At 38.3% G+C, this 126,353-nt stretch overlaps 6 protein-coding genes and 3 non-coding genes across 13 annotated transcripts in view; 1 reads left to right on the plus strand and 8 right to left on the minus strand.

Annotated features, from left to right (window-relative positions):
- MPS1 (multipolar spindle 1) overlaps window positions 1-7,218 on the minus strand; it is an 8,177-nt gene extending 959 nt beyond the window's left edge. The window contains exons 1-8 of the mRNA XM_088956610.1: window positions 7,060-7,218; window positions 6,911-6,968; window positions 6,660-6,812; window positions 6,513-6,572; window positions 6,292-6,371; window positions 6,122-6,176; window positions 2,879-2,992; window positions 2,045-2,237 (exon numbers count right to left, since the gene is read on the minus strand). Coding sequence (XP_088812736.1) covers window positions 2,045-2,237; window positions 2,879-2,992; window positions 6,122-6,176; window positions 6,292-6,371; window positions 6,513-6,572; window positions 6,660-6,812; window positions 6,911-6,968; window positions 7,060-7,212 — 866 coding nt within the window. The 5' untranslated portion in view covers window positions 7,213-7,218. The remainder of the gene's footprint in view (window positions 1-2,044; window positions 2,238-2,878; window positions 2,993-6,121; window positions 6,177-6,291; window positions 6,372-6,512; window positions 6,573-6,659; window positions 6,813-6,910; window positions 6,969-7,059) is intronic.
- A 3,908-nt stretch (window positions 7,219-11,126) lies between these two features.
- Window positions 11,127-25,468, minus strand: LOC148843389 (eukaryotic translation initiation factor-like). Its single transcript, XM_088957259.1, has 9 exons — window positions 24,933-25,468; window positions 22,038-22,109; window positions 18,945-19,040; window positions 18,555-18,779; window positions 13,557-13,651; window positions 13,236-13,323; window positions 12,795-13,145; window positions 12,458-12,700; window positions 11,127-12,377 (listed from the first exon to the last, which is right to left on the minus strand). Exons 1-9 carry the CDS (start codon window positions 25,140-25,142, stop codon window positions 11,337-11,339), a joined length of 2,421 nt encoding a protein of 806 aa, XP_088813385.1. The 5' UTR covers window positions 25,143-25,468; the 3' UTR covers window positions 11,127-11,336.
- On the minus strand, window positions 24,149-24,254 carry LOC148843390 (small nucleolar RNA snoR103). The gene has a single exon (XR_016103987.1). It is a non-coding gene; the product is annotated as a small nucleolar RNA snoR103 (small nucleolar RNA).
- Window positions 25,469-50,096: 24,628 nt separating the features above from the next.
- Window positions 50,097-52,624, plus strand: LOC148843391 (heat shock 70 kDa protein-like). The gene has a single exon (XM_088956733.1). The coding sequence runs from the start codon at window positions 50,388-50,390 to the stop codon at window positions 52,368-52,370; it is 1,983 nt and encodes a 660-aa protein (XP_088812859.1). The 5' UTR covers window positions 50,097-50,387; the 3' UTR covers window positions 52,371-52,624.
- A 1,555-nt stretch (window positions 52,625-54,179) lies between these two features.
- LOC148843392 (ribosomal protein L6 family protein) lies at window positions 54,180-56,496 on the minus strand. Its single transcript, XM_088959623.1, has 2 exons — window positions 56,375-56,496; window positions 54,180-54,652 (listed from the first exon to the last, which is right to left on the minus strand). The coding sequence occupies exon 2, from the start codon at window positions 54,637-54,639 to the stop codon at window positions 54,331-54,333; it is 309 nt and encodes a 102-aa protein (XP_088815749.1). The 5' UTR covers window positions 54,640-54,652; window positions 56,375-56,496; the 3' UTR covers window positions 54,180-54,330.
- An 11,472-nt stretch (window positions 56,497-67,968) lies between these two features.
- On the minus strand, window positions 67,969-68,042 carry TRNAR-UCG (transfer RNA arginine (anticodon UCG)). The gene has a single exon. It is a non-coding gene; the product is annotated as a tRNA-Arg (tRNA).
- A 7,127-nt stretch (window positions 68,043-75,169) lies between these two features.
- Window positions 75,170-75,243, minus strand: TRNAR-UCG (transfer RNA arginine (anticodon UCG)). Its single transcript has one exon. It is a non-coding gene; the product is annotated as a tRNA-Arg (tRNA).
- Window positions 75,244-77,325: 2,082 nt separating this feature from the next.
- On the minus strand, window positions 77,326-79,719 carry LOC148843395 (heat shock 70 kDa protein). The gene has a single exon (XM_088958180.1). It carries the CDS (start codon window positions 79,457-79,459, stop codon window positions 77,513-77,515), a length of 1,947 nt encoding a protein of 648 aa, XP_088814306.1. The 5' UTR covers window positions 79,460-79,719; the 3' UTR covers window positions 77,326-77,512.
- A 3,640-nt stretch (window positions 79,720-83,359) lies between these two features.
- On the minus strand, window positions 83,360-119,915 carry LOC148843396 (basal transcription factor complex subunit-like protein). 5 transcript variants are annotated; one of them, XM_088958361.1, is made up of 13 exons: window positions 119,325-119,915; window positions 118,478-118,674; window positions 118,269-118,372; window positions 117,901-118,177; window positions 117,763-117,809; window positions 114,362-114,399; window positions 114,228-114,273; window positions 113,366-113,419; window positions 113,207-113,275; window positions 113,017-113,093; window positions 91,175-91,270; window positions 84,191-84,281; window positions 83,360-84,021 (listed from the first exon to the last, which is right to left on the minus strand). In XM_088958361.1, exons 2-12 carry the CDS (start codon window positions 118,506-118,508, stop codon window positions 84,209-84,211), a joined length of 912 nt encoding a protein of 303 aa, XP_088814487.1. In that variant the 5' UTR covers window positions 118,509-118,674; window positions 119,325-119,915; the 3' UTR covers window positions 83,360-84,021; window positions 84,191-84,208. The 5 variants fall into 5 exon arrangements, with proteins under 5 accessions (XP_088814487.1, XP_088814488.1, XP_088814489.1 ...); XM_088958362.1 differs by having other exon boundaries at window positions 118,478-118,520; window positions 119,325-119,561; XM_088958363.1 differs by having other exon boundaries at window positions 114,362-114,384; window positions 119,325-119,561.
- Between the last annotated feature and the right edge of the window lie 6,438 nt (window positions 119,916-126,353).

Consider the following 126,353-nt stretch of genomic DNA (forward strand, 5'->3'; position numbering starts at 1 on the left):
TTTCAAGGACAGAGATCAACCTTCCCGGTCAAAGCATCCAAAATGATTTCAAACATTAAGTATAAAGCATTTTCCTTGCAAGTATGGAAATATTTTAAATTTCCAACTGCAAGTCCTATTACTTGGTAATCCAATTTATACTTTATAGCAATATCCAATTCATTACTCCAAATGACACCGACTGAGTTTGGCACAAGTAGCCACTTCATTGTGTTAAAAAAAGTCTAACCTAAACATTCCTAAATCAAGCACACATGCCAGCCAATACCACAAGTTCAACCCAATTTATTATATCATACATGATTTGTGTTTCTAACAAGGCCAAATACATGCATAAATGCATATAATGAGGAAATTAATCACTATAAACTTAGCAACATTGTGAATTGTCATTTAAATAGTTAAGTGCTGATTCATCACCCAAGCCTTATCCTTACTATATGGAGAATTAGCAGATATTTTCTTCTGGCTGATAACTTAATAAATCCATTCAGGAAACAGACCACAAAGCAAAGCAGAAATAAACGCCAGCACCCATTATAGAATTTATAGAAACTTCAGTAAGTGGATTAGAGTCCTTTGATTTCAGCTATAGATATTTTTTTAGCATAATTCCAGGCAATTACCCCTACTACGCCTCATTAAATGGGAAGAATTCTATATAGATCTTTTGGAAAAGGCCTATCAATTGGACCCAATTCTTCTATTGACCAAAAGTGGAGACTCAGATTCTCTCCACTGCATGAGTATATTCCCAGTTAGCATTGATAAACACAAGTTCTCTATTGATCGATACAAGAATAACAAGATTCACATACGTATCGTAATTTTTGCTGACCGAAACACCTTTTTTAAGGCTTTTCTAGTAACTTAGTTTATCAAGTGATACCCTTAAAACCGACCCCCACCCCACCCCCCACCCCCCCACCCCCAATGAAAATATAAGAATAAAAAAGTAAAAAAAAAAAATGTTTAAGAGTATCAAAACATTCGATATACGCATGTTCGTGCGTATCAGGTGTATGGATACTTTGAACCTTAATCGTACTTGATATCTTGTGTATACATGTAATATATTACCCTAATCACCAATATCAATATGCTTTGAATCTTGATGGTACGTGATATCTTATGTATACATGTAACATATTACCTAAAGGGTTATACATTAAATCAACCAATATCAATGCTCGGCTAAATTTGCTAGCTCTTTTAACTAGCATTTATGAACATGGTAAAGACCTTTAGAACTTAAGACATGCTAATGCTTTGTTCCGTATTCATTTTTTCCATGATCTATGTATTAACTTATGTAAAGTTATCAGTAAATAAATGAAGCTGCTCTTTTTCTTTTCTTGCAAAAAAAAGAAAGGAGTTATATATTAGGCAAAATAAATATCCTTACCATACTTAATCTAACAGTCGGGAAGAAAGTATTGACAACCCAACAAGCTCCAAACTGGTGCATCAATCAGATAGCTACAAATCTTGGCGTGGGCAATATATTAGGTCGGAGCCATTTGATAGTAGCTACAGTGCAACATGGGTCAGGTTGGGTTGAGTATTTGTTTAATTTTGAATAGGCCCAACCCCAAACCCAAGCCCTATTTAGCTGAAATTCTCCAAATTGGGCAACCCAGCACCTCCATTCCAATCTTCATGAGAAACATGGAAAGTGGTGGGGACAAAACACATCTGTAGGGCACCTTTCCAGACAAAACAAGAAACACCCTTCTATAAAATAATGCCATGCATACACTCAACAGTGTCAAGGTGTCAGATGCAGTAAATTTATTTTATTAGTAACCAGTATTGCTCAGCTAGCAAAGCCCTAAATAGGGGATATGATATATGAAGTAACCAGTTGGATCTCTCACAACTGATCACAATAAACAAAATTAGTCATGTCTTTAATTCAGCTACGCAGCTAAGTTTTTAATACAGGCTTCACCAAAACATTCAACTGCCAAAAGATTAATTAAATATCCACAAGTGTTCACACAAGTAACTCATTGTTGATATAATCAATTTTTAGGGTACTTACATCATAAACATACAGCTGTGCATATTAGGGAAAGCACCATCAAAAGGATCCATGCAAAGCAAAGTGTCCGCCAGTACAGAAATCCTCTGAGAAACCATAAGCATTGCACGTTGGCCAATGTATGACTCCCGTCCAAGCTTACGAATTAAGTGTTGAACATAGAATTGCAGATCAGAACCAGAATTAGATGATTCTGTAACCAAACAATTTAAAACACAATGAATAAAAAGAAATCAAATGGAAAAAAAATAGTGCAAATACAGAAATACTACAGTACAAGCCCAAAATAGTAGCAACAATGAAATATGAAACTCTCCAAAGATTAATCAAACTAAAATGAGTATTTGAAAAAGTATGGATCCCACCACGGTTAACAAAAGAGATCATTTAAGGAAATCCAGATAGTCAAAAGACATGAACAACTTTATCCATTAAGAGATGCTAACCAGCTGGCAAGAGTAAATAAGCAGTTTATTTTGTCTCTTTGAATACGGTTAAGTCCCCCAGTCAGATATCTTCACAGATGTATTTACAAAGTAATTTAGTATTTGTCAGACAAATCACGGATGTCTCTCCAAGAAGCAAGAATAAATTAAAATATGGTCTATTAAAGGCTTAGTATGAAAAACTATGGTAAACATATTCGCTTCTAGAATACAGATAGATAATGGTGCAGAGCACCACACCAGGGAGAGCTGTGGTAAATATGCAGCATTGTCCTTGCAATATCTGAGTTTCATCTCTGTTCAAATAACTAACAAGTCATAATATAGTCATTACTTCAAATATGCACACATAGGAATGTGAAAATTCCATTAATTTAAGTATATTTACCATCTTTCTGTGAGGGGTCACCCATTCTTCTGACCAATCGCATAATCAATTTATTGATAATCCCTTCAATAGCTTCTTTATTGTTGCCTTTGGATAGCAAAATCTCTAGTGAAGCTTCAAAAGAAAAAATAGATATTTAGAAAAGATAATTTCATGAATCAAGTATAAAAGATACTTGATAAAAATCTGAAGGTTTAAAAATTATAGTATGAAAGAATGCAATTGTAGATATACAATTATGAATACAAGATCCAATATAGCACCCCTGCAAGTCTATGAAAACAAGAAAATACCTTGACAAGCCCTTGAGCAAGATTAACTAAGATGCCTTTATAAACGTGAAGAGGAATGAAATGGATAAAATTTTAGGGGCTAACTTGCTAAGAAGAAAAAATCTGAACTTTTTTCTCATTAGAAGTGAACACATACTTTACAGCATGAATTTGTAGTAAATAATTTACAGAACTTCACACCTATAGTACCTAGATACCTCTGCATCAATGCCCAGTTGGGTTGGATACTTCAATTTCAATTTTAATGCAATTTTGTGTATGACATCCAGCAGTGTCCTTGATAATATCTGACTATAACCTCTGTTCTAAAAGATGTGCAAGTGTAGAGCTAAGGTGCAAGGGATTTCTAAAGCCTAAGATGCAAGGTGAGGCATAAACCTGAATAAGGTGGATTCACTTTTAGGAAAAACAAAAACAAAAGAAAAAAGATAGATGAACAAAAATATGAAAATCTAATTTACAAAAGAAAACAAAATAGTTCAAAAAAGCTAATATATTTATTGGTGTTACTAACATGAACGTAGTAGCCTTGTACATTCATCTTTCAAGTCCTACATAGGCTAAACTGTTTAAACTCTAAGCATAATAGATACAACCTACAAGTAGCAGCTTACATACTCAACATCAAATTCAATAATAACTCATTATAAGATGGCAACATTGTAATAAGTCAGGTGAAGTACACCTGGGTTTAGGCGAGACACCCAACAAAATAAGTCTTGCGGACCTTTGAGCCAAAGAACGAACACCTTTTAAAACACCAAATATGATAGGTATATGCTTACACATGAATGCAATCCAAAAAGTATACACAAATAAATAACGACACAAGATGCAGTTCAAACTTGCCAAGCTCGTAATTAAAACAGTAATAATGTCCATGGAGCCAAGACTAGATAGTAAGGATTCAATTCTTATAAAATATAACTTTATGTGCACCTTATGGCCTTTCACTAGGTAATGAATTTATGATAAGTTTGAATATGTAGTAAAAAATGAACTCTAACATGCATCTCACTAAAGAAATGGACAGGAAAATTGTATGGTGATAATTCTCACACTATCATAATATGGTCAATATAAATATAAGCTGAAAATTTTATAGCCAATCAAGCCGGAACTAATGAAATTTATAGATTCTAATCCTGGTTTTCTATGGAATCTTTTGTTTATACAAAAGCATAACAAAAGAATTATAATTTTTTATAGTAAAATAAAATTTCATTAGAAAAGAAAAATGCTACATCCTATCCAGGTGTTAAGGCAACATTCACGGACCAGGTAATATGTCAAAAACAACTCAATTACATATCCAAACAAAACAATCCAGATTAGACATTTGAATCCCCAACACTTTCCCAATATTATCCCCAAGGTCTTCTTTGGTTACTTGTCAAAATTCTGGTAAAAAATTATAAATTTATGAATAATTAAAAAAATCTATCAAAAAGATTTTATCTGTTGAAAGGAAAAAGTAGAAAAATGACGATAAGATAATTTAGCTTAAGAAGATAAAACATAGTAGCTAGTAAGAAAAATGACTTTGGCTTTATGTCACGAAGACTGAGTTATCTGGTAATAGGCATAGAAAGGGAACCCAAAGAGATAACACGGAGGGTTTTATCGTAAGGAAAGAGTTAAATGAAGATAGGTTGATTCGACTAAGGATCAATTATGAGGCACTGACCAGCACAGAGTACCTCAATGAGACATAAGAAAGCTTCCAATCACCAGCACGAAGACTGAGTTATCTGGTAATAGGCATAGAAAGGGAACCCAAAGAGATAACACGGAGGGTTTTATCGTAAGGAAAGAGTTAAATGAAGATAGGTTGATTCGACTAAGGATCAATTATGAGGCACTGACCAGCACAGAGTACCTCAATGAGACATAAGAAAGCTTCCAATCACCATAAAGGTACCCGGTTACAAGACACAATAGGCCCAAACCCAATCTATAAGTGGGTATAATTGTTGAAGCCCCATGGCATATATTGTTGTTGATGATGTCTATTGACAAGTCTAGAAAGCATAAGTCTTAGCTTATTAAGAGAATGTGAACAATGTAGAGAGGTGCATCTAGAGCCTTGTATGACTAATAAATACAAAACAAAGATACAAGACAGATAATAACCAGAAAATTGCATGGAATATGGTGAAGTTAACAAATACCATGCATAGACTAAGCATAACCTAAGATTAGGTATGTTGAAATGGATGTGAGGGAAAAACACATTCGTGGAATCATGGGAATCTAAGGCTAGCTTCAATAGGTGACAATATGAGGAAAGAATACATTCATGGAGTCATGAGAATCTAAGGCTAGCTTCAATAGGTGACAATATGAGGAAAAACTAAACTTACATGGTTCTGTCATGTGTATCAAAAGACCAATTAAGGGCTGATTGTACCAGTGAAAATCAGTAATATGTACTAAGTTTAAAGCTCTAAAATGTGAAAGCCAAGAAGAGAAATGAGAACCTATGGTTTAAAAAAGAAATGGCCTTAGAAAGAAGTTGCCAGCTAAGAAAAATATGCTTAGCTATCCTCAAATTGTTAATAGAGAGTTTGGTTCAGTTGAGTAGATGATAAAAAAACTTCTGAAAGACCTCCTTTAACTACCACTTAATGTGAGAAATAAAGTTCCTTTATAATCAATTTTAACCAAGACCCCTTAAACCAGCTTTTGTTTTACAATCAAGCATCTCATGTTGACAGAATAAGGAAATTAGTTTGACTTGTGGTTGATTGCATATCTACTATATTTTTACTAGATACTATTGGTTGTGTAATTCTAATGCTAGAGCTAACTGCACAACCCCAACTATTTAATTATTTTCTCTATATAAATTTCATAAACTGTTAGTGGAATAGATTATGCAACTTCAGCATATTTCACAAAATTGTTAAATTCAAATTAGAAACTGGAGTATTATTAACCAGAACACTACCTAAAATGAAGTCTACAGCTTGATGTGACAAATTAGCGAAGGAGGTGTCATTTAGCTGCAAAACAAAACTGAAGACTGAGGGCAACATAAAGGGAGGAAAACAAGACAATATTTGGACATACGTGATTAGTGGAAGAAAAGTATATTAAACAAAACTTATGAACACTGACAGGGGAAACAGAGTCGCAGAGCTCCACCAGAAAATCAACTGAAGTACTTAGTTGCTCTATCTCATCTCCACTGTTTGAGTCTACAGTTATCACCAGAAACCACATAAAAGGAAATTATCTAAAAGGTTTTCACTAATCCCAACTCCTAAGAAACGCTATGTCAAAAATGCAGGAGGGAAAACAATTACTAGTTGAATTCATGGAATGTCATGTTCTTGTACCCAAAATACGTCGTACGCGTACAGAATCATCTGGTTTTCTCCTCCTTTCGTTCAAACGCACTGAAGAAATAGAAGGAAAAGAAAATTCAAGGTAAGCATCTCAGAAGAAGAAGATAACTGAAGGAAAAGGGTAAAAAATAACAAAACCTTGTCTTAGAAATCTCCGACGCAAAACCTCATTGACTCGTTGATCGGAGTCATATTCCAAATGCAATCGCTTAGGATTCAATTCCCCCAATTTATCAAAGAAATAGCATTTACATGACGCACTCTGCGGGAACAAATCGTACTGTATTCCATCTGAAACAAAGAGAAGAGAAACTTCCAAAGCCAATGCTCTCCTATTTCCACTGAAAGAGCTACGATGGAGAACAAAGAGATAGATATTTAAAGGAAACCTTCAAGTTCTTTAAGTTCTTCCTTGAGCCTCAAAAGTTCCCGTTTTCTTTCTTTCGCCTGAAACTCCAGAAACGGAGACGAGATTAAGGTTTTCTTTGATCGAACTGAAGCGATAGAGGAGGAATGAACCAAATGAATTCCAAGAAACCTTTCGCTTCCATCGTTGAGCGTCGGGTTCCGAATTAGAAGAAGATAAATCAGAAGATGACTTCCCGAGTAGCTTCGATCGGACGAGTGCGATTGCTACAGCAAGTTTCAGCGACTGATCCGACTCCATGATCTCCTTCTGTGTTTTCTCCATGGTTCTTCAGAGTTCAGAGTGCGTATTTCAAGAAAACTGAAAAAGGCGCGAACCTTTTCAGTTTCACGAGGAGCGGTAACTCGGGCGGACCGGACAACCACGGCCAGAGTAATGACCGGTCTGAGTTAGGCTTTTTATTAGGGGGCAAGTCGGGCCGGGTTAAGTTAGATTGAGGTCAACCCCGACCCCTCCTTAATCCTCATATGAACTCTCCTAGAGGATCCAGCTGTAATCCGACCCAAATGCGTAAAATAGATCAGTTAGGGTCCATCTCAATGTCTCATAAAGTCATAAGTAGTTGAACCCGTTTCTAAATTCGGATGTGGATCTGGACTAGGGTGGATCTGCCCATGTACAACCCTTTGGATGCCCCATTTTAAACCATTTAGCCCATTTATGTTAAATCCAGAGATGCAATGTGTTTCCATTTTGCATATTGGTTTAATCTCAAATAAGGAGACAAGCATTTTTTTATTTTTTTTACACTTTTTTACCTTCTTTTATTTGTATGAGTAAGCCATATGGTTGGACCGTTTGACCCATTACCTAATGGCCAAAACGGTTTCAAGTTTGATCCGAGTCTGTTAACATTGGTTGTTAACTTAAAACCTTAGAACCAGTGCCTTCTATTTGTCCGGCTCTATTGGTTTGCAGTGCAAATAAGAACCATACAAATTTTGTTAGTTCAGTTTGGCATCTATTTATTTGTAATTATGATTTACACACTTACCTTATACGAAAATTGCATTTTTTTTTTTTTTTGTTGTCTCATTTGCACTTGCTGGTAATGCAAATTTTGCATTCCAAAATCCGATGAAAACTTATACTAGGGATGAAATCTGGAGTTCTGGACAGGCTTAGCCCAGCTCCCAATTTTACACTGGATTTTCAGTCCTTGGGCTTAGGGGTGTAAATTGGACTGGATTTGGTCCAATCCAATCCAGTCCAATGTGAGTCCATTATGAACGGACCAGGTCCAATTCAATCCAATCCAATGAATGTTATGGAACACTTTGGATTGGTCCAATTCAATGTTTGGACCATCCAATCTGTTCAAATTCATTTTGATTTATATTGGTTTCAACCCAAATCTGGTCCATTGACACATATATTCTTATCTTATATCAACGGACCAGATATTGGCTTAATCCAACCCAATTCAATATAAATTTGTTACGGATAGATTAGGTCCAATCCAATCTAATAAATATTTTGGACCGAATTGATCCAATCCAATATGTCTTATTGGCTCGTCCAATCCATCCAAATTGATTATGGAGTGGATGGGATCCAATCCAAAACCGGTCCATTGACACCCTTACTTGGGTTGCACCAGAAGCCAAAAGTTTGAAGTTTCGGTTTTAATATTTTGGGTAGAGCCAATTGGCCAAACTCAGCCCAGCCCAACTATATATACATGTATGCATAGAAGACCCATATTTGTATGCACATTTTTTTTATAAACACACACACGGCTAGCTACTATTCAACCCGGGTGCATCAAATGTGGACTGGGCCCCAATTGGTTAGATCGGGTTTGACCCCGACTAAGTACAGGCCCAGGCCTAAGGCCCAACTCTTAGGGTTGGGCTTTTGTCGAGCATAAACCCGACCCAGCCCAGACAACTTGGCACCCCTAATTTGTACCACACTTTTCCTGTCTCAATTCTCTCCCATACGAAGTAGGGATCACATTATCTTGCTTCCCACCACTCCTAAAAACAAATAGTCCTTTCTTATCTCCCATATGAAGTAGGGATCACAAACAAATAATAAAAAGCCAAATATTAAAAGCAAAAGTAACCAAAATTTACACTCAGACTCAGCCTATTTTCACTCTCATGTACTTCCATCAGTACCAATGCAATACGCATTACAAACTGAGCCTGTAGGTTTTTTCCCTAAGCTCAGAGACAACTGACCTTGTCAAAGGATAAGCTTAGATACACATCCAATTAACAGTAATCAGGAACCACACAAGCACTACGTATGCGAAACACTAAGGTTGTTCATCAAATTAAGGAAACCGGCCAAGCCAACTCAACTTGAGTTGGTCGGGTTTTTATATTTTCAATCGTCTTTACTTCTACAATTTCCTAATCTAATTAAGTCAGGTTGGTTTCAGTTTAGTCATTTGTAAAATTAACCAAATCGATTATTGATATATTACTATTTTATATTTTAAATTTAAATTTTTAATATGAAAAAGAAAAAAAATTTCCCATACTTTCTAGTTTAAAATGTTTTGTATTATAAATTTTTTTTTTTTTTTAATAATACCACTAATTTTTTAAATTTACATTTAGTTTTATAAAAATTTATATCTTTTGAACCAAAAATCAGCCCAAATTAATACAACCTAAGATGGCCAATTTTAACAAATGAACAGTCAATTTTGAGTAACCAACTCCCCAATCTGACCAGACTAGGTCAGTTCAGTTGACCAAACAGCATGCAAAACAAACGACAATTATACTGTACTGGAAGGAGACAAGGAGTCAAACTCGACATAGGGATTGACTATGCACACTGATGCATGCACCAAGCCACCAACAGCACTTCATGCATTGCTGCTGCATGCACACAAACACCTGGTTGCCCACATGACTAGATGCAGTAGGACTATGCAAGACCAAGGTTTTTAAAACTAACCCGGAAATCGAACCGGTTAGGGGTCCTGTTTCCGGGTCAAGCAGTCAGCCCATTCTGACAAAATTTAAAAACAGTTAAAACCGTTGGACAGTTCAAACAATTCAACTGCCCAGATCAGCGATTTGCTGACCAAACCAACGTTTTTGGTCAAAATACAGTTTTGGCGAGAAACGGAACCGATCACCTGACCGGTTCCCAATTTTTCCTATCCAACCGTCCAGGCTGTTCCGGATTTGAAAACCATGTGCAAGACAATGTCGCCAATCATACGTCCATCCTGTCATCAAATCAGACCATAAGCATTGTTAAGTGAAAATCCATAGCCCATAGATCATGGCATTCAAACTAGGGTTGTTCATAGGTCGGGTTGGGTCGGTTTACTGCAGTTTTTCCAACCGACCTGACCTGGTCGGGTTACTTGACATAGAAACCAAAACCGACCTGGTCGGTTTGAGTCGGGTTGGGTCGGGTTGGGTCAATTTTGATTCTAAGTTCATCCATGTGATAAAACTAATTAATTTTAAAAACAATCATAAATTGAACATCATTTCAGCCATCTCCTATGATAAAATTTAAATAAAAAGTTAATCACAAAAATTGTTCATTAATCACTATTCACTAATCCAAAGTTTCTTGCAACCATTCAAAAACTAGGTGGCCTAATGGGCTTTGGAACTTCTTGTTTGAACTAGGAACTAAATCGATTCAGTTTGGGTCGGTTTCAGTTTTCTTGTATAAAAACCGAAACCAACCCAAATAATCGGTTTAAGAATTTGTACAACCCGAAGCCGACCCATGCTGATAAAAACCCAGCCAACTCAGGTTGGATCGGTCCGAGTTGATCGGTTTGATCAGGTTGGGCCTTCTTATGAACAGCCCTAATTCAAACACTTAAGCTGAAGAGGCTTTTATGTGCTTCCACGACCTCCACGACCACCTAGGGAGTGCACGTCTGTTGGTTCAATCACCACAGAAGGATCGTTGACCCAGTTTGCAATGATCCCAAACGAGCACAGGCAGATCATCATCCCACATTGTCAACTTAGACCAACCTGACGAGACGAAAAGAATCAAAGCTTAACTAACTAAGAAAAACTATAAAGTGGGCTTTCACCAAAACTGATTAAACATAGATAATAAATGGATCATAGCCTGGTTCATGATGAGCATCATCTAGGGGCAAAATTAGTTAGGCACAGCCGAGAGTGAAACATCCATCGCATGTTTTTTTTTTGTTCATTTATCGCTTCAACACACTCGTATGACCTCGAAAAATATACAAACTCAATAGATTTACCAGTTTTTCGCAGCTCGACTTTTATCACAAATTGTAACACATGTTGCTCGCCTCAGGAATGGGTAAAAGGAGGAAATTAAAAAAATATAAATAAAAGAAAACAACAGAAATGTTTGATTTTTCATGATTACAGAAATTCAAAACCTACTGACTACTAAGAATGGCTTTGACCCGATCAGGAAAGCATGCTCTGGCAGGTCTGGATTTCAGCACCGTTAACACTCAATATTTTCTGGCCAGAAGGGTCAGAATTGAGACTGCTCATAGCAGCATCAAAGATGAGTTTCCTGAAATAGGTATCCTCCACCTTCTTGAGAATCTCCTTTATCACCTTAAAATCTAGACCCCCAGACAAGACCAGCTTCCCAGTGACATCTCCAAAATTGCTTGGTGCTTTCGGCAGATCGATGCCAATGTCATCCAACATTGACGCGTACAGAAGACAGCCAGTCCCTATGTCTCTGGCCGAAAGAAGCTTCCTAGCAAACAAGAAGTCCAGGAGCTTCACAGCTAGATCTACACATGGGACCCTCCTATCCAACGAACGGGAGATTGTTTCCTTGACAACCTCTGGATAGAAGCTAGTATCCTTCAGCTCCTCCACACACCTGAATGCTTCATCTAGATCACGTATCTCAAAGTACTCTTCCAAAAGAGAGATTGTTTTCTTCTCAAGTTCAGCAGGGTTTGATCTTGTGACAGAAGCAGCTGGTCTCACGGGAACAGGCACTGTAGATGGTGCTGACACTACCGACCGTGCAGATGCAGGGCTCTGAGCAACAGGATCCATGCCTGAAACAAGGCTCGATGGACGTGCAGGAGGAACGCTACCCTGTAATAATGCACTGGTCTTACCAGTCATCAGACCACCACTGCCCTGAGGCAACAGCTTGGAGTTGATGGATGTTGACTTGCTGACAAGTGGGGTCTGAACACGTCCAGAAGACTGCATAGATGTTAAACCATCACCCCTTGGCATTGACCGGGTTCGAGGAACCTCCCAATTATCATTGTCAATCCCTGGCATACCAGGCATCTTCCTCATTCCAGGCATTCCAGGCATCATCCCCCCAGAGCCAGGTCGGAAACCTCCAGGGCCAACACCTCCTGAAGCACCAGCACCACGGCCATTTCTCATGTTTGCTGTTGCACCAGGACGTAACCCAAGGTTCTTCTCCGCCTCCGAATGGATCTCAGTGATGGTCTTCGCTTTCACCTGGAAAGAAAAAATGGCTGGTTGAACATCAATGGCAACTAGAATTCAAACATGTTTAGATGATAAACCTTTGCAAATACCTCTTCACGCCTTGGGACCCAATTATTGGCCCGCAGTTCCAGAACATCACGGACCATGAACCTCAACCGTGGTGCCAATTGCTGGTTTGTTGTCAGCTCCTTCAATCTGTTGAAGTACATGTCATTGATACGACGGGATTTTTGGCTCTCATTCAGCTGCTTACCAATGGTATTGAAGAATTGGCATATAGCCTCAACATTCTCCTCATCTGGGCAAGACTTGCCATCGTGTCCTAAAAGCTCCTGTTTTGCAAAAGGAAAACGTGATTGATTCCCAAGATAGTCAAACCATCTATAAGTTTCAAGAGATATAGTAGAATGAAGCTTGAAAATGAACCTGAACCATGTGATGAACAATTATCTCGGGCACCATCTTCTGCTTTAGAAGTTCACCAATAAGGCGGATATTTCCAAGGGTGCGCAGTTTCACCATTCTTTCTTTATCTCTACGTTCCAATTCTTGCTCAGAGGCAGTCATCTGCCTAATTTCTGCCCTGAGATTGTCAGCACCTTCAAATGCCTCCTGGCAATTATTCAACAGAATACGCTTGAACGTGATTTCTTTCCCACCAGGCTCATCAGAAGGGAATGGTGGCAGCTTTTCGTTAAGATCAGAACAAAGAAGAGCATACATAGGACAAAACGTGGGCTCCAGTACAGCTTTCTCAAATATCAAAGAGATAACACCCTGCAAGGCAAGCAAATCTCTCAGTTCCATTAGCAGCTGGAAAGCAAGGACTCTAACAGATCACATGAAACATCACTAAAGCATGAAAACCTTTAAGATATCTTGAGTTGTGATTCCGGAGTTGATCAGTTGGCCTTTTAGGACATCAAATTTCTCTGGTGTCAGCTTGTTCAATATGCTGCAAACAAATTAAGGAATAATTTTTGCTGACTGCAATAGGCAGAGATAAGCAACAACAATAATGGTCCAATGGGTTGAAAAGAACAATTAACATTTTTGGTTAAGACGTCAAACTAGAATTCCTAATGGAAGACAGTTTGACTTGACGGCTACCATTGAAGATACAAATTCTGCAACAAAGCAGAAGCCAAATGTTATTAGATTAAAGTAGAGATGCTCATTATTAATTACCCTTTCACTGTCTTCAAGACACGTTCTTTCTCAGTAAGGTTCCCTCTTCGAGCTGACCATGGCACCTCAGCCTTGATAAGAGCAGGAGCAGGCCCCTGATTCAAATGTCAACAAATAGAAGCTCGAAATTAATGTCAAACTGGAGTAATGCAAGCAAACATCAAACCATGTAATAAAACAACAAATAAAATCCATAACCAAGAAAAAACAATAAACAAAAGAACCAAGGGCGTGTTTGCAAATATGTATGGTTTTTTTTCAAAACAAAAATGGCAAATCAGCAAAAACAACATGGTTTTACTGATGTGCAGTTGTTTTTGCTTTCAAGAACAAAATAATATTTTCTGCTGATATAGCAGTTATATCTCTTCTGAAAAATTCTATCATACATATTGGTGAGAACCTCCTAAATTAATTATATCCACATGTCATGTCAGAATTTGGAAGTAGGCATATCAACTAACATTTGAAATTTAATAGGCATCACAAAATATCAAAACCAAGACCATAATGCTACCAATTGCACCTATATGAACTACAAAAGATTAGATGCCAATAGAAAAAATCAAAAGAAATAGCAGCCAGACCTTCCTGTAGGGACACTTGAACAAGCTGTCAATTACACAAGATCATTACTTGATAGAAATAAAGATGCCAATTATTTGAGCATGAGTATCTAAGAATTTTGCATAAAAAGTGGTTCCAATGTTTTTACTTTGGGTTTTGGAGTAATCAACCAATTATCAAGTTGCATTGTCAAATTAAGATGTTTAGTTGGCCTAAAGAATCAAAACAAGTTAAAAAATGTTCACTGGTGAACCTTTTCCAAGGATAAAAAAAAAAAAAAAGAGACTTTTCTGTACATTGGTTTCATTGTAAAGTACTTTCTTGCACATGGGTACTGATGTTTTTACTTTGGTAAGCTGTGGGCCCCACAGTGAAGTTATTTTCCCTGTGGCACCCATCTCCCAGGTGGGCAACTTCCTCACCTGGGGGAAAATTTTCAAAACATAATCAGACAAGTTTGCCCATTCCAACAATGGATTTTTATGTAAAAAAAAAAGTTATTGTATATCTTACCTGGGAATCAAAACAACATGGGAAAGTGAACTAACCCGAGTAAGTATTACCCAGGAAACATTTACCTGGTAAGTGCAGTTACCCAAGTGGCCTCTTTGAAAATGAACGGGGCCTACTAGAATTTGCATTTGGTTATATATTTCACTTACACATTTCTTTGAGAAAATAAATATGAGAACCATTAAGAATTTGGGAAAATACTAGAAGCTAGCATGCAAAATTGGTATCCTGTCTTACTATGTACATACAATAACACATGTTGAAAAATCTACCTATCAAAACAGACTACAGCTTCCGAGTCTTTCCTGCTGATCCCTCCCTCATATTTCTTTCATCTTACATATGACCCTTAAAAAAGAAAACAAACAATATCTGAACCCCCATATAAATCAGCAAGTGGAGTTTATCAAATAAATGCAGGTTGGACCATTGCCTCAAATCAATTCACAAGTTGACTTTACTTCTTCATAAAAGAAAAAAAAAAAAAAAAAAAGAAAGAAAGAGGAGCGGTCTCCTTCTCAGGGAATAATGCAGCCTACTTTGATGTTGTCCTTTGGACAAAATAGACCATCTCGAGTTGGGGGAGCATAGAAATCAGAGAAGGGAAACAAATAGAAGGTTTTGTTATAGGTAACTGGTAACTTAAAATAATTAGAACTTTAAGATATTAAGTAGCAGTACATAGCTCACATCCAGAGCCACCACTTTTCTTATGAGTACAAACTAGCCCACGATAGACTCCTAGAAATTCTTCTGATCCTGTAGATTTTGGACCCTATCAGGGCAGAGATCATGGCTCTACTACAGGGAACAAGAGCAGGCATATTGTATAGCCTAGAGAAAGTGTAGGGAGAAGAAAGTGGTCCTGATTTATCATAGAATGGATGCTTTTTTATACGGATGGGCCATGGCAATTCCAATAATAGAATGGACACTTGGTCGTTTGAACCAGGAAACTTGTTTGTACAGAACATTTCATCAGTTTACTCCTGCACAATACCCTATCTAGGGAGTGAGTAGTAAGATTCGCATAAAAATAGGTGACCCCTTCTGGTGGCTAGTGAAGGTACTTTTTCTCTATTTCTAGTGTGTGTGTGTAAGCCAAGCCCAGTTTGGTCCTCCCTGACCTCACAATGATGGAACTTGTACTATTATTATTTTCATAATTTGATCTTGGTATCCAACAAAAATACATAAACAGCTAAATGAAGAACTATTCCAGGTTGAGAGACCAGTTTACTCCTGCACAATACCCTATCTAGGGAGTGAGTAGTAAGATTCGCATAAAAATGGGTGACCCCTTCTGGTGGCTAGTGAAGGTACTTTTTCTCTATTTCTAGTGTGTGTGTAAGCCAAGCCCAGTTTGATCCTCCCTGACCTCACAATGATGGAACTTGTACTATTATTATTTTCATAATTTGATCTTGGTATCCAACAAAAATACATAAACAGCTAAATGAAGAACTATTCCAGGTTGAGAGACCTCATCATCCAAGTCAATTGAGGATTTCAAACATTTATTTATGCTACAGAATTGAAACACATGCATCATAAATTCATAATATACATTGCCAAGATGTCAAACAAAAACAGTATAAATAGCATTATAAAGAGTACTTTCAGTATGCTCCAGTCAAAGCAACAATTGTTACCCAGATGGTAACTGTGTCATTTGATGCAGAAAACAAGAAACTCAGACTACAACCTCTTTGCAATGTTCTCAAGTAAAGGGCTGTCAATGGGTTGGATCTACATGACAGAACCGAACCAATTATGTCAGTTCAGGTTTTGTAAATTTGTCCTGATTAATAATTGGATCAGACAGGTTCTTGCTGTTCCGAACTGATTCAGGACCTGAATCGGTTATATAATTAATAATATATAAAGGCCTCTTGGGAAAGAATTTGGATTCAGCCGATTCCCCCAAAAATTAAGGCTTTTTGATGGGAAGTGGCTGTTGGGAAAATTAACACTCTGGATTCAGCCCCTTCTCTGTGTATTTCTCTGAATTGGTGCACTCTATGTAAATCTGATGGTGAATCTTGTTACCACTTACTAATCTCCTGCTCATTTGCCAAAGAAATCTGGGATTGGTTTTTCTCTATGTTTCGGTGCAGGTGGAATATGCCAATGGAAATTAACATGCTGTTTGATCCATCTACCTTTGTTTTGCCGAAGAGAAGGGGAAGAATAATGTGGAGGTGCATTAGAGGAGCGGTAGTCTGAAGTCTGAACACTATGGGAAGAAAGAAATGCCAGAATCTTCCAAGAGAAGGAAACAAGTAAACAACAAATTATGGAATGTGTAATGACCAGGGTTATATATTGGCTACAAACTCTAGACCTGTTCAAAACTTTCTCCTTTGATGATATTTGGAGGATTTGGATTTTGGTAGCTTCTAGCTCAGTGCAGGATGGTTTGGACACCTCCCATTGAAGATTGTTTGAATCTAAACTTCGATGGGAGAAGTCATGGCAACCCAAGTCCATCTGGAATAGGAGGGGCTATAAAGACAATGAAGGAAATTTAAAAGCCATCTTTCAGGACCGATGGGAAATGAATACTCTCTTAAAGGAAGAACTATATGCAGCCCTACAAGGCACCCAGATTGCAAAAGAGTTAGGTGTGGAGAAATTGGAAATAGAAGGACGCTTCAAGGTGGTGGTGGGTTGGCTTAAAGACCCAGATTCAGTGATTTAGTGTTACAGAAATGAAATGAAGAAATTCAAATGGTAACACTAACACAACAGATGAATTTAACTATACAATGGGTAGGAAGGGAGGCTAATGCACTTGCTGATTCACTAGCTAAGTAAGGGGTAACTAGGGATCAGATGCACTGGGCCCATTTGTAAATTTGTCTTATTACTTTGTTAAAGAGTGAGGCTGCACCTCACCCCTCCCATTGGGATGCTTGTAACAGACTTTTATCCTTCACTTCTACTGAAATTTAATGAGTTGTATTTATTAAAAACATATGTAAAGGCCTCCTCGTTTTCTTGTAATTTTTGTTAAGCTTTATGTCCAAAAGGGCATTCCATGGATTGCATCTAAGATCATTTTGGTTAAAACACTTGATTTATCAACATAATCATTTTTGTCAAGGTCAACCTATCAAAAATAATGTTTTAAAATGTTATCATCATAGGCAATTATAGATTTCAAGTATAATTGGGTGTAATCAGGTCAGAGGTCAAACCTGATTGTCCCAATTCAAAAATGGGACAGTTCTAGGTCTGTCATAAGAAACCAATTAATAATCTATATCCAACCCATTCACAGCTCTACTCAAGTATCACCCAAACAAATATCAACACTCAATACAGACAGGACCAGCCAGGTTGAAATGGAACAGGATGTTTTTATGGATCCCTAGACCCAAATATGACCCTGTTGGGTTACTACTAACATTGTTGACCTTGTCTAAAAACCAGGTTGAATTGACATTGAACCATGAACAATTTAAACGGTTCAAGTTATTCATATATTTCCACATTTTCCAATTCATATATATTTTCCCTATTTTCCACCAGGAATGGGCATGGGATTCTGATTATGCCCAACCAAACAGTTGGAATAGGAAGGGACCATTCTGATTCCGATTCCAGACCCCTATTCCTATGAACCAAACAAAACCTAACAATTTTCCTCTACTCTATCAAACATTTGTAGTTAAATATTGATAACCATTCAGATTATTTTATGTTAAATAGCCACCATAAAATCTATTTAATTCCAAACATTAGAAGTCCCTTCAAACAATGTAGACATCAAGCGAATCCATTTAATTCCGAATATTGAAAGTGCCTCTAAACAACATAAACATCATTTTGACTGACAATGTCACAAAAACAAATAAGAAACTAGAAAGGAAGTTAAAGACATAATAACTATAAGCACTGGAAAGAAATTAATACCCCTTGGTTAGATGAAATTTGAGCCCTTGAAAACTGGGTATTTAGTTGGTCTTGCCGATTAAATTGATCCTGCTGTCTTGAATCTAATCGACTTGCTGCAAGCTCTTTATTATCTCGAAGAGTTTCCCAGGATCTTTCTTCTCCAGAGCTAGGCAGCTGTGCTGATCGGCCACGCCAATCACGGTTATCTGGCTCCGAATAACGACTTTGAGTTTGAGGTTGCACCTAGGGAAAACAGGAAAAAAATATATATTTTGTGATATGCAAGTTCTGTGTGCAGAAAACAACAAAATTATATCATATCCAAAATATTGCATAAGGAAAAAGCCTTCCAAACTACTATAACCAATTAACTGCAGAAAAATCACCAACATGAATAAGCAGACTCACATTAGTATCTCCACGAATCCAGTTCTGATCATCGCCCAAAAATTCAGCTTCAATGTCACGTTTGATTTTTAGGATATCTTCAGGGACATCAGCAATCTACGAGTGAAAAATAACAACGATAAGATGCTAATATCTACAAAAAAACCTCAGAGAACAGATGAAGATTTTCAAATGTTAAGAAACAAACTAATAAATAATCAAGGAAATGTAAGAGGAAATATAGATATATAACATTAACAGTAACCCATTAAAACTTAAAACATAGCTGCAATTTATATTAAAATGTAAAAAATATAAAGTATGACCCTATAAAAGAAGCAGAAAGAATATGTTCTAAAATAAGTATCTTGCATTTGGTTCCCCTCTGGGCATCAAAGAGAAGGTAGTAACTGTAATCACGTTTTAGAAAAAATAACTGAGAATTTATTCATAAGAGAGATACGTGAGAAGCTGTACATCATAAGCAAGAGAAGGCAGAGACAAAATTACACAAGCAAAGATCTATCACTAAACATAATTTCTCTGTGAACACCAGATTTAGCTAAGCTGTCAGCAACAGCATTTATTTCCCTGGGAATCCAAGTCAGCTTCACAGTCATTGAGTCCATGACATCTCTAGCCTTGTCCAAAAAGTAAGCCAACCTCCAAGGCCCACCATCCTTTTCCCCTAGCCAGTTTATAGTATTGGCAGAATTGCCTTCAATTGGTAGGGAGGACAAACCTAAAACTTTAGCAAAATGAAGCCCTGAAGCCCTGTGAGTGCAGCCAATATCTCTGCCTTTGTAGAATCAGCATTCCCTATTGGACCGCTGAAAGCCCAACAGATATTCCCCCATCTCCCCTGGATTACACCAACAATTCCCACAGCACCAGTAGTCCCTCGGGCATTCCCATCAAAGTTTAGTCTCATCACACTCTTCTCTTTAATAATGTTTGTGGGTAAGAACACACCCTGGGGAAGCGTAGAGGGCTTCTACTACATTTCTTTGAAGATCATTCAAGGAGATAAAGTTGAATTCTTGAGAATTAACTGCCCAAAAGTTACATAAAATGATAATGAAGGAGATCGGATCTTCAACATTCCTCACTTTGTTTAAGATCTATTGTTTCTTTCTTCCCACACACCCCAAAAGTTACATAAATTTTTCCTGTTCTTCATAAGCCTCTGCTTGCCATTGTCATAGGAGGTGCTCAGCCATCTCACCATTACTGAGACAAAGAGTGTAAACATGAGGGGAAATACACAGTCTGCCTTTATTCTTCTTCTAAAGCAGGTCATAAGTGTATATTTTCCTTGGACACACCTCCCACACAAAAAAGGAGACTCTAGGAGGGATGTGTGAACACTAACCCTTCTTAAGCGGGAAGTTTGATCATTGCTCGTCCAATACTAGGGCCTTGAAAAAGGATTTAGATGAGAACTTGCCAGCAGAACTAAGATTCCAGATCCATTGGTCAGGGGTAGCAGGAGAGATGTAAACTCTCTAAGAGAGTTTAACAGGTCTGCAATTTCAGAAATCTCTACCTCTCTCAAGGGCCTTCTGAGGTTTAGTTTCCAATTGGTTTCTGTGGTTGAAGAAAGAAGGCACAAAGAAACCGTGGCTTCTTAGGTTTGGGAGAGGTTTAAAATTCTCGGGTAAGTGTTATCTAGGGCACTCTCACCCCACCAAAGAGCAAAGATCAGACCAAAGTTTTATCTTGTTTCTGTTTCCCACTTTATATCTAACAAAAGCAATGAAGAGGTCATTTTGATGGTTATTCTTGTCCTGATTGTAATTACTGAGAGAGTGATTTTGTGTTTCCAATAGAAATATACTGCAGCATGCTGATAACCAACCAGAGGGTGGTAAAAAAATGAAAGAAACAAAGCATGGCTATTAAAAGAATTTTCAGTACCGTGTTCAAACCTCATTTAAGTCAGTCCCAGAACACGCCATGGAGGCCATGCATCCTTTTAAGCCATGACATATTCTAGAATCGGCTGAAACTGGTTCCAGAATGCAAAATATTGCAAATTCTGGAACATGTTTATTTCTCATGTTCCAGAATACATCACACTTTTTATACTCTGGTTTAGTACAAAAATCTATTTTTCAAATCCCTGTCTTGGAACACACCACACCACCACAGTACAGAGCAACACAAGGGGTGTTGTGTGTTCCAAAACTTACAATTTCAAACATGCCATGGTGGAGCCCAATGACCTGGAACACACCACAGTACAGAGCATGCCCTGCATGATTCATTTGCCATTTCCATAAGAATCTCTCTCTCCATCTTTCCCCACCACTTGTATAATTTCAGTACCAAGATCTGTGGACAATAACCTAGTCAGATATGGCCATATGCACACTTTACTGAGTTGGCCAGTCTCTGTCAACTATGTCTAAATAGCAAGTGCACCCGCCTCCAGTAGTCGACTAGCAATATCCCAAAATATAGAAAAGGGAACAGCATTATATTGATGCTAAATTGATACCTAATATATGGTGCACCAACTAATCCTTTCCACAGTGTAAATGATACTAAATTTTGTTTACATACGAGTAACAACCACCAACCCTTTTGTTTAAAGGATGTCATACTAACCTTTTTCTCAATACATGGTCAAATAATTCATGCAACACATCATACAAGACAAACAAGGAAAACCTAAAATCTTGATCAACTAAGAAAAGAATAAAAGCTAAAATTCTTTTTGCCATTTCCAAGATGTATCAGTGATGGAAATGAGTGGATACTTCGACTGATGTAACAAGGTCCACTCTGTGCTAACTGAAAGTGGTCTCTCAACCACCTCTTCCTCATTTCCTTTCAGGTTTTTTCCTTAATTTATTCTACTATTATTTTTCGAGCAGAAGAGAATGAAGAAACAGTCGGGCATCTCCTTTGTGCAGGCCTGTACACAGGCAAGCAAGCATTCCCTGACATCAGATGCACGTTCAAAAACTCTTGAGGATATTTCCTTGTTTAGCAATCAAAACAAAGAGGGGACAGTACAAAAAAAAATAGAGTACCTTTCTCCATAGGCCAAATAGTATTTTTAAGCTTTGCAATGCACACAGAGGAGGAAATTATAATGCAAAGAATTACCTCTCTTAATTGTAACAGCTGGTCTCGAGTGTAACAAACACGCTCACGACCTTCAAACCGCAAGTCACCAGTCTAAAACAAGAGAATAGTAGTAGACAGGAGTCAATAGATGTCCAACCATTCTATACATCAACCACTATGTCACTCAATCATAAGATGATACCAGGTATGTAAACAATACCAAAGCAATACATCAATAATGAAAATTCACCAACACAATTTGTCTTTTGTCTCCAAGATATCAAGTTAACAATGCCTACAAAGAGGTATTGTGATGTTTATCACTGCAATGGTCATGAGAGGAAACAATAGGTTGCTTATGTACAGAAAAATAAAGAACAAACTTCCATTCCAACACCTATTCATGCAAACAATTTCAGACAAAAACAAGCAAGAAAGCACCCGAAAGGAAAGCCTTGTCACTTAATTTGGAAAGAATATCAGGTAAACTTCCTTCTATATGGAATATGAAATTAGCAGTCCAAGACAGCATTAAATTGACATTAGCAGCAATGGAATCATCTAGAAGAGCCAGAACCCAAAACTTGACGAAGTAAAAAGATTAGAAACTCTTCAAAAATATTTGAATAGTGCATTTTCCCACCCCACGTCCCCACCAACTTTTTTTCTTCTATTTGGGAATCAGTTGGCACATAATTTTTTTCTGACACTAAACATCTACTGGAGCTCGGGAACAAATTTCTAGTGCAAAACCAGTAGTTCACATGCAAGCCAAAGGCATTGTCATAACCACCCAAAGTTGGGGAAAAAGTACAAAATACAAATATAATATCAGATAATTCAAACAGTAATTAATAAAACCTACAGGTTCAAGCAAGGGACACAATTGGAACAAGAATTAATAACAAAAAGTGAAACACATAGAGATTGATATCAAAATGCGGAGGTGGTAACCCACAGGAAGGTGTCATCCCCATATCCTATATTTCTATGTCTCTTTTTTCTTCTTTTCCGAGAAACTCATAAAACATTGTATTAATGAGAAAGGTCATCACCCATGTACAACAACGGACTGTACATTGAGTACTATATAAAAAGAGCATATAGATGATTAAAAAAATAGTCTGGATCAAAAATAAAAAGGAATTGTAGGATCTTCCCTTGTACAAGTTATGTGTGACCAACCATGAGCGATAGCATTCCTTTAATCTTCTTAGCAACCATCATCTTCTGGCTTGTTTGTTTCCAAAGATACAAATATTCCCTCCCCCCACCCCAGATGGCCCAAAAAAACTGCAGTTGGTATAATTCCCCATACTACCTTGCCTCTTCTGCTCAAACCCCTAATCTGCCAGGCCTCCAGAAACTCTGTTGATTCTGGGAAACAGCCCTGTGCTCCAAAAGTCCCTAGTACCCAAGTCCGTAGATTGGAGGCAAAGCTGAAATGATGAAAGAGGTAACTTGCTGATTCTGTACATCAATTACAGAAAACACAAACTGATTTTCTAATACCATCCTTTCTCCAATAAAATTTCTGATGTTAGGCATCTATGTAGTGCTGCCACTCAAAGCAAGAAAGACTTTTTTTAACAGAATCACTCAAGACATTTCTATGCCTTATTTGTTCAATGCAAAAGCTAAATAAATAATCTAAATAAAAAAAAAATCTACCAGAGATAAACTGAAAGCATACACTTCTGTGTATGCATGCAATTGGTGATTAAATACTAATGTATGAGAATAATGTTAAGGATATCAGATAAGATGTTGATACTATGTCTTGAGAAGATTGACCTAGCATTTTGACAATTACTTGTAAATATTGATTTGGACTTCTTTTCCCTTTTCAAATCATTCTTCCCAGTTCCCATTTTTAGTTTTGGGGAAAAAAGAAATTTTAAAGAACTTAACAAGTAGAGAAACGGATCTACAATCACTAATACACTTATCCTCTAAAATAGGACTACCAGTCCACAAGCGATGCCCCATCCAAGAGGTGGCATTCTGCATTCATTTCGTTCTGCCCAGGTTACAGGCAAACTGACCATAGAAACAGTTGGAAATTGAGGATGATAAATAATAATTTCACTCAATTACCAAAAAATATATATTACATTTCCTTTTTAAACAAGTCTACTCTGTTGGAATCTCCATGTATGAAAGTTCTTTACGGGCATCCCAGTATTCACAGCATGCCCACCTAAAAGCTTATAAATTGCTGTTTGTCCATATTTACAGCAGGAAGGCATCCTCAAGCAACCTGCCAAGAATTAGGACATGTACCCCTAATGAACTTCCTCCCAATTGATTATGTTCCAGTCCGGGGTAGAAAATAGCATATTCATAACCATTATTCAATTTAGCTTTTGAGAGAGTCAGGGGGAAAAGCCAAAAAAGACGACCTTTTTTCTGCATAGAAGCTTTATTTCTCCTTTTACAAATCTTAGCATTGAGATTACAAAAGAAAGATAAGAATCGCTATATCTTATCAATCAAAAGAAAGGGGGAAATTAGAAACTGGAAACCGTTAATCTTAGTTATGAGCATATTAACATCAACCATTCAGCAGGAACTCCATAGAGATACCAATGATATCTCTACAAAGGATCAATGGAATAACAGAAATTGGTATGCCACCCATCTACAAAGGATCAGATGTCATGGGTAATCCATGAATTAGTATTGCAGTAATATCTGGATCCAATAAAAGAACCAAAAAAAGGCAAACCATCTAAAGAAATCGCCCAATCTCGCATCAGGAAAGATCCCAAAAAGCGAACGAAACGATACACAAAATCGAAAAGGATCCAACTTTTAAGAATTTTAGCTCAATATTAAAGTTAAATTAACATTAACATCACAAAGAAACTACAGACAAGACAAAGGTGAGCAAGAAAACCCTAGATCCAAGAAGCTAGCATGCTCTAAGCGGACCTTGAAAGACGAAGTGGGAGGGGCGCCGCCATAAGGCCGGAGGAGATGGAGATCGGAGGAAGACGAAACAGATGTCGCGGAAGAACCACCAAGACCGCCACCGCCGGAGTTGCCAAAAGCAGAGTCGAAACGAGGTGCAAGGATTCTGCTGCCTCGGTTTCCTCCACCACCAGGCCTCAAGCTAATCACTGTCTGATCTGCCTGCTGCATAACTCAGTCTTGACTCTCTATCTGGAGAATCGCCGCCGTCCGGATCACAGAGAAGGGTGAGGGAACACAGGTAGCCGGCGACGTGAGACGCCGAAACGAGGGGACCCAGAAGCGCAAATTATTGAATAATGGGGAGGGAAGAAGGAGGGAGCGTTGTGCAGAGAGAGAGGCCCGTGTTTCTCTCTCTCTCAATCTCTCTACCTCTCTTCGCTGCTGCAAAGAGAAAAGAAAGGGGAAGAGAGGTGAGGCCGAGAGAGAAAAACCCTTTTTATGTCTTGATGGTTTCTTTGGTGACTGTATAAATTATTATTTTATTTTTTATTTCTATCTATTTCTTGTTTATTATCAATTTATCGTCACTTTCGCTAGTAGTATATTCCAGCACTTGTAAAATTACGTCCATGTCCTTGTACTTCTTAAATCTATGTCCCTCCTTTTACGAGTTTGACACGAATTGGAATTTCTTTTAACAATTTTGTCCCTACTGTTTCTCTTCAAAATGATAATGTTGACCTCTTTCAGTTTTTCCCTATATCAAAATTTCGACAAACCCTAATTCTTTTTCTCGTTGGATGCAAATTCTCCAACCATATATCTTGTTTTCGAAAGGTGCAAAGCATCCGATCTATGCCATGCGATTCATCTTAGGATTTTAAGCATGTAAGTAACGAGTACAAGGCTCAGTTTGGAAAACTACAAATACAAATATGTACCATATCAATATAGATTTCGAAATACAAGATACAACATTGGAAGGAGTACAAATACTCCTTCTAAACTGAGACTTACTCGTTCCAAATGGAGCATAACACTCAGCTTGGAAGGAGTACAAACACAATACAAATATATATAAAACAAATAGATACAAAATAATACAAAATATTAGGTTTTGCATATTATATATTTGTACTTGTACTCCTTCCAAACTGAGCCTAATGAAAAATTAAAAAGAATGCAAATTTTGGTTTATTTAGTTTTGAGTTTTACATTATTTTGTCTCACATTTCATTTTACTTGTAGTGTAAACAAGAAGTTAAAGTAAAGGTTGTGATAAAATTAAGTCAAAATATGTTGTCAATTTATTTGCACTTCCATGTGTTTTGCACCAATGGTTCAATTTAGAAAGATTACAAATACAAATATGCGTAACATAAATACATAAAAAATAATACAAATTAAAAGAATTTACACTCTACATATTTGCATTTTTACTCCTTTCAAACTGAGCAAGTGTAAATGAATATTGCATTACAAACAAATAAAGAGAAAACCATTTAAAATATCGCATGCACGACACCAGAAAAACTTTTTTATCATGTGTATTGTATTTACAAATACAAATATGCGTAACATAAATACATAAAAAATAATACAAATTAAAAGAATTTACACTCTACATATTTGCATTTTTACTCCTTTCAAACTGAGCAAGTGTAAATGAATATTGCATTACAAACAAATAAAGAGAAAACCATTTAAAATATCGCATGCACGACACCAGAAAAACTTTTTTATCATGTGTATTGTATCCGTGGCCTTCAATACTAACACCATGCACACAATATAATTTATTACATTGTCATTGACATTGTGACTTAAATGAAAAAAAAAAAGGTAAATCACAAATAGAAATCTTACTTAGTGTTTGCACTTTCAAACGTGCCATTTTAGTAACTGAATTTATTGAAATATACATTTATGTTACAAAATTACAAAAATGCCCATATTCTTATTTTCTTTCTCTCACTCTTCATCTTCTTCTCTACTCTGAATGCAAACCAATAGTGAGGTTTTCTTAATTTATGGTCAAAGAGCAATTGAATTGAGACTTTATCAACTCTAATTTGTGTTTGAAGTCTTAAAGTAGAAAAATGAGAGAAATTGAATTAAAATATGGACATTTTTGTAATTTTATTTCTCATTATAACTATAGTTGAATGGAATTGGACTTATCAGGAGTGGCACATTTGAAAGTTCAAGCAGTATAGTGAGACTACCTAAAAATGTAGGATACCGAAAAAAAAATCAATGACTAAGGAACTTTAAGCATAATTTTATTATTGATATTTTGTCCTAACTCTTAATTTTATTATACAGTCGGCAATTCATGTCAACCATGTTTCATTTGTACAATTATTTTCATGTCTTGAATTATGGTTTTTTTCTAATTCCATCATCATCATCCCAACCAAGGTTTTAAAAATGGCATTAAGTAAGATGATTTTTCCTTTTAAACAAGGAACCAACCATCCCCAATTTTGTTTTAAAAGCCCAACTCGTTATTTTATAGAAAACCATTGGTTTGGTCAAATAATTGCTAGCCTAAATAATTAAACCGTTGAACCGCTCAATAAGGCTGAGTTTGGAAGGAGTACAAATGCAAATATGTAGAATGCAAAACCTTATATTTTGAATGTATTTATGTTGTACATATTTACATTTATACTCTTTCCATATTGAGCCTTAAGCAACATTTCATGGGTTAGTTTTAAAAATATAAATAAAAGAAAATGAAGGGGAGCATTTGTATCCCAAATGACCCATTAGAGAAATAATTAGGGTTTCTTATTTTCTATTCATTTTTCATTTGTGTCACTATGCAAGTACTTTTCTTTTCTCCTTCCCAACTCCTCTTCTCTCCTCTCTTTCCTCAAAGTATCAAACCTCAATTGTTGCAATGGAAAACAGATCAACCTATGTACGACTAGACTTGTTCGTGGGTTGGCTCGAACCAACCCATTCTAAGTTGGGCTTGGACGGGAATTTAGGTTCATGGGCTCAGGTTCAGGCCCAAAATACTAGGCTTTACTTTTTTTTTTAGGTCGGGCTCGAGCATTCTCAAAAAAGCCTAGACCAAGCCCGACTTGATAATATATTATGTAGCAACAAACGTATTTTATATAATAAAAATATACATATAATATGTTCTTTTCTTTGTTACTCTTCTCGTTTTTTAAGTCATAATGAGATCTTTTATTATTTTTGGGTTTGGGGTCTTCTAATATAAATAAATTAGTTTTTTGTTGAGTAAAATAGCCTAGACCAAGCCCGACTTGATAATATATTATGTAGCAACAAACGTATTTTATATAATAAAAATATACATATAATATGTTCTTTTCTTTGTTACTCTTCTCATTTTTTAAGTCATAATGAGATCTTTTATTATTTTTGGGTTTGGGGTCTTCTAATATAAATAAATTAGTTTTTTGTTGAGTAAAAATAAAGAAAATTCCTTTTTTTTTTCAATTTTCTAGTGGGGCTTCGAGTTATAAATGAGGGTCAGGCTCGAACTCAAGACCTAAGCCCAATGGGTGGGTTGGGCTCGAGGTCATGCAACTGTATTATGTTAATATAAAGACAAAGCTTGGCTTGACCCCGAGCCATGAACAAGTCTTTATAGCCACATCATATTGTTGTGACAATACTGTTTCGTGTAGCCAACCCCAAGGATTTAGGTTGGATTAAGGGAGGGGTAAATTAAATTCCTCAATTCTCTCATGTTTTCTTTTTTCATTCATTTTTACCATGGATTTTGAGACTTCCTTAGTGAACAAGAAGAAAATGAGCAAATATTCCTTTACATGAGATTGTTAATATTAACTCTCTAGTTCTTCCTTTTTATTTCTTTTTCTTCCATCAATCCCCCAAGTGGCAGTACTATTTCATGTATGATTTTATTTTAGGGGTTCTATAAGATAAAGGCAACTTTTTGCCTTTAATATCAAAAAGAAATAATATTTTTATATAATAACTAAAAATAGGGTAAATTTTTTAGAAAAATATCAAAAAAGGGCATTGCTCATCTTCCTCCTCTTCCTCTGTATTCGTAGGAGGTTAAGGTCGTCGGCGACAACTATGCCGGTGGACGAGACAACGGAAACTCGAAACAGTAGTGGACAGTCGGTGTAGTTAATAGCATCACTCCCTCACTTCCTTATCAAAAACCAACAACAACAGTGACAGTCGTCTCTAAGAAGTGAACTCAGAAGCAAAGCTCTATGGCCATGGCGTAGGAGACAACAAAAACTCGAAACAACACCAGGTTGGTTTCTTTGGATAAGCCGGAAGCGCAACCCTCAGGCGCAAAGCAAATCAGAATCGGAGCACGCCTGTCAATCTTTGAGCAGGAGTCATCTGATCTGCCTATGGCCTGGACCAAGGCAAGGCTAAAAAACATCGTGGCTAATGCCGTTGTCACACTCTACCTGCATGACAAAGCCTTTTGGACTCAAATCCGCACATAGACCCTCTTCCGCTTGGCGTGCACTCCTTTTGGTTTGTCATGGAAGGCATCAAGAAGATGGTATTAACTATCGGAAGGCCATGTCGGGAGTATTCGTGCCATTCATGCTGTTCATGAAGGCGATCTTGGAGGACTACAATGGGTTTAGTGGAGCGTCGGAATGTTATGATCATTAGCATGAATAGAGAGCAAAGGAGAAAGACGAACTGTAGTGCCCTTTCATGATATTTTTTCAAAAAAATTACCCTATTTTAGTTATTATATAAAGATATTACTTTTTATTGATATTAAGGGCAAAAAGTTGCCTTTATCTACAAGAAACCCATTATTTTATGATGCCAAAAGTCAAATCAATTAACTATAAGTTGAACTACTAATCGAGAAACTATAAGTAAAAGTGGTTCCACCGTTCCAGTTTAGGGATGGTTTTTAAAACCTTAATCTAAGCCTTGTCCCAACTATATAGGGTCAGCTACGTGGCTACATGAATCCTCACCATTCTATTCTATTCTATTCAGAATGGTCTATTCACTTCACTTGTTTGGTTCAATCCAGAATCGAAATCAGAATCAAAATTGGCTAAAATGGATACTCATTCCCATGGGAGGGGGAGGGACTCATGGGGAATGACCATTCCCTCATATGGGAAAATACCATTACACCAGTAATGAGAATGGGATTCCAATTCCGCCCAACCAAACAGTTGAGACCGTTATGATTCCGATTTTGGACCCCTAATCCTAAAATCCAAACATACCCTTATTATTAATAGAGTTGGGCCATCAAGAGCCCGCAACTATGAGTAGATTTTGAACACAATTATCAATGTTAATGACCAGCTTACCTTCAATGGTAATACGAATTTGTACCATTAAGATAAAAAATACAATATCCATTTACATATGAATAGTGAAAGTTTGTTGAATTGGCAGCATCAATGGTGTTTGAAAAATAATACTCAAATCAATGGAAGGGACAAGGTATACATTTTCTTTGTTAGACAAAATTACCCTTGAGAATGAAGCACATAAACTCCTAACCAAAAAAAAGACAAAACAAATCATAAGTTGAATGTAAAAAATATAAAACTAGAGCCAAAGAAACCAGTTATTTGTAAACAAAATCTCATAAACAACCAAGGCTAAACCAAATCAAAGCTACATCAAATAAATGTGCAAAACACCATTAGAAATACCCCCAAAGGAATCCCATATAATTGCATTTCGATTTGTCTCAAAAATCTGTTAGCTTTTAGAGTTTTGAGCTTGAATCTTTAAAAACAAATAACAACAAGATGATTGCAAATTCAAAGTCGATTTTGTTTGAATTTGAGTTTTGTAGATTCTTGAGAGATGAGAAATATTTAATTATTATTACTATTATTATTATTATTGTTGTTGTTGTTGTTATTGTTATCATCATCATCATCATCATCATCATCATCATCATCATCATCATTATTATTATTATTATTATTATTATTATTATTACCTACTCAAACCGAAAAGAACTAGGATGAAAATAATAAGAAATGATTTAAGGGCCCGTTTGGTTCATAGGAATAGGGGTATGGAATCAGAATCGGAATGGGTCATTCCAATTCCAACTGTTTGGATGGGTGGAAAGAATCCCATTCCCATTCCTACTGGAATTTCCCTCCCCCTCCCTTGGGAATGAAATCCCATTCCAGCTTATTTCAATTCCAATTCCAATTCATGTCTAACCCAAATAGAATATGGGAATAAATAATTCCAATTTCAAGGAGTGAATTAGCAACACTAGCCAACTTTATAGTAACTGAAAAATATGATAGATAGGTCTTGGTGCTAGAAATCTATCAATTTGATGCATATCGAGCTTGGCTACCCCAACGAGGCAACATGCCAAAAAATCTCTTACCTTTGTGAGATGGGATATGAAACTCTATCATTGAGTCATTGGTACTCTCATCTCCTACCTTTGAACCATTCTCTCTTCCAAAGGTAAAAGCCATATCCCATTTTATCTATTGAGAATCATAATTGGGCCTTTATGTTTGTCCTACAAAAAAGTATTTCTTGTTTAAAGGGGAGATCAATTGGTCAATTGGTCTATCAAATGAGATTGGCATAAGCATTATTCCCAAATTTTTACCCCCCCCCCCAAAAAAAAAAAAAATCTTGAATGTATGGGTGTATCTTGAATGAAATGAGATTTGGCCCTCATAAGACCATCACAGCCCCTTGCAACCTCGCATTAGGAATAATTCTCTATGAAAAAAGGCATACAAGTATATAGAGATATTTCCAATGCATGGTTGTAAAAAGGCTGTGAAAACGGTGTAATGATGGTCTTGTGAGGAATGAATCTAATCTCATCTTGGGCAAGGCAAGCAATGAAGGCTGCCTCATTTAGGGAGTTTCAGTAAGCAAAAATGGACTAACAATCACCCATCTCCTCTTCACAGATGATGTGATTCTATTTTGAAAGGCAGAGCCCCCTCAAGTTTGGGCAATGGTTCAAATTCTAAAGAATTTTGAAGCCATTTCAAGACAAAAAGTAAACTATGGGAAATCAGCTCGAATAGCAGGAATGTCCCAAGGTATCACCAAAAATTTCTTACCAGCATTCTCCATATCAAAAAAATCCCTTGCTGGCTCAAAATATCTAGGGGAAAAAATAGGAATCAAGGAGCAAACTTGTGCCCTCACAAAGACCTATTAGAGGAAATAGAAGGGAAAATAAACTCATGGAGCTCCAAGCTTCTATCGCAAGTAGGTCGAGCAGTCCTAGTTAAATCAGTGGTTCAATCAATTATAGTATATACCATGTTAACCACCATTCTTTCCAAACAGACCCACAAGGAGCTTTAAAGACTTACTAAAAACTATTGGTGGCACAACACAAAGAGAAAATCTCCACATACAATAGCTTGGAGCAAATTATGTTTTCCAAAGCAAGTGGGTGGTATGAAGCTAAGACAGTCTATAGATAAATAAAGCCCTATTCAGTAAGCAAATTTGGAGACTCATGATGTGAACAAACAATATATGGGTAAGGGCAATGAAGGAAAGGTACTTCCCAAATTCCAGTGTATTTGGAGCAAGAAAAGGGAACAATAACTCTTCATGGTGGAAGCATGCACATGGTTTGTTAAGAAAGCTAAAACCAAACTTGGTGTATATTATCAAAGACAGGGTGAACATCCATGCTTTAGAAGATCCATGGGTCCCATCAATCCATGAAGGAACCCCCACACCCCAAAACGAAGTCTCTCCAACAAACCAACAGATTAAGGTAAAAGACTTCCTAACAGAGGAAAACTCTTGGAATAAAAAAAAGCTGAAACTGTTCTTCAACCCCAATGATGCCCAAAAAATCATGGAGATACAAACTAACCCATAACTGGATTCTGACAAGATTATTTGGAAGAAAACTCCATCAGGGGATTCGAAAGTAAGTTCATGCTACAGCCAATTAATAGCCAACTCCCCCACATCATCTTCCCCTCACTTCAAGTGGAAGCTATTATGGAAAACGAAAATACCACCCCACTTCCAAACCCTTACATGGAAACTACTATGGGATGGGGTCTTCACAAAGGAGAAATGTAAAGCCTGGCTTCCTAAGGATGAATTAAAATGTGCACTATGTAAACAACAAGCGGAGACAACAAATCATCTATTCTTCACTTGCGCCTATGCCAAATCAATTTGGTGCCATGCACAAATTGGACTTAATCCAAAGAGAGCAAGGCCCAAGCCAGTCCATAAAATCATCATAGAGTGGCTAAACACATTAAAAGAAACAACAAATAAGCCGACAAGTCTCCATCTATTCAAGAAAAGCTGCCTCATCTTCTACTTTTTGTGGAAATCCAGAAATAAATATATATATTCGAGAACACGTTATGGAATTTACAAGAAGTGCTAACAAAAGTTGACCAATCTAGTGAGTCAATGCAAAGCCAAATCCCATCTACAACCATGGAGCCAAGCACTGCATCCACAACCATCCACACTTTACATATTGATGGATCTTTTGACTCGTGCACAGGTAATGCAAGAAGGACATTCATCATCAAACTCTCCACGGGAGAAACCCTTGCAGAAGGTGCGCCTTGCTAGGCAGCATCTAGCTATGACATAGAAATGAAGTCTTTAGTGGCAGGGCTCAAAGCAGCTTTGCACATGGACATACCCAGTATCACAGCTCATAGTGGCTCAAAAAGCTTAGTAGATTTCTTGTCTTGCAATAGGAAGCCTTGTGAATGGATAAAGCATCTCTATGGGCACCACATGACAAAGCTGCTTCTAAATTTCAACTCTACCTCTTTTGTTCATGTAAATAGGCTTGCTAATCAAGCCACTCATATCGTAGCATATGTAGCTTGCAAGGGAAAGATAAGTATATCCTACAATAGGACCACCAACTATCAATGAAGTTGCTTCTTTTTTTTGGGAAAAAAGTTATATAAATATCGTATCAATATTCTAATCTTTATGTCCTTGTCATTATTAAGTGCAATTTTGTTTGTAGTTTTTTTTTTCATTTATTAATTATAATACATTTTTCAGGCATTACTAATTTTTTAACCCAAAAGGATTTATTATTTATTTTGCAAAAGGCTTAAAAATAACAAAAAGGAGAACCAAAACAACAATGATTTTTTGATCCCTTGATGAGAAAATGATGATTGAAATTTTCTTAAGATAAATATCAAAATAAAATATCTTATACCCAATATGTGACCATGGATTCAAATCTCGGTCATGTTGCTCTTAGTTGAGAGCATTTTCTTGATCATAAGAGTGTTAGTAGGTCTATTTGGCGGGGAGATTTCAGATCGCTCAATAGAGAGGCTTGCATACAAATGGAACGAGGGGAGTCCCACAACTAGGAAAAGAGTAGTATAGAAAAGCGTCTAAAAGCACTTCAAAGCAGATGCAGGAGAGCGTTGTATGGTAAAGTGGTGGCGGATAGAAGGATGAATGCACATGGAATCATTCAGAAAGTTAGGAACTTTTGGATGAATGGCAACTACGAGGTGAAATGGTCGGAAGGAGATTTATTGTAGATAAGTTTCAAGAAGGAGAAGGAGGCGAAGAGATTCCTACACCAGGAACCCTGGCTTGTACATGGATACTCACTACTACTGAGACATGGAGTCCAAACATTCCTTTAGACCAAGTAAGTTTTGCGGAAATGTGTATTACGATTCACATATTGAAGGCACTAGTGGATAAAAGGTGTTGGGAGAGGGGCACGAAGATGGTCTCAGTAGCGAGGGAACCATTGAAGGAGGCGGACGGCGACGAAAGCTCAAATGAGGAAGCTTTGGATGGAGTGGAGCCAATGTGGGATAGGTTTCTGAGAATCTGAGTAAGAATAGATGTTAGTAAACGCTTAGCAATTGGGAACTTCGATGAGGATGGGGAGGGGAACAAGGTGTGGTATAGTTTACAATATGAGAAACTGTCAAAGTTCTGCTACAGATGCAAGATTATTGGCCATGAGGAACATATCTACCAAAATGTTTCCAACCTGCAGATGATGGAGGAGCTTGCAGGAAGATTAGCAGAGCAAAACCTGAGCAATCAAAGGGGTCTGGATGGGCATGGGCCTTCTCTCAGAGCATCGCTAGACAAGGAGTTTAAGTTCATAAACCAAGTAAGTAAGTTGGCTGAGCAAGGCAACACAAACATGCCATCTATAGGTCCGCATGCAGGTGGACAAATGAGGTTTCCAAGAGCGGAATCAGATCGGATTCGCTCAAACTTGGGACTCACTATGGTTGGGGAAGTTTCTCTCAAGCATATCAAAAACCATAGTGAGAGATCAAATTTGAGTGGATTATGCCAGAAGAGCTTGTTCCAAGAGGACATAGGTACCAATCCAGGGAGTTGTAACATTTTCCCGGTGGAGGGGATCTTTACTATAATTGTTTCTCCAGGGAACCCATGTTGGAAACCGATGACGGATAAGAAGGAAGGTAATGATGAGGATGGGACGATTGACAGGGGGAGCTCGAGAAGCGGGTTACTACAGATAGGGGTGCATCAGTCAGAGCAAATGGCTCCGGACATACAATGAACAAGGACCCGGGCGATGATGTGGCAAACCTCATTAAAGGAAATGAAATACATGCCAATGATGACTTGGGCGGGACAAGTATGGGAGGAAAAAAGAAAGGCAAAGGTAATGCTTTAATGAGGATCCCCGAAAATGATAAGTTCTTTAGTTATTCAAGGAAAAGAGGAACGAAAGGGGTGGTGATCAGAGAGATACAAGATTCAAACTCTGATTCAGATTTGTAACCGACCAGAATGACAAAGAGACTGAAGTTAACAAGGAAATGAGACTGGGACAGGATGAAAGTGGAATGGGGAAATCAACAAGCCTCTGAAGGAATGGGAGGAAGAAGAAGATTGTGACTTTGATGACTTGTTGGTCGATAATATAGAGGAGCAAGGTTTTAAAGGAGATGGTGAGTATGAAAAGGAGGCGGCATCAGCTAATATGGACTTGGATGCTATGAGCTACGTCAAAAGAAGGATGGGACATGGCGACCTACAAGGTGAAGAGGTAACTTCCCATTCTCTCCCTGTAATTTCTTTAGTTCAAGGTGCTAATTTTGTGGTACTTCCGACTAGAACCAGAGTTAAATTAAGGCTGACTTCTTCTTGGACCTTTGCAATAGAAGTGTTCAAAAAAATCTAGGGCAGACTAAGGAATAATAGAATTAAAAATATTATTTCTGAATCCGATAACAGGAGAAGATTGATTAAGAATCGCTTGAAAAATAGAACAATTCTTAGGGTGAAAGAGACTACTATTAGAAAAAATAGAACAATTCTAATGAACTGACTGACCCAAAGAATAGGAGTAGAAGTAAGGGGTCACAAATTTAAACTGAATGCAACAAGCTAGGCTACCTGGTCCTTCAGATCCAAGGGGGAAGCCCACCATGGTTTAGTAGCAGGAGTGTCTTCGGAACTAACAAATAAAGAAAATAAGTGGGTTTGGGGACCTGTCCCGCAATAGGCCCTAGGTGGAAAATGAAAATTTTAAGTTGGAATTGTCAAGGTTTGGGATCGGCCCTGACAATTCAAGCTCTTAGAGAGACCTGCACTATTTCTGAAGTAGATGTAATCTTTTTAATGGAAACAAAGACGACATACCTCGAATGTAAAAAAAACTGCTAGGTGGGTCAAAGATTGGAAAGGTTGGGGTGGATTCTATAGGCCTCAGTGGAGGCCTAACTCTTTTTTGGAAAAAAAAAATTAAAGGAAAGGTTCTATATGCTGACAAAAACATAATACATGTTGAATTTACTACCCAAAAGGGGCTAATATGGCACTACTCCTTCATTTATGGGGAACCAAAAAAAGTCCAAAGAAACTTTTTTCCTAAATAAATGGAGCAACCTAGAAAAGCTTGTTACATGCCCTTGGGCTTGCATTGGGGATCTTAATTTTATTTTGCATGGTTATAAAAAAGAGGGTGGTAGAACCTACAGCGAGTCCCAACTTTTGAAATTTTGGACTTTCTTAGAAGACTATGGGTTGTAGGAGGTTCATAGTGAGGGTCCAGCCTTTCACTTGGTCAAATAAAAGGGAAGGAAATAGGCTTATTAGAGCCAGACTTGACAGGGTGGTCTATAACTCTCAATGGTAAAACCAGTTTGCAAATTGCAAGGTTAAAACTTTAGTTACATTAGGTTCAGATTATCTCCCAATCATGTTAAAAATTGACTCCAATAACAATACAAGGAGGAAAGTTTTCAGGTTTGAGGAAATGTGGACAGACCATGAGGATTTCCAAGGTCTGTTGGAGAATACTTGAGGGAGAAGTAGTAGGGGATCCAGCCAAATAAAGTTGGGATTAAAGTGTAGATCTCTAAAGGACTAGATCAAAGTGTGGAATATGATAAACTTTTGGCAATGTGAGAAAGAAAATTCAGGAAATCAAATATCTACTTATTGAGGAGATGAATAAGGGAGGGAAAGAATTTAACCAAAACAAAGTAAACTCCCTAGAAGCAAGTCTTAATTCTTGGTTGAGGGGAGGAACTAATGTGGTTGCAAAAATCTAGAGTGACCTGGCTACAAGCTGGGGACAAAAACACCAAATTATTTCACTCAGTAGCAAAAGGAAGGAGTGGTAAGAATAGAATAACAACTCTCAAAACTGCAAATGGGGAATGGTTATCTACAAAAGAGGAATTTTCTAGGGAATTGGAAAACCATTTCAAGAATATTTTCATCTCTTTGAAGACAAAGCAGCAAGAGGATATTCTCAGTTGTGTAACAACAAAATTGAGTGAGCATGAGAAAGATCTCTTAGAAAGAGAAGTCACAGATGAAGAGATAAAGGAGGCTCTATTTCAAATGGCTCCTAGGAAAGCCCCAAGACCTAATGGGTTCCCAAATCTTTTTTTTCTAGAAATTGTGGGAAACTGTAGGGGATGATGTGATTAAGGCTGTTAAAGCTTTTTTTTTTGAGTCCAGATATTTGCTTAGAGAGTTTAATGAAACTTATACAGCATTGATTCCAAAAATCAAAAACCCAAAGGAAACTGCTCATTTAGACCTATTAGCCTATGCAATTCTATTTATAAAATCATAGCAAAAGTTCTAGCTAATAGGATCAAGTCATTACTAGGAAGTTTGGCAAGTGAAAATCAAAGAGCCTTCACCCCATGCAGATGCATTTTATGAAAAATGCCAGAGGGAGAACCCCTTGGATGGCAATTAAACTTGATATGAGCAAAACCTATGATAGGGTGGAGTGGAATTTCCTGGAGTAAACTATGATAAAGATGGGATTTGGAGCAAAGTAGGTAAATTGGGTCATGAAATGTGTGTCTACTATCTCTTATAGGATCATAGTCAATGAACTCTGGACAAAAGTTTGTCCCCCAGAAAGGGGGTTGAGGCAGGGAGACCCTCTGTCCCCCTATCTCTCTTTTACTTTGCTTTGAAACTCTGTCTGGAAAGTTCACAGAGCTTGCTTCCCAAAAGAAAATAAATGGCATTTCAATTACCAGAAACTATCCAACTAGTTTCTCACTTATTTTTGGAAAATGACAATTACATATTTTCTAAACCAAAGATGGGGAGACCTTAGGGCAGCAAGTAAATTTCTCTAAATCAGAGGTTTTTTTTTTTTTCAGTAGAAATTTGCATCATAGGCTGCAAAGGGTATTGGTAAAATTTCTAAAAATGAAAAGAATAGAATCTCCTTCTATATATTTAGGGCTTCCCACAAATATTGGTAAATCAAAGAAAACCCTCTTCAACTTCTTAATTGAAAGAATTGGAAAATTGCTACCTAAATGGCATGAATCCTTACTATCTCAAGCTGGGAAAGAAGTTTTGATTAAAGCAGTGACCAATGCAATCCCAAATTACACAATGTCTTGTTTTCTCCTTAAAGGAAGAGTAATGAACTAAAGAAAATCCAAACTAGGTTTTGGTGGGGGGGGGGGGGACAAAGGATAAGAGGAAAACACACTTGGTTTGTTGGGAGGTTCTCAGCAAAAATAAGTGTACAGGAGGGTTAGAGTTTAGGGATCCTTATAATTTTAACCTAGCCTTGTTAGCAAAGCAAGCTTGGAGATTATGCAATGAAGAAAATAATTTATGGGTTAAGATTATAAAGGCCAAATACCTAAAGAGAAGAAGTTTCTTGATTGACAAATTGCCTACTAGGGGTTCGCAAAGTATGGTGGCAGCAAGAGAGGTCCTCTAGAAAGGAGCTTGTTGGGCTGTGAATTCTGGTACTAAGGTTAGAATATGGGATGACCCTTGGTTAAACCAGATTGATTCTTTTAGAATTATGGGGCCCAAGACAAATAACCTAGAATTGATCTGGGTTAAGGACCTCATGGTAGAAGATAGTAGAAGATGGAACACAAGATTGGTTTAAGAAAATTTTGGGGAGGCTATTGCTAAATTTAGATAGAGGAAACTAGGAGGATAAACTTAAATGGACCTATCATCCAAGTGGGTTATACATTGTTAAAATTGGGTACTATGCCTTAGTATTACATAAAAGTAAATCAGCCATTGAGACCTCAAACCCTGTCATTGCAGTAGATATGGGAAAAAAGCAGCGAACTTAAGTCTGGAAAGCAAAAATTGACCCAAAAATAAGGAACTTTATTTGGAAATGCTCACAAAATGCTCTAGCAGTGAAAGAAAATCTTTATAAAAGAAAACTTTCTAATGGTAGCATCTGTTCAATTTGTGATCAACAAACTGAAACCATCATACACTGCTTATTTGATTGTGAACATGCCAAAGCAACTTGGTTTGTTTCCCACATGAATTTTCTGGGTTTAAGGGGTAGACCTTTTATTTCTTTCAATCATCGACTCTCATCTTGGTTGGACTTGTACTTAAAAGACAAAGACAAAAAAGATGAACTTGTTTCTTTCTTTTTTCTTTTACCATGGAATATTTGGAAGGCTAGGAATGGTAAAATTTTTGAGAATGTAGACCCGATTCCTAGAGTTACTCTTGCTATTTCTTACAGGATGTGGAGAGAGAGAGTGATGATTTCCCAAGCCAAATTACGAGATTCTTCTCCTCAACACCCAAGCCTGAGTGAGCTGATATGTTCTTTTTGGGAAGCACTAGGAGCAGGGGAACTCAAGATGAATGTAGATGGGAGCTTCTTGTGTCTTGGAAATTCGGGTTTTGATGCAATTCTAAGGAATGATGTAGGAACAGTAATAGCTGCAGTTTTTGGTAAATCAACAGTTTCGTCTCCCATCTAGGCAGAAGCTATGGCGATCCTCAATAGTCTAGATGTTTTGAGTATGTACAAGAAGGAAGATATAGCTGTGGAATCTGACTGCCAAACCTTAGTGCATGTTCTAACGACAGAAAATTTGGATATGGCTTCGGATGCAAAATTTTTGTGCATAAAAGATTTAGCAATATCTTTTAATCATGTAAATAGATATTATAATGTTGTTGAACATATGCTAGCTATGAAAGGTCTAAAAGAATTTGGATTGTTTGTCCATGATATACCTGAGTGAATCTAAGATTTGGCAAACCAAGAATTAATTAAACCTTAACGTATGCTTTTTTTTTGTACTCTTTGTTTTTATTAATGAACTTTATCTTGTTAGTATCTACCAAAAAAATATGTGACCATGGGTCCCAGACCAGACTGCCCCTTGTCAAGGTACGACGAACTCATGACACCGTCAAGTAGAGGCCACCCACCATTCACCAACAAGAGCGGCGTCTTCAACGTCAACGTGTCTCTCACTTTTCAACTTCTTTTACTGTTCCAGTGTGGTAAGCCGCAAAGCCCATAATCTTTAGGGTGAAAAAGACTTGCATTGATTTGCCACGTGTCATACGTAACCTTCCAAGTTCTCTTTTACGCATGGTTTGGAATAGTCCCTTGGTGTGATATTTGCCCTTTTAGAGGTAAAAAGTTGTTGCCCTTTCATTCAACACCGTTGATACTAATGATTTAGATGTGTACAAAATTGGTAATTTTGTACTCTGATTCATCTGATCTTGTAAAAGACAAGAAACTAGTGCGCCTATTGAAGTGGATGTGCTACCTTTCCTTCAAAGATCGGCCAATAGTGTAGTTTATAAACATGTGCCGTATACACAACTACACAAGCCTTCATCACTGTAACCTTGGCTTTCCATCCAACCATCCACTCGGTACCCGTTTGAGAGGGCTTTCTCACAGCAGCTTTTAGTTATAGTTATGTAAAATGGACCCTGCACGAAAAGCTTAGCTCTGTTTGGTAAAAAATCAGGAAAGTTTACATATACTTTCATCCAATTAAGAAATCGCTTTTTGGTGAAATTGGTTTTAGTAATGTATTCAAAGGGATTTGTTGAAAGTAGCTCAATCAAAATTGAAGCCCTCTCAATCGGGTCCTATGTCCATTTGGGAGGGCTTTTCACATTGCCACTTATGGCTTTGTGAAGTAGACCCCACACAACCTACAAGCTATGCTTGGTGAATATCTTAGAAAGCAAGATTACACTTTTAGAAGAAAATTTGGCTTTTTGATGAACTTTTTAGTAGCTTATTCAAAGTGGTTTAAGCTCGTTTGGGAGGGTTGAACCATTGGTTGAGTTGCTTTCACTTAATTGCTTTAGAGAAGCCATTAAAAGAAGCTTCAGTGGAGATAGACTTTCACCAAACATGGCTTTGGGTTGTATAAATGGGGCATATGACAAAGCCAAAAGTCGTCTCAAACTGGTACTTAGTGAAAGTAACTCATTCAAAGCTTCAAAAGGGCTAAAAAATTAGATTAAGCTAGATACCTTTCCATCCTAGTAGCAATTTAACTAGTATTCCATATATCAATGGATAAGGTTAAGCGGTAAATTCTCATTGACCAAACCCTTGTAGGCTAAAGATTGGTTAAGGATGCAATCTAATGGAATCTCATAAATATTGATTCAAATTTGAATCCAATAAAGATGTTGGATATCTAATCTGATTTGATCCTATCTGATTTATTTTTTTAAATAAATTATTAAAAAGATAAACATATAACATTTTAAATAAAGAAAAAAATAAAAACTACAAGAATTTATTCAAGTATTTTCATCATATATATACGTGTTTTTATAAAAATAATAAATAAAATAAAAAATTAAAAAATACAATATAAAGAACAAATTTATAAATAAATAACACACACATACATATATATACCAAATCCATTCAGATTGGACACAGGTGATTGGATCCGAACTGAAAGTCTGAAATGGGAATATTTGAATCCAACAAAATATGTTTGGACTTTGGATATCTGATCCATTTGCACCGCCAAGATGCATTAGCCTTAATCGAACTTCAGTTTAAAGCAAACCCATTGACATTACAACATTAAAGCATTTGCATATATAGCCTTGTTCGAGTGTAGGTTGTAGGTGCACTATATGTGATGTGGGAGGGGTTGGATTGGGTTGGATATGGCATCTCTTCTTTGATTAGTCGTGTTGGATTTGAGTTGAGCCGAACCCTACAAAACCCGACCCATTGAAATCCATAGTTCAAAAGCCTCTTCACTAACCTGTTGAAAGCATCTCAGCCCTCCCAAACAAGCCCTATTAATTGTGTTTTTTTTTTTCTTTTTCTTTGAAGCCATTAATAGTGTATTTTGGTGCATCCTTTCTAATGCCGAAACATTCCTTTGATTTATGACCTTGGACTAGAAGTGCAACTCTGGGACATGGCCCTCGACAAAGGAATAATCATTCAGTCATTTGACTAGCCTGGGTCGGTGCTATATACATTATTCAAACTAATCACTTGTTTTGGCCATTTTATGAAAGTATGGTATGAAACCACCTTACTTTTGCATCATAACTCACTTGACCAATGTGGCCAAGATAGAAAAGAATAACCCTAACTCCAACATTACTTTATGTGGTAATTATCTATCTGATTTACCAAGAAATTGTTGGATTTTAATCTTATAAGAGATTAAATCTAATGGGTTTGATTGGTCAATTACATGAGAAATTGCACCTGTACATTTGTTTGAAAAAATCAGTTTTTCTCTTACAAAAACTCAGTTTTGAACTTGTCCCACATTAGAAAATTATAAGTTTTGTTTTCAATATTTCAATAGGAGCTGATTTACACTCCTTAGAATTAGTAGAGAAGAGTATGGGGATTCGATATCGTGCAATGCGCGCGCGCGTGTGTGTGGCGCAATGAGGCGCTTTAGAGGCGCACTTTGCTCGCACTCGCGTGGCTTGCGATGGGCGGCTCTGGTTTTGGTACGTTGATGACCGTTGATCACCATTGATGAGATCAACGGTCACGATTCGATCGGGTGTGATCAAGAGACACAATTCAAAGTTAACAGTCACCAACTGTTAACAACTTTTTAAACAGTCACAATGGTTGAAATTGTGACTATTCAAGGTGCATTCTCTAAACCAGCACCTACCTTTTCCTCATACCTCTTCACAAGTTATTTAAGGAGCATGAATCAGACTCCAAAACACACAATTTCAAAATTCACTATTTCTCTCTCTCTCTCTCTCAGTCCGGTCTGCTACAATCTCACAGAAGGTTTCTTTGGAGACTCTTCAACTTTGCTGGTTGCAGATTCTCGCCCAAGGCTCTGTTGTATCCTGGGAATGAATTTGCCTGTAACCCAACAGCAAACTCAGTAAAACTGAGTGGGGGCAAATAACGTTCTAAAGACAGTGTCTTCAGACGCGCCTCAAAGCTTCTCCTCCTAAGTTACAGTGACCCTATCTTCCCCAACAGAAACTAGGGAATAAAAGTTCGGATGGAGAATATAATTTGATGTCACTCAGGCAAGGTTCACATGCATGAAAGTTTTAAGGCTGAGGTGGTGTGTTTGGATGCTCTCACCCTTGATCATTTTCAAATATTGGCATCTTTCCTTGAGATGGGATATTTTAAAAGCAATAAATCATGTATACACCTCCGGTTCAGGTGCATGCAAAGTGGGATCGGGCTTTTTTACTTTATTTTACATTCTTTTCGTTTAGCAATTAACGATGTAAAACATGTTTCCCTCCATGGAAGAAGGGTGTGAATATTTATTTTGTGAAACTAGTAATTTTTCCCAAGATCAAAGTAAATTCTGACGAGTTTGCAAGTTTATTTCGATTTTAAGGGTATTTCACATCATTTCCAAACATGTGCAAATCAAGGTGTGTGTGGCTGGATACGTACTCTCAAGGTGTGTGTGCACAAATTTTGCTTTTAGGTGATTCCATTTTTTTTTTTTTCATTCGCTTGAGAGTTTAGACTTGTAAAAGCAGACCAGATCAGATGGTCTAACCATTCTACCTATTTGAAATTAACCCAAAGTGAAGCAATTAGATTACTCTGTTTGAATTTGGTTATACCAAACATAATCTGCTCTGTGCTACTTTCATGATAAGTTACGGTTTTTTGTCTTTTAGTAGTAGAGGAGTTGAAAGCAATGCAAAGGCTAGGGTGTAGGGTATTGGTAGAGACCTGTGACCAGTTTAAGGCAACATAACTTTCCATTTGTCCTGCATTATCATGGATGGGATCCACCGTTCAAATGAGTCTCACCTGAAGACTAATTGCATCACTTAGGAGATATTGGGGGGGGGGGGGGGGGTGGAGGCTGGATTGAACTTTTTTGAAGAAGTCACTAAAAGAGAACATGTGCTAAGGCTGCATTTGGCATTCCTTATTTGAAGGACTTATCTACTTTTTATAATTAAAATTCTTTATGAATATTTAGCTTTTAACAGCAAAAAGGAGATAAGTTTTTCAAATAAGGAATGTCAAATGCACCTTAAGTTTGGAAGCATTTAAAAATGGTGCATATTTTGGGCTGGGATCACACCAATAAATACTTACTTGCGTTTGGGAAATAAGCCTGAATAAGTGATTATTTGAGAAGCTCAATTTTTGGGCTTATTTTTAAGTGTTTATTCCCTTTCTAGCCTATCTTGACCCATCGCATCATTTTGAAAGTATCTATACTAGCCCTGTTTAAAATAAGTATTTTCACCAAACATTCATAAGTGCTTATTAGAATAAGCACTTAATTTTCAAATAATAACCAAATCTTATATACAAGACACCATATATGACTAACTACACATTGAAAACATCTCAATGGAAACAAATAATAGAAGAGAATGTTGGCAGTGTATGGCTATAGGGTATTGTGCACATCACCTTGTGGTCACTAGATATAGACTCTTATAAGAAGCTTCAACATAAAGCCCCGTTTATTGCTAAAAGTCATTTTGGGTTTTTCAGGATTTTCACCTAACATTGTTTATGGGTTGTCCGGATAAGGCTCACCTTGTAAAGGTAGAAGCCACTAGCTCACGACACTAAAACACTTCCAAACAAGTACTTAAAGAAAAATTGTTGCCATAATCAAAACTCAAAAGTTATATATTTACTCCAAGAATAGCTATAAAGATAACATGAAAATTAGTTTATCTCCTGATTATTTGAATATGTGCCATGAGGAAATTTATGAAACCTACCAACTAGTGGTGCAACTTGGGCGGGCCTAATCTGAGCCCGAACTGGCCCAACATAAAATTTTACATGAGCTAGGCTTAGATTTTTGGTCCTTGGATTAGGCTCAGGCCTAAGAAATCAGACTTTTCTATTTTTTGGGCGGACCCGGGCCTAGCCCTTAGATAGTCTGAACCCAGCTTGAGCCCGACTCAACTAAACACATATCTATATATATGTTAATTTTGCATATATATATATATATATATATATATATATATATATATATATATATATATATATATACATTTGTATACATATTTACCTATTTACATACATATTTTGCATACATATATACATAAATCAGGCTTGATCTCGGGCTCAGGTCTTAAGCCCAAATTTTAGGACTGGGCCAGGGTTGACAATAAACCTGGCCCAACCCGCCCGACTTGCACCCTTACCACCAACTAGCATCTTTGTGGCCCCATACTCGGTCACACTAGAAAGCTAATAAAGTCTCATACGCGTCATGCTTCACCAAATAAAAACATGAGTTTAATATATTGGTTGAGAAATAAAAGTATCGAATGGAGTATATAGAGAGATCTGGAATTCCTTTAGGATTGTTCTTTAATGGGCCCATTAAAGAACAACCACCCAAGTGGTTTATATATTCTTATTATTTGTTTTCTTATTTATGGTGCTGGTATTTCTGTTTAGGCTATTTGAAAAAAAGGCTTTGCACATGTGGAAAAGGAAGAGAATAAGAAAGAGCATTTACAAGGGGTGCCCTAAAGTAAATAAGCTGAGTCAAAATGCACAAGTATAGACTACAAAGCTGATTGACATGGGATCACTTGTCAACAAAACACGATCCAATACCCTTCCAAACCATGGGATTGGGATCCATCATAAAAGTACAATTTTTGTGTATGAGATGTATGGTGTGAGATCATGTTGGGAGGGTGTTAGAATGTATTTTGTTGGCAAATGATTTTGGACTTGATTGAGACTCCATTAACGATGTTGGCTCAAAAAATTTCTCCATTTTAGAGTGCTAGGCTATCCTTCTAACGAATCAGGAATTGGTCATAAAAAATCCACCTATTGATTATATGGTCGGGTTCTTTTTCTTTTCCTAAACCAACTTGGGATTTTAATAGCATGCATTTGGTAAGCCTCAATTATTGCATTTGGTAATGCTGAATCAAAGTGAATTTGCACTCTGATTCAATTTTGTAGGCATTTGGTGAGAATATGTTTTCCTTTAATTGTATTAAAAATGATAACAGATTTGTTTTTTATGATATGTTTGCATTCAAAATGGGAACTAAGTTTGCTTACAATGTCAAAGTTGGTCATTTTAAAGAAGAATTAAAGGTAGATTTCAGTTTTAGATTTGTATTTGTACCCAGCAAAACCAAAGGCATTTCATAATAATGCAAAATTTATCAATACAAAACGAAACAAACCAAAGGTCCATTTTGTTCATTGGAATAGGTGCCTAGAATTGAATTGGAATGGCCATTCTAATTCCAACTGTTTGTTTGGAATCTCATTCTGCCAATAATGGAAATTAGAATTCTATTCCAAGCTCCCCTTAGGGGAATGGGATTCCCATTCTAGAGTTTGTGAAAAAATAAAGAACTCATGACAAAAAAACCCAAACCCTAATATTAATTAATAAGGTATTAATAAATTAATAATAAATATTAAGATATTAGTTATTAAATACTAAAAAATATTAGATATCAAATTGATATGTTAAAATCACGACTACTTGGTTTTTTTGTCTCTCATCATCATATTAGATATCAAATTTCCTCGTGCATTGCATGGGGACCTGCAAGTATAATATAAAATATTATTAATAAAATTTACTTTATTACTTATGCCCAAAACTCAGCTCAGCCCAAGCTTGACCCATGATTAGCCTATTAAAAATAGGCTAGTGCAATATTATCATGAGATAGTTGCAGGCTTGTAAAAAAAAAAAACTCTTTTAATAACACATTAATAATAAATTAAATAAAAAGGAATTTGGATCTTTGCCCTGCTTGTTAGGGGTGTACACAGTTCGATTAGCTATTTTTTGAAACCAGATTGGTACCATCAATTTTTTAAAAACCGTGAACCAAAACCAAACCGAAATCAATCAGTTAACCAGTTGATAGGTTCAGTTTTTGACCAATTTGGTTCTTCGGTTTCTCGGTTTTTTATATTTTCAATATATATTATAAAAATTATGTATAAATATATAATATAAATACTATAAATATATACAATATATTATATTATAAATAATATATAATATAATAAATATGCATACTATATTATAAATATTGTAAGTATATATAATATATATTTATATTTATATTTATATATAATATAAATAAAAAATATATAACATATATAAATATATATACTAATTGGTTCCATAACCAACGATTATTCTTTTAAGTTAACCGAAAAGCGAACCAAGACCATTGGCTTTTGCAAAACAATGTATTGAAATCGAATCGATCAATTTGACAAACCGATTTTTTTTGTTTGGTTTCCTCGGTTCAGTTCAGTTTTTGTTGAGGACCACCTGTTGCTTGTTTGTGGTGCAAATTTGAATTGGATTCAAATTTTGCATTGAGTTCAATTTGGCATCTGTTTGTCTGTAACTATGATTTACAACATAGTATTACCTGATACAAAACTTTTTGTTTTTTATCTCATTTGCACTCATTGGCAGTTTTGTAGCTGAAAAATTGATACAAACTTTTCACCACCTTCCTCCTACAATTCTCTCTCATATAAAGTTGGGACCACATCGTCTTTCTTCATACCTCAATCCCAAATAAATAAATTTCCATTCTCTTTCATATAAAATTGGCAAAAGCCAAGCAAACCAATGCAATACGTGAACTAATAGAAATTAGATTTTGGTTGGCAAATTTAGATTTTTGGTGACAAGTTAGATTGAGGGTAAGGTATTGGTTTGGCCCTTAGCCTGATCCAATCCATCTAATTGTTGTTGTTGTGTGTATGAGAGAGAGAGAATTTTAAGAACGATCTTATTGATGAGAGTAAGAGCTTTTTATTTTGACTTTTTATATTTTTTAATCATTTAGTCTAAAAGTAAATAATCACATGTATGGAAAATAAGTGGAGAAGGAGGTCCATGTGAGATTTGTGATGAGAGTTGAAAGGACCTTGGACGGATGGACCCTTCACCTCCCTTCTTTCCTCTTTCTATATGAACTCCTATACATTTACATTTTACACCAGTGCACGAAAAAGATAAAAAAGAAAAAACTGAGCAAACCATCAAATTAAAACAGCCACCACCCATTTATTTATTTATTTTAGGTACCATCCATTTCGTTAGGCCTATGAATGGGCCTGACCCTAAGCCCGAGCATGGAACAGTGTAAGATGTAAACTTGGGCTAACTCGAGTTGCGCCCCTACTCATTCCGGAGTTTGGCCATAGTGGTCCAGCCCACTTGGTGTGGGTCCAATAATACAACATGAAAAAAAATGATATTAATGAAAATAAATCGTGGGCAAAGTTGCTACTTGATGTAGATAATATATTTTTTATAAAAAGAAATAAATTATTAATTAATTTCTCATTATTTATTTATTATACCGTCCAATTAAAGAGAAATAGTAGGCTCTTCAAGTATACCTTGTATTACCAAAAAGAAAACTAGGACATTATCTTCCTCAGTGTGCGCGTGCGTGCAAAAACCCATCAATGGCCACTGGAGGGAAAAAATTGATGCCCATATTATATATTGGTCCAGATTGGGAGGCCCATCTTAATGGGCCTTTCGTAAGTTTCAAGCCCAATGGTAGCATATGTAACCCTGCCCTACCTTGATGGCCTTGTTATTTGGCAAACGGGCCCTAATAGAAGTCGTTTGGGAGGGCTTCAACTTTAATTGAACTATTTTCACTGAATGGCTTTGAAGAAGTTACTAAAACCAACTTCATTGAAAAGTTGATTCATAACTGAATGGAAGGCTATTAGAGCTTTCCGGATTTTTACGTAACATAGTTTCTAAGCTTTTCATATAGGAACTAATTTGCAAAGTCAGTCTTCAGAAAAGTAATGCTTAACCATGGTTTTCGAACTGCTATGGATCTGGACAGTCAGACCATTCATTCCGAGAATCATCTAGACAATCAGTTCCATTTTATTCTAAACCTAGTCTCTGGCAAAAAATCGCTGAATCGATCAATGATTCATTAACCTAGGTGGCCAAACTGTCGACCCATTCAACAGTTTTTAACTTTTATTTTTATTTTTATTTATTTTTATTTTTTATTAGAATAGGCCATCTATTTGAATCGGACCATCGAACCATCAACCTAAAAACCGATGGCTAGAGCGATTCCTGTTCCGAATCGTATTTTAAATTATTGCGCCTAACCATAGCCAATGAGCTGGTGGGCCTTTCAAACCGGCACTTACTAGTCCAAATCCAACAGTCTAGAATTACGAAATATATTGAAAGTCAAGGGAAATACGATTGTTTGCAGCCAAACCGTGGGCCTAGATCCCCAACCAAGAGTTTAACATCTAACTATAGCCAATAAGTCATTGAGCTCATGGGCCTGACAGGATGACTGGAGCTAAATCGTGGGCCTAGATCCACCACTAGTAACGAATACGATCATTTTCTAAAGTTCTAGAGATTTGAAGTCTCCAGAGTCCAGTGGGTCCCTTCCCCAACAGCCATTCTCGAAACTCCTTACAGTTACAGAGGCGCTCCTCAGTCGACTCTTGTTCTAGTCTTTTCCATAAAATTCTTGAACATTCCACATTAACGGCACAATCTCCATGACAGGCTTATAAATTCCTCACAATCTTTCTATCAAAGTCAGACCGAAATCAAGAACTCCAAAGCACAAGCGCTCTGTAAATTTTGTAGTTTGCTTCTGAATCCCTCTGTTTGTCTGTTGATCCTTAGTAGAGACAAGCAATCCATCTAGCGCATTTCCATTTCAAGGCTATAAGCTTCGACGATGGTGGCTAAAACTGAAGGCAAGGCGATTGGTATTGATTTGGGTACCACCTACAGCTGCGTCGGAGTGTGGCAGAATGACAGGGTCGAGATCATCGCCAATGATCAGGGTAATAGGACTACGCCTTCGTATGTCGCATTCACCGATACCGAGAGGTTAATTGGTGATGCTGCCAAGAACCAAGTTGCCATGAACCCCTCCAACACAGTGTTTGATGCCAAGCGACTCATTGGTCGGAGGGTTTCTGATCCGTCTATACAGAGTGACATGAAACTCTGGCCCTTCAAGGTTATTCCTGGCCCCGGTGATAAGCCCATGATCGTTGTTCAATTCAAGGGTGAAGAGAAACATTTCTCCGCTGAGGAGATTTCGTCCATGGTCTTGATCAAGATGAGGGAGATTGCCGAGGCGTATCTGGGTCAGACAGTCAAGAACGCTGTCATCACTGTGCCGGCCTATTTCAATGATTCGCAGAGGCAGGCGACGAAGGATGCCGGAGCCATATCTGGGCTTAACGTGATGAGGATTATCAATGAGCCCACGGCAGCTGCTATTGCTTATGGTTTGGATAAGAAGGCTTCGAGGTCTGGAGAAAAGAAAGTTCTCATCTTTGATTTGGGTGGTGGAACCTTCGACGTTTCCCTGCTGACCATCGAGGAAGGAATTTTCGAGGTGAAGGCCACTGCCGGAGATACCCATCTCGGGGGTGAGGACTTCGACAACCGTCTTGTCAACCACTTCGTTGCTGAGTTCAAGAGAAAGCACAAGAAAGACATCAGCAGCAATGCGAGGGCTCTGCGGCGGTTGAGGACGGCCTGTGAGAGGGCAAAGCGGACTCTCTCTTCCACCACACAGACAACCATAGAAATCGATTCTCTGTACGAAGGTATCGACTTCTATGCAACGATCACTCGAGCCCGGTTTGAAGAATTGAACATGGACCTGTTCAGGAAGTGCATGGAACCAGTCGAGAAGTGCCTCCGGGACTCTAAGATTGACAAGAGTCAGGTCGATGACATCGTCCTTGTTGGTGGGTCAACCAGGATTCCTAAGGTGCAGCAGCTTTTACAAGATTTCTTCAATGGGAAAGAGCTCTGCAAGAGTATCAACCCAGATGAGGCCGTGGCATATGGAGCGGCCGTCCAGGCTGCAATTCTTAGCGGAGAAGGCGACCAGAAGGTCCAAGACCTGCTGCTGCTCGATGTCACTCCTCTCAGCCTCGGTATCGAGACTGCCGGAGGTGTGATGACTGCTTTGATTCCCAGAAACACAACCATTCCAACGAAGAAGGAGCAGATATTCTCGACCTATGCCGACAATCAGCCCGGAGTCCTAATTCAGGTCTACGAAGGTGAGCGCCCAATGACCAAGGATAACAACCTCCTCGGCAAATTCGAGCTGAAAGGAATCCCCCCGGCTCCAAGAGGCGTTCCACAGATTAATGTGTGCTTCGACATTGACGCCAATGGAATTCTAAACGTCTCGGCTGAGGACAAGACTGCTGGAGTGAAGAACAAGATCACAATCACCAACGACAAGGGGAGGTTGAGCAAAGAGGAGATAGACAAGATGGTGAAGGATGCCGAGCGCTACAAGGCAGAGGACGAGCAAGTGAAGAAGAAGGTGGAGGCAAAGAATTCATTAGAGAATTATGCCTATAGCATGAGGAATACGATCAGGGATGAGAAGTTTGCTGGGAAGTTGAACCCCGCAGATAAGCAGAAGATGGAGAAGGCAATTGATGAGACGATGGACTGGCTTGACAAGAATCAGTTGGCGGAGGTGGATGAGTTGGAGTACAAACAGAAGGAGTTGGAGGGTTTGTGCAATCCGATCGTAGCGAAGATGTACCAGGGGAGTGGCGGTGACATGCCTGGAGGTATGGGTGGTGGTGCCAACATGCCGGGTGGAGGGTATGGCTATGGCCAAAGCAACGGTGGGACTGGTACAGGAGCTGGGCCTAAAATCGAGGAGGTTGATTGAATGCAGTTGAGTTACTTAGGTCTTGGATTTTGTTGAGATGATTAGTTGTTTTTTGTTTTGTCTTCTGGGTAGGACTTTCTTTTTGTATATTTGAGATATATTTCTGTAATTCTGTTAGTGTAGAGGCACCCAGAGTCAAAGTGGGCTTGTGGAGTTGTGGGTTGGATGCAGTGAGCTTTGCTCTGGCCTATCATTTGAAATATCAAATATGTAATGCACATAATAAAGGGAAGGATTTAGTTTCTTTTTTCAAATAGTTCAGTGAGCATTTTTTTTTTTTTGTCAATTGTCTAGCTAGAGTTGTTAATATTTGAACCATTGAAACGAATAGGGTAGAACTCCATCCCATTATGAGTAATTGGGTTGAATCTAAAGTTGTATTGTAGGGCTCTGTTTGGAGCTTGGTGTGGAATTATCTGAGGTGACTTAGCTGTTTAGAATGGGTAGTATACACAGAGCTGCTACCTTCTTTATGACAGGGGTGGCAAACTGGCAGTAAACCATGCAATGTCAAGAACAGGGCCTGTGGAATTCATGGAGGAAAGTATTCGTGGAAAATAGATCTATCTATTCATGTCAGTCTATTTAACTTCAGTGTGATTATGAGGCACAATCTCATGTAGTACAAAAAAATTCTGCCCCTGAACTTAAATAGGTTTATGTCTTCAGATGATGCCCATTTTGATATGTATCTCTTCAAATCGTATGCAATCCTTTTGATGAGGAGACCAAACCATCAAACTATGGATGATTACAATGGTCAACATTAACAAAGAAGGTCTCCTAAGATGGATAAGTCATTGGCCCATCTTTATTAAGCTCAGTTTGTTTGTGCTGTGAATTTTATTTGCACTGGTGTAAATATATAGAAATACAAATAGACTGTAAATTCTGATTTACTTTTCTTTTATATTTGACATGGCCTTGTTTGTTTGTGAGAAAAATGGAAGTCCCTAAGGCTGATGCAAAAGTTGCACTACCAGTGAGTACAAATGAGACAAAAGTATAAATTTTGCATTAGGCAGTAATGCATATCATATAGATTTAAAATTCAACAGGTGCAAATTTGTATCTGATTCAGATTTGCATTGCAAACAAACAGAGCCTTTACTGACCTTAAGTTAGTTACTGTTAGATCCAACAGTAAGGTGTAATTACCCTTAATAATGAAAGCAGAACCATACAACATATCTCTTGATTGAATAAGAAAAGATCATCGTTCAGAAGTCATTGGTGATCAAAAGAGAGAGGAGACTATAAATCGAGTCTGCGTTCTGTGCACCCATGAATGTGATTCAAACACTTCGACCAGGGGAAGCAAGCATAACGCTAACGGTCAAAAGGCGGGGCTACAACTTCAGATTTCTGAGGTGGATTGCAGTCCACTTATCCCATAAATCTATGATAGTTTGGGCATGTGCAGAGAAGAAAATCCATGGAACAGTGTCCACGAGGGGTTAAAGTGATCCATTACAGGTTGAAAGGGTTGGAGCTTGGAAGAGTTAGGGTAGGGACAAGCCAAAAAGGATATGGGTTAAAACAGTGAGAATTGATTCTATGGTACACCATTTATTATTTAACAAGGAACGTGCTGAACAGGACGGAATGTCATCCATGTAAACTAAGCTTAGGTGATGATGATGATGATGATCTAGAAGCTATAGAAGATTTCCAAATTCCAACCCAACTCATCAGGTATATAGGGTGATAAACATGCAGCAAAAAATATACATAAAAATCCTTGAGATTACGGTGCCACAACATAACCATTGAGGCTGCAGCAGAAAATTCTGAATGTAGAAAGTGGTATTTAGTTTGAGAACAAATTGAATTGATAAAAGCCTTCTCAGTAATTTCCATAAACTAACATCTTTAAGCATACAAGTTGGACTGCTGAAAACAAATTGAATTGCAGTTTGTCTCCAATTAGAACCAACAAGGTCCTTTTACACTGCTGAAATCATTTGGACTTCTTTCCTTGCTTCTTCTTTATAACTTCATCAATGTACATTATACCTTTTCCTTTGTAAACTTCAGGAGGTTTACAACTGCGAACAGCAGCAGCAAACTGGTGAACTCTTTGCTTGTCTATTCCTGTGCAGCATACGATGTTTGGTTTAAAGCAGAATACACGTACAGCTGGTGGAACAGTGAGTTCAACCTCATGGCTGTAACCCAATTTCAGATACAAGAGGCGACCTTCAGATTCGGCTCTGGCTTTGAACCCAACCCCCACAATTTTAAGAAAGCGAAAAAATTTGGCTTCCATTATAAACAAAAACCTATAAACCAGGCAAATAAGAAAAGTAAATATATTTTTAAAGAATATAAATTAGAAGGATGATATCATGTAATCTTCTAATGAGACTAATGCCCAAGAAGAAAGAAAGAAAGAAAGACCTTGTGTTCAATTGCTTTAAATGTTTGAGGCCCACTATGTTTAGGATAATAAGTGATTCTCCATTTTCAAAAAACAAATACAAATATAAACATGTAGAATTTATAACACAAAATAGCGCATTAAGATAGTTCATTTTCTGACATCATATCTCTCTTTATGCCTTTGAATTCTGCAGTGGATTAAAAATCTTTGCACTTCTAATTGAGACATTATCATGGACCACAAAATAGCATATTAGGATAAATTTCTCTTTCTAACATCTAATCTACCCTTTTTTCAATCTTATCCTGCAACAGGCTAGAAAATATTCACACTTTCCATAAGGTATAGAAACCAACATTCCACCTCCTTCAAACAACCAGAACAATATTCCCAGTTCTCTTGAGTCTTGATCTTATTAAGAGATAAATGTCACAGGGTTGAGTTATTTGAAGAGGGATAGTAACCACCCTTCAAATGCATATGTAATTTTTTTTTTATTTCTTTTATATTCCCCAGCTTCACTAACAAAAGACTTTACAGTATGCCCTTTTACTTCAGCATGGTCATTATAAAGTGGTTTTAAGACATTCAATTTTTCCTCAATGTGGAAGCAACTGGATGAAACACCCCAAATCCCCTAGTAAAAGACCATTTATGCAGAAGTATCTACTTAGTTTTATCTAAAACTATCAGAAAACCACTCATTTTTGTACATTTCTAATATTTAAACTTTTCATTACCTAATAACTTCAGGGTGTTGATGGAGCACATCATTCTCAAACTACGTTTTATACTTCTATCTTAATGAGAAACAGAGGAGTAATAGAACACAATACACTATTTAATCACTCAGGTTTTTGGGGTTTCAGTAACACAACCTACAGGAATACAAAGTTTGGGAAGGGAGTCCTTACTTTCGTGTGATATAATAATACAATATTTACCTATTAGCTTAACGAATGAAAAGCAGAGGAAAACTAGTGTCTTGAGGCATTTGTGATGACTTTTGAGTATCTATTTTAGGTCGAACATGAGCAGAACTTCTGTTTTTCAACTTCCACCGAAAGAACTAGGTTTGATGTTTCCATCCAATATCAGTTAAGTTACCATTGCTGGCGTTATGGATGATACGAACTAGAAAACATCTTTCTACAAAGAAGAAAAAAAAAATATGAAAATATCACAAATTTACAGTTCACAAGGCAAATACTATTGAGGAAATGTTAAAAAAATCACAGTTCACATGCCAATTGATTTAACCTTTAACAAGTCCCTTAACAGAATTCATCAATTACTCGATTTGCAATCCAAAAACATGCTTGCTAACAAATTAATTATTCATACCAAAGAAAATTTGTTGATTTGTAACAGAAATTGTATTATGAAGAGGAAAAAACCGGTTCCAAGTTCTAACATTCTGTAACCTTTATTCAAATAGTTCACAGGAGAAAAAGTTAAAAGAAAAATAGTAGAACAGAGATAGGTAGAGGGGATCAGAATAACAGGTATGAGAGATTAGAACTTTGCGAGAGAGAAAGAGAAAAGAAGACTCCATGCCAATCACCCAGGAGAGAGAAGATCTATGTAACTGAAGACTAAATGAAGAAGAAGAAATACATACGTGAAAGTTTGAAACTTCAGATACGTTCTTTGAAGTTTGATCCTACCCACTGCGATTTTTCTCTTGCAGATTAGACTTTCTTAGGTTTTGCCCTTGGGCGGCACACCGTTGCAGAGTTCTGTCTACTACATACCATTTATCGAAAGCAGCAGGAAAATCTCGCTTCACCAGGGTTTCCGGTTGAACCGTATGAAACCGGACATGTCGACGACCCATCGAACCGCTTTAGCCACTTCTTGATTCTTCTTTCACCGGACGTATCGGTATCGGCCCATCTCGTGGCTTCCTATGCCGTACATGCAGCTTCGTCTCCAATAAACGAGCTTTGCGTCTTTTTTTTTTTTTTGCAGCTTTGTCTCCATAGGTAATTCAGTTCGATTCACACCATAGTTTTTGAACCGCCGTTGATCAGAACTGTCGGACCGTTTGGCCCAGAAATCATTCAGTCAATTGATTCTATTTTACTTTAAATTTGGTTTTTGGCAAAAATTATTGAATTAGTTAAAGATTCATTGACTTAAGCAGTTGATTCATTCAACGATTTTTAACCATTTTTTTTATCAAAATGGGCCATTCGTTCAAATTGGACCATTAAACCATTGACCTAAAAGCCAACGGCCAGAATGATTCTATTTCCCAGTTATTTTTAAAACCATGATTTACACATCAATGAAGTGCTGAACAGGCAAGGCAAATATTTTTATATGTAGCAAAGTATTGGGTTTTAAATCTATAAAACAGTTGGAAGGCTATCAGAAAATGAGTATTGTAGAATTGGGTCCATGCTGAGATAGATTAATGGAAAAATTATAAAATATGGGATAAAAAATAAAATCATTCATAGGAACTTTGGAGTAACTCCAACAGTGAATAAAATGAAATAAAATATACTAAGATGGTTTGTTTATATGTATAAAACACTATCAACAATACTTATAAAAAAAAGTAATTTCTTACAAGTTGAAGGGACTAGAATGGCAAAGGGTAATCCAAAAAGTGCATGGGTAGAAGTCTAAAAAAAGATTTAAATGTCAACAATTTAACAACAGATATAACATTTAATAGAATGTCTTAGAAAAAAAGACATGCGGACATAGGATTCATGAAGCCAACCCATATAGTTAAGACTTTGATGATCATAATGCTGATGATGATGATATAATATATGCATAAACTTTATTTTATAATACATTATATAATATAAAATGTTATAAATATATCTATTAAAGCGCAAATTATTTAAACTTGCATTGTGTTTTATGAAAATTATTTTAACCACCCTTACCTCTCAAAATTTCTCCCTCATCATTTTACATATAAAATTACAAATATACCCTTCCATTAATTTGGCACAAAGAACTTAACACAAACATTATAATAAAATGCTTTTGAACATTTCAAAATTCCTATTTTGCTCATGGATGATAATATTGGAATTGCCTTTTCTATTTAAGAGTAAAAGGGGAATTTAGTAATAGCAAAAGGGGGGAGGGGGCATGAGACCAAGCACGGGGAACTAAAGCTCAAAAAAAGAAAAACAAAAAAAAAACAAAAAAAAACACCTAAGTCTAGATGACCTGTGAACAACTTCTGGTTCCGTCATTTCAGTGGGGCCCTGCCTTAGTTGTGGTGGTTTTATGACCACTGTTCAAGGTTCGGGGAAAACCCAAAACTCTAAGGGTCAGGGACGGGGTGGGAACGGTATTTGTCCAACTCGCCCAAACTATATTATATAACACAATATATATAAAATTGTTAATATATGCTAATGTATATTATATCATATTATATTATATAATATAAAATAGTTCTAGGTAGGTTTTGGTATTAAAATTTATGTAGTAATAAGAATATTAATAATAATTGAAATATATTTATTTATTATTAGTTAATAATAAATAAATAATATTAATTAAATAATAATACTTAGGGTAAATTACAAAGACCCCCTGCACTATGGGGTCTGTGACAAAACCCCCCTATACTTTGTTTTGCAACAAACACCCCCTTTGATGAGGGCAGATTTGGCCCTTCAATGACATTATGACACCTGGCACTTACAGGCAGTTCGCCACGGGTAGCTCGCCACCAAGTAGCTCGCTGCAGGGTTTCTCGTTGTCAGGTAGCCCGACATCTCGCGAGAGGCTTCCTGCCTGACAAGACCGTACTTACCAACCTTGAAGATTGCACCCACGTCCCTTGTTTGGCAATGCAGTATCTGCCAACTCTGAGGACTGCACTCATGTCTCTCGCTTGGCGGCGTCGTGCCTGCCAACCTTGGAGGTTGTCTCCTGCCTGGCGGGACTGTACCCTACAACGGTCGCATTAGCCCACCTGCTCCCCAGTCCTGATGAAGACAGCCAGTCACTCTGAAACGTTACCTGACAACAGATCGCCACGACAGAGATTCGGGATCAATCCCACCAAACCTGTTAGGATGCCAGTATATAAAGACTTCAACCCCCAGGGGCCAAGGTATCCCATATTCACCACTCTCTAGCTTTCTCTTCTTGCAAACTCATTCTTTTCTAGCTCGCAACAGAGTACTAACTTAAGCATCGGAGTGCTCCCGCTGAGTGAGCAACCCCGGGTTCCTTTATCTTTCCTCACGCAGGTACCTCTTGCCCATCGCCAGCTAGGAGCTCAGCCACGTCTAGCTAGGAGTGGTTAGATCGCGCATCATCAATTGGTGCCGTCTGTGGGAATGCTTCGAAAAGCCTTCTCTACCAAACTTTGACCAGCATCAATGGCATCTTCTAGCAATGCCGGGCATAACAACGAAATGAACACTTCTGGGGGGCAACTTTAGGCTTCCGCCGTGCATATTGGTCAGTTTACCTCTTAGCACTTTTGATGTCCCCACGCTGAACCTATCCCAGGCCGCCAAGGCGGTGAACACCCCACTCCCTCCTGCGGTGAACACCACCTTTGTCGAACCCACCGTGGTTCCGCCCGTAGTGGGGCAAAACCAGCTAGGTGACCTAATACAGTGTGTACGGGCCATTCAGGCCCAGATGCAGCAAGTCCAGCAGCTTCAACACTACCAGCAGCAAGTCCTGTGTCATTTCTACCAGTAGTAGTTCCCAACACTGCAACAGAGCCGATAGCTAGCTCCACCGTAGTGCCCGATAACGCCGTAGAACCAGCAGCTACTCAACGGCCGCCGAAGTAGCCGCCCTCCTCATAGGGGAGAAACCTCCCAAGCCTCATCCCATAGCAGGAGAGAGCCAATAGCTCCCACCACCTCACGACGATGAGGCGGATCAGAAGACACTCGCCCCGCCAAGGCCGGTCCAGCGCATGCAACCGAAAACCTCACTGATAGGCAATCGATTCAAAGTCCTGGCTGCGAGCTTTGAACAAGACCCTTCGGCTCGCGGAAGCCAATATCAGCCTGATTCTCACCAGGCCAAGACTCGGCCTGATAGTACTGGAGCAAGCAGCACCAACATGGATCCCACCAAGAAGTAGCCAAGACGGCGTCACAAGATGTGCCGTGCGATAATCTGTGAACAGCTTGCGGAGCCCAACCGACCCAAACAACTCAAAGGTAAGACGGGAGCGAGCTTAGGAGTCGTGAAGACCGCCCCTCTCCTCTCGGTGCCATCTCCCCTCTCCCTCAATCTCCTAGTAGCTCCCATGCCAAAGGACTTCAAGGTACCCCCTCTAGACAAGTACGATGAGTCATTTGACCCAAATGACCATGTGGACTCCTTTCAGTCCCAGATGCACCTCGCCGGGGCCAGTGAAGCCTACATGTGCGTTGCCTTTTCCATGACCTTTAGAGAAGTAGCACGCACATGGTATAGAAACCTCCCATCCGGAGCTGGACGCAGTTTGTACAAGCATTCACCTCACACTTCGTTACTAGCAAGAAGTGTCCGAGGTCACAGAAAAACCTTCTTAGCATAGTCCAGAGGAAAGGAGAGTTGATTTGAAGCTACATCAAACGCTTCAACGACACCTGTTTGCTGATCCCAGACTTAGATCCCGCAATAAGACTCGCGACAGCAAAGAAATGTATCACCCACAGGGAGTTCAAGTGGCACGTAGTGGTGAAAAAATCCTAAAGACATCACCAAATTCCTCAAGCTTGCCGATCAGTTCATCGAGACCGAAGAGGAGATGAATCAAAAGATTGAAGCCCCGACGGAGAAAAGAAAGAGGGAAGGTCCCTACCAAGTAAAGTGGGTACTTGGGGAAGGTGCATACGAGCTCGAAACCTTATAAGGAAAGTAAGTACCTCAGGCGCGAAACATCAGCAATTTAAGGCGATACTACCTGTGATTGCCGAATTGGAGAGCGGACTGCGAGTCACTCCCAGAAGTCCAAGGACTAAAAGGTTGAGCTAACAAATAACCTCGGCACCACATAAAACCCAGTCGCCTCTTTGGCATGGGCGAACTAGTCCCAGTCGCCTCCTTGGCATGGGCACTTAAGACCCAGCCGCCTCTTCGGCATGGGTGAGCTAGTCCCAGTCGAACTGGTCCCAATCGCCTCCTTGGAATAGGCACTTAAGACCCAATTGCCTCTTCGGCATGGGTGAGCTAGTCCCAGTCGCCTCTTCGGCATGGGCGAACTAGTCCCAGTTGCCTCCTTGGCATGGGCATATAAGACCCAGTCGCATCTTTGGCATGGACAAAATCAACAAGAGTGGACTATAAGTTGCTCCCAGAACCTAAGGGCTAAAGTACCAGAGACCTCGGCACCACTTAAGACACAATCGCCTCTTCGGCATGGGCGAAATGCAGGAGTGGACTACGAGTCGCTCCCAGAGCCTAAGAAACTGAATCAACGCTTACGAGCTTGTAGAATTACGGGCCAAAAGGAGAAATCTACTCCCTTAGCCAAGTTATCTTCAGCTCGAGAGTGGGGGGCAAATGATGAGAGCGGATTTGGCCCTCCAATGACATTATGACACTTGGCACTTATAGGTAGTTCGCCACTTGCAGGCAGCTCGCCACTTGTAGGTAGCTCGCCACTTGTAGGGAGCTCGCCAATTATAGGCAGCTCGCCACTTGCAGGGAGCTCGCCACCAAGTAGCTCACTACAGGGTTGCTCGTTGTCAGCTAGCCCGACGTCTCGCGAGAGGCTTCCTGCTTGACAGGACCGTACCTGCCAACCTTGAAGACCGCACCCACATCCCTTGTCTGGCGGCGCAGTATCTGCCAACTCTAAGGACTGCACTCATGTCTCTCACCTTGTGGCGTCATGCCTACCAACCCCGGAGGTTGTCTCATGCTTGGCGGGACCGTACCCTACAACGGTCACATTAGCCCACCTGCTCCCCAGTCTTGACGATGACAACCAGTCACTTCAAAACGTTACCTGACAACAGATCACCATGACAAAGATTCGGGATCAATCCCACCAAACCTGTCAGGATGCCAGTATATAAAGACTTCAACCCCCCAGGGGACAAGGTATCCCATACTCACTACTCTCTAGCTTTCTCTTCTTGCAAACTCATTCTCTTCTAGCTCGCAACCGAGTACTAACTTAAGCATCAGAGTGCTCCCGTCGGATGAGCAACCCCAAGTTCCTTCATCTTTCCTCACGTAGGTACCTCTTGCTCGTCGCCAGCTAGGAGCTCTGTCACTTCCAGCTAGGAGTGGCCGGATTGCGCATAATCACTAATGGATTTTAATCTCATAAGAGATTAAATCCAATGGGTTTGATTGGTCAATTACATGAGAAATTGCACCTGCACACTTGGTTGAAAAATAAGTTTTTCTCTTACAAAAAAAAAAAAAAACCAGATTTGAACTTGTCCCACATTGGATAATTGCAAGGTTTGTTTTTAGTATTTCAATAGGAGCTGATTTACACTCCTTAGAATTAGTAGAGGAGAGTATGGGGATTCGATACCACGCAACGCACGCGCATGCGTGTGTGCGCGTGTGTGTGGCGCAATGAGGCGCTTTAGAGGCGCACTTTGCGCACACCCGCGTGTCTCGCGATGGGCGGCTCTGGTTTTGGTGCGTTGATGACCGTTGATCACCGTTGATTAGATCAACGGTCATGATTCGATCGGGTGTGATCAAGAGGCACAATTCAAAGTTAACAGTCACCAACTGTTAACAACTTTTTAAATAGTCACATTGGTTGAAATTATGATTGTTCAAAGTGCCTTCTCTAAACCAGCACCTACCTTTTCCTCATACCTCTTCACAAGTTATTTAAGGAGTATGAATCAGACTCCAAAAACACAATTTCGAAATTCACTATCTCTCTCTCTCAGTCCGGTTTGCTACAGTCTTATAGAAGGTTTCTTTGGAGACTCTTCAACTTTGCTGGTTGCAGATTTTTGCCCAAGGCTCTGTTGTATCCTGGAAACGAATTTGCATGTAACTCAACAGCAGACTCAGTAAAATTGAGTGGGGGCAAATAACGTTCTAAAGACAGTGTCTTCAGATGCGCCTCAGAGCTTCTCCTCCTAAGTTATAATAATGAATCAACTGAAAAATGTGAAATATGTGTAAAATCTAAAATGGCTAAGAAACATTTCCCTAGTGTTGAGAGAAATTCTCAACTTCTAGAACTAACCCATTCTGACATCTGTGAACTCAATGGTGTATTAACTAGAGGAGGCAAGAGATACTTCATAACATTTATAGATGACTTTTCTAGGTACACCTATGTCTACCTTATGAGAACTAAGGATGAAGCCTTTGACATGTTTAAACTATATAAGACTGAAGTTGAAAATCAACTAGAAAAGAAAATTAAAATCCTTAAAAGTGATAGGGGTGCTGAATACTTTAAAAATGAGTTTAATTCTTTTTGTGAAGAATTTGGAATAATACATCAGTGTTCTGCTCCTTATACCCCTCAGCAGAATGGCCTGGCTGAAGGGAAAAATAGAACACTTACAGAAATGATAAACTGCATGTTGTTAAAAGCTAATGCACCCTTAAAAGGGGGAAGCACTCCTAACAGCCTACCATTTACATAACAGAATTGTTTCTAGAGTTAACAACAAATGCCCATATGAATTATGGACAGGAAGAAAACCTACTTTAGCATATGTAAAAGTGTGGGGGTGCTTAGCATATTATAGAGTTCCAGATCCTAAAAGAACCAAATTAGAACTCAGAGCTAAGAAAAGTATGTTTGTTGGATATGCAGAACATAGCAAGGCCTATAGGCTTCTAGACTTAGAGTCCAATATAATAATTGAAACTAGAGATGTTGAATTCTTTGAAAATAAATTGTGTTCTGAACCTGTAGAAAATGAATCCACAGGAAATGACAAAGAAACTCAGATCTCAATACCTGTTGATAATAATGAGACTGAAAGAAGAAATGACACAACTATAACACCTACAATAGGACTTAGAAGAAGTCAAAGACAAAGAACAGAGAAACACTTAGGTTCATATTTTATCTCTACTTAGTCAATTGTATTTTTGGTTGAGGCTGATAGAGAGAATATTTTAAATAAAATACCCATTGTCCTAAACATTGAAAATGATCCAAAAACCTATAGTGAGGCCATGACCTCTAGAGATGCTGCCTTTTGGAAGGAAGCTATAAATGATGAAATTGATTCAATAATGTCAAATAACACACAGGTACTAGTAGATCTACCTCCAGGATCAAAACCAATAAAATGTAAATGGGTATTTAGAAGAAAATACAACACTGATGGAACTGTGCAAACTTTTAAGGCTAGATTGGTAGCCAAAGGATTTAGTCAAAAGGAAGGGATTGATTACTTTGACACCTATGCACCAATGGCTAGAACAACTTCTATTAGAACACTTATAGCATTAGCATCCATTTATCACTTATCTATTCACCAAATGGATGTTGAAACTGCTTTTTTAAATGGTGATTTAAATGAAGAGGTTTACATGGAACAAGTAGAAGGATTTGTTCTTCCTGGAAACGAGAAGAAAGTCTGTAAACTGGTTAAATCACTATATGGATTAAAACAAGCACCTAAACAGTGGCATGAGAAATTTGATTCTTGCATTCTAGCTTTTGGTTTTAAACATAATAGTGCTGATAGATGCATCTACTAAAAAATCACTGAAAATTATGGAGTAATTGTGTGTCTTTATGTGGATGATATGCTTATTGTGGGTACAAATATGGTTGGCATAAATGAAACTAAAAACTACTTATCCTCTGTTTTCAAGATGAAAGATTTAGGAGAAGTAGATACCATCTTGGGAATAAAAGTTAAAAAGCATAGTAGGGGCTATGCACTAAGCCAATCACATTATATTGAGAAAGTACTTGAGAAATTTAAGCATTTAGGTTTTAAAGAATATAGCACCCCATATGATTCTAGTATAAAACTAGTAGAAAATACTAGTAGATAAATTACACAACTTGAGTATGCTAATGCAGTAGGGAGCTTGATGTATGTTATGCTTTGTACCAGACCTGATATTGCATTTGCAATAAGTAAACTCAGTCGGTTTACAAGTAATCCCAGTGCAGAGCACTAGAAGGCAATTGGGAGAGTTTTTGAGTGTCTCAAGAGAACCTTGGAACTTGGCTTGTTTTATTGTGATTATCCAGCTGTACTAGAAGGGTACACTGATGCAAGTTGGATTACCGGTAATGGAGAATAGACAAACTTGTATATCTCACTCGACCATGGAATCCGAATTCATAGCCTTAGCGGCTGCTGGAAAAGAGGCTAAATGGATTAGGAATTTATTATTGGATATAAAACTTTGGCCTAGTCCTATGCCTCCGATTTCCATTTATTGTGATAGTGAGGCAACTCTGTCAAGGGCCTACAGTGGTACCTACAATGGTAAGTCCAAACATATAAGTCTGAGACATGAATTTGTTAGGCAACTGATTCAAGATAGAGTCATCATTATAACCTATGTGAGGTCAAGTAAAAACTTGGTTGATCCTCTTACCAAGGGTTTAGCCAGAGAATTGGTAAGAATGACAACCAAAGAGATGAGATTAACCCTTTACTTAGTCACCTGTAATGGTAACCCAACCTGAACTGAAAAGCCATCAGTATTGGGTTTAATGGGTAACAACAAGTTACAGCAATGTGATTGTTAGCACTAACATTGAGAAATTTCCCATCACAACATAAATAGTGTTGTCCGTTATGATGAGAGGTTGAGATAAACTCTTAATGAAGTTCTGAAATGTGTCAAATAACGGAGCACATAGTGGAACTTCACCAATGTGAACATAGAAGTGGTGCCGCTTCTCATGAGGGTTTGGGTTTGCTCTCGGGATTGTTCATGAAACCAGGAAAGAAGCACATGGCCATAACAATGCTGAGCAAAATTTGAAACTCTTGTAAAGACTGAACATTTTTATGTGTATAGGTGTCTCCTGTCTGTCTTGAGAGTAGTTGGTTTAAGGTCTTACCACCAATAACTTTGACAAGGCTCTGAGATAATTATACTAACAAGAGGTTTAAGTTGATAAACACTTTTTGTATGCATAACTGTGTCATAGTAGTTTGGATTGAGAGAGAACAATGTAATTGATCAATCAATGTGGGGGATTGTTGGATTTTAACCTCATAAGAGATTAAATCCAATGGGTTTGATTGGTCAATTACATGAGAAATTGCACCTGTACACTTGGTTGAAAAATCAGTTTTTCTCTTACAAAAAAAAAAAAAAAAAACTCAGTTTTGAACTTGTCCCACATTGGATAATTACAAGGTTTGTTTTCAGTATTCAGTATTTCAATAGGAACTGATTTACACTCTTTAGAATTAATAGAGGAGAGTATGGGGATTCGATACCACGCAACGCGTGCGCATGCCTGTGCGCGCGTGTGTGTGGCGCAATGAGGCGCTTTAGAGGTGATACAAAGCTAACAGTAATGGCACTAATCTCATCTACCTCAGATTTCTTCAAATTTCTCTCCCTCTCTCTCTCCTCTCTCTCTCTCCCTCTCCCCCTATCTTTCTTCTTACCCTTCCGAGTGAGAGGTGATACAAAGCTAACGCACATCTGGTGTTTTTCTCATCAAACGCCAGGCTGACATCACCGTAGACGAAAAATGGTGACACCGACTGGTGTTTTTCTCGTAGCCGACATCCAGTATGGTGGGTCGATAATATCACCATGGCCGACATCCTTGAACCACCATACACAGATCTGGTGTTTTTCTTGTCCATATCCGATGACACTGACTTCGTCGTAGCCGACATCCACTGACTCTTGACTTCACATTCAAAGAACCACCATCTACATTAATTTTAAGAAAATTTATAGGTGGGGGAGTCCATCGACTCAATGGGCCAGGAGTGCTAATGGAACTCTTAACAACTGGCTAGTGGTGGGAACAAATCTGTTGGGTTTAGGGTCCACACAAGTCGATCCCTAGCTCCAACAATCTGAGACTATAATGGAATCATGGATATAATTGTCACGGTGTGAGGGTCAAAGAAGAGGTTTAGTTCATCAGTTTTCCAACTACCAGTAATGAGGGAATCCACTGTGGTTTGAGAGTCTAAATCCACCACTTGTTGAAGTTCTACGGGATGAAGTAGCCAAGGTTCATGGAGGATTCGCACCTCATTCCCATCCCCAATTAAATAACGATCTCTTAAGCGAAGCTAATCTTTGCAACCGGCCACGTTGACCCAAATCTTTACAATGGAGGATAGAAGAGATTCTTAGGGTTGTTAGTGAGAACATAGAAATAGATCCGGAGGTTCCGCAAGATTTGGAGCCAAAATTCCGAGTGGTTCTTGCTGAGTTCGTGGTGTTAGACAAATTGCTGTTCTGTCGGGAATTCCGAGTGGTTTTTGCAATCATTCACGCCACTGCACTTTGGATTTTTATCCTCCAAATCTGTTAGTGTATCATGAACAGTGCACTCTGGATTTCTATCGGGAAGATGGATGGTGTTTTTCTTATTCAAAGGTAATATGGAGATTAAAAAAATATTGTAACAGTTTATTTGAAGACTAACGGAAGGGAGTCTTTGTCTCACAGTCATAATATAAAGGGGGTATTTGTTATAAAACAAAGTACAGAGGGGGGTCTTTCACATACCCCATAGTGTAGGGGGATTTTTGTAATTTGCTATAATATTTATTTATTTAACAAATCATAATATTTTTTTTATGAATAGAATAATATTTTATTTAATATTATTTTTATTATTTATAATACTATCAAATAATCTACTTTTAAAGATAAAATGATAAAGTTTACAATTTCATATGCTAGAGAATTGCTCGAACTCAAATGATCTTTATCTTTTTTAGAGCCTTTAAAAAATAGAAAATAATTTCTTCTTTTTAGATTTTAGACCTGAACTATAGCTTTTTGACTTTTCAAACAACAAACTCCAGCCACCTCATTCTCTTATATAGGATTTTGAAGTGTTTGCAAGTGAAACCTATACTTCTTACCATTTACCAATATAAGTTTTTCATTTTTTAGTTTTTGGGTAAATAATATAAGTTCTTTTTTTATTATTAAAAAATATTTTATCCACCAAAAGCAAAGTAAGAAGTTGTTTTCTTCATCCATCGGAATTGTTACCAAATGGAATCTATTCGAGATGTCCACTGTTTGGGGCTGCTTGGGGTGTAAGTAGAAAAAGTACTTTTAATTTTGCTTATGAACGTTGAATCGAAGCGACCACAGTGGGAGTCGAACCCACGACCTTTTGATCCGAAGTCAAACGCGCTAATCCACTGCGCTATGCGGTCTTGTTGATGTTTCTTCTTGCAAATTTGGTAACTATTCTTTTGTTTTGATAAGTCTTGTCATTTTTCCATTTTATGTCTGTTTGGTTGTAGTGCAAATTTATTTTCATCAGTAGTATGAATGTGTAAATGTAAAAATGCAAATTCTTATTTAATTATTTTTGGATTATACTCTATTCTTATTTATGTCTTAATTACTTCATTTGTACTGCAATCAAATGAAATAAGCTAAAATTTGAAAAAAAAAAGTTAAAATTTATATTCAAATAATTTGCAACTGCCATGGTTTTGCACCAGTATAAATTTATTTGCATTACAACCAAACACAAAGTGTTTTGGATTATTTACCTCCTTCACTAAATGATGATAATCGCAAATTTGCAGAAGATAGTCTTACGCTATATTGGTGATGACAAGGGCTTTAAACTGAGTCTTAACAGTACTGTCATCTTACATAACCTATAACCTGTCTTTGATAGTTTTGGCTAACGTTTTGAAATATAAGTTACCTTGATAAACTATATCCTTATCAATTATTTATCACCCCTATTGTTTTTGACAATTTTGACTAGCTCTAACCCTATTACTAACATTCATTAATGTTATGTCAAAATTTATATACATGTGACACCATATGACATATAAAATGATTTAAAATCTCAATATTATCCCTCGTCCCTCGTTCCTCTTCTGTAAGTCAGGTAAGAATCACCGCCCATGATTGGAACCTCTTCATAGATAACACGTTAACTGCCACCGGTTACCATTAGATCCAAATTTGTCGTTGCAACGGCGATGATGATACAAGCAAAGGGAGAGAGGAAAAATGGGATGGAGAGAGAGATGGAAGGTGGAGGGGGTTATTGTTGCTACTCTCGTGCTGGGTAGTTCTAGCATATCTACCTCTAGATCGGCCTCAAGCACTATGTCAGCCCCTTCGTGTCCTTTTTTGGTAAGATTGAACCCCACGATCCCCCCTTCCAAGAGGATCTCCCCAGGTTAAACATCCCAAATTTCTACTATACTTTGGAGAAGAGGTGTAGAAGTAGGAAGGGCTGATGTGATCGATCCCAATGTTTTCAAAACTGGACCAAACTGAACAGTCAAACCAAAAAATCTTCTTGGAATGGTTCCGTTTAACCCCAAAACTGCTTTTTGACAAAAAACCGTTGATTTGGTCAATGAACCATTGACCTAGATAGTTGGGCCGTCGAACCATTCAACCCAAGAGTGGGCTGCCTGTTCAGACTGTTTGACCCGGGAACTAGACTCCAGAATGGTTTCCTATCCATTCCGGTTTTAAAATCCTTAGTTAACCCACCGTCCTGGGCATATGTTTGGATCCTCTCCTTATAGCTTGATGAACACAATTGGTTATGACAAGATGACTTATTCATCTTTTCTGGGTTTTGGGTGTCGGTAGCAGAACCAATACAAGCAGAAGGAGTTGATGAGGGTAAAGGTGGAGGGGTATTTGGGGCTAAAAGCGGTGAACACGGTGGATTGTGAAGGTTGGAAGCAGGTTTTATTTTGAAAATTTGAGAAATAATAGAGGATAAATTTGACATTTTACTTATTTAATGATGATGACAATTCTCAGAAAACCTAAGGGTATTTTAAGAGTACTTTAAGAAATTTGCCCAAATATATATAAAGTGTCTTTTGTTCCTTTATAAACCAAATTGGAATCTACTCTTCATACTGACACCTACATCTCACCGTGTATTAAGAACATCTCTCCTGAATAATAAATACAAGTACAGGAGATGTTACCGATGTACAATCAGCACATTCTATGAAGAGTAGATCTGCACTCTTATAAACCGTTGTTCATGTCAGAACTGCCAGCATGTTGATAGTTAAAAAGCCACCTAAGATGGTCCGTGGCCATGAGCTGAGTCGGTGGTTCAAAATGCTAACTGCTGGCTTAACTTGTTTTTCTTATACTAATAAAAAAAAAGGGTTATTAATTATCGAAAGACTCCCTTTTCTGTTAAAATGGTGTCAATTTGCAAGATATTACAACGATCGGCTTATGTTCAATTCTATAAACTTCAAAGATGGGCTCATTTATTCACCCAAAATTCCTCAGACTGTATTCTGTACAACTGTATCTTGTATTTGAAATTCAAATTTCATACAATACTTGTATTTTAATATAGACGAATGAAAGTGATTATTGAGTTCTTTTCAATCCTCAAATCTAAGTTGGTATCAGAGCATCCGATCCAAAATTTTCCATGGCTCAAAACTCAACCCCCTCTAGTACCTCTCAGAATAACCAATATGCAAGAGAGCTTAATCCAACAATCACTTTGCTACCCGGTAACATCTCTCATTATTTTCCTATAAGACTCAATGGGAGCAACTATAATCTTTGGAAGGCTCAGTTTCTTCCTATCTTCAGAGCTCACTCCCTCATGGGATATGCTGATTGCACGTTCAAAGCTCCACCCGAACATGTCACACAAAAGCGTACCGCATCAACCAATTCAACTGTGGAAGTCAACAAAGATTATGTTGCTTGGTATCAACAGGATCAAATGATCCTAAGTTGGATAATAGGATCTCTTACTGAGATGGTCATGTAGTAAGTGCTTCATCATTGTATGAAACTTGGTCCATTCTACAGTGGACCTTCTCATGTTGCTCTCGCGCCAGAGTTCAGTAGTTACGGTATCAACTCAACACCATCAACAAGGGAATGAAGACCAATACCGAATACATACAGAGTATCTGCTCCATTGCAGTTTCAGTACTAGCCATTGATCAACCCCTCAATAGTGGTGATCTAGTCCTCGTTGTTCTCAGTGGCCTGGGGCCTGAGTATAGCCCGTTTGTGGAACCAATGACCTTTGAAGATCTTCATGGGCTTCTTCTTAGCCAAGAAATTAGGCTTGGAGATCTAACCTCCACTTGAGTGGACCTGCACTCTCCTACTGTTAATGCTGTCACAAAACAACCCACTCCTCTAGACAAAAAATCTAACCAACAACATCGTGGTGGTAGAATTTGGATAGTTTGTCTGTCCCGTCCAATACATTTCGAACACATCATCTTCGCCGAGGGAATTTGAAAATAATGGAAAATGGATGCTAACAGTACTATGGGCTTCATTCTTTATCAAATATGCTTAACCCTTCGGATCCACTTTCTCTTCCCATCCCTGAATACCGCATTAGAGTTCTCTTCTTCTCCCTCCCCTCTCCACCCACCGTCCCTTTGCTGCTGCAGCCGCCGATAGTTCCATCTGTGCCAATTCAAGTTTTTTCTCTTCCCACCGACACGTTGTTGTACTCTGGCCACATCAAGAACCATCCTCGCCGCTGCAAGCCGCTTCAAGTTTCTCTCACATGGTTCTTTTCTCTCCCCACCGACATGATGCTATACTGCGGCCACATCAAGAACCCTCCTCATCGCTGCAAGCCACTTCAAGTTTCTCTCACGCGGTTCTTCTCTCTCCCCACATACACGTTGTTGTACTCCGACCACATCTAGAACCCTCCTCCCTACTGCAAACCGCTTCAAGTTTCTCTCACGCGATTCTTCTCTCTCTCTCTCTCTCTCTCTCTCTCTCTCTCTCTTTCCCTATTGACACGTTGTTGTACTCTGACCACATCAATAACCCTCCACGCCGCTGTAAGCCGCTTCAAGTTTCTTTCTCGTGGTTCTTCTCTCTCCCCACTGACACATTGTTGTACTTCGACCACATTAGGAACCCTCCTCTCCTCACCGCTGCAAGCCACTTCAATTTTCTCTCTTGTAGTTCTTCTCTCTCTCTCTCTCTCTCTCTCCATCGACACACTGTTGTACTCTGGCTACATCAGGAACCCTCCTTGCCACTGCAACCCTCGTCGGTGCTGTATTCCGGCCAACTCCATAACCCTACCTTGCCCCCGCCAATCTCGTGGTTCTTATTTCAGCCACTTTAGGTCTTTCTACTTTTGATTTAATATATTGTGTTGTAATCGTTGTTCTAAACATGCAACCCACTTCAGGTTTATTTACATGTTGTATTCTTCTGATTAATGTGATTTAATCTATCCTAGAAAGAAAAACTAATAAAAACAAGGAAGAAAAATGACAGGGGTAGATGGATAACATAGGTTGACACTCAACGTGTTGTTGGATAAAATAGTTTCAATGGGGAAAGATTCTTGGTAGGTGAAGGGGGAAGAAATGTTGGATAAAATAGTTTGGAGGCTAAGATGAGTCAGCCTATAGCTTGCGGCTGAATTCTTGAGGGAGTAATCAAATCATTCTCAAATTGATGAAGGTTCGGCATAGGAATCCCAAGATGTTGTTTGCGATATTGAAGTCACTAAAAATGAAGGGGAGTTTACTATAATTGCAGGTGAGGTGTAGAATGCGGAGGTGATGGTAGGTGGATTTGGTGAATCTGCCAGAAGTAGTAGTATTTTGGACTTGGTGAAGAAAGAAGTGGAGAATAAGAAGTTGGGACCATTCTTTAATAATAAAAAATTAATGCTTTTGGAGTTGAGAATTAATGCCATGTTTCAAATATTTTTGTTTCCATTTGTTTTGCAAATTGTCACATCAATAAAAATTAAAACATGTTCTTGAACTATAATTGTTTATTTTTTGTTTATTTCAGTTAAGTTGTAAATAGACCACCTCTAGTCCTTTTCCTTACAGTCAGCTTATGTCCATCCAGCACATGAGTCTCCCATATTAATAAATTAAATCTATGGTTGCTTGTATACATTATGCTGGATCGAGCCCTTTATGCACTTGGTGATTCATTTTCAGTTGATCATCTTTAATTGTTTATTTCTCTCTTTATTACGTTTTATATTGACTTAGATAAGGGGACAAATTTTATCTAAACCAATTTAGTTTCTAAAACATTGATTTGAATGACTGATGTGGGTGTTATTAAGATAGCTATCAAGTTGAGTTAAGATCTCTGTATTTTTTCTTTGTTATTTCTTTATTATTATTATTTTTTTCACTTTTATAATTAGGTTAATTTATTCTTTTAGTCAATCACTCTTCTCAATTTGGTTCCGTATCTTGTGAGAACACCTCGATATCTTGAATGGCCATTCCTCACCTTTTTTTTTTTTTTTATTAACTTCATTATATTTGTATATATTCTACTCACGACCAAGATGAACTCCAGTGAATTGAGTCTCATACTGATGGCTACCTCCGTGGTCACCATTCATTCTTGCCAAATACTCAATGAGCTGAACCATCCCAATCTCTAGAGGTTGAACCCAAGTTATTTGATTCTATTCCTACGTCTGAAAGATAATTGAATGTCTAAAATAAGAAGATTAGTAAAAGAAAATAGACCAATCCTCATGCTAATCCCAATCTCAAATATAACAAACATAACAAACAACATATTTGAAAATTTGTCAATGGAATGAATAACAACATGATAAGTAAGACAACACAAAGGCAATCCAAAAGGCCCCATCTGATGAACATTCTGATTTGGATATCTATATATAACTATAGAGAGAGGGCTACTAATTTTATTTCTCATTTGTTAGCTCATGTACTAACATGTTTGGGTAGTACAACCAAACCCTACATGGTTCTCAATTGTACTTAGAGATTTATCATTTGTCATTTGAGTAAGGATTAGCTAGACACAATAGCTTTAATGGGTTGTGAAACCAATGATAAGTCCTCATGCCAATCAGATAAAAAATTCATGATTTAAAGGCATGATACCGTGACACCCATGTAGGAGCTCGCATTGTATATCCTATTGTTTCTTTCGCTCTTGAAATAGCTCCACTTTTGTTTACCAAAAACGATGTTTTGTACTCCAACTAGATTTGGAATTCTTGTTCTTCCTCTTGTTTTCCACTATCACCTATTTTTTATTAGAACCATTTTTTCTTTGGAAGTATCTCCAACTAGATTCTAATAACATAATCACCTTTCTTTGTGAGAGTGGTTACATGACCAAAAATCTTTTCTAGACTAAATAGGAATTATACATTTTCATTGATCCCAATCTCTTGATCACCCCAACACCATTGATTCACTATAGGCCAAAGAAAATTTCGCCTTTCATCACTGAAAAATGTTGACAATATTGGATTGCTATTCACCTCAAAAAGAACCTTTTCCAAGATATTTCAATCAATAAACGCTCCAAATTAGGTAAACTGATATTGAGATTTGTTAATTGTTAAATAAGATTTGCAAATATCGTTGCAATTCTATCAACTTACTAGTAGGCAACAATGAGATTAGCATTTTCTTAGGTGGTGTTTGATAACACTTTTCAAACATCTAAGGTCTGAAAATTTTGCTTTTCAAACCCCATTGGTACTTGGGTTTAGGTCTAATTAGAGGATCTAAAACACACTCAAATCTAAAATGGCAAGATCTGGTTTCATGTCTTACCAAAATCAGATGCCTTTCAGACATGATAAAATGACATCAATGTGCTCATTTAATAATAAATTGTTTATTAATAATGATAATAATAATCTAATTAATATGGTTTAATTATAATAAATCAATATTGTTATAAATATTTAGTATTAAATAATAAATATTATTATTTTTTTATTTAAATAAACAATAATATCAGTGATAATATTTATTTAACAACATTAGTAATAATAATTGTTATTATCGTAAAATGATAAATGATATCATTTTAATGTAAACAAATAATAATATTTCATATGTTAAAGAATTGCTCGAACTCAAACGATCTTATCTTTTTTAAGGCTTTTAAAAAATAGAAAATAACTTCTTCTTTTTAGACTTTAGACCTGAATAATAGCTTTTTGACTTTTTAGACATTAAACTTCAGCCACCTCTTTCTCTTACATAGGATTTTGAAGTGCTTGCAAGTGAAACCTATACTTCTTACCATTTACCAATATAAATTTTTCATTTTTTTAGTTTTTTAGGTAAATAATATAAGTTCTTTCTTTATTACTAAAAAAATTTACCATTTCATTATTTTATCCACTAAAAGCAAAGTAAGAAGTTGTTTACTTCGTCACAGGGCAGCAAAACATGAAGACAGCAATTAGGAGAATCTATTCGAGATGTCCACTGTTTGGGGCTGCATGGGGTGTAGGTAGGAAGGAAAAACACTTTTAATTTTACTTATGAACTTAGAATCGAATCGACCACAGTGGGAGTCGAACCCACGACCTTTTGATCCGAAGTCAAACGCGCTAATCCACTGCGCTATGCGGTCTTGTTGATGTTTCTTCTTGGAATTTTGGTGACTATTCTTTTGTTTTGGTAAGTCTTGTCATTTTTCGTTCTTATGACTGTGTTTGGTTACAGTGAAAATTTATTTGCATGGGTGTGCAAATGTAAAAAATGTAAATTCTTATTTAATTTTATTTTGTACTTTACTTTGTTCTGATTTATGTCTTAGAACAAAAAATAGGTTAAAATTTATATTCAAATCATTTGCAACTGTCATGGTTTTGCACCAGCATCACAACCAAACACAAATTGTTTTGGATTATTTACCTCCTTCACTAAATGATGATAATCGCAAATTTGCAGAAGATACAGTCTTACGCTATATTGGTGATGACAAGAGGGCTTTAAACGAGTCTTAATAGTAGTGTCATCTTACATAACCTGTAACCTGTGTTGATAGTTTTGGCTAACGTTTTGAAATATAAATGGCAAATTTAATTTCTTAAATTACCTTCATAAACTATATTCTTATTATTTAATTATTATTTAATTATTTTTGATAATTGACTAAATTTACCCCTATCATTAGTATCCGTTAATGTTTCATAAAAAATGACACCCTGCGACATATAAAATGATTTAAAAACTCAATATAACCCCTCGCCCCTCGTTCCTCTTTTGTAAGTCAGGCAAGAATCACCGCCCAAGATTGAAACCACTTTATAGATAACATGTCATTTGCCACTGGTTACCCTCAATCCAAATTTGTCGTTGCAACAGCAGTAACGATACAAGAAAAGGGATAGAGAGAGGAAAAATGGGATAGAGAGAGAAAGAGGGGTCGGAGGTGGAGGGGGTTATCGTTGCCGCTAGTTCATAGTCACGAGGAAGGATGTTCACAGTTAGGGGTTATCGTTGCCACTCTCGTGCTGGGTAGTTCCAGCAATTCTACCTCTAGATTGGCCTCAAACACTATGCCAGCCCCTTCGTGTCCTTTGATAAGATTGAACCCCCACAATCTCCCCTTCCACGAGGATCTCCCCAGGTTACACATCCTCAATTTTCACTATACTTTGGAGGAAATCTTCTTGGAAGAGGTGCAGAACAAGGAAGGGTTGATTTGATCGATCCCTACCCGTTCTGGTTTTAAAAACCTTGGTTAATCCACCGTTCTGGGCATATCTTTGGATTCTCTAACTTGATGAACGTAATTGAGATGCTCTACGTCTATGCAACCATCTGAAGCACGAGGATATATCGTTGAGGTTCCAAGTACAAAAGTTGCTTAGAAGAGATGCATCAAATGCGGATATGAACGCAGAGCATTAGATATGGGCGTTGGTGGATCCTTACACAAAGAACAAGGCTTTTAATTGTAGTAACGGAGATGTATTGAAGTGGAAACATTTGTGAAAGGCGTTGGGAGAGTATTTCCAAGGAGAGGAATGTGAGGAATTCGAGGAAGGCGGATTGAGATGATGAAGGGTAAGGATCTGGTGTGGGGTGAGATTGTGAGGGAGAAGGGTTTTAATTGTTCAAAGCTATTCCCATACCATGTCGCCCAACCCAAATTTAATTCATGGCTAATAGATGAAATCGTCTCTCCTCAGGTTGGGCCTAAGCCCAAATTATAGCACTAGCCAAAATTTGAAGCAAAAAACCTTTTATCGCGTGTTTAAATAAAAATCTTTTAATAATTTAATATTAAACATTATTGAAATTTATACGTGAGAAAAATGGGCCTTTACCACTAAAGAAAGGGTAAGTACAAAATAACCTCTTAAAATTCAGAATCCACACAACTGTGCATTGTCGGTGAAACCATCTCTTAAACACTTTGCACACACAAATCTTTCACTCATGTGACGCTGTGCAGGAGGTCCGGACTCCCCGGAATGGGCCGACCATCCCTCACTATTTTACCTTTCAGAATTCAATGCAAGGGTGATCATGGGCCGAACCAGGCTTTGGATCTAAGTCATTAAATCCATTACATGATGGACCAGATATTTATGGGCTTAATGTAGGTTCTAAGCCTGAACATAAACTTAAGCCCAAGCCCATAATTATTCGCCCTATTTCAATGTGGAGCACGGAAGTATGAACAAAGATCAAACTCAGTGAATTATATGAGAAACATTGGCATATGTTGATGCTAATTATATTTTAAACCAAAGCAGAACAAACTCAGTGAATTAAAGCTGAACAAAGATCAAATCCTAACTTCTAACAGGCAAGATCAATATCAAAGCAACCAAATTCCTGAAAAAGAGCACCCACAACCTAAAGACCTCCCAACTCCAGACTCCGCCCTAGTCAACCTCTTCAATCTTTGGCCCAGCACCAGTACCAGAGCCACCCTTATACCCAGCGTCATCACCTCCCATGGGCACATCTCCACCAGCTCCTTGATACATCTTTGCTATGATCGGGTTACACAACCCCTCCAATTCCTTCAATTTATCTTCGAACTCCTCTACCTCTCCCAACTGGTTTGCTTCCAACCAATGCAGCGTATCATCAACCGCCTTCTCAATCTTCTCCTTGTCTGCTGGATTTAATTTTCCGGCGAACTTCTCGTCTTTCACAGTATTCCTTATGTTATAAGCGTAATTCTCCAATGCATTCTTGGCCTCTACCTTCTTCTTCACATCTTCATCCTCTGCCTTGTATCTTTCCGCATCCTTAACCATTTTGTCAATCTCGTCCTTGCTCAGCCTACCCTTGTCATTTGTGATCGTAATCTTGTTCTTCACTCCGGCCGTCTTGTCCTCTGCAGTCACATTCAGAATACCATTTGCATCAATGTCGAAGCAGACATTGATTTGTGGGACTCCTCTGGGTGCCGGTGGAATGCCGGATAGTTCGAATTTGCCGAGCAGGTTGTTGTCCTTGGTTCGAGCACGCTCACCCTCGTAGACCTGAATGAGGACGCCGGGCTGGTTGTCGGAGTAAGTGGAGAATATCTGCTCTTTCTTGGTGGGGATGGTGGTGTTTCTCGGAATCAAGACTGTCATGACACCACCGGCGGTCTCTAGACCCAGACTCAGAGGCGTGACATCCAGCAACAACAGATCCTGGACCCTCTCATTGCCCTCACCGCTCAAAATTGCAGCCTGAACAGCAGCCCCATACGCCACAGCCTCGTCGGGGTTGATGTTTTTGCAGAGCTCTTTGCCATTGAAGAAATCTTGAAGCAGTTGCTGGACTTTGGGAATTCGAGTCGACCCACCAACTAGAACGACCTCATGAACTTGGCTTTTGTCGATCTTCGCATCCCGAAGACACTTCTCCACCGGTTCCATGCACTTTCTGAACATATCCATGTTCAGTTCCTCGAACCGAGCACGAGTAATCGTAGAATAGAAGTCGATACCTTCGTAGAGAGAATCAATCTCAATGGTCGTCTGCGTAGTCGAAGACAGAGTTCGCTTGGCCCTCTCACATGCAGTCCTCAACCGTCTGAGAGACCTCGCGTTGCCGCTGATGTCCTTCTTATGCTTCCTCTTGAACTCTGCAACGAAGTGGTTGACAAGGCGGTTGTCGAAGTCCTCTCCACCCAGATGAGTGTCTCCAGCGGTGGCCTTTACTTCGAAGATACCTTCTTCGATCGTCAGGAGTGAAACATCGAAAGTCCCACCACCCAAATCGAAGATAAGAACGTTGTGCTCGCCGGACCTCGACGACTTCTTGTCCAATCCATAAGCAATCGCAGCTGCAGTGGGTTCGTTAATAATCCTCATCACATTAAGCCCAGAGATCGCACCAGCATCTTTCGTGGCCTGCCTCTGCGAATCGTTGAAGTAGGCCGGCACGGTGACCACAGCGTTCTTGATGGTCTGACCCAAGAACGCCTCGGCAATTTCCTTCATTTTGATCAGCACCATTGAAGAAATCTCCTCAGCAGAGAAATGCTTCTCCTCTCCCTTGTAGTGAACAACGATCATCGGCTTGTCACCGGGCCCGGAAATAACCTTGAAAGGCCATAGCTTCATGTCACTCTGCACAGATGGGTCAGAAAATCTCCGACCAATGAGTCGCTTAGCGTCGAAGACAGTGTTGGACGGGTTCATGGCGACCTGGTTCTTGGCCGCATCACCGATCAACCTCTCGGTATCTGTGAAGGCAACATAAGAGGGAGTCGTCCGGTTACCCTGGTCATTGGCGATGATCTCAACCCTATCATTCTGCCACACTCCGACGCAACTGTACGTGGTACCCAAATCGATACCAATCGCTTTGCCTTCTGTTTTAGCCATTACTGGCGCTAGCTTGCTGAATCCAACGTCGAAACCAGAAGAAAGCGAGAAACAGAGATCAAAAGCAGAAGCTACAGAGCTTACTTGGGTGATTAATGTGTAATTTTTCCACAAAGCTCATCGGAGAAAGGTGAGACTTTTATAGGTGAGTTAAGGAGGTTTAGCCAAGAATGTTCGAGATTTGAGTGGAAGATTGTAAAACCAGAGAGAAGGGAAAGAAAACAGAGTCGAAAACAGAAGAGATGATTCAGCTAGAGAGTTCTGGAGAGTACATCGTGGAACTTTTAACTTTTGTAAAAGCCTTTGAATTACGTGATATTTACGAAAATGCCAATGGAAGGCAGGTGATGTGATGCTTTAAGATTCCCGGTTTACGTTTGGCTTGGTTGATCTCATTGGAGGATATTTTGGGAATATTGTGGTTTCCTTTTTTTCTTCAATTCTAGAAAGAATTTCGGGAATAGAGTGGCAGTTAAAGCGGTGGGGGGAATGGAGGGACAGCCGGACAGGTGGAGAGGTGGGCCAGGGGTGATGCTTGGAGTTGACACGTTTCCTCAACCTGGGTCAAAGTGGGCTTGTGCAGAGTCAACGTGTCTATCAGCCTGTCAAGATGGGTCCACAGTGTTTGGTCTTATCTTAGAAATGAAAATCTCGTTCCTGCTTACTTCATAAATAACACGTGTCAAATAGTATTAAATCTGAACCTACATTACCTGCTTGATTACTTGATTATTTGTTGTACTGAATAGATCACATTTACCACTAAAGAGTTATGACTCGCCACGTGGTATATAGTTTTGTCAACCATAAAATTGAATGAATCCTGCAAGGTTGACGAGGCTACAAATGACTTGGGCCGGTGTTTGAACCGAACTGATTCCGTTTTAAGGAAATTTTCTGATTAGTATCGTGTAATTTGGGCTACTGTCACTTAGTTCTCCGAACTTTAAAATGCGAAAAATTAAGTATTCAAACTTTTAAAACATGAAAATCTATTAGCTACCGTTAATTAGTTGTTAATCAGTGAAAAAATATAAATGTCCTTCAATTATTATTTAATTTTAGGATAATAGCATATAAAAACAACTTTTGGGCCCTAATATCAGTAAAAGTAATATTTTAAAATTTTTTTCAAAAATAAGTTAAATTTTTAAAAACCAGTTGTTCATCTTCTTTCTCTTGCAATCTATTCACCAGTGCTGTCGTCCGCCGCCACCTCCGACAACACCTTCACCTATTTCCACCCACCTCCGCCTCTACATTCGGCAACATTGCCGGAGGTGGGTGGAGGTAGAGGGAGTAGCAGTGGTGCTGGTGGTTATTCCTCTCCCAACGTTGCCACCTCCGCCCACTTCCGCCTTCACCTATGGCAATGTTGTTGGAAGTGGGTGGAGATAAAGGCGGTGGCGGCGGCACTGGTGGGCGGAGGTGGCGATGTTGGGCAGAGGAATGATCACCAGTGTCGCCGTTGCCCACCTCCAACAACGTTAATGAAGGCGGAGGCAGTGGTGGGCGGAGATAGGTAGAGGCGTTGCTAGAGGCATGGCGAATGAAGGTGGACGGTGGCGCTGGTGAATAGATTGCAAGAGGAAGAAGATGAACAATGTTTTTGCCCTTAATTGATATTATTTTTCAAAAGTTAACATGTTTTTTATTTTTTTTAATAATACTTTTACTAATATTAGGGCCCAAAAGTTGCCCTTATATGCTATTATCCCTTTAATTTTCTTTATCAACCATCTAAATGTTGACAAAAAAATTAACAGTCCCAAATCTTTGTCTTTTCCATTCAAGAAAGTTGGAGTCACGTTTGAGTGAGCATTCTAGTGATCCCAACTTTCTTGAATAGAAGAGGCAAGGATTTGAGACTTGATTTTTTGTCAATGTTTGGATGGTTGATAAAGAAAATTAGATGAAACTCAAAGGGCGTGTGTCTTTTTCAAATGTCACTTTACGGCTGGTTAACAACTAGTTAACTGCATGTATTGGATTGTCATGTTTTGAATCGGGTACTGAATTGTTGCATTTTAAAGTTTGGGGACCAAAAGTAGCACTAGGCCCAAAGTACAGGGTACTAATCGGGAATTTTCCCTTTTATTAAAAAATGAGGTAGATGAGTGACAAATTGTGCATTCCCATCAAAGTTATAACACCATTTGTGTTTATTTTTATTTTTAATGTTTATCAAGGTTCAAAATCTTGAAACATATAGTTTGGAAAGAGTACAAAGGCAAATATGTACAGCATAAATACATATAAAATAATACAAAATATAAGGTTTTGCACTCTACATATTTGCATTTGTACTCCTTCCAAACTCAGCCATAGGTGCATATTGTATGATGCGTGTCGATTTTTGACCTCACGGCTTATATATATATATATATATATATAGATGTTGATGGCTCTACACCTTTCTTACTTTGGAACAGGTGTGGTTATTAGAGACTACAAAGTTAGTTTTGTGATAGGTCTGGGTAAGAAGAGGATTGATTACCTTGGGTTTCAGTTGAGGAAATAGAGGCATTGGCTTGTTTGGAAGGTTTATAATTGGCTTTACAGTTAGGCCTTTCAAATGTAGTTCCTGAGGGAGACTCCCTTAATATTATCAAGGGATTTTTAGACTGTACTCTACCTCAGAATTCTGATTTGAACTGCAGATCTACAACAATTCAAAATTATAAACAGCTCCCTATTAACACTCATACCCACCCATGAATTAGCATCAATTCTTAAGCTGGCACCTATCCCCAACTGTATGGTAGAACTAGGATTTCTGAGATGAACTGAACTGTAAAAACCCCTATTATCAAATCCCTGTTGGAGGAAAACTATACTCCTCCACGGTTTATTACTATTATTTCAATCCTTGACGATTGCAGTATGCTGGTTGAATCCATCCCCTTGTATATCACCAAATGCCAACATCTAAGAGGCCAAATTCCAAACGGACCCTATGGGGGATTGGGGACATATCACCAAATATCAACATCTAAGAGACCATTCCTCTGTATAAGACAAAGCAAGGCGCACGTGGAAATGCGATGACCTTACTCCAGACGCTGCAACCGCACGGGTTTAATCACATGCCTCCACAGTCCACACCGAGTGATCAACTTGGCTATTGGGTTACAAGGACACATGGTTCTAGCTAAAACCCAACTCATTGATAATTCATATAATAAGCCCCACATCAGGTTTGAAAAATTTAGGAATGGCAATGGGGTAAGGTGGGAATAAAAAGACTCTCATTCCCATCTCCATCTTCGCTAACAGGGACAAAATCATCTCCATCCCCATCCCTACTCTATTTAAGACAGATCCTCACGGGGATCAAGAAATTGGGAAATTTTGTCATAAAAAATATGATCTTCAAAGAGAACCTGGGGTTGATTATCCGACTGCCCAGGCCAGGGGATAACAAATCGAAATATCTACTGACTTGTATTGTTTTAGCTCTTGCAGCAGCTCGTTTTGTTTGTCTTTTAGAAAATAAAATACACATTGGTGAACACTCCTGCCTAGGCTTAGGTTTTAGGTTTGCCACCAAAGAAAATTTATCCTAAATGGATCCAAAAACATACAAGTAGTTCGAACTTCAAAGCATCAATATTCACAATACTCGTATTGAAATTGTATCAGGCTTTCAGCTTTCAAGCTCTGAAACCATGCCATCTCCGGGTAGGGTATTAACGGTTAAATAAGGCCACTTGTTATAAATCCTTGTATTTAGCATATCAATGATCCTCATAACAAATACATATCGATGGTTTGATTCTTTGAACCTTGCATAGCATCAATATTCACAATACTCGTATTGAAATTGTATCAGGCTTTCAGCTTTCAAGCTCTGAAACCATGCCATCTCCGGGTAGGGTATTAACGGTTAAATAAGGCCACTTGTTATAAATCCTTGTATTTAGCATATCAATGATCCTCATAACAAATACATATCGATGGTTTGATTCTTTGAACCTTGCACAGAACCATAGCATTTCAAAGATATGACTCATAAGTTGGGGAACAAAAATGACCTGCTATAACCCTCCTTAATGGCAAAGATTTCCCTTACATCCCCAATGTCACGGGGTCAAAATGATAAGGGTCTGACTAACCTCTAATAGTTTTACCTAAAGGGGGCTAAGGGCTAAGCCGCTGAGGTTTCTCACTTGTCATATGAAGCACTGTTCTTCATTTCACAGGCTAGGACTGGGAAAAAAGGGCCCTTACCGTTTATTACAGGCCTGGTTTGTGACCTCATGTTTTCAGTGCTCTGCATTAAAAGTAGCTATACAGAGGGCAAAATACCAAGGCAAAGGAATGTTTTGTAGAAGGCATAAAAGCACAAAGGACAGCTGTCAACACATCACCCATGAACATTATTTTCCTGTTATATTGCAGCTAGGTATATGTATGCGTGAGAACGAGTTTCCAATTTAAAATCTTGCCACGTAATATGCCAGATGTCACAAAACTGGTCAAACTCCTCTGGCCATTGATACTTGAAGTCCACGTAATTAAATATATATGCCACCTTTTTCCATGGAGTTCACCCTGTTATGCTGCACAAATTGAATCAAACTAGTGTGAGTGTTTATGTTGAAACAGAGGAACTCGTGAGACAGCCATGGAGATTAAAAACAAGGATTAATAAATAAATTGAACTTTAATTACCAAAAAGAAAATATTGAACTTTTGACATAAGCTAATAAATAACTGGAAGATCAATACCCCTAATCCAAGATAGAACTAGGATTCTGTAGTCTTCCTCTTCCTGTCTGATGTTGTAGTAGCACTAGAGTGAGCCTGACCAAAGACAGACCTGCATCATGGACACCATCTGATATCAAAACCTAGCATTAGTAAATAAATTGGAGACAGTAGAAGAATCAGACTATTCAGTACGGAATTGGAAAAGATTTAAGTGTCTTTCCTATCCAATTCTAGTTTTGATCCAAGTCTATCCAGCACCTAAAAGTCAGTTCGGGGTGAACCATTTTGGAACATTGCTGAAGAAAAAAAATACTATGCAATTGCTCAATGCCAAGAACTAGTTCTTCATGTCTAGCACCAGTTACCAGCAAGTGAGTTTGGCAATGACAAGGACAAAATATCGGATCTCATTGTCATTGGGATTCTGGGTGAGTATTTTGAGGTTGCTTTTCAGTTGATACACCATCATGCTGGGTCACCTTCTAGGATAGGGTCAAAGTTTGATTTAGTTGAGGTGGTTTATAGAACTCTTGTTTGGTTTTGAAATGACTTGTTCAGAGAGGTTCCTTATGTGACAATGTTTCTAATAAGCTTCAAAGAAAATGAAGATTTAGGGAACGAGATAGGCAATTTTGCGTGAAGGTAACAAACACTTCTTTCAGAAAAATCTTAAGATCCTTACTTCCTAAGGTCACAGTGAGTAGGAGTTCCATGTCAATTGCATGTTATTCCATTTTTCAGAAATCAAGTTAAAACCTGACTATCAACAAGACTACCGAAAGGAAGATTCTTATTCTTCATGCCAGCAGCCATGCTTCCTGTGGGGTTGTGAGGCAAGGCTGGTTTTAGCCTTTTGTTATGATGTGGGTAGGTGTTACTTTTGAGCCAATATTATCTCACTTCACTCACTGTCTGAAAGTTGGCTCTGCTGGCAACGCAAAACTAAACCGAATGCAAATTTCACACAGTTCAGTTTAGAATCCATTTGTTTGCAACTATGAATTGCACTCCTACCTGATACAAAATTTGCACTTTTTGTCTCACCTCACCAGGTAGTGCAAATTTTGCATCCCAAAAACAGATACAAACTTTGCACCACTTCCTCCAATTCTATCTCATATAAAGTGGGGATCCATATCTTGCTTCCAATCTCACTCCCAAACAAATAACCTTCTCCTAAGTCCTACTTCCATCCCCTTTCGTATAAGGTAGTGACCACAACATTTTCTTTCATACAAGCAAGATAGTCAAATCTGAAGCAAAAGAAAACCAGAATTTACACTTGGCCTATTTGCACTCCTATTCATTTACACAAGTGCAAACAAAATTCGCACTACAAACAAATTGAAACTGATCCCCATGTAAACTCTGTTTCCTGGGCAGGTATGTTAAGTTTGTCATTATAAGGTGATAACAACCTCCATTAGTTACTGAGATAATGTTTTTTTTTGCCCTATTTTGCAGGATCTACCACCAAATATATCCTCAACCTCCAAACCACTTGTTCATAGTGGACGCTTCCTTTATGCGCCAACAGATGTCACACTTTTTTTTTCTTATCAGTCAGTAACATAAGTCATTGTTCACCACTTCTTCATGTTGGTCAACTCGTTTTAACACTTCTTCCATGTCGACAAATCAGTTTACCCATTCAATCAGCCCAGTTCCAGCAGCTGATCCCTGAGGACCAGCCCAATGACCTGGACTCACTTGTAAGGGTGCCAAGTGAGATGTTTTTGCCAACATTGCTTCATGACAAAACTGGCACAAACAGAACCGTTGCCTTCCCATAAGAACAGGAGATAACAACTATCACTCAGCAATCAAATCTTACAGAAGCATTGTTTCAATTCTTTCTCTAGATTCACTAGAAGCCCAATTTTTTTTTATTCCCTACATATATTATTTGAGATGACAGATTGGATATGACTTGAAGATGATAAAATTCTGTTCAAAATACCATCAGTGTGGGGTGTGGAGGGATTGATTAAGAAAGACACCATTAAAAGATTCATGAATTTTGTGCATAAACTAGAATTGAATACCTTACATACAGATGACTGGAACATATTGATTATTCAATTGTCAAAACTCTCAGATATTCAGTAAAAGGTAAGCATATGCATCTATAAAAGAGTGAAATAATTTGATCATTTTCCTTAAACCACAACTTTTTCATTCAACCCTAATTTTCAACCTCTAGTTAAGGTGTATGGTCTAGCTCGCAAAAAGTCTATTAATAAACCATAAAACTGTTCTATATATGTTGGCAAAGATGCCATGCACAATTCCAATTTATTCATTGGAAGTAATTAAGAACTGAACCAGACATCATGTTAGATAATAACTAGGACAATAATGAAATAAATCATGAAATCTTACAATTTGGATAATTGATGCAAAAATATCCTCATTTTCCTTTGAATTCTTAGAAACATTGCAAAAAAAAAAAAAAGGAAAGAAAAGAAAGAAAGAAGCATAGATCTCAATTTTCTCTTGCATTTAAATGTTTCATCCATAAATCCCCTTTGCATAGGAGTAAATGCCTAGAGTCATGAGAAAGTCCTATATCCATTTTCTTGTAAGAAATATAATAGCCTCCAAAATCTTTAAAACCCTTCTACAACCTAGCTTCTTTTGCACTCTACACTAGATATGGTTCAACTTTCTACAAATCCTCCATGGTCTGTAAAACCAATCAGACACCTTGATAGGAGCTGAAGCTCTCATTCTGACCCAGGCCCAGAGAACTCAGTCCAGGCCCAGAGAACTCAGTCCAGGCCCAGACTACAAGGGAGGCCCATGCTACAAGGGAGTTAGCTGCAGCCCAGGGAGGAATTAGGCACCTAACTCCACCACTCAGATTTGCATATTCCAGGAGGCCACATCAGCTCAATTAATTAGAAGACTCATTCACGAGTCATGCATTGTAAGGGAGAGTATAAATAGCTAGCCAAAGAATAACAGAACCAGATCTGAGTTTCCTCTCACTTCTCTTCTTCTTCCTTTCCCCTTCTCTCTCTTTCCTTTCTCTTTCCCTGCATTTTCTTCATTCTTTCCTTGTAATCAAGTAATCGGGGGAATCTTCCTCTGTAATTCAGTGAGATTCAAATTGGGTTGTATCACTTCTCTCAAATGCCCTCAAAATGATCATATAATTGTAAAGCCTTCTCTTCGTTGATAAATGACATGATCATCTTCACCTTATACTTATGTTTCGATCTTCTTTTGGAGATGTCCATGTTCTTGCACATCTTTGAACTTCCCCCCATCCCCCAATTCAAATTTTCTTCAACATTTATCAAAAATAAACACAGATGCACTGGGCTAAGAGGATGGGCTTTCATTACATTGGAATCATGCTTTTGACAATTTCTATTTTTACCATTAGTGAATGAGCTAAAGAACCAATGTATGAGTGGATTCATTTTTCATTTAAACTTAAGATGTCTATGGCTTATGGTGCAGAAAAGGTAAACATGTTGGTAATAGTTCTTTTTATTTGGTAATATTGGTCATAACTAACTTAAGAACTTATATCTTTACAATATAATACCAATACTTGCATTGGCCTCACATCAAAAAAATCACCCCAAAACTTTAGTCCATTCTACTCCTCTCTCCCCCCATTCTACTTATCTCCTACCCAACTAGTTATATGTAAAACAATTAGAAAGAGAAAACATATATGCTTCATCTGATAAAACAAACAAAACAGATTTAACCATTTGATTCGGTACCTTATATTGCTTAGCAATAGTATTTAAATTTTCAAAATGCTGATAACATATAAGATTATATATGCATAATGACAAACCATATATGCTTCATCTTGCCACCTATCAGGTAGGGATGCCCCTAGCTTGGCTTTGAGAAGTTATTCTGTATCTGTGGGCAAGTGGAACCAGCAATTAGGCTTTTCCAATCTAATTGGCCAATCCTCTTGGGTTCTGGTTATGCTGATCATGAAATGTCATCAACCAAGGGCCTTTCTCATCATACTTACTGTAATATATGGCATCAATTGTACTTAATAAGCTGCATATCTTTGCCCCTACTCAAGGATCAAAATATCAATACGATATGCCCTGTATTGAGCGTATCATGTCCATATCCAAGGTCATGGATGCACCAATTTATACAGGGTGTGGGGGTTTTAAAAGTTTGGGATGACAAGGATATCACTCTCAGGCTGATAAGATAAAAAATAAACAAGAGTATCAGTCTATCGATACGCGCCAATACCCAACTTTTGGTAACGGTGCATATGATATTTTGATCCTCACCCCTATTCCCTACAATGCCAGCTCAGAGCTAAAAATATTCATGAATTACTCCCCTTCCCCTTGCAATTAAATCAAAGAAAAAATACACCAGAAATTGCCTTTTTTTTATCAATAACCTACACCAGAAATTGCACTATTATAAAAATCAGGAATCCATAATGTGAAACTTTTAGTTGACCAAATATCACTATTTTTGAATTTGGTTCCTCTAATTGCAAGGGTATAAAATGTAATTTGAACTACTACTTTTCATCTCATTCAATCACTCTTATTAAGCCTTATATTTTAGGTATTAACTCTCACTATCTTCAATCCTATTCTTGACTAAAATACCCCTATTTTTGAATTTGGTCCCTGTTTTTCACCTCATTCAATTCCTTCTCTCATTAAATCCTATATTTAATCTAATTTTTCCTCACCAATATATTCTACCAATTAGATCTATATCTAATACTTTTAACAATAGAAAACTCATGTTTTTCTAAAACCAACCTAAAAAAACACCATTCTTCCATCTTGGTGGCAGGTAAGCAATTCAACCATCCAGGTCAAATGGGTCAACCCATAATGTCATAGTTAATTAATAAAACTTTTAAAATAAAAATAAATACAAAAATTATAAAAATAAAAAAATGTAAAAATTGGGCACACCCCTAATACTTTATATTAATCAACAATCATATTAAAGAAAAATAAGTGTGATAAATAATAATTGTTTTATTTTTGTTGGAAAAGAGCAAAAAAAAACTGACCCAAAAATAAAATCATTTTCTTATTTGGTGGTGAGTAAACAATCAACTTTTTGGGTCAAATGTGTGAACCTTGGAGGTCAAAATAAATAATAAAAACTTGAAAAATAAAAACACAGAAATACGAAAGAATACAGAAAATCACTAATATTTTATGTTAATCATAATAATAAAGAAAAATAAGTTTGATAAACTATAATTGTTTTTATTGATGATGGAAATAAAATACAAAATTTAAAACCAACCCAAAAATGGAATTGCTTTCCTATTTGGTGTTGGGCCAATAGTTTGACCTTTCAGGTCAAATGTGTCAACCTTGATATCATAATTTAATAAAAAATTAAAAAAAAAAAGATAAAAAGCACACAAAATTATGAAAACATTTGGCACATCTCTAATATGTAATACCAATCATATTAAAAAAATTAGGTGTGATAAAAAAGAATTGTTTTAATCGATTGTGGAAATGAAAAAAAAATCTAAAACTAACCCAAAACTGAAATTGTTTTCCTGTTCGGTGGCAGGTAAACAGTTCAACCTTTCAGGCCAAATATGACAACCTTTGATGTCATAATTAAAAAATAAAAATTAAAGAAAGATAAAAGCACAAAATATTGCAAAAATGCATAAATTTTGTAGAAAATATTTGGGCAGATCTCTAACATTGTTATAATGACCATATTAAAAGAAGAATTGTTTTTATTGATGATGGAAATAAAATACAAAATTTAAACCCAAAAATGGAATTGTTTTCCTGTTTAGTGGTGGGTCAACACTCCAACCTTTTTAGTCAAACAAATGTGTCAACCCTTCATGTCATAATTAAATAATATAAATTAAAAAAAATAAAACACAAAAAATTACAAAAATTTTTTAGAAAGCATTTGGATACATCTCAAATATCATATATTCATCAAATTAAACAAAAATAAGTGTGATAAATAAGAATTATTTTATACACGGAGAAATATAAAAAATTGTACAAAAATTTGGAAACATATTTTTACTATCATCATCATCATGTATAGTTGCCACATGCAAAAGCGCATGCACATTTGCTAGTGAAATACAAAAAACACAAAAGGTCATAACCCGATATTGGCCCTAGATATCTGGGGTCTTAGGAGGAGAGCACTAGGTATAGTCCTAACCTCCAATGTATTTTTGCACAAAGCAGCTTCCCTCATACTTGAACCTGGATTCTCACACTTGCCAGCCTGAGATTTTACATTACACCAAGTAATGGCCCCTAATGGAATACAAAAAATGTATTGCTCATAAATGTTAAGTCAAAGGCCCCAAGGAAATTAAAATGTATTGCCAACCATAACTGCAGTCTAATTAGAAATCTATGAACGCAGAATGAAATAAAGTTGTGGCATACGAAAGGACCTCCTCAACATGAAACAATATTATAAACATTTCAGCACTAGAAGATTTTGTTATTCATAAAAAACAGGAAAAAAACATGAACGAATGTTATATGTGATTGGATCAGAGAGCACAAAGAATCTGCAGAAAAGGTGTAACACTTTCAAACAACTTAGGGAGTGTTTTGCGAGATTTTGTTTATGCCACATAAGTAAAAATGGGGAAACCCATTCTCAAGGCTCTTTTTTTAGTTCAAGAGGAGAGAATCCTTCAAGAAACAACCCCTGTTTTGCATTAATGAAACATGGAATGTTATAGAAAAAAGTTCTCTCACAAGATGCTGATATGACATTGAAGCATGTGCAAGAAAAATCAAGCTTCTGAATGCTACCATGTTTCCCCTGAAGTGTTGTCCCTATAGAAAACCCTGTTTTTTGGAACGAGATGTAGAAACATTTTATAAAAAAGCAAGACCAAAAACTGACAAGCTTGGCAAAAACCCACCATAAAGCCTTAACGTGAATATAATAAAATAACTCAATGTACAAATTATGATGTGACATTACATGCAAGCAGTATCTATGGAAATTACTCACCCACACGTCGAACATTTCTTGTGATGCTTACAGAATATAGATAAGCAAACTGAACAGATGTAGCCCATGTCAATGGTCTTTTTATGGCAAAAACACCTGCAAGTTTCAAGGCTTTTACGAGTTAGAATGCAATAGAAAACAGGAACGAAAGGAAAACTTAAAAACACCAAATAGAAACAAAATACACAAGTTTTTGAGACAAGTAAAAAATGCATGAAGAAAATTTTCGGGCTAAAACCATAGTAGACTGTATATAAAGCATCAAGTATACATCCTAAAACCAAACAAAACAATGGTAACATCTATTAGAAGTGTTAAGATGTACCGAATAGGGGTAGTTTAGTCTTCTTCTGTTTATTAAGTAACTTGCTTATGTGGCAGTGTTATTAGAGTTACTCTGCCCCACACTTAAGTAAGGGCATTTCTGTCTTTGTAAACATTATTAAAATCTAATATAGATTAAGGGGGTCGACTGGATGGGTGAATCATCAGATTTTCGACAGACCCTTCTTCTTCTCTTCTTCTTCTTCTTCTTCTTCTTCTTCTTCTTCTTCTTCTCCTCTTCCTGTTCGGACTATTGTAGCAGCAGTCGAAACATGGTATCAGAGCCATGCTCCTGACTTACGTCTGTTGGTAAAGCACCTCAGCATTGTTCGTGACTCTTCACCTTCATTTCTGGTCAGTCGATGGAGAGGACTGGTTCGCCCTAGGTCAGAAACATTACAGCTTGTCTCTCTGCTACACATAACCTTCTTCAACAAGGAAAGTGACTTCAGCAGTGAATGGTTGATTGATATTCTCAAAGGAAGATCGGTTCTCTCTTCTTCTAGTGTTACTTATATTTCTAGGTAGAAACCCTACAAGAATCTGTTAGTATTGAGTAGAACCTAGAGAACTAGGTTCATTGTTGCCCTAGGAAGGGTTGTGTGTATAGTAGCCGAATGGTGTAGGGCTGCTGTAAGTTGTTGAATGGTGTTAGGGCTGCTATAAGTGGCCGAGTGGTGTAAGGTAGAATGCAGTACCTTGCCGAACTCCTTGTGGTTGTGTAATGCCCTCTTAAGTGTGTTAAACAAGTTTGAATTGGGTGCAACAGATTTGGCTATGTTGTGGTGCTTGAGTGGTTGTAAGAGGGCCTCTACTTGTGATTAGTGAATGGTAAACTGATGCTTATGTGTGACGTAAGTATGTGAAGCAGCAGTAGTGTGAATAAGAATAAGTGTGTGCTTCCACTGTGGTGTTTAGAGGCTGCAATAGGTGCTGAAATATCAAACTGTGAACAACATCAATCAGCTTGTAGTTGAGAAGTAAAGTTAGAGACAACTGTGAAAGAGTACAATGGCAGCAATAGGAGATGGCTACAATGATCAAAAACCTAGTGTAGTAATTTCTTCCGACTACCTAGGGGTACAAATGACCTCAATTAAGCTAAATGGGGAGAACTATGTTCCATGGGCTAAATCAGTGGAAGTTTTTCTCAATGCAAAGAAGAAAGTAAAGTATGTAAAAGATGAGAAGCCACCGGTTGACTCTCCAGGGTTTGATGATTGGGAACAAGAAGATGCTCAAATCATGACTTGGCTGTGGAATAATATGGAACCCAAAATTAGTGCCAACTTCATGTTCCTTGATACGGCTAAGGATATATGGGAGCACGCTAAGAAGCTATATTCTGGACAAATTAACACAACAAGAGTATATCAGCTGTATCAGGAGTACTTTGATTTACAACAAGGAACCAAAACACTAGAAGAGTACTATGCCTGCATGAAGAATATAAGGAATGAACTCAATGTCTATCATCCCCTTACTTCAGATATTCAAGTTCAGCAACAGCAAAGGGAGCAGCTAGATGTTACAAGATTTTTAGTGGGGTTGAAGTCAGAATATGAACCAGTTAGAGCTCAAATATTGGGGGGCTCTACTCTTCCTACACTCGAGGAAGTATTCTCAAGACTTTGTAGAATTTCTTTGGGCCAGACAGAGAACCCCACACAGTATGATAGATCAGCACTTGTGACAGTTAGAGGTGGTGGACATAGTACAAGAGGGGGAGGTCATTCTAGAGGGGGCCGTGGCAATTCCATGATTGGTCGGGGTGGCCGTGACTCGGGGGGAGGTCGTGGCAGAGGAAAAAATAACTCTACAAGGAAGTGTACTCATTGTAGTAGGGATGGACACACAGTGAATTTCTGTTATGACCTACATGGCCCTCCCTCTAAATGGGCTAATCATGTTGTAGCAGGCAAGGTTGCTATTAGTGACAATAAATTGGCAGACCGAACACCTTCCACATCTACATCTACTTCTGGGAGGGAGATGGTGAGTATTCCGCATGATGAGTATGAATGGTTCCTTCAAACCACTTCACAGCATACCACTGCCACATATGCCCAATCAGGTATTGCTTGTATGTCATCTAAAACTCCTTCCTGGATTATTGACTCTGGAGCCTCAGATCATATGACCGGGACTTCAGGTGTGTTCTCTTCTCTTTTTGAAACATTAAACATCACAAACTGTTACACTTGCCAATGGATCATCATCTCCCATCTGTGGTGTTGGTAATGTTGACTTGGCTTCTGTCCCCTTATCATCTGTTTTATATGTACTTAAGTTTCCATTCAATCTTATGTCTATTAGTAAAATAACCAAAGTTCTTAATTGTTCTGTTACCTTCTTTCCTTCCACTTGTATTTTTCAGGACCTCAAGACGGGGAAGAAGATTGGTGGGGGGTATGAAGCTGGTGGATTGTATTAACTTGACGGCGGTGGATCTTCAATTGCACTTCAGACTTCCCTTACTCCTCTACAATGGCATTGCCGACTGGGACATCCATCTCTCAAGGTTCTCAAGATGTTGGTTCCATCATTGAGTCAGTTGTCAGTTTTACAATGTGAGTCATGTCAGTTTGGTAAACACCGTCGTGTGTCCTTCAGTCCAAGAGTTGAGAGTCGTATGTTGAGTCATTTTTCTTTGGTTCATTCAGATGTTTGGGGTCCGATCAAAATAGAATCTTATAATGGGTGCAAGTATTTTGTCTCCTTTATTGATGATTGTTCAAGAATGACATGGATTTACTTAATGAAAGAAAGAAGTGAATTATTTTCCATTTTTCAAAATATCCATGCTGAAATACGCACACAATTTGGTGTTCCAATCAAAGTTCTCCATTCAGATAATGGTCGTGAATACTTTCTTACTGCATTTCAACAATATTTAGAACAACATAGCATTATTCATCATACCTCGTGTGCTTTAACCCCTCAATAAAATGGGGTGGCTGAACGGAAGAATCGTCATCTTCTTGAAATTGCTCAGTCTATGCTTCACCACATGAATGTTCCTAAACGGTTTTGGAGTGATATTGTACTCACTGCATGTTTTCTCATTAATCGGATGCCATCTTCATGGTCGGTCCCCCTTCTCCATCTTGTTTCCCACTTTATCTCCGTTTCCATTAACTCCCCGTGTCTTTGGTTGTGTGTGCTTTGTTCATAATCTGAGTCTTGGAATAGATAAGCTAGATGCACGCTCAATTAAATGTGTCTTCATTGGCTACTCTCGGACTCAAAAAGGGTACAAGTGTTATAATCCCATTGCCCGAAAGTGCTATGTCTGCCCTGATGTCACCTTTTTTGAGTCTGTCCCCTTCTTCTCCAGTCATGAAACACCCTTGTCCTCACCCTTACCTCCTCTTCCTCTTCCTATCGGTGATTCAGTTCTAGAGGCTGTTGTTGTAGACTCATCTCCTCATCCAGTGCAGGTCACCACTGAACGACCACCGATCCGACAAGTGTATACACGTCAAACGACACTGGCCCCTCCTCCTACTACCTCATCTGCGGACCCTCTCATGGCTCCTATTGCTGAACCTTCAGATCTTGACCTACCCATTGCCTTACGGAAAGGTAAACGTAGTTCTACACTCCATCCCATTTTCAATTTTGTTTCATTATCTCGTCTTTCTACCTCACATCGCCAGTTTGTTTCACTTTTGTCTTCTATTTCCATACCTAACAATGTTTAAGAAGCTCTTAGTTCACCCGGATAGCGGCAGGCAATGGAGGAGGAACTTTCTGCTCTTCAACATACTCAAACGTGGGAACTTACTACTCTCCCACCTGGTAAGCATGTTGTGGGCTATAAATGGGTGTATACTGTGAAATACTTGCCAGATGGTAGTGTAGAGCGTCTGAAGGCCAGATTTGTTGCTAAAGGTTACTCACAATTGTATGGTGTGGACTATATGGAGACATTCTCTCCGGTGGCTAAAATTGGTTCCGTTCGTGTCCTAATTTCCTTGGCAGTTATGTATGATTGGCCTTTCCTTCAACTTGACATAAAGAATGCCTTCCTCCATGGTGATCTAGTGGAGGAGGTATATATGGAGCAACCACTTGGGTTTGTTGCTCAGGGGGAGGGTGGTAAGGTGTGCAAGCTGAAAAAAAATAATTTATGGGTTGAAGCAATCTCCACGTGCTTGGTTTGGAAAGTTCTGCGAAGTGGTGAAGAGTTTTAGAATGAAACAATGCCATATTAATCACTCAGTGTTCAGCTATGACTCAGAAATTGGGAAGATTTTATTAATGGTCTATGTGGATGATATTGTCATCACTGGTAGTGATAAATTGGGGATTGGCAAACTAAAGGTATTTCTGCAAACTCATTTTCAAACAAAGGACCTTGGAACATTAAAGTATTTCTTGGGAATAGAGGTTGCCAGGTCAAAACAAGGTGTGAATCTGTGCCAAAGGAAATGTCATTGATCTATTGGAAGAAACAAGACTGTTAGGTGCAAAACCGGTTGAGACCCCTATGGAACCAAACGTTAAGTTGAGCAGTGATACGGGAGAAGTATGTGAAGATCCTGGAAGGTATAGACAACTAGTGGGAAAGCTGAACTATCTGACTATCACGAGACCCGACATCTCCTTTGTAGTTAGTGTGGTGAGCCAATTCATGCAGAAGCCTTGTATACCTCACTAGGATGTAGTCCTTAGAATTGTGAGGTATCTGAAAGGAGCTCCAGGCTGTGGGCTATTGTATAAACCAGGAGGAAAACTTGAAGTAGTTGGGTATACAGATGCAGACTGGGCAGGCTCAGTGAGTGACAAAAGATCTACTACAGGCTATTGCACATTTCTGGGAGGAAATCTTGTGACATGGAAGAGTAAAAAGCAAATGGTTGTAGCCAAAAGCAGTGCTGAAGCCGAATATAGGGCCATGGCTCACACTACCTATGAATTAGTGTGGTTGAGGAATCTCCTACAAGAAATTGGGTTTCACATGGATAAACCTATGAAATTGTACTGTGACAACCAAGCTGCACTCCATATCTCATCCAATCATGTCTTTCATGAGAGAACAAAGCACATAGAGGTTGATTGCCACTTTGTGAGAGAGAAGGTTCTTGTCGGAGAGATAAATACAGAACATGTGGGCTCCAATGACCAGTGGGCAAATTTGTTTACAAAAGCTCTAAGCTCAGGGAAAGTGAACTATCTATGTAACAAGCTGGGATTATATGACATATATTCTCCAGCTTGAGGGGGAGTGTTAAGATGTGTCGAATAGGGATAGTTTAGTCTTCTTCTGTTTATTAAGTAACTTGCTTTTGTGGCAGTGATATTAGAGTTACTCTACCCCACACTTAAGTAAGGGCATTTCTGTTTTTGTAAACATTATTAAAATCTAATATAGATTAAGGGGGTCGACTGGATGGGTAAATTATCAGATTTTCGACAGACCCTTCTTCTTCTCTTCTTCTTCTTCTTCTTCTTCTCCTCTTCCTGTCCAGACTACTGTAGCAGTAGTTGAAACAAGAAGGTAAGTGGTACATCCAAAAGTATGACTATATTGCTCAATCCTCTTTCAAAACATATGCCTGAACAGCCCAAACCTCTGACAAGAACTCATAAAGCATTGAGCTTTCACCATACAAAAGATCCCTATCCACAATCAACCTAACTAAACACCTAGAACATTTGTTGTTGCATTCATCTTCCTCCCTTGAATTTGTACTGAAAAAAGCAAAGGATTTCCCCACTTTTACAAAGGTAATGAACTAGACAACGACAGTTTTTCAAAACTCAATGATCCTGATCATGGATCACCAGATCCAGATTAAGTTGACCAAGGACCTGGCAGGGTCAGCCCCTGGAAAGGTTGACCTTGTCCACGTCAACTGACTGAAAACTCAACCTAGTAAATAGGTTGATCAGTCAAACTTGGCTTAAACATGCATGAACAAAAAATAAATGTCAATAAGTTTTGGTTTTCAGATCCCCTTCCTGACAGGTTGTTGTTGAAGGTGATAAATTGCAACTGAAAGCAAATCCCTTAATATCATATATGAAAATAAGGGATCACCCCTTCCCCTTCCCCTTCTCCTCCTCTCTCTGCAATCACTTAAGGAAAGAATACAGTTTTATCATCTCTCTAGTTGTGCTTTGGGCAAGAATAGATTCTAACAGAATACGGTTTTATCATCTCTCTAGTTGTGCTTTTGGCAAGAATAGATTCTAACATCACCTCATACTTTATGGACATGGAGAGAAAAGTGAAGTGAACTTGGAGAAAGAGACAAAGGAGAGAGGAAGAGCCAACAAAGTTTGACTGTTTGGTGAGGTAGAGTAAATGAGAGTTGCTTATGCATCATTTGGAAAGCCTGATCTGAAAGGGAAAAATGTACTTGGTTATACAATGAGTGCCCTTACACTCAACCAAGAGCTCAGACTCCCATTTTTCAGTCATAATCATAGTGATGATAGGCTCAACTACCAGATACTGCATTCACCAATTATAACACGACCATCTACATTTCAGCACATGGTGATATATGGGTGCACTAAAAACACTGTTAAGGGCTGAAGGCATGGAATGTGTGATAATATTAACTTGAATAGCATCTCTTGGTATTGTGCAACTTGGACAGGTTGAGGTGGGTTTGCAGCCTCCCCAGGCCAAACCTAAGACTTGAACCCAAGGCTTGGATCTGGTCCAACCCAAAGCTTGAATTGGCCAACCAACTCAACCCAAGCCCAGCTGATGTAAGTTAGGAAGGAGGAAGTTCTACTAGGATGAATGTGGTGACAAGAAGACAGAAATAAAGGATATGAATTATGAGGAAAAAAAGATCCATTTCCAAAATAGAGAAGAAAGGTTGTACCTTAGGAAGAAAAAGATAGAGAAAGAGTGAAAATGAAGATCACAAACTTACCTGCAGGTAACCTCAAGATAAACTTCCATTCCATTCATTCAACTCTAAAATTTCAATTGCAATGAATTATAGATTACAAATAAGGACTTGGATCTCCCATTACAGACTCCAATTTAAACTAAAAAATTGACCTATAACAACCTCTAACCACTTCAGTACAAAGGAAACTCATTGGGTTACTAAAATAAGAATTCTAGCTCCTAAAATAACTTTGATGACATTCTACTAATCCTACTGCAACTATACAAGCCAAAAACAACTCCAAAATATACTATAGTATATAAGCAAATCCCATGGTTGATTGACACCCCATCATTATCAAAATAAGTAGGATTTAACTTATAATTTGACAGAAAACATGACTCTTGATAGAGCAAAAGGCAAAATATAGAGTGTGTAAAAGCCTCAATATTTTTTCTACTTTAAACTTTTATGTGGTAGTTTATTCTAATAATCAATACTGCTGTACAATATTAACATCTGAATATTTAAACTCTCTTGAAATCTCATTATTTGAAGTATCAACCCCCCTAAAACCCAATGCATATTGTACAATATGGTATGATATGTATCAATACTTTGAACCATGTTCTCATCCATCCCACCACTCCTCTAGATCCATCCTCTACAACAATAGCATTCAATTTGGTGCATGTCGAATCTCCTCCTATTGACCCTGAGTAAATAGAAAGAGAGTGACCTAAGCTGTCCCTCAACTCCTATAAACGGTGATCCTGAACTTCAAGATTTTAACCATTAAAATTAAGTTTTAATGGTTTAAAAAGAAGTCCAATCTTAAAGTGAACTGGGGCATAAGTTGTGTGGCAGGAGTACTAGGGTGTGAAGTGAGGAGGTGGGCTCCCTAGCTAGAATACTAGGGTGTGAAGTGGGGGATTGGTCATCACAATATTTGGGGCTACCACTGGGAGGGAACCCAATGGAAGATAGCTTTTGGTACCCTGTGATTGAAAGATTTTCTAAGAGGTTAGCAAATTGGAAGAGGAATTACATCTCTCTAGGGGGTAGGATAACCATAATTAAGTCAACATTGGCCAACTTGTCGATTCATTACCTTTCTACCTTTAGAGTACCAGTGAAAGTAGCAAACCAACATGAGAAGTTAATGAGGGATTTCTTGTGGGAACCAGGGGACACTAAGAAGGATGTGAGAGGTGGTTTCTGGGAGTAGGGATGATGGAGGCCTAGGAATAGGAAATATAAGATTAAGGAATACAGCCCTACTAGGGAAATGGATTTGGAGATTGTCGATAAAACATGACAGATTATGGTCAAGAGTGATTGTTAGTATTCATGGAATGGTAGATAACGACTGGGATGCAGGGACTCGACCTTAGGGCTTCTCGGTGTTCTCCTTGGAAAGCTATTAATGGTATTTTGCTTCTTATGCTTTCTCCTGCCACTTAGCAAATTTCATTTGGAGATTCTACTATTTCCTATTTGGGATGCCCACCTTTCAACATTCTTCTTCAGCACAAACCTTCTCCTTATGGCCAAAATTTAGAGGCAGCTTGAGAGCTAAATTTGTTTGGAGCATAGTTTTCAAGGCACCAAGGTGAGGCTAAGCGATAGGGGGCGCCTTGTCGCCTAGTTGCCTAGGCGTCACCTAGGCGATGGATTTTTTTATGTAGAAAAGATCCTAGGGTAGTTCCCTAGGTACTATAACCATATTTCCTTAATAATTTATTCATAATTTTCATAAGAAAAGTATATAGTTCATGTTAAAGTAGAAAATGAACATATTCATGAGAAGAAAAGAAGGAAAAGAATATTCAAGAAATATAGGGGCTGAACCCTTTTTTTTATGAATAAGATTTTATTAAACCAACAAATAAGAGGTATAGGCAACCCATTGAAAGGCACGAAGTGCGACCTTTCCTTTAAAACTAGTTAGAGAATTACAAGTTCAAAAGAAATTACACAAAGCCCAAAATAAAGTAGCCCAAGAAATCCCTTGTTTTGCAAGTGAATCAGCCATTGAGTTTTCTGATCGGCCTATCCACTGAATTCTGATTGTCATATTCCTTGTTATCCATTTAACCTTTTTGAGAAGATCTCTATAGGCCCAGATCACAGAGTCCGGATCCTGCAACCAACCCACAATCACCTAGGAGTCCCCTTCAATAATCAGATGCTCTATTCCTAGCTGGTTTGAGAGCTGGATTCCTTGCACAACAGCAAGTAATTTGGTCCTTATAAAGTCTCCCACACCCACAGGGCCTGAATACAAAGATATAATACTATTGTCCTTGTTTCTCAACACTGCTCCTATACCTGAAGGTCCAAGGTAACCTCGGCTACTCCCATCAAAGTTCAGCTTAACAAACCCCTCCCCAGGTGGCATCCATTCAACCACATATTTGTCCTTCCTAGTATTAGTGTTAGCCACTGCTAACCAGTTTCTCCATAGGTCATCGAAAGAGTATGCATCAAAGAGATTTAGAGTTTTCAGCCACTGAATTGCCTTGTCAAAATATATTCTTTAACTTCCGATGAACTCCTTTCTTTTTCACAAAAAATTTTGGTGTTCCTTTCTTCCCAAACAGTACACAACAAAGCTGCTCTTATGAACTTCCACATAATTCTCCCTCTCATTGTATGCCATATAAAGGTAGACAAACTAAACAACAAGATAGTATCAGATGGCAGGTTCCACCTACACTCAAACAACATAAAAATCCAATTCCATAAAACTGCAGCAAAGGAGCAAGAGATATAAGTGGTGACAGTCCTCATTCTAAGTTTTACAGTGAACACACCAATTAGGGGATAAACACCATTTTGGTCTCCTCTTTTGCAGGTTTTCCAAGGTATTAATCTTACCATAAAAAACTTCCCAACAAAAAACAATAATCTTTGGGGGAATGGGTCTAATCCAAAATTCTTTAACTAGGAAGTTCTGGGGTGCAAAAGTGGATCAAAGGGACTTGAAGAAAGAAGAGAAGGTGAAAAAGCCTTTCGGGTTAGGGGTCCAAATTCTTGTGTTAGGTTTGAGGGGATCTAAGCAATCTAAGCAAATAGACTCAAGTGAAGACAATAGTTCTGAAACAATAGCACTTTCATCATCACGTAACTCTCTTCGGAACCCAAAATCCCAGTTTAAGGCCAAAGAAAAAGCTAGGGAGGAAATAAAACTGGAAACTGGCTCTTTCTTATAAAGGGAAAGAGAGTAAAGAGAGGGAAAAAGGTCTTTAAAAGGTTTGTTGCCTACCCAAATGTCTTCCCAAAAAAGAACATTGTTTCTAGAATTAACATCATACTTGATCAGATTGAGAAAATGGGGAAGGATTCTGCATATAGCCTTCTAGGGTGTTGCAAGAGTTGCCCGTCGAGATACCCCGGCATCCCAACCATTCTACAAACAACCATGAATACTACTCACAACCTTGTGCCACTTCCCTAGTAGAGCATCATTTTTAAGAACTAGGTTACCTAATCCTAATCCCCTTGATCCTTACTTCTGTTGACTATCTCCTACCTAATCAGATGATCCTTCTTCTCTTCCCCTGACTCCCACAAGAAGTCCCTCATCACCTTTTCTGGCTTCTTAGCTTCCCTTGAGGGTATCCTAAACACCGAGAGAAAATAAACCAGAAGACTAACAAGAGTCGCTCTAATCAAGGTCACTCTACCCCCTATCAAAATGCAACTTCTCTTCCAAGAAGCTAACCTCTTTTCAAACTTTTCCATAATTGGATACCAAAACTGACTTTCTTTAGGGTTAGCTCCTAACAAAAGACCCAAGTAGGTTAAAGGCCAATCCGACATAGAACACTCTAGACAACCTGCTACAACCTCTGTCTCCCAACCTTCCAAATTGATTCCAACCACACAACTTTTGTCAAAGTTAATTTTCAGGTTTGAAGCAAACTTAAAGGATTTAATATGATCTTTTAGGTTTCTCACTCTCCCCAAGTCTCCTCCTTCACAAAAAATGATAATATCGTCAACAAACTAAAGATGAGTCACTGGGACATTACTCCTAACTATCCTCCACCAACTTATCAGCCCTTCCCTGTCTACTTTAGAAATCATTCAACTGAACGCATCTACCATAAGTGTGAACAAGAAAGGTGAATGAGGGTCTCCTTGCTTAAGCCCTCTACATGCTGGGAAAAAATCCTTGACCCCTCCAATAACTAGAACTGAAAAATGACAATAGGTTATGCAACCACTCACCTGCCTACACCATCTATCCCCAAATCCCCATTTTCTTAACACTTCTAATAGAAAATTCCAATCCACCAAGTTGTAGGTCTTCTCAATGTCCAACTTACAAATGAAACCTTGATTGCTTGATCTCTTCATTTCCTCCACACATTCATTTGCTATAAGGATCCGATCTACAATCTGCCTATCTTGTACAAAGGCTCCTTGGGCTTGAGTATTGAGAGAGAGAAGGGCCATTTTAATCCTTAAAGAAAGCACTTTTGCCACAATCTTACAGATGCTAGTCACCAAATTAATCGGTCTGAAATCTTTAGGGTGTTTGGTATCTAATCTCTTCGGGATGAGAGCTAAGAATGTGGCATTAACTCCACGACTAATCACATGGTTGTTTTCACACTCCCTACAAACCTCAAACATATCTTCTTTGATAGTGTCCCAACACTCTTGATAGAAAACCATAGTAAAACCATTTGGTCCAGGAGCCTTTGACCTGTCCATAGAGAAAACAGCTTGCCTTATCTCCTCCTCTTCAAAGTTCCTTTCCAGCCAACCCACCTCAACGACTATAGACTTGGCCAATCCAGATCTTCCACTCTCACCCTTTCAATTTCTACTCCCTCACCTCCGGCTGTTCTCTCTAGCTGTGATGCCAAGGTGCCTGTTTCAGGCACAAAACCCAGATTAGTAACAAAACCCGAATGGACAAATATACCTGGCCTAGTAGGAGAGAAATGGTCAACAAGTTATGTTAGGATATCAGTAATAGAATTCTGACCAGAGCACCTTCCCTCTGTCTGATTTGGTTGTTGGGGTAAAATTGGTTCAATCAAAACCTTTTCAGTCCCTACAGCCGAAGAAATCTTTGGTCATTTTCCTTTTTGGGTGTTTTCTTGTAAACCTTTAGAGTAGAATCCTGCCCCTCCAAACTGAACATCTTTACCTGTCTGCTTTCTGGAAAGGATTTGTTTGCAAGGAGAGATGTACCCTGATCATCCTCTATAGCTGCTGCTAAGTTCCCCTCATCCGTGTGTGGCGCATCAGTTGGAGTCTTTAGCTTTTCAGCCTTGTCTTCTGACTCTTCCACCATATTCCGCTCCTCCCCTTTTCCACGTTCTTCGGAAGCACATAATTCCTCCTCTGGGAACAGAATAGCAGTATTTAAACTTTCTTCCTCCCACAAATCCTTTGAATCTTGCAGATTCACGCTCCCTATACTGATCGTATCGTCTGTATCTGAGCCTGAGTCGCTTTCAGCTTCAGATGACAGATCTGCTTCACAGTTTTCAAGGTCGCTTCTTCAAACTGATCTTGGATTGCGTCGGTCTTTGGACAGTCGCGAAGTGTCTTCGAGGGAACCCATTGTAACGACCTTGATAACTGGTTCGACTTCTTCGCAGCCATGGAAGAGGACGATGGAGACAATGCTCGACGATTAGGTTTGTCTAACATAGATCCCCCCTCAGTCACGTGCCTTCTTAAAGAGGCATGTGAGGACTTAAAACATGGGCCAGCTTCCTTCAGCCCAATAAGAGACTGAGAGGGCTCAAATGAGATAATAGGCCCAGCCCCACTTAAATACTTAGTCACGTGATTTTTTAAAGGGCCACCCGGCACCCCCTACGACTTGACCCGACGGTTCAGCTTGCTGAAGAACCGGTTCAGTTTCCTTGGCCAGTCTGGTTTTTCCTTTTGAAACCAACTGGTCTAGCTCATTTGAACTTTTGGCGCCAGAAATTAGCACCTGAGCAAAAGATCTTTTTACTGTCAATCCCTTGCCTCGTGTCCCACGTAATTAACCTCATCTTTTAAGTAGCCCAAAATTTTGCTTGCCTATTTTTAGTGCAACTTTCTGTCTTCTTCTGATTCTCCAATCCTAGCGAGCCATGTAGGGCCTGTTCTTCCACCCGTACATCTTCTTCCTGTCTAGCCTCTGATCATAGAGAAGCTTCAATGGAGGAAGCTAACCACACCTGTAACGACAGTCCTTCAACCTGAAGAGTGATCTTCCTAGGTATCGTCTCTGGTTTGACTCCATCTAACATCAAAGCAGCAGACCTCAAATCTCCCCAGAACTCCCCCAGCAGACCAGACAAGCTCCACAAAACAAAGCAATGGAGGCTGCAACTTCATGTTTCCAAAGATGGAACGACAACCCAATCACCCTGACTATCACTCCATCTTCAATGGCAAAAGTTTTTGAATTGGAAGAGGAAGACCATCTGCATACAGTGAAGATCTCCTTGCCCTCTCGAATGCTTAGAGCTTCAACATCCAGCGTGTTTTCAAGAGGATCTAGCACTGCCTTCATTTTGTTGGAGTTAATATGAAAGTTTTCCTTAGTCCCAACTTACTAATCAACATATCTGCAACCCTCCTCCAATCTATAATCAGATTATTTGCTTCAATCACTAACATATTGTTCCAGCAGCTTTTGCTGGAATGTGCATTCAGTTTTGGATTACTCTTACTGTTTGCCATGGCTAGAAAATCCTGGTTAGGAGTCTCCCCCTCCATCACTGATGACTTCCCCCCAGAAAAACCCGTATCTACTTCTGCAGCTTCAACCATCTTCTTCATCTCTGAGTTCCTTTGAGATATGAAGCCAGTCAAGATCGCAGTCACTTCTCGCCATCCTTGACTGTTTTTCCCAGCAGGAAAATAGACATCTGTTTCTTCCCTTTTTCAAAGAACTCTGAAAGAGAGATGAATGTACCTTTAGCATTCTGTTTACTTTCCACCACATATCTTCTGCCTGATTTTGTGTTATTTTCCTTCCAGCATATCTGTTTTCCTTTTGTTGCTGCTTCGTGCACAAAGTCCTTCAACCATTCTATTATCTCTAAGCCTTCCACCAAAACTGTAGCCTTTTTCACCTCCCTTATCTTCAAACTGTAACACCTTTTGATTCTTAGTTCTTTGAAGATAAAGTCTCTACCCTCCACTTTCAAGGATTTCCTCCACCTTGTCGCCTCCACAAAACCTTCCATGCTCTTAGAGCTAGGCTCTACCAAAAAGTCTCTTACTTGAGATGAACCCTTATTTTTGTTATAGGAAAAGAAGAAAAGAAAAAGTATGTGTTGATTAGACAAAATTTTAAGCTCCTCCTTACTTGGTTCAGGTTTTGAAGTCTTTGAGGGTTCAACACAGCATTTAGCAATGTTTGTATTGATTAAATCCTAACAAATAAGAAAGTAATAAAAAGAAATTAGTATATAAACACATAAAATGGATAATTTAGTTTAACAGTGCCTATTTTATAATTATAATGTCAAAAAATAAAGAATAAAAAAGTATTTTATAATGAGTAGTACAAAACTGCTTGGTGATTAGGTGAGGCAAGCCTCAAAGGGTGCCTTATCGCCTAGATGTCGCCTTAACAACTATGCTCTGGAGCTGCATTCCTTTTGTGGTATGCTGGATTCTGTGGGGGGAAATAAATAGGAGGCTATTTTAAGGAAAGGAAAGGAGTACTGAAGAGATTGTGGCTTCAGTTGGCAAACTCATCACCAGTAGGATTATGTGTCTTCCAGAATTTGAACAATCTAGTCCCTCAGACTTTGTGGAAAACTTTTGGAATACCTTAGAGATTCAAAGTTGTAATGTGAATCAGCTCAGTCTGAACTGAAGCTCTTGATGTATGTTTTGCTTTGAGTTAGGTGTTATCTTGACACCTGAACAGCTTGTATCTGTTTTTTTCTTATTAATAAAATTTTATGTTTTACTTTTCAAAAAAAAAAAAAAGATGTCTGTGCAGGAAACAAAGTTTTATCTTGGGAAGATGTTTGGGTTGGTAAAAACTCCCATTCCTTTTCAAAAAACAGAAGCAAAGTTATCTCATCAGTGTTTGTTGATAATTCTTGGGATTTGGGCTTCAGGAGAGGTCTAAGGGATTCAGAAATGGGGATGGTTGATGAAATGATACTCAATTAGGGGTAGTCTTTCTGGATCAGTCTATCAGTCTTGTAGGGATAGCAGAATTTGGAAATCTTCCCCTTCTGGTTTTTTCAATTGCTCTTCTTTTTACAATATTCTTCTTTAGATCTCTAACCATGCAGGGAATTTTCCTTGAAAGGAGGTGTGGTGTAGCACTATACCTCCAAAATTTCAGGCTTTTTGCTGGGAAGTGGTACTCCAAAAAATCAATACATTGAATTTATTGCAAAAAAAAAAAGAGGCAAAACATGTGCCTCTCCCCCCATGTTTGTAGTCTCTTCTTGGGTTCTGGTGAGACAATCTCACACTTACTAATCTCATGTCCCTTTGTGTGCTTTATTTGGTCCTGGTTCTCTTTTCTCTTTGGTTGTAGGTGGACTCCCCCCATCCCACGTATGGTGAGCCTCTTTGATCCATCTTTTTGAATGCAACCAAAGGTGCATGGAAGAGCTATGTGGAGAGCCACAAGAGCAGCTGTGTTATGGTTAGTATGGGAGGAAAGAAACAATAGGATCTTCAAAGGTGTGAAGTGTGTTTAGATCCAAGGAAGAGGTAGTGGAAGGAGTAACCATTAAGGTCATCCATTGGTTGAAATCATGTGATCTGTTTAAGAATTTCTCAGCTGAAATTGGGGTGCTGTGGCAACCACAACTATATCCGAACCTGTGGTACAGGAAATTTGGTCCCCACCGACACAACAAAGGGTAAAACTAAAATTTGATGGAAGCTCTATAGGTAATCTGGGCCCTTCTGGAATAGGTGTTTTCAGAGATGATGAAGGTAAGACAATGGCTCTTTATTCAGGTCCAGTAGGAGTTGGAGATTCCTTAAGAGCAGAAATCTTGGCTCTACATCAAGGAGTAAGATTGGCCAAACAATTGGGGCTACAGCAGATGGAGAGAGGGGGGACTCCAAATTGGTAATTGAGTGGATACAATCAGGGCATTTGGCAATTTGGCAACACAGACAGCTAATTAGGAAAATTTTTAACATAACAAGGGAGGTGGGTGTTTGTTTTAAGTGGGTAAGGAGATCAGAAAATGGTTTAGCTGATACCTTAGCAAAACAAGGGACTGTAGGGGAGAGTTTGTACTAGGCATTGCTGTAATTTCATGTCTATTGGCCCAACCTATTCTAATAGGGATTGATTTCTGTATTTCAGAATTTTAAATCTCATTAATGAAGTTACCATTTCTGGTAAAATAATAAGTTTTACTTGATTTAACAATGGTTAGATAGATCCACTCTCTTGTCTAGTTGTTCTTGAGGTCGAAGAATTTGCCACATTGCCCATCTCTGGGAAATGGAGTTTTTTTTTTTTTTTTGAGTGAATGCAAGAATTTTGTTACAAAAAAACATAGAACGTAGTCAACAAGCCCCGAGAACAGGAGGGCCCCTACCCAGTCAAACTGGCAAAGTACCACATTACAAATCCCACAGATTTTTGAAGTTCAGCAGCAGAAACATATATTGGTGCTTGAATTCTTTAACCACAGAAACCCAAGACCCTACTTCAATATTCCTTTTTCTGTTGCTAAATAGTCTGCTATTTCTTTCTGTCCACACAGTCCTAACCACTGCAGCAGGAACAACCTTCCAAACATACTCTCACTAAGCCCAGCCAGACACCAACTCAATAACAGATCTAATAAAAAATCTTTTAATGATAGTCTCCTTGAATGATCTCTTAATGCTAAAAATGCTAGCATTTCTTTCTTCCCAGATTGTAGCAGCCCTGATACACCTAAAAAAAAATCCCCTTTTGTTTCTTGGATTACAAAAGGAGGTCTTGAAGGTGGATTCAATATCACTAAGAGAAAACCACCTACAACCAAAGAGAGAAAAAAGACCCAATCCTTCATGAGAGTTGGGCAGTTAATAGGAATTTTGGTCCAGGGAGATTGACTCACTTTCTTCATGAGATTCATGATCTCTCATCTACGCTGAGTTGCTCCTTTAGATGGATCCCAAGAGGAGTGAATTCAGTGGTTGGTCACTTCCCAAATATGGGGCGAATAGGGATTTTTTTTGTATAGTTGTTAGTACTTTACCCCTGTAAAACTTGCATTTTTGGTTTGGGGTCTTTTTGCTCTCTTATACATCTCCTCATGTACATCCCCCCCCCCTTCTGCTTCCATTGCTTTCAACCTCAACTCTCTGCCACCAATCATAAACCCATCTTCTTGCAACTGGTAAATCTCCTCAGCTGCTGGTTGTGATAATCCCTCATTAATGAGTTCTCCCCAAAGCTATTCCAACTCAAATTCCTCTGCAATCCAATTGATGGAAACAAAGCCCTGATTTGTCCTCCCCCTGCTGCAATCAATAATCTCCATTATCAATCAAATCCCTATCTTTCATCTTTTCTGCAAATAAAGACTTGGAGAACATCACTACTACTACACATGCACTAACAGTCTAACACCCATGGAAGAAGTGGCTGATGCAATTGCACTTACTGTTCTTCAAGGTATTTGCTAAGAGGAGTGTAATTTAACTGCCATAGAACTCAAATCTCTACAGAACCCTAATATCTTCCATTGTTGCAGATTTAAATGTCAAATGGGTTCTGTGAGAAAAAAAAAAAAAAACAATTATGGACCTATGGCTTTTTTGGTAAATAGGCTGGATTTATACATATTGTGGGTCGGGCCTCACCTGAACACAAAACCTAGGTCCAATTCTGGAATTTACAGGTCACGCTGAAAATGATCATCGCTAGTGACAAATACCAATTAGGTGTCCTCTTTTGCAATGTTCCATAAGAGTTTATCTCCAAATAAATTACTTTCCAAAAAGGCCAAAATTTTTGGTGCTATGGGTCCATTCCAAATGGATTTGGTCAGGAAACCCCAAGAAACTGGATTAGAAAAGGTAAAGAATTTAAAGAAAGAAGCAGTGAAGCACATGAGAAAACACACAAAAAAAGGAGCATCAACCCCTGAGAATTAGAGGTAGAGACATTAAGAAAAACACCTTCCAAGCACAAAATAAAATCCTGGTATTTCACTCTGTCCAAATTATCCAACATAGTCCAAATGGTAACAAATTCCACAGAATTTTCATAACCCTTTACAGACCATGATAAAATCACCCTGGGAATGTTTTCCAAAGTTTTCCATTGTTGATTAAATAGCTTCAAAGTTCATAAAATGAGCCCATGCTCCATATGTGAAGCTGCAGATGCTGGACTGACTTAATGATCTGCCTATAAAGGAAGCAAAGGCGGTCAACAACCATCTCCTTTCCCAAAAGGTGATCAATGGTGAGAAACTTATCCAAAGTATGGAGAGTTGTGTAGAGTCTGAAAGGATGGAGAGTTGGGAGGCAACAAGTGATTGTCACTCACCTACAATTTGCGGATGATATCATTCTCTTTTGTGAAGGGGAAATTGAGGAGATGGACAATTTGAGATTGGTGGTGATGCATTTTGAGAGAGCTCCAATCTAAAAATCAATTGGAACAAGAGTTGTGTAACGGGGGTGAATTTACAGGATGATGAAGTGCAGTTGGTGACTAGGGCATTAGGTTGTGAGGTAAGTGGTTGGCCTCTACTATATTTAGGTCTGCCCCTGGGAGAAAATCCTAGAACAGAAAACTTTTGGTACCCAGTTTTAGAAAGATTCACTAAGAAGCTAGCAAGGTGGAAGAGAAATTATATCTCACTAGGGGGTAGAATCACTTTAATCAAGTCCACTCTGGCCAACCTTCCGATGTATTTCCTATCTACTTTTAAGCTTCTTGCCAAGGTTGCCAATAAGTTAGAAAAGCTCATGAGAGATTTTTTGTGGGAACCGAGTGACTCAAAAAAGGACCATTTAGTGAAGTGGAAAGTAATTTCTAGGAAAAATGAAGCTGGGGGCCTAGGCATCGGCAATATCAGATTAAGAAATGTAGCTTTGTTAAGAAAGTGGTTGTGGAGATTTCCTTTGGAGCAGGACAGTTTGTGGCACTTGGTGGTGGAAAGCATTCATGGGATGGAAGCTAATGCATGGGATGCTGACGTCGACCCTAGGGCTTCTCATTTCTCCCCTTAGAAAGCAATCGCTGGAGTCTTATCTTCCTTTCAGCCTTTCATCAGATTTGATGTGTGCTCAAGTAATAAAATTTTGTTTTGGAAGGACCTTTGGCTTGGGAATACCCCCTTAAGGATAGATTCCCAGTAATGTATTCTATTTCCCTAAATAAATTCAAAACCATCTCCTCACTTCATGTGTCTGAGGGGACTTGGGATTTGGGTTTGAGAAGAGGGTTAAGGGATTCAGAATTGGCTTCTGCAGATGAGTTAATCACTGTGTTGAATTCAGTTTTCCTAGATCTTTCCTGCCCAGATAGTAGAATTTGGAAAGAGTCCTCTTCAGGGACTTTCTCTTGTTCATCTTTTTTCAACACCTTAGTTCAGTCTTCTTCTGTGTCTGTCTCTTTTCCTATTAAAGAAATCTGTATTCTCTTGTGCCGCCAAAGGTTAGGGCTTTTTGCTAGGAAGTGGCGCTTCAAAAGATCAATACTATGGATGTACTTCAAAGAAAAAGGCCAAACTAGAGCCTTTCCCCACATGTTTGTTACCTTTGCTTAAGAAATGGCGAGACGGTGACTCATCTTTTGATTTCTTGTCCTTTTGCTTATTACCTTTGGGTGTGCTGAACCTTTTTGACTCTAACTTCTTCCAACAACCAAGGAAAAGGGGCAGGGTAATGTGGAGAATAACAAGAGCTGCCATCCTATGGTCAATTTGGGAAGAGAGAAACAATAGGATCTTCCTAGGGCAAGAAAAATCCAAGGAAACACTTGTGGAGGTTGTCACCATCAAGGTTATGCACTGGCTGAAAGTACATCATCTCTTCAAGGATTTCTCCTCAGTGGACTTAATTAGAAATTGCAGTGCTATAGCTATTTCCTATCCTTCCTCCCCTATGGTACAAGTTTGTTGGGTACCACCACCTCAATTCAGGGTGAAGCTAAACTTTGATGGAAGCTCCTTAGGTAATCCAGGTCAGTCAAGAGTTGGGGGTGTGTACAGAAACGAGGAAGGAAAGTCTTGGCCCTTTACTTGGACCCAATTGGGGTGGGAGATTCATTAAGGGCAGAAGTAATGGCCTTACTTCAAGGTTTGAAACTGGCGAAACAATGGGGAATGCAGCAATTAGAAGTGGAAGGAGACTCCAAGCTGGTAATAGGGTGGATGCAAACTGGAAACCTGAGAGTGTGGTCTCTTAGACAGCCTCTAAGAGAGGTTATTAGCTTAGCAAGGGAGATTGGAGTGCATTTTAATTGGGTAAGAAGGTCAGCAAATGGAATGGCTGACACTTTAGCTAAGCAAGTAATTACTAGGGAGGCTTTGTTTTGGACCTGTTTGTAAGTTTTTGATTTTCTTTTCCATCCATTTTGTAGGTGGTAAGCCTGTAATCTTTTCAATTATCTAATGAAAGTTACTGTTTCCTATAAAAAAAAAACACTTATCCAAAGTAGCAGACTTTGGAGGGAACATGGACCTTTCATATCCAGCTGCAAGGGCATCTTCTGCTGGGCCCTCCAAAGATTCACAAAAAGATCAAATAAAGAATGCATGTAACCTATTTGTCCACCAAAATCTCTCATCTTGGATATCCACTTTGATATAATACCTGTCTAGTTTTTTTTTATAGGAAACAATAACTTTCATTAATTAATACATAAGAGTTACAAAGGATAAATTTAAGACAAGTTTTCCCTAACAATCTGAAATAAACCCATACAAAGCCACCCAAAACAGATCCCCCTACTTGTCCTTTCTCTAGCTAAGATAACTGTTTACATTTTCTGAAAGTGATTGGGGAATCTGCTTCCTTATCATGGAAATTACATTTTTTATCAATACATTTAAAATACATTTCAAATAAGGTATCCAATCTGTCCACCCCAACTTCATAACATTCCTTTATTGCAGCCTGCTTGTTTTGAGCAATGTACAAGTGCAGGATATGCCGCATTCAGAGGCCTTGTCACACCAAATGTCAATCCAGAGAAAATAATGCTTGTCACTCCCTGGTTTGAAATTGATGTATTGAGAGAACAGTTTTCTGTTTTGCATAATGCCCCTCCAAATGTTTGACACATAGGTGTTGTGGGACAGTCTCCCAATCAAGTGTAGTCCTTTCATAGTTGCAACATATGATTCTCCTCCACAGGTTCTCCTTTACAGTCCCATGGAAAGCATGAGTAGATATGACTATAAGGAGCATAATATCCAGACTCAAAGATAAAATCTGTTGGATAAAATCCAAACCACTGATGACCCAGTTGTCAAGATGCTCACTTGGCACCCCTCCAAATAAGAGGCACAGGATCAAACTCACATAACTGTAGGCTCTCTGTGGTATGACCAGTGGACCTCAGATGCACCCTGCTCTGCCCCACCCCTAATTTCCCTAACTAAAAGATAATGAAGAAACAAGGAAATCCACATGCATGAAATCCAAAAGGAGAAAATATTATCACAGAAGAGGTGAAGAGCAACTCACGAGGCACGAAAGTCCACTCCCACAGGCTTGGGAAGTTGTAAGAAGCTGCGGGACTGTAAATCAGTGCTGAATACAGTCTATATATAACAAAACAATAATTTCAACATCAACAAATTGTAGAAAAGGGGGAAAAAGTAAGCACCATAAAAACTAGATAGGCAACTAGAAGCATAAAACCCAAAAGACATACCGAAAGATACTGAAACAATCCATCCAGTTGTGGGGGCTTCAGATAGACGCCCCCTGTTATGTAAGAAGCCTATTGCAATAATGCCCATCAGAAGTTGTCAATAAAGACCAGAGACACGCAACACACAAAACAAACAAAAAATAGTTTTCACATAACCACCTGCTGCAGAAAGGCAGAATGTTGGGCCCCTATAACACATGCATCAATAGGAACCTGCAGATTGAGAAAAGAGATGTAGATACAATTTGAAGAAAATGTCCATAAACAAATGTGCCTGGTAAATTTTCGCAACCAAGAGAGGATTTTATCAATGATAAAAAATCTGTGTATATTGCAGCTTCAGTAGAGATGAACAAGTCCATGGTTATGCTGCATGGACTCTTCTACTAAAAAGAAGCTCCATGTTGCACATATTTCTAGTTCAAATATCCCACAGATTATGGTGCAACACTTCTGGATTTTCTTATGTACTTTTCTTGCCTTGTCAATATATGTTAAAGTTAAACATAAAGAATAGTTTGTCTCAAACCAATGGGTAGTTTTAAGGTGGCAGAAACAACATAGTCACACTTATATACCCGTCTCACCCTTGTCTATAGGCATATAACCCACTAAAATCAAATAATCTTTGCCTACTTATTGAATTCCTATGGTTGTTCTCTTCACCAGGTTTCCAAGCATAAAACAATCCCAACCAAAAAACTTACACTATCAGGTCCTCAGAATATTTTACCAAAAAATAAGGTCCTCAAAATCCACCCATTAGATTCTTACATTCATACCATGTCACAAAGCTAGGGATGTGGGTATTGGGTAGAGTATGTCTTAAGAGTTGGATCCATCTACCCAAGGGGGAAAAATAAGCTGTCAAGTGCAAATCCTCAAAAGAAAAAATTGTAGAACATTAAAAAAAAAAAAAAAAATTGAACTCAAAACAATTCTAGCTTCCTAAGTTCAGCTAAAACTGAAATATATCAATAGAGTGTCCAATATAACCAAGTCCTCATCATGTATACAATACCATGGAACGTTGGGCCGAGAATATTGCATTCATTATTGCAACATATCTGCCAAGATTTTTCATTCAAAATTCAGACAAGCTCAACTGAAAAATAAAGCTGAAAATGGTCCATAACATAATCAAGTACAACGTACTGTTCAGGTCCATCCGAGGATCCCTGCAGGCATAAAATCTGTCTTTGCATGTTAGGAAAAGGGTTGACAATGGTTAAACTACAGGAATTGATCATCAATTCAGAATTAAATACAGAAAACAAGTTATAATGTTTTCACTTGCCACATATAGCTGAAGTTATTCTAAATTTCTAATAATATATCACCTAGAAGAAATAGTTACAGCCATCCTAATCAAATAAAATGTATACAATGATTTGTAAGTTGTAATGTATATGTAAAAACCATGGGTTAGCTTTATCTCCTTTTATTCCATATAGCAAATAACATAGAAGAGATTGACTTACACTTTAAATCATGTGGAAACATCAAGTCCAAGAATACCACAAGTCAATGATATAAAAGGCACACAACTAAGCACATAGGTACGGCACTTTCAAAAGGCATGCATCTGGTGCATCTAACACTTCAGCCAGGCATGTACCTTTTCAAAATTTGTACATTTTTCTCTTTTTTAAGCCTAGTGTCTGGACCGGAGGCTCCACTCCCAAACCCCTGACCAAACCCCTTGAGGCAAGCCCAAATAAGTCCATATTAGGGTCTTGCATTCTTACTCCCTACAAGAAAAACAATTATATAATTTTAATTGTCTTTTAAAAAATCTTTTATTTTTTATGAATGTTTAAAAATTCCTTTTATTAGGATGAATGAATGAACAACATTAGCAAATAGCTCCAAGAAGCCCCTATTTGCTAATGTTGTTCATTCATTCATCCCAATAAAAGATATTTTTAAAAGACAATTAAAATTATAAAATCATTTTTTTTCTTTGTAGGGATTAAGAATGTAAGACCCTAACATGGACTTATTTGGACTTGCCTCAAGGGGCTTGGTACAAAGGCAACTCATGGAATATGTTTTATATGTTCTAAATCACATTAGCTATTTTCTACCAAAAAAAAATCACATTAGCTATTTGAAATAATGCAATTGGAAAAAAAAATATAGAGATTGAAATTTTTACATGCTTAAATATGTTTTATATGTTATGTTTGATTTTATTTCTAAATTTTCATTTTGAATATGTTTTATACGTTATGTTTATGTATTTTAATTAGAGATAATAGGTTTTTTTAAACATTTATTTTAAAATTTAAGTTTATATTTTTAATTAATATTATGTTCAATATTTTTTGCATTTTTATTTTTTATTTTTTTGCATCTTTGCACCTTGCTTCAAAAAGGCACACCTCGCCTTGCACCTTTTTTTTTTTTTTTGAGAAGAATTTAACCTAATTTTATTAAAGAAAGAGGAGGTGCATGAGATCTACAGAGGAGAAAGCTTGTCGCTATATAATTGGTCCAAAAACACACCACATTTGGCTAAGCCATCTGCTATATGATTTAGTTCCCTAGGAATCCAAGCTAATTTTACATTTACACAGTCCAAAGAGTCCCTTATGCCTCAGGCGCAAAATGCCCCTTGCGCTTTTAAAACACTGCCACCAATTGATGCAACTCAGATAAAAAATCAGTAGGGAAGATGGCGACTTGGTGAGCAAACATTAGTAAATGTTCTTGGAAGAGGTTGGGTTTCCATGCCTACAAGTGACAAGAGGACCAGATCTCAAGGAACACAACCATAGGAAGCATCTCAACAGCTACATATAATTCGAATTGGCAAGGATGAAAGGTACTCTTTCTCATGGCACAATTTCTTCCGTGGGTTCACGAAGTATCCCCTATCATTGAGTGACACTATCTAGAACAGCATAAATGAGTAAAGGATGAAGGAGACACCTTCAAAACCTTCGAAAGAACTAGTAATTTGCTCACAATATTTCAGCCAACATACTTGATGCTAACTAAGGTGATGTGGGATGCTAAGGGAGTGATATTCAAAGTTATGATTTACTTAGGCTTCAACTAAAAACCAAGGAGAAAACTATCTCAGGTTTGTCACTCAAGTTGCAGCCTAAATTTGAAGGGTCAAAACTTGTCCATTACTCAACTTTGATCTCATTAGGTAAGTTATTTAATAACCTATAACAAGACCACATTTGGACAAATTTGGATATCAATTCAGGGACTTATGGTTGATTTACAAGCAACTAACAAGTCTGTGATGAGATCTTAAATTTTTGGATTATTCAAGTTTTTTAATTAATATTTTAATAGGTTTAAGATTTATTTTGGTGGGTATTTGTTTTATAGTTGTTTCCTCATCAAAAATTCATTCCAAACTTACAATGAGTCAAAACATCAAGTATTAGAAAGTGTTCTAGGAGTTTTGGTCAACTTTGAAGTGATTCCAACTGTAGGTATGAGTTAGAAAGTGATTAGGAGTCATTAGATTAGGAAAATAGGTCTGTAAAGGCCCATAATACTGTTTATAAGGAGAATGATGAGATTGAGAATAAAAGTAGGTCTTTTGGTTTTTAGTTGTGATGCTCAATTTTTTTCCCCTTCTGTGTGACTCCATTTCTTTTATCGGTATCTTTAGTGTGACTCCATAAAGACCCCATATTGAATCTGAAGCAATTCCATACTTGATTCCAGAAGAAAGGTTTAACTCCTCTAACTACCTTCTTTTATACTGCACTTTTGATTTTCTATTTTTTCATTATTATAATTTTGGTGGATTAATCATTCTAAGACCATCCTACGTCATAAAGTGGGATGAGGGAATATTTTAGCATAACCAATAATATATTGAAACGATGGCAAAGGGGGCAGAACTTTTAGTTTCAGGATATAAAATAGTTTGATAGGAAGTAAGTTCCATGTTAGAGGAAGAACTGAGTGGATGCACAATAATGAGATGGTGAATTCCACAAAAATTCAGAAAAAATCTTACTTATATGAATAACTAAAATGGTGATTGAGATTACTGGCATGGATAAAGGGACAAGGTTGAAAGCATAGAGGAGATGGGGACTCTTAACAGTGGCTCTATTTATGAACCATTTATACAACATAGACCTCTTTCCAGAGGTTATCTGCCGCAAATAACCCTATGGGGTTCAACTATGATGCCGGAAGAAAGATGCAATCCCAATCACTTAGCATGGTTGATCTTTTCATAGCCAATATTCGAACTGAAATTATGCCTATGTTGCCTGTACAGCATCCTCCCCAACCAGATCCAGAAATTTTATAGAATAGGATGAGAAACTTATCCAAACCTGAAGTTTTAGAGTGCCAAACATAAAAGACCATTTTTTCAATGTTAACAGGAAGTGATTTATTCCAACTAAGCACCATCTATGATATTCCATTTCTAGTTTTGGGTTTTCATTAATGATTTCTGCGCAAAGTATCATGTTAAAGAAATGCTGGATAAAGTATTAGCAATTCAATACGTTCAAAGCCCACAACATGAAGGTCTTTGCATCAATTGTAGCATAAGATAGAAACCTCACCCTAGGCTGGGGATGAAGCGGTCCAGAACGGAACACCTTCTGTATATCTATTCAACAAGTCAATCCAACACACTCCTCAGATGTGCATTAATATTAGAACACAGACCAAAAAGAAAAATTAACCATCATAAAGGATACAACAAAGGGCCAGAGACAATGATCCTGACAGCAATGAGGATGCAATCCCAGGTGGTGACTCGTCTTTGTTCAACTCTTGATCTCTAGCCAGAAATTCCTCCAAGTTCTGCAGCAACTTGGAGCAAAGTGCAGGCATTCTCCCATTCTCCGAACTCTCTACAGTTATGGGCGATGATGAGGAATCATAAATGTAGTCGCAAGAATTGAGCCCAGTGGCAATAACTACCACTTGATTGAGTTGATTGAGGAGGAGAATGGAATTCAGAAATGAAAAGACCTGCTCACAGAAATATTAAAAATAAGTTTTTAGGGTTTTTAAGGAGAAAAATTAGATCTTTTTTCTTTTAAGTGGAACGTAAAAGTCTTACATGAGTGAGGAATTTGGGGAAGGAAAGCGAATTGGTGGTGGTGTTTTCCCCGCTCCAGAGAAAAGGGTTGGTGTCGAGTAGAACCACAAGAAGACTAACGTCATCTACAAAAACAAAAGATAAGATAATTTTTCTGACGAGAGAGACAATACAAGGGAAATTTATGGAAGAATGGAGGGATGTAGGGAGGAAGAGAAAGAGAGACAGACCTGAATACAACTTTGATGTAATTGATGCCATGACTGTAAAAGTCTGAAATTTAGATGAATGAAGCGGGTGAGCAGAGTGAAGTAGCAACTAGTAAGAGCAATAAATTCCGTGCAATGTAGATTCCCTTCCCCTTCTTTTGTGAACACTAGTCAGGCCCGACATGTGAAAAGCACTTGTTGGGCATTATAAAGAGCAACTACAATGAAAAACCACAAACATGAATGAGAATAGAATACAGAATGACAAAGAAAAAATTCATATTCAACCGTCACGATATATATGGTGTAACGGAACCAATTCACAAGTCCTGGAATTTGAGGGCATAATAAAAAATCCATCTGACAGAATTTTCTGCTACGTCCACATGTTTCTTCCAGTTTTAAGTGGTTATGGATTTGTATTTTACCAATTTGCATATAAGAATGAAAAGAACAAGTATGATATCTACTTTATGCGGCAGCGCTAAAAATACAAGGTTGGAATTCCTCTAAAATTCATTGCTTCAAACAGTTGGAAAGCATTTGATGAAGTTCAGCTTACTACAAACAGGAGAGCTGTCGAGGTCCAGTTCAATAGTAATGGCGTTCAAATAACGGCAAACTAAGAACCCGAGAAGAAATTAAATGAGGAAAAAAGAAATACAATAAATTAGAAAATAATTTAGCCTCATTACACAGGGAAAAAGAAAGAATGAACTTTCTGAAACTAAGCCAAATCAGGGGTTTTACAATGGAAGTTGGATAAGCCCTTTATGATAATGACGCTGTTCGGTAGTAAATAGGGGTTTCGCACATACAGGAAAGAGCAAACCAGAGGTGGAGGGGTTTTATACGAACAGAAACTGACCTTCAAGATAGAAGCCGACGTTGAGCTTAATGTTTTCAAAATCTCTGGTAATAGCTGTTAGGAGGGAGGGTTGAGATAAAGAGAGTTTCTAAAAGAGCCGGCTCTGAAAGAGCGTTCAGTTCAAAGATGGATCATCGACGACGAAACAGAAGCTGCCCGTGCCGCCGTACGCCCCGAATCTTCTGCGATGTAACTGCCATGTGAGAATTACCTGAGCATGAAATGGTCCGGGAGCTCACTAGTACAGCTCAGCCTGTAAGAGATAGAGGTTGGGCCTCCGGGCCTAGGTTAAGCTCCTTAAACTATACAAGCCCAGCCCGGCCCATGATCATCTTGTCATATACGGTATACCCCTCAAAGGTCAAAGCTACATTTGCAATAGGTCAAAACTCCAATTCTCCAAAAATACTCTAAATAGCTTCCAAAAAATTTTGGCTAAAATTTTGAAGATTCCAATTCAAGCAAAATTAGATATAATAAATGGCAAAGTTACAAAGAACACATTCTTGAATATGAAGGAAAAGGTTAACAACAAGCTAGCAAGTTGGAAGGAACACTCTCTCCTTGGCAGGTAGATTAACACTTTTGAATGCTATTGCAAATATGATGCATCAACTCCTTATGAGATCGTTCAAACTTCCCCAAAACATCACAGATTAATTAGATAAAAGTCGAAGAGAATTCCCATGGACAAATTCCAATTAAAGAAAGCCGATCCATTTGATTGGTTGGAAAAGGGTATGCACTCCAAAATGCTAGGGGGGCTAGGGCTAAAGACTCTTCAATGGGTCAATGAGGCTAACTTAGCTAAGTTGGGTTGGGAAATTTTAGTTGAGAGTGATAATCTCTGGATTAAGGCTACTAAAGCAAAGTATTTTTGGAATGTAAAAGAGAAGAAAAGCATATCTTGGGCATGAAGGGGAATCCTTAAGGGTAGAGATCTTCTAAATAAGAGATTAGGTTGGGAAATAGATAATGGCAAATCTATAAGATTCTGGAAGGATAGATGGGCTATAGATGTTCCCTTGGATCAAATCATCCCCTAGATAGGATTGATAATGATAATCTCCTTGTTAGTGAGGTTATAGATTAGAATAGGAAAGTATGGATGGAAAATAAAATATGTAACCTAGTCCCTTTAAATATTTAGGGGGAAAATAAAATCAATTTTTATCCCTTTTGACCAAAAAGGATAAAATTCTTTGGAGACTAAACTCTAACGGAAGGTTCTCAATCAAGTCACATTATAACTTGAAATGTAGCATGTTTTTACATGAAGTGAAATTTGAATGTTTGGAGTTAAACTACCCCCCTAAATTGAAGGTATTCCTTTATATTCTTCTTAATAAAACACTCCCAACAAAAAATTCATCTTCAGAATAGAGGACTTAATGTTGATGGAGGTTATAGTATTTTGCAGGAAAAATGAGGACTTAGATCATATATTTAAAAATTGTATAGTAGCAAAACAAATTTGGGGGGTGATTAATCCCACTATTAAAGGGCCAACAAGTTTATACTCTTCTCTTGAGGAGTGGTGGATGAAATTTTGTAAGAACTTGATTGGAAAATGCAATGAGAGGCAAAAGTGTGTTTTCATACTATGGAATACCGGAAAAAGTAGAAACGAGAAAACTTTGAACAATGTGTCAACCCCTATCCAAGTGGTGATACATAGAACTCAATCATCTTACATGGAAACATTTGAAGTTAGCATGAAACCCACTAGAGACAATCAACAAAATATGTGAAAGTATATCTTGTGTCAACCTCCAAAATTTTGATGTGTCCCGTCTAAACAATGGTATGTTCTCATTTGCGGTCATTGCAAGAAATTTTTTGGAAGAGTGGTAAATTACAAGGCCTATCAAACAGCGAGCTGGCTTGCCAATCAAGGTCTTTCTTCACGTCAAGGATCTGTTTGTCTCAATCTTAGTAAGCTTCTTTGGAATTTAGCTTTTATTTGTTTCTCTAATTTGTGGGGACGTGCTACCCTTTGTCTTATGTAACCCCTCGTAAAAAAGGCTACATTTTCAATTAAGGGAAATCTTTTTAAAAGAAATATTATTCAATCCCATTGTTGTTTTAGTTGTGAGAGTAGTAATGAAACTCTTGTCCATGCTTCATTTTTCTATGATAGGGTCAAATGCATATGGTTTTAGGTTGGGCCTAAGAACTGATTTTTAAACAATTTGAACTTTCAAAAAGTGTGACTTTAGTCCAGCTGCTATTAATCCATCATTTGTAGACTTTTAATGTGGGTTGTGCCATGCTAGCACAACATAAATTGTAGGCAGCCTGAACCCCATCCATGCCATGCTATGTTGGGCCTCGGCCTTGGTGGGTCGTGCTTGGGTAGCACGATCCCCCTCCTTAGATTAGGCCTGGTTCCTAGTTGTGCTAGGTTGTGTCGGGCTAAGCCTACGGAATCAGGCTATGGCGGGTCAACTCAGGTTAGGCCTACTTTATTTGACTATTTCTTTTCCAGTTTTCTAATTTTCATCTTTTCCTAGACTAAGAAAAATTAGAAAAAAAAAAGCATATAATAGCAAATAATTAACATGAATAGTAATAAACATTAAGTTGGGAAAAGTGACATTTCAAATCTAATGTGTACAAAAAAAAAATTAAAAAAAAATGCATTGAAAATAATAAAATAGAGTTGATCATTCATGCTACTTTCCTCCTCTTCCTTGTTTTAGGTCAAATGTCATGTTGTCACAAGTGATTCCTTCATCGCACCAACATGCACCATCCATCATGCCCTTAGCATGCCTTCAAATGTCATTGTGTGTGTGTTATGGGTGGGCTATCTATGTATTTTGTATGGGCAGGGGGAATGCCAATGGCATTATTGTAAATACTTAATATGATTTTTCACCATTTTGATGTTTCTTTCTGTCACTTCCCCAAAAGCTTAACTCACTCTTTGAGGGGAAATAGGTAGTTGAGTGGTGTCAATATCGTGTAAAAGTTAAGCATGGGTGTTTGTGCTTGCTAACATTTAATGCAATACAAAGTGCTTTTTGACTAATATGTGTGCCTTTTTGTTGCCTTTTGTGTGTTGTTGCTTGTATTCATAGACTTACTCGACTCAATCGAGCACCACACAAGGCCTCATCGACTAGCCCCATGGCAGTTGGTATCAAAGCCAGTTGCTCTTCAACACATTGTGACCCATGCACAATGACACTAGTGGTGGCACAATGAAGCACAATCAAGAACTCACCAATGAGATACAACATGGCCTTACCCAGGCCCAAGAGACTAATGAGGCACCAAGCAATGAAGCCATTGTAGAGAAGGCCTTGAAGGACCACGTATCCAAATCAAGCAAGCGTGATAAGTTGGTTGGCAAGCTTGCTGCCTTCAATGCCCACATCCTTCGTTATGAGTTTACAGTTTAGGAAATGTATAATTGAGTAGAAGAAATCCACCTTAATGTTGAGACCATTGAGAGTTCCATGGTGGAGCTAGAACTACGCTTGAATGGCATCTTGAACGAGGTCAAAGACGTATTAAATGGCACCCTCAAGGAAGTTCTTGACATATCATCCCAACAAGAAGGGAGCTCCCCACAATCCAGCATACAAGACCAACTCGATGAGATGAAAGCTAAGTGGTCAACATAGAAGGGAGCCATGCCTACTCCTATAGCCATTCAAGCACAATTAGAAGAGATCAAGAAAGAGAGGGTGGCCATGAAAGCTCCCATGGACGCCCCTATTGACCTCCAGGCACAACTATATGATATAAGAGGAGATATGGCACTCCTAAAGAGAGCAATGGCCAATACTCCTAGCCCCTCCACAACATTGGGCCCTACTTGCGTGAAGATTCGGGAGCCCACACCCTATGCCAACTCCCGAGATGCTCAAGAACTTGACAACTTGTGGCAAATGGAGCAATATTGCCTTGTTATTGGCATTGATGATGATACAACTCAGGTTCGTACTATAACCATGTATTTGTCTGATATTGCTATTTTGTAATGGCGCAAACGATGCCAAGACATTGGATGAGGCACGTGCACTCATCAGCTGATTTCAAGAGAGAATTGGAAGCAGTAATTTTATCCAGAGAACATGGAGTACCTAACCTAAAAAAAGGTGAAGAGACTCAAGTACAGGGACTCACTCCATGAATACGTCAAAGAATTTTCAGCCCTTACCCTAGAGATCTTGGACATGTCCGACAAGGATTTATTATTCAACTTTATGGATGGACTGAAGCCATGGGTAGAATTGGAGCTCCAACGCCGTAACCTTGCCACCACAATGGTTGTGGTAGAGCAACTCACTGAGATGAGCTTGTCAAATGAAAAAGTCCCCAACCCAACTAGCCTACGTGCCTTGAACTCGAGTGGGTGAGCAAATCAATCATGCCCTCCTCATGACAACTCAAACTTCAATAAGCCAGCCAGCCAAGACTATAGGAAAAAGCCATAAGAAGATCAAGGTCGCCAATGCCCATAACCACTGGACCCGCATCCACATTCTTGCTTTAATGGAGAAAAGCATTAGGTTTGTGACTGCCCAACAAGGAAGAAGATCAATGACCTTGTTACCAAGCTCAATGATAATGAGGAAAAGTCTGAGTAGGCGCCAAGAGTGAGCACCCATCAACTTTTTAACACCATGGTGAAGAAAGAGGCCAATCCTAAACGGCCTAAGAAAGCCCAAAAGGGGCTGAATATGTAGACATTATCCTTGGTGGAAAGTCGACTCAGGCCCTCATTGATATAAGGGCCTCCCATAGCTTCATTTCGGTCATCGAGGCCAGGCGACTTAACCTGAACATTGCCAAGGAGATAAGGTAGCTCAAGGTTGTAAACTCTGGTGCCAAGGCTATTAAAGGCATGGGCCATGGGATTGATCTCCAAGTTGTGCCTTGGACAAGCAAGATTAAGTTATTAGTGGTACCCTCGGATGATTTTCAAGTTGTTTTGGGAATGGATTTCTTGACACAGGCGAAAGCAACCCTCATGCCTCACATCAACACATTATGCATCTTAGGTGAATGCTCCCCATGCATGGTACTAGTCCTGACTTCCACTAGGGTCCACAGGAAGCAAGTATTATCATTACAAATTTTCCATGATGAAGCCATATTCGAATCCAACAAGTATACAACAGAGAAGACCTCCACACCCACAACTGAAGAAGCCACTTCTAAAGCTAACATCAATGCTAGCATGAAACAGTAGCCCATCAAGCCGTCCCCAACACTCCAGTAGCAACGTTCACACCCACCATCAGCCATCAAGCAAAAAAGAAGACCCAAGGGGAAAATAAGTGCCACCCAAGCCATTTAGGGACCACTTTCATGCCATTCTTTAAGCCAAACCACGTAGTAGCCCTATGAGTAGTCACCCTTGGGAAAAAATTCATGGGACCCAATTCCCTAATAATCCAAAACATCATTCTAACCTTGACCTGGCCCACCTATAACAAAGATGAACCATCTATTATCATATCTTGAGGCAGCTAGGAAAGGACTTAGCCATAGGATTCCCAAACATAACAAGCCACTTCAACCATACCACCCAAGTACATACCTAGGACTTGGACGCCAACATGTTTGTGGAAGAGCCGAAGAATCCTCCTTTCGTTCCAGCAACTCCAAGGGATCAATTGAAGCCGATCTTTGAGGACGTAGATCGAATTGAGTGGGGGAGGTTGTAACAAGTGACTCATTCACCACGCTAACATGCACCATCTGTCGTGCCTTCAACATGCCTTTGGAATATCATTATGTGTGTCATGGGTGGGCTACCTATGTATTTTGTGTGGATAGGGGGAATGCTAATAGTATTATTGTAAATACTTAGTATGATTTTTCACCATTTTTATGTTTCTTTCTAGTCACTCCCCCAAAATCTTAACTTACTCTTTGAGAGGAGGTAGGTAGTTGAGTGGTGCCAATATCATGTAAAGGTTAAGCACAAGGTCCCCTCAACACAAACTTGTGTGCTTGTACTTGCCAACATTTAATGCAATACAAAGTGCCTTTTTACTAATTTATGTGCCTTCTTGTTGCCTTTTGTGTTTTGTTGCTTGTTGACTAGCCCCGTGACAGTGTGTCTAAACAAATGACTAGTGCCACCATTATCGTTCCAGTAGCTGAAATCATGTCTAATTGCAAGTTGCTCTTCTTCCCTTTCTAAGGATTTCCACAGTTTTAAACACAGTTAAGACTTTGCTCCTTCTGTTCCTATTGTGGGACCTGGTATTATTGAATTGGATTTCATCAACAAAAGGAAATGGGTTTCAGGAAAAGTTGGCCATTATAGAGAGTAATAGAGTATATGAGTATGTAAGAGAGCATGAGAGTTGTTGTGGTGGGAATGAGAGAGAATAGGGATTATAAGAATTAGGGGATTAATTTGACCAAAATACCCTCCAAAACTAGTTGTTTATGGGTATTGGGAGGGGTATTTTGGTCATTTAAGGCTATATGCTATTTGACTTAAATACCTTTCCTAAAGGGCCTAAACTAGTTATTATTGTAGCTATTAAGGCCTTAAGGGGCATTTAAGTCATTTTATGCCCCACCATGATCCAAAATACATAAACACCCCTAGTGGCAATTTATAGTTATTGAGGCAAGTTGCATGGCCCGCACTCATGTCATTCTGGTATCCATGTCAGGCTGGTCCTATGGGTTGTGCCTAGGAGGCTTGGTCTCCTCTATAGCCTAGGCTCGACACAACATGGTATTATAGCGACCGTGTTGTGTCAAACACAACCCTTGTTGTGTTGGGCCACGCCAGTCCAACCCGCATTACAACTCTAGCCTAGGCTAAACTAGAGCAATGGAACTAGGGCAATGTCTTTCCGTATATTTCAACATGTTCCATAATAGAAGCCAATTTCAGTGTTCAAATTAGTACCCTATACTTTAGGGGTACTCTTACTTGAATACTTGTGTCATTGCAATAACCGTTAGTTTGTTAATGAATGTTTTAGTGTGGAAATAAAATTACCAAACTACCCTTTACACCAATGATTTCCACCATTATGCTTCAAA

This window comes from Nelumbo lutea, chromosome 8 (genome assembly GCF_056320005.1).
Source record: "Nelumbo lutea isolate HS-2025 chromosome 8, American lotus-T2T, whole genome shotgun sequence".
Classification (NCBI taxonomy): domain Eukaryota; kingdom Viridiplantae; phylum Streptophyta; class Magnoliopsida; order Proteales; family Nelumbonaceae; genus Nelumbo; species Nelumbo lutea.

Bases quoted from the DNA above. Each gene is read 5' to 3' on its own strand.
- LOC148843391 (XM_088956733.1), top strand. From the start codon at position 50,388: ATGGTGGCTAAAACTGAAGGCAAGGCGATTGGTATTGATTTGGGTACC.
- LOC148843392 (XM_088959623.1), bottom strand. From the start codon at position 54,639: ATGGAAGCCAAATTTTTTCGCTTTCTTAAAATTGTGGGGGTTGGGTTC.
- LOC148843396 (XM_088958361.1), bottom strand. From the start codon at position 118,508: ATGGCATCAATTACATCAAAGTTGTATTCAG. The intron at 118,373-118,477 runs GTCTGTCTCTCT...TTGTTTTTGTAG, and splicing joins TACATCAAAGTTGTATTCAG to ATGACGTTAGTCTTCTTGTG. The intron at 113,276-113,365 runs GTGGTTATGTGA...TTATTGCAATAG, and splicing joins ATTCTGCCTTTCTGCAGCAG to GCTTCTTACATAACAGGGGG.
- LOC148843395 (XM_088958180.1), bottom strand. From the start codon at position 79,459: ATGGCTAAAACAGAAGGCAAAGCGATTGGTATCGATTTGGGTACCACG.
- LOC148843389 (XM_088957259.1), bottom strand. From the start codon at position 25,142: ATGCAGCAGGCAGATCAGACAGTGATTAGCTTGAGGCCTGGTGGTGGA. The intron at 22,110-24,932 runs GTCCGCTTAGAG...CTCTTGTTTTAG, and splicing joins CTCCCACTTCGTCTTTCAAG to ACTGGTGACTTGCGGTTTGA. The intron at 13,652-18,554 runs GTATTAATTTCT...CATTTGAATCAG, and splicing joins AAATTTCATCTAACCAAGGG to GGGCCTGCTCCTGCTCTTAT.